Source organism: Pinus tabuliformis, chromosome 9 (genome assembly GCF_031772625.1).
Source record: "Pinus tabuliformis cultivar Carrire ecotype Pingquan chromosome 9, CPIR1, whole genome shotgun sequence".
NCBI lineage: Eukaryota > Viridiplantae > Streptophyta > Pinopsida > Pinales > Pinaceae > Pinus > Pinus tabuliformis.
Window position 1 is genome coordinate 1,428,616,049 of NC_142307.1, and position 136,072 is coordinate 1,428,752,120.

The 136,072-nt window shown below is 38.3% G+C and overlaps 1 protein-coding gene across 1 annotated transcript; it reads right to left on the reverse strand.

The window, feature by feature from the left end:
• Positions 1–46,393: 46,393 nt before the first annotated feature.
• On the reverse strand, positions 46,394–110,065 carry BB (RING/U-box superfamily protein). Its single transcript, XM_089443042.1, has 8 exons — positions 109,754–110,065; positions 109,315–109,539; positions 108,123–108,375; positions 106,400–106,437; positions 99,046–99,090; positions 76,634–76,761; positions 47,093–47,201; positions 46,394–46,984 (listed from the first exon to the last, which is right to left on the reverse strand). Exons 2-8 carry the CDS (start codon positions 109,453–109,455, stop codon positions 46,949–46,951), a joined length of 750 nt encoding a protein of 249 aa, XP_089299168.1. The 5' UTR covers positions 109,456–109,539; positions 109,754–110,065; the 3' UTR covers positions 46,394–46,948.
• Between the last annotated feature and the right edge of the window lie 26,007 nt (positions 110,066–136,072).

Below are 136,072 nucleotides of genomic sequence, written 5' to 3' on the forward strand. Positions count from 1 at the left end.
TTATGTCAAAAAGAATGACATGGCTATCACTAAAAACTTCTATAGACACCATTTTAGTGTTCTACTAGTGAAGAGGGTTTAGAATTGAGTAATAAATTTGCATTGTGTTGTGCATAGAGCATCTTATGTGGTTAATGTATCAACCATGCAATGGATAACTCCATAAAATATCTACATAATTGTAATATTCCTCAACCATATTTTTAATTCATTGAAATAACCCCACCAATCTTGCTCAAGAAATTCATTAAGTAGTATTACATTTTTTTTCAATCAATATCTTGTGAGGTTTGAAGCGGAATTAAATATAAATTGGTTCAATGTTAATCCTCCCTTTTATATAATTTTCTACTCATATAATTTCTTAGTTTATTCGTTGTATCCTTGATCTTGTTCATGATTTTTGGTAGAGTTGTCTTTCATTCAATTTCGTAGCAGAATTGGTGAACAAATTGGAGTATTGATCGTATGTAGTAGGTTGAAATAGATGCATGGATGTAATGGAATTAATTTTTAAAATGTTCATTTTCTTCCACTTACTCCCCTATTTAAGTTAAATAAAGCATAGATGTAATGGATGCATGAGCTATTACTCAAAGTACCATTTAATTTTGAGGTAGCATAATTACCACACCAATACAGTTACCCCTATGAAAATGTGAAGTAACTGATATGTGAGGGCCCTAAAATGAATGAAGTTTCACTATATCAATTATACTCATGTTTCTTTGAATTTTTCTCAGCCTTTTCTTGGATTGTTGTATTATTCCCTTGATAGGGAATCTTTTTGAATCTATGTTTCTTTTTCATGGTGGCATTTGAACTTTTTATTTTCTTCCTTATAGACCTAGAACATAATTTTCATGCAATTGAAGAGGTGAGCCCAATATTAATTTACATAAAGCAAGGCTATTAGAACCTATTTTTGATACCTTTGTGATGATGCAAACCCATACTTTTGAACAATGATGATCACTTGAGGATACCTTTATGAGTAATGATAATGAATTATGAAGCACTATCATGAATCTTAGCTTAATATTATATGTTGGATTTATGATTCATTCCTTGATGGTAATGCTACGACTAAAGGTATCTCTACCCTATGGATTCTAGGTGATAGTATAATTGATGTAGAAAATTTGTTGAGCTTGTGTTTGTTCCAATTCCATTTGAACCTTGAACAATCTAAACAATTGCATGAACTCTTATGAAGGTTCAAATTGAGTTCTTGACCACCATTTTATCACTTGATCACTTTCCTTGAACATTTAACCCTTGGATGCTATGTGAGGTATAAATCCTTTAAGAAGAAACTTTATGTTCAACTTGGTTTCTATTGATATGAATAGATAGTTTTGAGATAGTCAATAATCTAACCTTAAATAAATTGTGTAACCATAGCTAATGAAGTGATGGAGTTGTTTTCTTAGATCGTTTCTCCTTTTGGAATCTCGTGATCACATTGATGGCTTAAAGAGATCATCAATGTTTTTTTACTGCGACAATACTATCATTGTTGGTCTTTAACTCTATTTTCTCCATGGCATGTTGAAGAGGTTTTCACCATGAAAACATTTTTATTTTCTTACTTAGTAAGGGTTTACATTTATGGCTTTTACCCTAATATTTTTTTAGTTAAATATGGCTCAATATTTTTTATCCTAATCTGAATGTTGTGACACTCTCAATCAAGTACACTTGGTGTTTATATAGTTTTGTAGTGACTTCCTCTTTTAATAATGGCCTTTTACATAATTTGAAGAAGTGTCCCTTAACTAGAAGAGGTGTCTTCTCTTTTTTAAATATAATTATTTTCATTGATTTGCCATTGTATCTATCTCTTATACTCCCAACCACCTTGTTCACAATTTGTGTTTAAAGTCTTTAAACACTAAATCATATAGTGGATCCTGATCTCCTTCTTTGAATTTATTCTTTCTAATGAGCCATGTCATTTGATTTGTTATTCTCAAACATTTTTTGTGAGAAACAAAGCCTTGTATCTTATCTCATCCAACGAATTCAATTGATCTATTATTTTACACTGTCTTATTAAGATGTCCAACCCTAGTTCTAAGGTATTTCTGAAGGTCCACATTTCAAGCTCAATGGGTAGCGTAATTGCCTTCCCATAGACAATTTCATCAAATGTGAACCTTATGGCTATCTTCCACATGGTGCTATATTCCCAAACTATCTTTTGTAGTACATTTTCTCAATCCTTCCTATGGTACTTGGCTCTCTTTGTCATGGTGTTTTCTAATTCTCTATTTGTGACCTCCACTTGGCCATTTCACTAAAGAGAAAATGTAGTTGATGTCATGTGTGTGACCTTGCACAAATACATTGGATTTTCTATGAGAATAGATGTGAACTATAGACAATGGTCAATGAAAATTTCATTTGGGACCCCAACCCTAGCAAAGACATTCTCATATAGAAATTTTTCCGCTTTTTCTTCGTTTGTGTTCTTTAATGGCTTGAAGTCCACCCACATAGTGAGGTTATCTTCCCACTTTTCAAATGGCTCTAATGTTATCTCTTTCTACAAGGGATGTCACTTGACTTAGTAATATTTCATATGTATTAGCACTTGTCACACATGGAAACATAATTTATAGCATAATTGTGGATATTAGGCTAGTAGTAGCCTACAAGGAGAACCTTGTGAGTTGTCCTTTTTTCATCAAAGTGGCCCCCACATGATTCATCATGATAAATATGAAAAATTTTGTTACTATATCAACTCTTATGCATCTTCTGAAAATGTGATATGGTCCAACCTTATATTAATACCATTTTGTCTAGGTGTATAAGGCACTTTATCTTACTATTTTACGGCATTTTTTATATGAAAAATATTGAGGAAATATTTTGTTATGTTAGCAAGCCAAGGAGCTTGCATTGATATAGTAAACATGTTTTCATCTCATAGATTCACCAACAGCCTCTAAATATGCAGCTTGAGTCAATACGGATAAAAAAAATGCAACGACATTGTGTGTGCTATGCTTATCGAGAATGCTAACATCAAACTCTTGTAGAAATAATAACCATCTAATATTTTTCCATTTAAAATTGGTTTATTCATCAAGTATTTAATTTTTAAATTATTAGTATACACAAAAAAAATTGATAACTAGGGACATAATGTTTGAATTTGTTAATTGCATAGATAATTGCAATGAACTATTTCTCAATGACCATGTAATTTGGCTTTGCACCTGCTAAATTTTTGCTAATATAATATATAGGTTATGCTTCTTTAAGTTCTTTTTTTCCTAAGACTACTCCCAGTGGCTTGTCTAATGCATCGGTGTGAGTGTGAAAGGGGAGGTCCCAGTTAGGAGCTTTCAAAACTAGGGTTCTGATTAGTTTATCTTTTATGCATTCAAATTCTCATTAGTAGTCTATTTTCCATAAAATCTTAGCATTCTTAGAAAGGAGTGTGAAAAAAATAGTTGTGATTAACTTAAGTATTTAGTGAATCTCGTATAATACATGAAATTCCCTAGAAAAACATCCTTTTGATTTTGAGGCATTGGTAGAACATGGATGATAATGATTTTTTCCATATCTACTTCAATTCCATAAGAAGAAATGTAGTGCATGGGAAGTATGCCCTCTTCCATTAACATCAAAGATTTTTTAAGGAGAGATGCATGTCTATACAACATTGTAACACATTCTTCAAGTTGTTTATTGTTTCTTGAAATGTGTTTCTCTGAGCAATAAAATCATCCACCTAAATTTCTACACTATCATGAACTAGATTTGAAAACATGCTCAATATAGATCTCTGGAAGATGGCAAAGGAATTGAAAAATCCTAGTGGGAGGACCATATATGAAAATGTACCCTAAAATAAAGTGAAAGTTGTTTAGTCTTGGTATTGAGGGTTTATTTGGATCTAATTGTATCCATTAAATCCATCAAGAAATAAGAAATATTTCTTGCGAGATAAAGGATATAACACTTTTTCAATGAATGAAAAAGGAAAGTGATCCTTTCTAGTGCCTTTTTTAATCTCTTTTTGGTTTGTGTATACTCCATTTTATTCTTTTCTTTGGAATGATAACCAAAGGAGACACCCTCACACTATATGAGACTGGGTAAATGAATCATGCATCTAAGAGACTTTGAAGTTCTATTGTAACTCTCTTTCAATATATGGTTCATCCTTATTTGTCATTGGCTAACTGGGAAAGAAACATCCTTAATATATGAGCGATGCTTGAAAATATCAAGTTGAACCTCTTTCATATCACTATATTTCCAAGAAAATGTAGAAGTATGGGTCTTAAGGATGTCTGAGTTGTTCTTGTGCTTTGTCGTTGATTTTTGAAGATATCGTAGGGAGAGTTTCTATGGTTTTCACTAAATACTGATATTTCCTACCATCAAGGTTGATTTACTATTGATGTGTTGACCTTGTCAATATCATCTTCATTATTCAAATAATCATCAATGGTGATAGCGTTGGGATACAATTTTGTATGTAGTTTGAAAGAAAAGTGCCATCATCCACTTGTTTTAATGAAATAATGGTGTTAGTATTAAACTAATATGAATATTTCCCTTTGTTCTACCTATAATGGTGTCTATATTTCAATGAAGGTTTGAACAAATAGGTAGAGAGTGAGTTTCTTCTATGATTAACCATGTGCAATGGTCACATCCCCTATCCTACCACTAATATGGCAATCAGTGGTAGCTAACAATGGCCTCCGTAAAATTAAAGGATATCCACTAAGCTTGGCCTCAATTTGTAAGACTTAAAAATATATGAGATATTCCTAGGAATCTATTGAGAATATAGCATCTCAAAACACACAACAAAACAACATAAATTATACCTATAGGGAATCTAAGATCCAAACTCAAAGAGATTGCTATTTTAAATTGAAGGAATGAAACCACAGAAACATGTATGGTAGAAAATGATTATGTTAAATGTTTTTGCTAATAAAATAAATCCTTGAAAGAAAATAATTGGCATACAAGAAATTAAAGCATGAAACAAAAGAAAAACAATACATCAACGCTTTGATTTGTCTCCTAAGTGGTACCTACCCAAGGGAGTTCATAATCTTAAGGGAAAATGTGTTAATACTAAACTACAATTTATTCTTTATTCAAATATGCAGGGAATTACATTACCTAGTAGCTACTACAACTCCTTGCTCTAAAATCTTGAAAATTAATATTTATAGAAAGATGAAAATTCAAAATTGGAAATCATGAAGAAGCTTTTCTTTGTCTTTCATATCTAATTACTTTGTTTTTTTTCTAGAAGAGATATAATTGAATTGATTAATCAATTACATAATTGATGATTGGTGGTTGGGGGGATGGATAACAAAGGGAATGTTATCTACTCTATTCCCCCTTATCCAAGCGCAATTGAGCATTGAGACCAATTTATTTCTCTTGTTGTTGGCTCTAATTTGGATTTCAAATAGATTTTAGGAAGATTGCATTATTTCAATGTGAATGTTGGTACCCCATACCATCATAGATTGTTTAATCTCATCCATTAATGTTTTAAAATGGATCTCCTAGTTCTTGCTCCTTGGTTCCTTCACTTTAGGTGCTTAGGTTCAAAGGGAATCCTACCAGGTCAATGTTGAGAAATCTAGGGCATTAGTATTAGATGATTTCTCTTCTTGGTAACTCCTTGTGAATGCTTTGTACTTTATTATATTAGGATCTTCTTTACGTTAGATTCTTAGTGTTCTTTTTCATCAAATAGTAACCAATGAAAGAACATAAATAAACAAGAGACACAACATGTAGGCTATGAACCAGGGACAAAACCTCTCACATTTTGAGAGGAAAACCCACAAAAATTATTCTTATAGAGATTCCAATTGACGAATACCAAGACCAAGACCCTTGACCTATTAGCCTCTCCAAGACCAAGACACAAGTCCTCTTCCTTCTCTTCAATTACTCTTTCTTGGTTTCTTCTACTTTGCATCACATGAGATCATTGCAGTTCCCGAGGTCACTGTCATGATACAAATCTCTTCTTCAACAGTAGCATTGAATCCTGAAGCCATACCATGGTTACAAAACTGAGACCTCTTCCTAGCACCGAGATCTTCTTCTGACATTTGAAATTATGTTGGTTCATAAAAGACTATCATTAATCCTTCGCATTCTTAATTAGGCATCCAAACTTGTCACATACTCACTGTCATTGTAATCTGAACCTTAGAGGGATCCAATTCCCTTTACTATCACTAAATTGTAGCCTTCTAACAGTGGTATGAATCAGAGGAGATCCAAGCCTCTTCATTGCTACTAATCACTAAAATCAGATACATTCGATGTTCTAGACTCTGATTTTCTATCCAAACTTTTCACTGCAATTACCCACCGAAAACTACAGAAGTATCCGAATTTCTAAACTATGTTTTATGTGAAGATCATACCCACCTATTTATTGTGATTTGTCCATCCTATTAAGCCGAAATGAACAAAATGAATCGATGTGTCTTCATAAGGTAAGTCAACGTGATCTTTACTTTATATTGTAGGCCGACGTCAAGTCAAGAGGATTGTGCTTGTCTTTTGGAGGGCTTTCTAGACACTAGATTGACTCATATACATTTTACATATGCTCAAGAAGATCCCTTCATACATGACATTAATTCATTGACCTTAATGACAAATCCTAAGGCTCTCAATGGGAGACATCCAAAATAAAATCACTTGCTCATGAAATCCATGAAGCAAGGCTTACAAAAATAAATTTATTTCCTTTGTTACATCATTTACAAAAGTCACAATTACAATTCATTATGAAGATTGAACTAGTTACATTTTTCAACACTTCCTCTTAACTAGGGAAGTATTCATAATGGTACTTGGTCATTCTCAATCTGAAGAATTTCTCATAAGAAGAATTCGGATTTGTAACTCATTTGTATAGCATCATATCAACCAGAATTGTTATATGGCAAGGCCTTGACTAACAACTCTATCTATCCACAAGATTAGAGCACAATGCTTGCGAGACCAATGATTTATAGACATACTCATCATTGTCTCTCTAGGAACATACCCCACCCGGGTTCACTCAGGATATTCTTCATAAGGACTATCCTTTTCTTTTACTCCCTAGTCCCAAAAAGAATATCGGCCCTCCTGTTATCGGGAAAACTAATGTCTATGCAGAGCTACTAGTCCCACTAAGGTTGGTAGCTACCTTAGAAACAAACAATCTAAAACCACTTTTGTTTTCCTTTATGAGAAATAGATAAGAGGGGAATAAAGGAGACCAACCTCTATCTTGCGCTTGGTTCCTTGCTTGATTCCTCTCCCTTCTGATAGATCTTTGCCACTAGCTTCCTCGTCTACCCAGCTTCAAAGAGCACCTGTAGAGTCAAAGCAGCATAACACTATCCAAGAACATAGATCTACTATCATAAACAATATAGGACCATATATATATTGACCACAGAAATGCATATATAATCAATCATACAAGAATGTGGAGGAAAACTTGAATAGCTTTATTAATAATCAAGAATAGCAAAGAGGATTACAACCAATTGTTCTGACCCAGCATCATCCTCTCAGCAAGAAAGCCCTTCTTCACCTCATGAAGATCTTAGATCACCCAACACTATGATGTTGCACCAAGAATCCAGCAGCACTTCCTTGCAAGATACAAAATTCCAGCCTCTAGATCTCTGGGATGAGGGATCCATATATAGATGTTTGCAAGGGGGGTGAGTCAGCTTTTGAGATTTGATTAGTGTCCTCTCTCTGATAGTTCTTGATTCCACTTGGATATTGATGATCTCTTACTCATCCCTGGGCGAATGCAGAGAGGCAAGTGTCACAGGAGAAGTTTCTGGAAGATTCCATGATCCTCCACCTTGCAGATTGACCCTGCCATTTGTCCAATCTCGCCCATCCCACCTCATAGAAGGGCTTTTCAAGATGCGTCACACCTCCCGAGTGTATTTAGGTTGGATGCAGCGCACTTTGACCATGGAGCAGGTGAGATGGTCCATTTTTGACCAGTTCTGAGTAGTTTTTCATGGAGAACTTCTGGGAGAAGATGTAATCAGTTGACCTTGTTATTTTAGAGGTTGGAACAACACTTTCAGGGACTTAAGAGCCCTTGGTTTATGGACATTTATGATTTGGGTTGCAGTGCCCAAAAATGTCTATAACAGTTTCCCCCTAAAGCATGAGGTCGTTAATCTATTGATGTCGGGTGAAATTCTTTATCATGAGGATCTGAAGTTTTTTCAAGCTGGAAAGAGACCTGTAATAAGATACAATACAATACATTATCTTCATAATATTTTCATGATCTAGCTGAGGCGGGCATTCCTATGCTCAGCTTTATAAATTCATTTTCATGTACATAAGACAGACAATCGTCTGAGTGTAGACTGATGATTCTGGTAGAGCCATCATCCCTTAGGTTGGATGATTATCTATGTAGTATTGATGTACATTTGATGTCTTTATTTTCCTGAATATATATCGCAGCCCGGATGGATGAAACTAGATCCGGGGTCTTCAATCTCGTTCGATCTTCACTAAAAGTACAAGTCGATCCATGTGAGAGATGTTTTGGAGTCGAACATGGAAAGACATCACCTGATTACCAGCCAATGATGTAAGTTGTTAACAGGCGCGAGAGGAATCACCGATAATGATGATGACCCTCAAGGTATTGCAGTACAATTCACATGGTGTGAATAAGGGACTTGGCGTCGAACACCACGCAAAATCTTTCGGTCGGAGGCCATTGGTGAAAACCTGTCGCCGGAAGTGAGAAACTTGCCATTGAGGCATGCAAGCTTCAAAGTACTGAAAGGGTTGTTCCTAGATCGACTTCTTGGATAATGAGCTGATGTCGACAAGAAGCGATCCGTCATAGGAGGGCCTTAGTGAATCCCACATCAATGACACGGAACGGAGAAAATGATTTTAATGGAGGTGAAAACGATCTGGTGATATAAGGTTCAGGGTGGCGGTCATGAAAGAATGAAGCATAAATGTATTGCAGTGGGTGAGACACAGGTGAATTCTCTGGGCGACTTCTCTTGAACATATCAGCGACATTGACATGATGGATCGGTAGCATTAACCCCAAATATGGATGGTGTGATGGAACCATGGTGATGTGACCAGTGAATGGAACAACCCAACCCGACTCGGATGCGGAGTGAAAGTGTCATGTTCAAGAGCGACTTGCTACCAATAAAGTTTCTTCAAGTTTTCTTCCCAATTTTTCCCCAGTCATTGCTGACCAGTACCTCTTTATTTTTTTCAAGCTTGAGGAGGATAACATATGCTTGTAATATAATTTTCCCTTCGGGAAAACCCATCGTTGTGTTTTAACGAACCTAGCAATAGTGAAACTCATTCTTGTCTGTATGGACAAGTTTGTCGCTATTCGGTTTTAACGAGTTTAACGACAAGGATAACTCAGTCCTTTTCAATTTTAGAGAGTCTGAAAACGGGACGTAAAGAAAACTCCAATAATCCTTTTTTGTCACATAATCCCTTGAGTCCGAAAAAGTATAAAACAATACAAAAGGGATGAATTTTCGGTACTTTTAACGAGCCGAACAAAACAAGCGCTCGATCTTTTTGTGTAATAATCCCTCAAGTCCAAAAAGATTAAAATCTAAAGGAGGGATAGCACTTCCGGTCCCTTTAACGAGCTGGAGAGGCCAATTGCTCAGCAATCTTTTCATATTTTATGAGTCAGTTGAAAAGAGCTTAAAGGAGACTCGTTTTTTGAGGAACGAGTGATAAATTTAGGTAGCAGCTAATTCCAGGTAAGGTTTGGAATTTTCCAATCACGGCAATGTTACAAGGATGGCTAACAGGATCACTCTTCACAGCTGTTCCTCAAAAGGGGTAAACAATCAAATGGAGGTGAATGATCGGCCAAAACAAAATGAAGGTGATGATGAGAACACGACCAAGGCTTCAAAGGCTGATGATAATACATTCACGATGGTTATTTATTGGAAACTGGTTCATTTTTAATGAGCTTAAACTCTGGGGGAACATTTGCTCATTGCTTATGTTTATTTTTTAACGAGCTTGAATTCCATGTTAAAACTGCTCGATATAATGGTCATTGATTGTCTTGATTTTACCATTGACAACTTTGTTCTTTCAAAGGTTGTACTGCCTTCTCAATTGCTTCATCAAACTAGTTAGAAATGAACCATATATGTTTGAAAAATGAGTTAAAACACTAATATTTTACTTGAATTACGTGAAAAGTAATTTAAAAGTGCTTTTTACCTCTCATTTTACCATTTCATTTGAACTTTGGTTTGTTGGAGCTTTGGAGGTGCTTTCCCCCTTGATTTTCACTAGCTGATTCCGGGAGATTCTGTGAACGATTCTCGGTGTCGTCTAGACCAGGTAGGAGCTAAACCTAAGCTCTTTAATTTCATACTTTCCTTTCTGCATTCTAAGCATGTTTTCTGGTTTTTCTGAGCCTCTGGGGTTTGAAAAACTCACCCTGGCTCCATCGCACCTCTTCTACATTGAAAGGTGCGATGCATGTTGGCTTGGCCATTGGCCAGTCAGCATGCATCCCACCTAGAACACTGTTGGGGGTGCGATGGGCGCAAAGAGGGTCATTTATGCACAGTTTTTCATGGAAAATTTTGCCTGTTTCTCACCAAATCATGATCTTCACTCTTCTCTTGTTTGTTTCAGATATTCATTGGAGAAAAATGCCTGTTACATGGCGAGAAGGTGAGCATGAAGAAGAGTACATTCTTGCTTTACATGATCTGGTTACGGTAAATGCACTGCGGAACTGTGGCCTATTCAAGTTTTTCCGCATCTCTTGCATGAGGCAACAAATCAACTTGTTGCAATATTTTCTCGATGCATGGGATCCTACCACCCAGGTGTTCCAGATTAGGGGCAAGTCCATCCCCTTGACTGTCGTGGACATCTATTTTTTGACCGGCTTATCGAGGCGGGGTGCCCCTATCTCATTATCAGGTTCGGCCTGTGGGGGTGAATCTGTGAGCGATTACATTCGCAGGTATTGCAGAGAGGGATCTTAGTTGAGTAAGGACGGCAAGATCATTATCCGAGATGTCACTGACCGGTCCCTGAGGACCATTCTTTTCACTTTTGCTAGACTGGCTGGTAGTGCGGCAGTTCACGTGGCCAACAGGTCTTATATGCAGTACGCCTTGGAATGCCTTGAACCAAAGGTGTTCAACTGGTGTGATGCAGTACTCTCTATGATGAAAGAACAACTGACCAAGGTGAAAAAATGGAAGATTGAAGATCATTGGATATGGTTCTATCTTGACAGCTTTTGCCTTGGAAAAGATCTCGCTAATGCAACTGCAATAAGTTTCACTTGGTTTACCTCCACCGACTGAGCCACGGATGCAGAGGTGGGTCGACCTTATGGCCAGACATGCTGGTCAGTCCCAGATTTCCTTTTCTAATACCTTTTTCGAGTGGTTCAACTGTTAGGAGATGGCTTTTTCCGAGTATCCATATGTTGGTATGGATTTTCGGGGTGATCCGGATTTGGTATTGCCTGCTGGCGAGCAGTGGGGTGTCATCGGTAAATTCTCTGACCATATCTATGTTTATCGTTTCTCTTTATAATGTTCTTGTGCTTTGTTCTATCAAGACTAATCAAAACTCATGTTCTCATGCAGATGTTGGACCAGTTCGACCAGTAGTATGCCTGAGAGTGCCAGTTGCCGCTCTAGTGGGAGAGGGTGCGGGAAGGGCTATCCTTCGCGACCTCTATGTGGTCGAGACTCTTTCAGCATTGCCGGATTATTCTGGACGTGAGGACCGACGAGCTGCCCCTGAGGCTGCAGCGACATACTACTGGTGTGTCGAGTCGGTGGATTAGGCTTTTACGCATGATTGCACAGGTGGTGACTTGTTATCACCAGCATCATTAGACTAGGGTGCCCCTTAGCATTTTGAGTTTTGGGTCATTTGACCAATTTTGTCTTGGTTACAGAACATTATGTGTAAACCATAAATAGTTATATATATATTTTTTATTTTCAGAGCTTTATTTTGGTTAAGTTACATGATCCTCATGCAAATGCTGATGAAATGCTTCTTTTATACATGTTGCAAATGTCTATCTAACACATAATTTTCCAATGAGTCTGTTAATGTGTTTAAGTTTCTGGAAATATGTTGATATTGAATAAAATCAAATATTCTTTCCAAAATCTTGACCCTTAGGAACATGTGATAGATAGCTGGATTTTGGACGGAGTAGACACCATTGAGTTGTAGTATGACAAGCTGTGAGTCTAGCTTGACGACAAGTCAGCTTATGCCATGTGTGATGGCATCACAGAGAAGTTCTATCAACGCATTATATTCAGCGATGTTATTTGTTGACCGACCAATACATACCCCTCTGAATCTTACTAACTCGTCGCTTTGATCAAAAATGGCCCAGGCCGCAGAAGATAGGTTCCGCGAACTACAACTCGCCTTATCGGCATATCCAACAAAAGATTCCAATAGGTTCGAAATCTGCGACAAATGTAAAAAGTGGATTATTTGACCAAAACAATTACTCATAGCAAAAACAAAAATGTAACAAAATCATATGGGTTACCACACTGAATCATGCATAGTAACGCTTAAGGTACAACCCGTTACAGGGTTGCGTCAGTGGAATCCCGTCGTAATCCATTAACTCGTAGGCTCCTTTTGCTAATACACGCTTAGCAATATAGGGGTCCATCCACAAAGACTTGAACTTACCTGCTCCCAATTTATCGGATTCCTGGTCGTAAAGTAAGACCAAGTCACCTTCTAAGAAGACACAGGGTTTGACATTTTTGTCGAATTTCGCCTTGACTCGTTTCTTATGGGCTTCATTAGCCAAAGCGGCATCACGACGAGTTTCATCCAATTGGATTAGTTCCAAAAAACGAGCCTCCTCTTCTGAAGTTTCGGGGAGAAGGTCGACTGCGAGTTTGAGGGATGAGATTTCACACTGAACTGGTAAGATTGCTTCTAAGCCATACACCAGTTGAAAAGGTGTAAACCCGGTTGCATTTCTTACCGATGTTTGGTATGCCCACAAGGCTGAGTACAGGATCAAGTGCCAACTCCTTTTGTGGACTCCAATCATCCTTTGCAGCATCCGCTTCAGGACTTTGTTGATTGCTTCAACTTGTCCATTGGCATGCGGGTAATATGGAGTAGAGCTGTCATGGGACAACCCTAATTTGGCAGCCAATTCGACCATCATGTGATTGTGAAAATGTGATCCATGATCTGTGACTATAGCCTGTGGAACGCCGAATCTGGCGACTACATGATTGAAAAAGAAAAGGGCAGTTGTTTCACCAGTGTTATCTAATGTAGGCATCGCCTCGACCCATTTGGTAAAATAGTCCACCGTGACTATGATATACCCATGCCCCCCCGTCGAGGTGGGGTTACATGTCATGAAATCAATGCCCCATTTGGCGAATGGCCCAACAACAACTATCAGTTGCAGAGGTGCGGGTGGTTTTCTGATTTTGCTATCGAAAATTTGACATGAATGGAAACTTCTGACTGCGGTTATGAAATATTTGAACATTGTTGGCTAGAAGTATCCTTCTCTTAAAAAAAATTGCGATGTAGCGTAACCAGATTGATGCCCCCCACACGTGCCTAAATGGCAATCATTCAAGACTTTTTCGGCCTCCTCGTGGGTGAGGCACCTCCTCCGAACTATATCGACACCACGATGGTAAAGTGTATCCCCGACGATCATGTAGTCTTTTGATTGGTATCGAATACGTTTTTGTTCCGAGCTGGAGGTATTAGGCCTATATTTTTGGGTTTGGAGAGAGATGATTATATCTCCATACCATAGATTGCTTGAAGATATCAGAAACAAAGATTCATCCACGATGGTTTCTTCGGATGTTTCATCGTTGGATGACGATGGGAGATCGCATAGTAATTCCGCGAAAACTAGGGATTTCTTTGATTTGGATTTTACGAATTCCAGATCAAACTCTTGAAGAATTGCTATCCATTTTGAATATTTTCCCCCCAGCAACTGTCGCGACAATATATAAGTCATGGGGTTGCAATCTGACAAAATGGTAGTTTTTCGAAAGAGGACATAGTGCCGAAATCTCTGTATCGCTTGAACAACTGCAAGAGCCAGATTTTCAACATAGGAATACTTGCTTTCTGTATCATTTAACTTCCTACTCAAATAATATATAGGATGTTCAATTCCGTTGTCTTCTTGAACTAAAACCATTGCGATGGTTGTATCCGCTGCAGCTAGATACAAGTTAAAGTCTTTTTGATAATCAGGAGCATACATTAATGATGCTTTCATTAGGGATTCTTTTAAACCATCAAAGGAAGCTTGCGCGACCTGATCTCAAACGAAAGGCACTTCCTTTTTCAATAGACGTGTATAACCTTTAGCAAGTTCGGCGTAATTTGAAATGAACCTCCTCAGAAAGTTTGCTTTCCCTTGGAGTTTCTGAATCTGAAGCAAATTTGAAGGTGGAGGAAAATTTACGATTTCCTGAACCTTACATGGGTTGAGACTAATCCCATCTTTTGAGACTACAAAGCCAAGCAAACGACCAAAACTGACACAGAACACACATTTGTGTGGATTGAGTCGTATCTTGTAGTGTCGGCAACGTAGAAATATCGCTCTCAAATGCTGCGGATGATCGGTCCAATTTCATGAATGAGCTGGAAGGTCATCGAGATATGGTTGAACGATGTTTTTGATGTCATGGAAGGCATAATTCATTGCCCTCTAAAATGTTGCCCCTGCGTTCTTTAAACCAAATGGTAATTTGCGATATGCAAATGTGCCCCACGGACAAATAAATGCAGTCTTTGACTGGTCCTGTGGGCAGATATTTATTTGATTATACCTGGAGAATCCATCCATAAATGAAAAGATTTCACATCTGGCGCATTCATCAATTATCTGGTCAATAAAGGGTGTAGGGTAGTTGTCTTTCAGACATGCTTGATTTACATCCCTATAATCAATGCACACTCTAATTGTTCCTTGCTTTTTCATCACGGGAACAATGTTCGATACCCAATCGGTTAGAGGAACCGGGCAAATAAAACCAGCATGGAGAAGTTTCTCAACTTCTGCCTTTATGGCAGCGGCTTTCTTGGGGTGCACCTGTTGTAGCCTTTGTCGTACTGGTTTGACATCTGGATATCTCTTTATCTCGTGTTCAACTATACTCGAGTCAATGCCTGGCATTTCATCGTATGACCATGCAAAGACATCTCTGAATTCGCGAAAAAGAGCATTATATATTTCCAGTTCTGAAGGAGAACAACATTTGCCAACATAAATATTCTCTACAACATCCATTTTGGTCGAGATATTTATGGCGATAGTCTCTTCAATATTGGACAAGTTTCACTCAGAATCCACCGTGTTTACAGTATTTGATAGGAAATCAAAAATTGAAGGATGATGGAGGTCATCAGGGGTATCTTCTTGACAATTCAGAAGATGGGAACGATGGTGGTAATCTTCCCATGGCGCCCCTTCAATTATCATTGTCTGAACAATTCCTTCGTCAGTGTAATGCACTTGCGACCAAGGATCTGAAGGGGTGCCATATTCCTTAGACCTATCTATCCAAACGCTTGATGAGCGTTGATTCCGGTCTGCCTCCCATGCCGAAAACATTGATTGCTACAATATTTCTATTGGGCTTGGAGGCAATACCTGCGGATGATCCATGTTAATATCGTTTTCTCAGATCTTTTGAATCGAAGATATCATATTGCAGGTTCCTACCGTCGCCACTTCCGCCAGATTGATTGGAGGCGGGACGGCAAAAGTCCCCATTAATATAGGGTCTTTTAGTAGGCCTACTCTGATATTTTGAAGCGAACGGGGGCTTCCATGGATCATCGGAATGCTTCCCGTAACTTGGGAACTATTGGGGAGAAATGTTTGTTGGTCGACAATTGTAATTCCTCTTTGAAAAGGAAATGCAATCTTCCTAAAGTAGGTCGACAAAACCGCAGCCATAGCATATATCCATGGTCTTCCCAGTAGGATGTTCTAACCGAGGTTTCCGTCGATTACTTCGACATCTATTTCTATTGTTTTCCCTCCTAGTTCAACTTGAAAGTTACGTAGAATACCATATGGGGTATATGTTCGTCCATCAAATTCTTTTAATGTCGTCGAAGATCGTGACAAGGTTGGAAATCCTAAAGTTTTCCAGCAACTCATCGACATAATACATGTAGATGCCCCCTCATCAATAATTGTTCGATGAACAATTTTTTTGAGGGCTTTCACTTGAATGAGGAAAGCTAGTTGGGATGGTAACTGAGGATCATATCCTTTGTGATTAAAGGACACAAGATTAGAATCCTTTGGGTCTATCCCACCTATAGCTAATAATAAAGCCTGCTTTTGGGATGGGTAATTTTGCAGTACCTCAAGTTTCGACATAGCGGATGGCGATTGGGCCAGATCTTCCACTATATTATAATGTTGTGCTGCTCTGGCACAAGGATTAAATGTTGACTTGTGTACTACTCCCTTCGGCGGTTTTATTGTTAGCTCTGGAATGATGGGCGGCGCAACTTCTGTCGAAGTTGTTGTCGAATTACTAGGTTGATCTTTATCCTTGTTCGACAGTTGTGGATTCCCGTAATCTTTATTCCTTGTCGATATCAAAGCATCATTTTGCTGTTTCGAAACCGACAGCATCAGCACTTGGGATGGGGAAGCATTTTCACTAGCAACCAGATTTGTTCCTGGATTTGGAAACGGATCAGTCAATACCGCCAAGGTTTTTGAATTCTTGAAGAATCTTTTAAGCTCAGCTTTATATGGATAATCTCTTGTCCAATGATACTCATCACATATTAAGCATGGATTTTTTGGTTTCCTATCCCCAGGAGGGTTTGCAGAAGAATTTTCAAGTGATGATTCCTCCTGTTTCTTCTTCTTCCCTTTGTTTTTCTTTTTGCCTCCTGGTTGCTTGGTTTCTTTGCCTTTATCAGTCGAAACGAAATTTACTTCCGAGGCGAGAAGTTCTTATTTTGCATTTTGACTAGAAATCTTACGGGCCTTTTTAGATGTAGCCTTCATCGATTTCGTATCTGTCGTACCAATCACGCCATCGCCGGCATGAGAGTCATTGTTTGATTTAGGAGGAGGAGGGATGGAAAATTCCGGTCTGGGAGCGTTAGGGATTTTATCATAAAGTGTGCTAGACTGGGTATAAATCAAGTCTAAATATTGCGCACGAGCAATAACTTGCTCTTCAGTGACGACTCCTCCTTTTGCCACATCTTCTATAATGGAAGGTAATAATGACTTAATAAACCATTCAGCTAAAATACGATCACGAACATACGTTTTTACCATTCTACGACGACGTCGCCACTCATAAATATGATCGGATATGTGAGTGGCCGATGTTTGCTTGAAATTGGTAAGACGTTTTGTTCCCGTTTCGTACCTTATTGGTAACTGAAAATGGGTTAAAAAGGTTGTGGCTAGGGCACTGAAGTTGTCAAACGAAGCTCTGGGTAACTCGATATACCATTTTGCTGCCAGACCAGTTAACGTCCTCTGAAAAAGGTGAAGCCTAATCGAATCATCATTTAAGGTGTTTGATGAACACCACAGATGAAATGTCATCACATGATTCGACGGGTCTTCACCCGGATTTCCATTAAATTTAGGAATATCTGACGGAAGTTTATGCGGAATCGCTGGCCACCAAGGGGCGTAAGCAATTGGATCATTCGTTAGCCGATTTAGATCTGGTAACTCTAAAGTCACCACGAAGGGTCACTGTTGATCCAGGTTTGGCAAAGCATACCCAGGATAGGATGGAATGGCCTGAGCAGTTGGTCTTTGCATACCAGCATAATGCATTTGATGTTGGTAACTTTGGTAAGGTTACTGGGCATAACCATTGTAGAATGGTTGATTTTGACCATTTTGAATATACGGCTGCCCACTATTTGCAAAGATTTGTTGCTTAGATCCTTGGTATACTTGTTGGAATTGCGGTTGTTGGTATTGCACCAGCCATGGTTGTGAAGCCATGTGTTGTTGTCCAATACTGACCGTTTGTGTCATTCCACTAGTTGGTGATTGTGGTTGAGTCGCAAAGACAAGAGGCTGTTGCATTACAACCTAAGAAACCTGAGGTTGGCATACAACAGGCAACGCTTGTACTTGCGACACCGTCACAATAGCCGGCGTAGTTGGTATATTTGACATAGGTAAACATTGTTGCATCGAATATACAACTCTTGGTTGTTGAGGCAGTATTGGCACCCAACGGCTAGATGTAATTCTAACATAACCTGAATTTTGTTGTGAACTCTCGTATGGTTGTCCTCTCGGAGGATACAATGAAAGGGTATATTTCCCCCCATACGGCGGTAATCCGGTACTCAAAGGAATTGTTTTTCCTTGAGGACCGGACTGCCCAAATTGACACCCTGAAGGATCAATTTGCTGAGACTCAACATAAGAGTTCCCGGATACTATTCCAGATGAACAAACAGGAACGGACCATACTGTCGAAATAGCCCCTGAGTGGGCCCCTTCTAGCGATTGAGAGCTAGTTGGGACAGATGGTATGCCGGCGAACATTGTCGGAGTGACAGCAAGAAGTTCTGCCGTTATTGTGTCGGATGACACAGTCCTAGATGTCGACGGTTGTTCAAACATTTCTAGTCTATCCAAAAGATTGCCTAGCAATTCTACAGGAGCTTTCGATGACGGTAGACTAATTTTTGATGAAGAAGGATATAGAGTGATTTCGACTCCAAATCGCGATGGAGTACTAGATGGAGGATCCTCCACAATCTCTTCTATAGCAATCAGACCAGGTGGAAGAAGTAGACCGTCAGGTTCGTAAAATATTTCTGGTGTCGAAGAAGGTATAGAATCTGCAGCGACATATGTTTGGGGAATAACACCTTCCGAATCAGCTGTAGATGGAGCTGGTTCAGTAATACAAGTGTTTACCTTCACACTAGGATCAGTTCTACTGTCCTTTGGTGGTTGTTGAACTTCTTCTGTAAAGGCAGGGATACCAGAAATGTTTGGAGTAACTGGAGTCTCTGAAGGTGTCGGAACACTTGTTCTAACTTTACCAGGGGATTTGGAACTGGTTAAACGAGTTCACTTTGTCCGAAACAGTTTCGATTTTGGAGACAAAGACGGTTGACTCATAAGCCTCCGCGAACGACGGGGTTTCAATTCACTTTCTTCCACGATTGTGGATTACTCGATCAACTAAAAATCAAGGGGAAATATGCTTCAGAATTAAATGAATTTTAGACGCTTTGACACAACTTTCTTTTTCAATTTTTAAGAGTCAAGAAAAAAAAAAAGATGACTCTAGTTGCCTTCGATTTTTAATGAGCCTGAAGTGACAAGTGCTCAGATGGACCTTTTCCTTTAAGGAGTCTGAAAAGGAACGAAAGAGACTATTCTAGCAATCTAGATAGAGGATTACCAAACCAATCGCAAACTGCAGAATACTTTTTACGGTACGGTAGTAAATCTTCCCGAATGTTGTGTTCAGTGCATTGCAATCGATAGGGCGGCAGACACGGCTTCCTATGGATAAAGGATAAAGCCTATTGTGGTCTCCCAATATATACTCGACGGTACGTGGGAGCACAAGTCCGTACTGGCACTTATCATCTCAAAGTGGAGGAATCACCCAACCATCAATGAAAATAACAGTTACTAGGCTTTACGACGCCAGAATACATCTCTAGCCTAGACTTCTAAATGTTGTGCGTTAGGTTCCAAAGCGTTTTTAGATTCATTAAATTTATTTTACAGTTGATCTTGCTTAAGAAATTTGCCTTTCAGGTTCATCGCGTGATGTAGATGTAAAATTTCTAAAATGCAATCTAAGATGATAAATAATCGTTTAATCTTCTTTTTGCAATGAAAATCCTAGCTACTAAGGAAAGAGAGATGACGTTCTTTCAACATAGAGCAGAGAGCACACACTATATGCACTATCCTAAATCAAACCAACAAACAGTCTAAATGCAAATGCACATGCATGTATTTGTTTTCAGCCTTCTTAATGTGTGAATGATAAAAAGAAATCTAAGCGCAAATCTGAATTATTTTTCAAAGCGACATTACTAACAAGTTTCTTTTCAAGACAAAATGAAGACAACGACGACACTTTGTGATTTGGAATTGAAAACTTGCTTTCGACACTTGAAAACCTACTAATTCAAATCAAATACAAGAGTAACAGTGTAATCGACTATAAAGAACAATCGGATTCTCTTCTATGACTGAAAATGACACTTGCCACACTTTCAAATCAAGAAACAAGAGTTCAATTACGCTACTTCTTTGTAAAAGAGAACTGAAAATGGCTCAAAATACATAAAAACATTTACAGTTCTTTGCACAATGGAGGTGTAAGAATGGCAAGGAAGGGGGTTTCAACAGAGGTGTACTGACTACAGGCAGAAAAACTCCTGAATAGAGCTGAAAAGAGTGAACACAAAAACCAAAATCTAAGAGCAAAAGAGGCCGTGTCTGATCAGCGCACCTGTAACACAGGGAAAAAGAGATGCAGTGCACCTACTACACTCGGGAAGTGCGATGCATCCAGAATCCCAAGAAGAGACAGTGCGCTGGACCAAGGACGAGACTTTAACTGGGTTCCGGGTCACAGTTTGCAGTTCAGTTCAGGGATTTAGGCCGAGCAAGTGGTAATCAATAAATCAATCATAGGGGTAGATCTAAAGATGTTACTAGAGCCACCACAAGGGAAATTAGAGAGCTTGTAAATCGATTGTTCAGTTCATAAACGAAACCCGGAGATAGACTGAAGCAGCATTGATCTACTTTGCACTTCCATATCAAATGCAGTTCGAAGGCTAGCTGGCTTGACTTCAGGCTCCGTCTGTAAGTTTATAAAGCAAACAAATGTAGTTAAATAAACAATCTATTCGCTCCCCAGTGGAGTCGCCATTTTTTTATCGGGAAAACTAGTGACTATGCAGAGCTACTAGTCCCACTAAGGCTGGTAGCTACCTTAGAAACAAACAAACTAAAACCACTTTCGTTTTCCTTTATGAGAAACAGATAAGAGGGGAATAAAGGAGACCAACCTCTATCTTGTGCTTGGTTCCTTGCTTGATTCCTCTCCCTTCTGATAGATCTTTTCCACTCGCTTCCTCGTCTACCCAGCTTCAAAGAGCACCTGTAGAGTCAAAGCAGCATAACACTATCCAAGAACATAGATCTACTATCATAAACAATATAGGACCAGATATATACTGACCACATAAATGCATATATCATCAATCGTACAAGAATGTGGAGGAAAACTTGAATAGCTTTATTAATAATCAAGAATAGCAAAGAGGATTACAACCAATTTTTCTGACCCAGCATCATCCTCTCAGCAAGAAAGCCCTTCTTCACCTCATGAAAAGCTTAGATCACCCAACACTATGATGTTGCACCAAGAAACCAGCAGCACTTCCTTGCAAGATACAAAATTCCAGCCTCTGGATCTCTGGGATGAGGGATCCATATATAGATGTTTGCAAGGGGGGTGAGTCAGCTTTTGAGATTTGATTAGTGTCCTCTCTCTGATAGTTCTTGATTCCACTTGGATATTGATGATCTCTTACTCATCCCTGGGCAAATGCAGAGAGGCAAGTGTCACAGGAGAAGTTTCTGGAAGATTCCATGATCCTCCACCTTGCAGATTGACCCTGCCATTTGTCCACTCTCGCCCATCGCACCTCATAGAAGGGCTTTTCAAGATGCATCGCACCTCCCAAGTGTATTTAGGTGGGATGCAGCGCACTTTGACCATGGAGCAGGTGAGATGGTCCAGTTTTGACCAGTTCTGAGTAGTTTTTCATGGAGAACTTCTGGGAGAAGATGTAATCAGTTGACCTTGTTCTTTTAGAGGTTGGAACAACACTTTTAGGGACTTAAGAGCCCTTGGTTTGTGGACATTTATGATTTGGGTTGCAGTGCCCAAAAATGTCTATATAACCTCCACGACTACTCTTATTTTTGGATTCCCTATCTCATCCTCAAAGATAATCAAATACCAAATGATTACACAATCCTCCATTCTATCTTCCTAGGTGAAGAACAAAATAACGTGTCTATCTCTCATTTTCAAACGAGGAGGTTTTATTCCATTAAAGGAGTGTACTCATTCCTATCACAAAGGAATGTACCTAAGCTTTTGTATTAGGAATTTCCCAAGTTTCTTCCAAGTAATAAACTTCTTCTCATGCTCCCTCTTAACCAGGGACCTATCGCAGCTCCTTATGTGGAGACCCTGAAACAACCGGCTACTTGAAGAGATCCTTCCTTCGATGTCATAAATTTCTTTTTCATCAAGGAGACTTCATCTTTGGGAACTTCTATATAGGGCACAGATCATCTGTCACTTTATTCATGAGCTAGTCATGTCTTCAACTCATCCGAAAGCGACCCATCTGATTTTCCATCTAGATTTGCTTCATATCATGTTGCTTTCATGCCATATTTTCAGAGGGACGTTACATCCTTCTATTGGTCTGCGTGGAGGTCATTCACAGATCTTCCCTTTGACAATCCTACATAAGATGTTAGTTCAAAAATAATCAATGAACACTTCAAATCAAACTTACCTTTATGATGATCTTTCACCATGACATCTTCCTGTAAGTATCATCATCCTGCATGCAGATTGACACATCTCCCACGGATATTCATTGTCAAGGGTCTCTATCTTTTTCTGACTTCCATCAAAATCTTTACATCCTTCCAGGAGATCTTCTAGTCAAATCTTCTTGGACTTTGAATGTTGAATGCCTTCTTCCTACATTTCATATTATCACGATCTCTTCCTATCTTTTCACACACTTCATTCCCATAGGCTTCCAATTAGATTTCCTTAATTGTAGTGAACCACCTCATACTTCATATAAGGACATATTATGTTTATTTCATCTAGTGTGACTCATGCCTTTCGACATTCTTTCATAGGAGGAGATTCATTTCCTTTGATCATGCTTCACAAAATATAAGTAGTGATCCTTGTTACCTGAAACCATACGACATGACTTTATAATATTAAATACAAGCATACATACCTTATTTACCTTTAGGTCATCTAGGCTTCTTTCAACAGCTTCCTTGATTGAAAAGATCTTCAACCCCTTGATCTGCTTCATCTCTCATGTCATCATACCATCATCCCATGAACTCCACAAGTTAGAGTTCCTAATGAAACACTTGCTTCCTCTCTAGATCAATGAATCCTCCAATGATGATTCTATCTCGCATATCCTTATTCAGCAGATGTTTCCCTTTTAAACTGATGTATGATGAGACTTGTCCTAGATGACTTCTTCCTTTGATCTTTCAATGAGGTCACCAAGAGCTATATCCTTCAAATTTGAATACCATACATCTTCATGTTTCCTATGAGGATGTCGCGAGCTCTTGTTTCTAATGCTTCCATGATGCCATGATGCATCTTATTATTTATTATAGCCATATCCCATAACATAATATTTAGAAGATATGTCAAGCCCCTTTGAGAGGGAGACTATCTTAGACCTAGTAGAGAGCTCTTACTTCCTCTTTTCTTGGACTTATTCTTTTCATCTTCCTCCACTTCTTCAATGATATGGGCTTCTTCTCTTCTAATATTGTCCCTTTAACACAATATTTTAAATAATGTCCATGGTCTTTGCATCCAAAGTATTGAATCTCAGCTATGCTCTTCTTTCCTTTCTGAGGACCATAGTTTTCCAACTTCCTTTCCTTCCAGCAAATGTTTGAGTCCTTAACCTTCAACACTTTTGCCCTCAACTTGTCTTCTTATATATTGCATAGAAATCACAAGTTGTCGGATGAGGTAACATTCTTATTCTCATGGATATCTATTACCTTGTTCATCAACTAGTGCATTATAGATCAATGATGATTATCTTCTTATCTCTCCTAGATCTTGTAGTTGATATCTTATGAAGATATCCCTTCATTCTTTGATACCTTCAATTTTCAGTAGATCAGATCTACATTATGTGACCTTATTTACCGCATCTTCGGAGAATATTCTTATGATTTTATCATATACATCTATTTGATGTCTCCAATATTGATATATGAGGGGACCTTTCATAAGAGTCCCTTTTCATGAATTCGAAGACCTTTCCATTGATATGTTCAATGACTTCACTTTCTTCGAGGACTATATCTATCCTCCTTTTTCATGCAGGGAATTTTGATGACCCATTCAACTTATCGATATCCTTGCAAACACAAAGTCATTTTACCAAATTGATTAAAGAAAGAAAGATATTTACTTGGCAAGTGAAGATGAAATCTTCACCTTGATCACTTTGATGATGGTTGAAGAAGATGTATTAGTGCTCCCTCTTGGATGATATTCTTCCAAATGAAAAAGCCTTTCTTCAATAGAGAAGGTTGCTCCTTTTGATGAGGATGATTTGTTGCTTCTTTGGATGAACTTCTTCAAGGACAAGGAGAGGATCCTTGCTTGCTTTATAACCTTGAAGATGATGACAATGCCTTCTCGTGTTCAATATACTTCGACTTCTCTTGCAATGTAGATCAAAAATTCTTCTAGGGCTTTGACTTTCTCCGAGATGATCTGATATTCATCTTTAAAGTCCTTCGAGCTATCTTGTAGACAACTTGATGAGGGTCTTTGTGGCCTTTTGATGATAACTATAGAAACAAAAGCTCTTGTTGGTGTAGATTTCTTCTTTGATCTAGGGTTTGATTCTTCAATGTAGATCTTGATATTTTGCTTTGATAACCTTTTACTTGCTTTGATGCTCTTCTTGAATCTCGATCCTTGAATGTCTCTTTGATTAGATGCCCTTCCTTTGACTTCAACACCTTAGCTCTAATACCATGTTGAGAAATTTAGGGCATTAGTATTAGATGATTTCTCTTCTTGGTGACTGCTTTTGAATGCTTTGTACTTGATTAGATTAGAATCTTCTTTACATTAGATTCTTAGTGTTCTTCTTCATCAAACAGTAACCAATGCAAGTTCATAAATAGACAAGAGACACAACATGTAGGCTATGAGCTAGGACCAAAACCTCTCACTCTTTGAGAGGAAAACCCGCACAAATTCTTCTTATAGAGATTCCAATTGATGAATACCAAGACCAAGACCCTTGACCTAATAGCCACTCCAAGACCAAGACATAAGTCCTCTTCCTTCTCTTTGATTACTCCTTCTCAGTTTCTTCTACTTTGCATCACATGAGATCATTGTAGTTCCTGAGGTCACTATCATGATACAAATTTCTTCTTCAACAATAGCACCAAATCATGAAGCCATACCATGGTTAGAATACTAAAACCTCCTCCTAGCACTGAGATCTTCTTTTGACATCCAAAATTATGTTGGTTCAAAAAAGACTATCATTGTTCCTTTGCATTCTTAACTAGGCATCCAAACTTGTCACATACTTAGTGTCATTGTAATCTGAACCTTAAAGGGATCTAATTCACTTTACCATCACAAAATTGTAGCCTTCTAGCAATGCTCTGAATCAGAGGAGATAACCTCTTCAATGCTACCAATCATTGAAATCGGAGACATGCGAAGTTCTAGACTGTGATTTTCTATCTGAACTTTTCACTGTGATTACCCACCGAAAACTACAGAAGTATCTGAATTTATGAACTTTGTTTTATGCGAAGATCATACCCACCTACTTATATTGGTTGGTCCATCCTATTAAGCTGACATGAACCAAGTGAACCGATGTGTCTTCATAAAGTAAGCCGACGTGATCTTTACTTTATATTGCACGTTGACATCAAGTCAAGAGGATTGTTCTTTTCTTTTGGAGGGATTTCTACACACTAGATTGACTCATATACATTTTACATATGCTCAAGAAGAGCCCTTCATACATGACATTAAAATAATTTGCTCATGAAACCCATGAAGCAAGGCTTACAAAAATAGTTTTATTTCCTTTATTACATCATTTACAAAAGTCATAATTATATGTCATTATGAAGATCGAACCTAGTTGCATTTTTCAACATTCAATCCTCCCATGGTTCATAATTCAAGGCTTTAATGAAAATTTCTATAAATCGTTCTTGCTTGCCAAAAAAATCATTAGTGCTTTAAAACTAAAAACAATATAAATATTCACCCATAAGAATTTTAGGCATCAAGCATTATTCACATTCTTATTAAGAAAAAAGAGCCAAATCCATCCATGAAATAAATGTATGTTAGTAAAATATTTAATTAGCCATTACGAATAGAAGTTTTGAAAAGATCTTTAAGTTTAATAGCATAAGAGCATGTAAGCGAATGTAAAGAAAGAATGATAAAAGACAGAACGCAAATGGCAACTAGATGACAATCTAGGTGTTGATTTTTGAGTAGCTTGGGAGTTACTCCAAGCCCTAGGGTTCTGGGTTTGGAGGGAAAAGCACCATAAGAGTCACTTGTAGGCTTGGAACCCAAGCTTGGGGTTTTGCACCAATCGTGTTTGGGGAATTTCCATGGAGCACTTTAGACATGTGATAGCATGAGATGATAGAGGGTAGAATGGAGAATCCAATGCTTCAAGAATCGTCGAATTCTGAGTTGTCCTTAGTGAGATATGAATTTTTTAAGCTAATTGTTGGGTTGACACCATAAGAGTCAAGGTCGGCTTAAGCTTAGTAAGCCTCCTTGATAGTTGGATAGCCCTTAGATGACATTTTGGAGGAGCCCTCTTATCTGTATAAATAAAAGGTGAGGAGGAGGAATTTGAGCATCCAAAAGTGCAACATAAGGGCAGCGTATAAGATCAAAGGCAACTCATAAAGGAGTGGGAATACTTATGTTGAGGGCCGTAGTAAGGAGGATAGGACAGGGAGGGTCTTAAGGTTCGTTTGGAGGCCAAATTCAGGTGACCAAGTGTTGGAAGGAGGGGTGAGGTACCTTGCTAGAGGGACGCAATAATAAGGGATTGTTATTAGCAAGAAAACACAGGAGAATCCTCCTGAAATAAGCCAAGGGACCTTTCGGTGGCGATTAGGTTGCAGGCCTGTATGTGTTGTTTTGAGGGTCAAACAACCCTATACATGGAGCTATAGGTGCCTCCTCAGATAGCAAGGTCACTCAACTTATAGAGGGGAGGAGGCCGCATAATTTAAGGTGTGTTTTGGGCATGATTGTTGGGTTGTTGTAGGTTATCGTGGGAGCCCTAACCAGTGACCAGAACACTGCCCATGAATAGCGATGCAAAAGTATGTATTCTTCTCCATTAGTGACTTGTGTTGGTCATTGCTTTGACTAGTTTTGGATCAGTTTGACTAGCATCTTGTGGGAGCCAATTTGGAGGTTTGAGTTGGTGATCAAGAGCCTTCATAGGAGTAGATCTTGTAGTGATTAGATTGGTGTCATTGGTCTGGTGAAGCGCAACGTGTTGGCTACCCAAAGTAGCCCTAAAAGAGTTATCTTCAAGTGATGAAGAAGAGTTGAATGTTGTGTGAGGTTTGGAGCCTTACAAGTAGCTCTTTGATGGACGAAAGAGGCTACTAGAAGGTAGTTTGGAGCTCAGGTATTCACCAGCCTAGAGAGCAGATTGGATGTAGCAGAAGTGACTTGCAGCAGTGTTAGGTGGTAGCCCTCCTGGAGTCTCGATGTGTTGTCTTTTGAAGGACTAAGGAGCAGTACAGTAGAGAAGGACCGGCAGGGCAAGATACGGCACAGAAGTTGCAGTGAAGTTTTTCATTATATCTTGTATACCATAGAATGTTGTATTATTCAGATTTGGTTTAATATAACAAAGATTGGGTTGTACATTATTGTACAATTTTGTTATAAATTGTGTATACTTATGCATATGTGATTTATTGCTTTATATTTTCCGTTGTACAAAGTAGTTATTGTTGAGATTCTTGGTTTGGTAGCAGTAGAGATTTTAAGATTCTAACCTAGACCCAAGATCATTGAAATTCAACATGGTATCAAAACATGTCTAAGCTACTTTGGAAATCAGTGAATCAGAGTTGTGCACAGCGAAGTACAACTTAAGAGGGAGTTGGTCACATTGTAGGTGACAATGTCGAATTTATAGGATGGTATCCAGTTATAGGGGTTGTCCAACTATAGTCCATGGAAGGAAATGTTGAAATATGGAAACAAAAATATTTCAATTTAATTTTTCCTTGAATTAAATTGTGAATTAAAATCGAACTTAGTCTTAACAGCTACTTGGAAATAATTAATTAATTTGTTTCAAATTAATTAGTTGGAGAAATTCAAGTTAGAAGTCTTTCTGAAGTCATGCAAGAGTTATCTCTTAAATTAAGGAGATAATATTGAGTTATATTTGAGTTGTAATTAGTTAACTCAGTTTACTGAGCTAAGTCTAGTTAAATTAGTTCCAAACTGTTTGAGGAACTAATAGTGAGTTAACAGTCAGTTGATGCATGCATGCAGTCAACTAGTGCTACTCCAGTTAACTGAAGATTCCCTCATTAGAAACTCATGCATGTCTATTCTGAGAAAGACCCGGTTGAGTTAAATGTTAAGGTCAGTGTACTATCAGTTGCATGTGTTTTCTTATAAAGAAAAATCATGCATGCAGCCAAGGCATCATCCTTGAATATTGCGCAGTTTTGGAAGAGGATCATCCACTTGGTAGATTGGTTTTCCACTTGGTAATGGGAAAATCATCCACAAGGAACAACGCAAGGAAATAGGAGCTTGGAGGGAAGAGAGGAAGGTTGGAGAGAAGCCAAGATTACCTGTGAGCATCTGTGAGGATTGTACTGAGAGCTGGCTAGCTGTGAGAGCTAAGGCTCTGTATAATTCCTATGTATTTCCACCGTGTATGATAATACAATAGTCTGGGGTTTTTAGCTGAGGCTTTACCGAAAGTATTTTCATGTGTTTTGTGCAATTGATTCTTCTTCTTCTGGTTATATTGTTCAGTTCGATCTTTAAGCTTCCGCAAATTGATAGTAGAAGTAGGTTATGGTATTCTACTTTGATTTATATTGCATTATCGGGTTAACCTACATCAGATTTTCTACATGGTATCAGAGCTAGATTTGTAGAAATTTTCTACATGGTATCGGAGTTATGAACAGTATACTGAGAAGAGAATTCGAAGTTTGAAGTTCGGGGTTGCAGGTGTAAATCGAATTCATATCATACTTCAAGGTTTGCCAATGGTGTTCTATGGCTTGTGACTCGAGTATGCCTTGCAAGGTATCTCGAATTACATAGCATGGAAAGATATAATGGAGGTTGTATTAGAAGACAATGGCTTGAAGGAATTCATTGATCAAGAAATCCCAAAGCCAACTTCAACTAATGCACAAGAGTTGGCTGAGCGGAAGAAATGTGTGGTGAAGGCGAGACGGATCATCCTTGAGGGAGTTCGAGACCAGATTGTCTCGAGTCTCCATGGAAAGGATACTCCATTTTCAATGTGGAAGACATTGAAGGACCTCTACCAAAAGAGTGGCAACCAGAGGAAATTGGTGCTCAAGGATAAGCTTCAAAGAATCAAGATGGAGAATGGCGATACTATTTCCAGATATCTAAACAAGCTCACCACCTGCAGAGATGAGCTTGGCAGTGTGGTAATAACTATTGTCGATGATAATATGGTGAGCCTCACTCTCCTTGTCCTTCCAAACAGTTGCAATAGCTACCAGGACTTTATGAATGGAAGGGAGAAACTGCCAGATTGGGAACGACTATGGTCGGATCTTATGCAGGAGGAGATTAGGAGGAGCACACAAGATGGTTCTTCATCCAAGAATGATAATGAAGAAAATATGGCCTTAGTAAGTAAGGCAAGGAAAGGGAAGGGGAAGGCTTCCCATTTCAAATTGAATTCTTCTCATGGAGGGAAGAAGGGTGACATGTCTAAAGTAAGATGCTTTAATTGTCACAAGATGGGACATTATGCAACTAATTGCCCATCAAAGAAGTCCAAGAAGGGATCCTCGGAAGGATCGGAAGGTGAGGCATTAGCCTCTCAATTCGAAATGGACTTTACCCTCATCACATGCATGGTGTCATCGATGATTGGTTGTGTTTAGTATCTTGACAGTGGAGCCTCATTCCACATGACCGGTGATAAAAATTTATTCAGTGCCTTGGAGGAGAAAGACCTCAAGATGCGCATAGAGATGGGTGACAACGGAAGGTATAGTGTTTTGGGAGTGGGCACAGTTGCTTTTAAGAGGGAGCATGGAGCTCCTATCACCTTGATAGATGTAAAGTATGTGCCTAGACTGAAGAAAAACTTGGTATCAATCGCAATGTTGGAGGACAAAGGCTACGATGTTGTCTTTAGTAAAGGAAAGGAATTCCTAAGACACATAGCCATGGGTCAGACCAAGAGGATAGGGATTCAGGTGAAGAATCTCTATAAACTAGAGGTAGATGGTTGTGCAGCATTTAGTACAAAAGTAGAATTGGTGCAAAGCCAAGACATTGGAGAGTTGTGGCACAGGCAGTTGGGCCATTTGCAACATGGGGCTTTAAAGATAATGCAGCAAATATCTACAGGACTTCCCAAAGGTAAACTTGAGCAAGTTGACACGTGCAAAGGTTGTACCTTGGGAAAGTACACCAAGTCTTCCTTTCATGATCAAGACAGTCGAGCAAAGGCTATCTTAAAGCGAGTTCATACTGATGTGTGTGGACCATTCTCGACGGCATCCACAACGAAGAAAAGTTATTATGTGATTTTCATTGATGACTATTCTCGTAAATTTTGGATTTATTTCATGCAGAAGAAGGACCAAACCTTCACAAAGTTTTGTGAGTTCAAAGCTTTGGTCAAGAAAGAGTCAGGGAAGAAGATCAAGGCCTTGAGAAGCGACAACAGTGGAGAATATGTCTCTCAAGAGTTTAAGGACTTCTATGCAGTGGAAGGAATTAAACGAGAGTTTATGGAACCTCATAACCCACAGCAGAATGGGGTGGTCGAGAGGAAGAATAGAACTATTGTAGGGGCAGCACGGGCAATGCTACATGACCAAGGCCTACCACTTCACTTGTGGGCTGAGGCATGCAACACAGCGATCTATTTGCAGAATAAAATCCCGCATCGCATACTTGGGATGAAAACACCAGAGGAAGCTTTCTCCCGTAAGAGACCAGATGTGGGTCACTTCAAGATCTTTGACTCATCAGTATATTGCCATGTTACAAAGGATGCACAAAAGAAGCTTGAGCTGACAGCAGAGTTGGGGATATTTGTGGGGTACACTGATACACCTCACTACTATCGGGTGTACTTGCCTACCAGTCGGAGGACAGTGGTTTGCAGAGATGTCAAGTTTGATGAGCAGAAGGCCATGTGAGTTTCCCTTGAGAGAGAGCTCCAACTAAAAGTTATGGAGGAACTATTGGTTCCTAAGGAGGAGGAGCCTCAGACTGATGTGGAGCAACCGCATGCAAAGGTTCCAGGTGTGGAGACATCCACTCATGCAGAGTCTTCCAGAGATGGACAGAAGCACACAAGAGAAGCTGACAGATTGTTGGAGGATGTGAGAGAGAATGTGGGAGCACCATCTTCTCAGCGCAAACAGAGGAGGTCACCTGAGAGGGATATTGGATACATGGCCCTTGTTGGGGAATGTGTTGAGACCGAGCCATCTTCCTTTGAAGAAGCAGTGCAGCAACCGATTTGGGTTGATACTATGGTGGAGTATGACTCCATAGTTTGTAACAGTGTTTGGGACGTGGTTCCGAGACTGGAGAACAAGTCAGTTGTGAGTTCTCGTTGGCTTTACAAGTTAAAGAAAGTTGTTGATGGTAGTGTGGAGAAGCATAAGGCAAGATTTTTTGCCCGTGGCTTTTCACAGGTCGAGAGGATCATGTTGTTGCAGTATATTTCGACAGAGGAGCAAGATGCTGAAATTTTGACAAAGGCATTGTCAAAGTGTAAATTTGAGTTCCATAGAAACAAGATCAGGGTGGCAGATAATCCCTTTCTTGTTGAGAGGGAGTGTTGAAATATGGAAACAAGAATATTCCAATTTAAGTTGTCCTTGAATCAAATTGTGAATTAAAATCAAATTTAGTCTTAACAGCTACTTGGAAATAATTAATTAATTTGTTTCAAATTAATTAGTTGGAGAAATTCAAGTTAGAAGTCTTTCTGAATTCATGCAAGAGTTATCCCTTAAATTAAGGAGATAAGATTGAGTTATATTTGAGTTGTAATTAACTCAGTTTACTGAGTTAAGTCTAGTTAAATTAGTTCCAAACTGTTTGAGGAACTAATAGTGAGTTAACAATGAGTTGATGCATGCATGCACTCAACTAGTGCTACTCCAGTTAACTGAAGATTCCCTCATCAGAAACACATGCATGTCTATTCTAAGAAAGACCCAGTTGAATTAAATTTCAAGGACAGTGTACTATCAGTTGCATGTGTTTTCTTATAAAGAAAACTCATGCATGCAATCAAGGCATCATCCTTGAATATTGCGCAGTTTTGGAAGAGGATCATCCACTTGGTAGATTGGTTTTCCACTTGGTAACAAGAAAATCATCCACAAGGAATAGCGTAAGGAAATAGGAGCTTGGAGGGTAGAGAGGAAGGTTGGAGAGAAGCCAAGATTGCCTATGAGCATATGTGAGGATTGTATTGAGAGCTGGCTAGCTATGAGAGCTAAGGCTTTGTATAATTCCTATGCATTTCCACCGTGTATGATAATACAATAGTCTGGGGTTTTTAGCTAAGGCTTTCCCCAAAGTATTTTCATGTGTATTGTGCAATTGATTCTTCTTCTTCTGGTTATATTGTTCAGTTCGATCTTTAATCTTCCGCAAATTGATAGTAGAAGTAGGTTATAGTATTATGCGTTGATTTATATTGCATTATCAGGTTAACCTACATCAAATTTTCTACAAGAAAGGATCATGTTGATCTTGCAGGTCAACAGGATCTGAATTTTGCAAAGAAATCCATCAAAATCCAACTAACCCAAAAGAGTTGGAAGTTAGAGAGTATGGTCTATATATTCTGACGAGAAAACCTATGGATCATGAGGGGGAGCGGGTGCAAGTTCCAGAGAATCAAGTGCAGGTGTAGGCTTCAGAGGAGCAAGTATAGGTTCCCGAAAAGAAGGTCCAGGTTCCAAAGACTCAGAGGGAATCAAGTTCGAGAGGGAGCTTACAGATTTAGAGGGAGACTTTGCAACCCAAGAAGAGCGTGTGGTCATGGGGAACAAGAGTGATCCTATAACTATCAAGAAGGAATCATGGGAGGATTGGAAAGTGATACATGAAAAAAAACGGGATGCTTCCGGCAGTGACAGTGACACTTTCGAGAGAGGCGTAGTTCACAGAATAGGGATTACTGCAATTGTGAGCACCAAGAGTTGGACAAGTGTTGTGAGTAGTGATGATGATGATGAGTTACTTGCTAGTCCTGGAATTACCTCCCTCGCTAAGAGGGAGTGATGATTTTTGAGTAGCTTGGGAGGTACTCCAAGCCCCAAGGTTCAGGTTTGGAGGGAAAAGTGCCACAAGAGTCACTTGTGGGCTTGGAACCCAAGCCTAGGGTTTTGCACCAATCGTGTTCGGGGAATTTCCATGGAGCACTTTGGACATGTGATGGCATGACATGATAGAGGGAAAAAAGGAGAATCTAACGCTTTGAGAATCGTCGAATTCCTAGTTGTCCTTATTGAGTTATGAATTTTTGAAACTAATTGTTGGGTTAACACCATAAAAGTCAAGGTCGACTTAAGCTTAGTAAGCCTCCTTAAAAGTTGGACAGCCCTTAGATGACGTTTTGGAGGAGCCCTCTTATGTATATAAATAAGAGGTGAGGAAGACGCATTTGAGCATCCAAAAGTGCAACATAAGGGCAGCATACAAGATCAAAGGCAACTCATAGAGGAGTGGGAATACTTCTGTTGAGGGCCGCAGTAAGGAGGAAACGACAGTGAGGGTTTGAAGGTTCGTTTGAAGGCCAAATTCAGGTGACCAAGTGTTGGAAGGAGGGTCGAGGTATCTTACTGGAGGGCCACAATAATAAGAGATTGTTCTGGGCAAGAAAACACATTAGATTCCTCCTGAAACAAGCCAAGTAAGGGACCTTTATGTGGTGATTAGGTTGTAATCTTGTATGTGTTTTTTTTAGGGTCAAACAACCCTATACATGGAGCTGCAGGTGCCTCCTCAAACATTGAGATCACTTAACCTGTAAGGCCAAGTTCGGGTGACCAAGTGTTGGAAGGAGGATCAAGGTATCTTGATGGAGGGCCACAATAATAAGAGATTGTTTTGGGCAAGAAAACACATGAGAATCCTCCTGAAACAAGCCAAGGGACCTTTATGTGGTGATTAGGCTACGGGCATGTATGTGTTGTTTTGAGGGTCAAACAACCCTATACATGGAGCTGCAGGTGCCTCCTCAAACATTGGGTCACTTAACTTGTAGAGGGGAGGAGGCCGCATAATTTAAGGTGTGTTTTGGGCAAGATTGTTGGGATGTTGTAGGTTACAGTGGGAGCCCTAACCAGTGACCAAAACACTTCCCATGAACAACAGTGCAGAAGTATGTATTCTTCTCCATTAGTGACTTGTGTTGGGTCATTGCTTTGACCAGTTTTGGATCATTTTGACTAGAAACGTGTGGGAGCCAATTTGGAGGCTTGAGTTGGTGATCGAGAGCCTTCATAGGAGAAAATATTGCAGTGATTGGATTGTGTGCCATTGGTTTGGTGGAGGGTAGCGTGTTGGCTACCCAAAGTAGCCCTAGACAAGCTATCTTGAAGTGACGAAAAAGAGTTGAAGGTTGGGTGAAGTTTGGAGCCTTATGAGTAGCTCTTTGATGTACGAAATAGGCTACTAGAAAGCAGTTGGAGCTCAGGTATTGGCCAAACTAGAGAGCAGATTGGATCAGCGTGTCTACATGCAACAGAAGTGACTTACAACAGTGTTAGGTGGCAGCCCTCCTGGAATCTCAATGTGTTGTCCTTTGAAGGACTAAGGGGCAGCTAGTGAGTAGTATGGGAGTGAAGGATTGGCAGGACAAGATAGGACATAGAAGTTGTAGTGAAGTTTGTCATTGTATCTGTCAGACCAGGCAGTAACTCCTCAAAAACAATTTGTTATATTCATTCAGGTTGGTCTTTATTATATACATGAGGGAGAGACTGTTCATTTCATCTCCCGGTGACTTTTCATATTTTCTATTATTTATTTACATCAGTTACACTTATTCACCCAATCCTGATGATTAGGTGTCAACATTCCCCCCCCCCCCCAATCTGAAGGGATGTTGGTGAGTCCAAGCATCGTTCTGAATATTTCAAGCTTTTCTCTTCCAAGCGCTTTGGTGAAGATGTCTGCAATTTGCTCATTAGTGGAAAAATGGCAGAGATGGATTGTTTTGGCCTCAACATGATGTCGAATCAGATGATATTTAGTATTGATGTGCTTCGTTTGATCATGGAACTTTGGCTTCTTGGCCAACTTTATTGCCGAGGTATTGTCAATCATGAGTGGAGTTGATTGTACTTGTTTTACCTACAAATCTTCAAGAATTTTCCTGAGCCACACAATTTCTTTTGTTGCCTTAGCTGCTGCCACATATTCCGCCTCATGGAATTTGTTGGAACTGATTATTTGCGTGATCTCCAAGAGATAGCTCCTGATCTAAGACTCATAGCATAACCTGAAGTAGATACCCCAGTTTCTTTGTCTCCATCGAAGTCTGAATCAGAGTATCCAATCAAGCTGAAGTCGTCCACCTGTGTATACTTGATTCCAAAGTCTTGAGTTCCCTTCAAGTACCTTAGAACTCTTTTTACAGCAGACCAATGTCCCTCACAAGGCTTTTGCATAAACCTAGAGAGTATTCCAACAGCAAATGAAATGTCTAGTCTGGTAGTAGTTAGGTAGTTGAGACTTCCTACAAGCTATCTATACTTTGTTGCATCCTCAAATTATTTTCCTTCAATGGATGTGAGCTTTAAGTTTTGTTCCATTGGAGTAGTAAGAGGATTGCATTCTGTCATGCCAAACCTATTCAACAGATCTCCAATGTACTTCTTTTGAGAAAAGAATATGGACTTTGGATGTTGAGTTACTTCAATACCAAGATAGTAATGAACATAGCCCAAATCAGTGATTTCAAAACCTTTCCTCAATTCCTTCTTTATGGATGCAATGTAGCTTTCATTCTTCCCTGTCATCAAAAGATCATCTACATATACCACAAGATATACAACTGTTTTGCCAACTTTCTTGACAAATAAAGTTGCATCATCAAGATCATAATGTTTGAAATTGAGTTTCAGAAGATGCTTAGTTAGTTTTTCATACCAGGCTCACGATGCTTGTTTGAGGCCATACAAGGATTTCACAAGTTTGCATACTTTATGTTCATGTCCTTTCACAGCAAATCCTTTAGGTTGGGACATAAAAACATTCTCTTTTAGATCTCCATTCAAGAAAGCAGTTTTTACATCCATTTGATGGACTTTCCAACCGTTGTGAGCTGCTAGGGAAAAGAGTGTTCGGATGGTAGCCCATTTTGTTGTGGGGGCAAAAGTTCCCTCATGATCGACCCCTTCCTTCTGTGAAAAACCTTTTGCCACAACCCTGGCTTTGTGCTTGTCAAGTGAGCCATCAGCTTTATACTTGTTTTTGCAGACCCACTTGCAGCCAATTGGTTTGGTTCCTAATGGAGGATCAACCAGCTTCCAAGTGCCATTCTTTATCAGGGCATCATACTCCTTTTGCATCGCTTCTTTCCATTCATCATGAGAAGCAGCTTCTTTGAAGGAAGTTGGTTCGAAATCTGTAGACAAATTCAATTCACAATCATAAGAAACATCCATATCAACAGGTGAATCAGACTCATCTACATCACCTCCATTTTGCCAGTTTGAATTTCTAGTTCTTGTTTTTCCAACCTCATTAGGATGAACACTTTCAAGTGTCTTTGTCAGCCACTTGGGAGGACCTTTCTCAGATGGTCCAGGCTGCTCTGTTGATTGAGTTGGGACTGAGTCAAGATTGAGTCTCTCAATTCTATCAATCACATCACTTAAAGTATCATCCGTTGTTTGAGTTTCATGTGGGCGAGAGAGTGCTTCAAAAGAAGATTCCACAGGTTGATCTAGTATAGAAATCCCCCCTTCAAGATGTGGAATCTGATTATCAAATTCTTAAAATGATTTTGCATTTGCGAATCTATCCAAGCGATCAAGTTGCCGCTCAACAGCATTGTCAGTTTTGGATGTTTCAAGAAAGATTACATCTCTAGATACAACAAACTTTTTATTGACTTCATCATAGAGACAGTATGCTTTGGAGGTGTTTGAATATCCCAGGAAGATACACTTACGACTTCTTGCACCAAGTTTGTTTCTATGTACCTTTGGTATCAAGGCATAACAGGTGGAACCAAAGACCTTGAGGTGCTTTACCGAAGGAATGTGCCCATACCACATTTCATAGGGAGTCTTGTTTCTGATAGCATTAGATGGACATCTATTCTTTATATATACAGCACATAGAACTGCATCAGCCCAAAACATCAATTTTACATTTTTGAAAAACATCATGGAGCGCACCATATTTAAAATTGTCCTATTAATTCTTTTAGCTACACCGTTTTGTTGGGGATTATAAGGCATAGTTGTTTGATGTTTGACCCCATGTTGGCAAAGATAGTTTTCAAATTCATTTGAAGTACATTCTTTTCCATTATCAGTGCGAATAGAGCCAATATGAGATTGTGCATCATTTTCAATCCATGTATGAAAGTTCTTGAATGTTTGAAAAGCATCAAATTTGTTCTTCAATAAATAAACCCAACACATTCTGGTGTAGTCATCAATAAATGTCATCATATATTTATTTCCATTTGCAGAAGGAACAGGCATTGGACAACATAAATCTGAATGAATGAGTTCAAGTTTTCTATGTGCTCTTGAATGTGAATCATGAAAACATTGTTTGCTATGCTTTCCTAGAATGCAAGCATCATATTGCTTAAGTTTCCTAGGAATTGTAGGCAAACTAGTAGCACCATTTTTCTTCAACAAGCGGAGGCTGTCATAGTTCAAATGTCCAAATCTAGCATGCCATAATAAACTTGATGGAAGTGTACCTTATTCATAATGAGAGTTGTATGAGAAATGTTGTGCATGAGCAGAGGTACCCTGCAGCGTGAGAAGCCTTTCTTCTTCTATCCCCCTCATGACAAGTGAGTGGTCAGATGCTTTTCTCACCTCAAGCTTGCCATCAAACATATGAATGAGTGACCTTGCTGGTGGATGTGGACCAAGGACCAGGCAATTTAAACCTGATTGTGCCAAGCGCTAATGGCTTGATTTTTGATTGGTCTGCAAAGTACACTGCTCCATCAACATTGTCAGTAAATTCTTCAAAAAAATCTTTTCTATGAGTCATGTGACAAGTTGCTCCTAAATCAAGAAACCAATCATTTTTCCAAGAAGAAAGTGAAGCATTAAATAAGTCTTCATTTACTCCAATATTCCATTGTGACACAACATAATGAGCGGATTTAGGTGCTTTACCTTTGTCTGTGTCATTAGTTTTACCTTTGGGTTGGTTTCTTTGTTGCTCAATTTTGTCCCAAGGTAACTTGCATGTGGAGGCATCATGTGATCCATTTCTTTTGCAGTGTATGCAATGCAAATCTGACTTTTCTCCTTGAGAGTGTCTGCCCCCCCTGCCTCTGAAATACTTTCCTCTTCCTTTGACCACCTCTTTCTCTGGAAGAATCTTGGGCAAGATTCTTTTCTTTATGAGCAAAGCACACAACGTCTTCAGAAGATTCAGGGGTTGTCTTCTTTCTAAAAGCTCTCTCTTTCAGCAAATTTTTTCACAAGAGAGTCAAAGGTAATATCTTTGAGATTTCCATTTGCTTGCAATGACTCAAGATAATTGGAGTAAGTAGGATAAAGTGCCTTGAGAAAAGCGATAAGAGGAATAGCCAATTCAACCTTAGTGGCTTTGATATCATGCATTATAGATTTTACTTCGGATGCAAGAGCAAGAGGATCATTATTTTGTAATTCAAAAGTGAAGAGTTTAATCATGAGTTGAACAACTTCAAGTGCAGAATGTGAGTCATAGAGCTCTTTCAGCTTTTGTAAGGCTTAGAAAGCAGTTGAGAATGGCGAAATATGGCGACTCGCCTCTTCACTTACAGATGTTGCAATTAATGCAGAGGCTTTGTTGTTCTTATTTTTCCAAATGGCGAACTCCTTGCCTGAGGTAGGCTGTTTTGGCTCTTTGTCTCCATCTCCAACACACACTCATTTCCACAACTCATTGAAAATGAGGGTGTGTTTTATCATCCGATACCACTCAGGATAGTTCTCCTTGCCAGTGAGAACTATTCCCACAATGGATATGATTGAATGCATTGTAAAATCTGTGTACTGTAAAAAATACTTCTGCTGGCAAGAAATGCACTTCTAGTGGTAATTTTGCAAAAAAAAAAATTACAATTCAAAGGGGCATTGGTATGATAGTACTATATTGAAACATAGTACTATAATGAAAAACGTAGAGTATTCAAACAGGCACCGCGTATTACACAACAAAGGTAGCGCGATTTTTTTTTGAGCGCGGTATTACACCATGTACAGAAGATGTAATGACAAGAGAAAATACAACACTGAAAAAATACCATGTACAGAAGATCATAGTGTGCATTCATATGACTGTGAGCGGTATTAACCAGGCAGCGCAGTATTAACCAGCATTTGTATGAAAACAACAGCCACACCACAAACGTTATATATATACTAGCGTATATATGAAAACAGCAGCCACACTTCGAGCCGAGAGCCTGGTCACGCGTTCATCGATTCTCCCACGGCGTAGCATAGCTAGCAGGTGCCTCAAATATCCATGTGCGTTCCTTCCCACATCTAGAAGGTGGTTTAGCAAATACGCATGACGATTCAAATCCAAGTGCACTTGCTAATATCTCTGTTGCGGCCACTTTGAATTGAATAACATTCCGCATTCAAAAGTACCATTCCGAGCGGCACCATCACCAGAACGAGGTCTCGGTTCTGGCCAGCAGCTTTATGGAATCTATGGGACGAGACGAGACAGAGGCAGCGCGGTATTAACCAGCGCTCAGTGTACCAGCGTATGTCTAGTGGTATGATTCTCGCTTTGGCTGCGATTTCACAAACAGAATGATACATTCCATTAGTCGTCCAGACGCTGGAGAGTAGGGTGTAAGCATGAAGAAGCCATGCTCTTCCTCCTCAAACACTTCTTTGCCGGAATTCCTCAATACCTCCGCGTACTCGATCTCCCTGTCGCGCAGCAAATTGCTTTGGGTGCGATAGCAGGAGTGGAGAGAGCCGAGATCGCCAAAATATGCAGTGATGGCGGTGGGCGTTATGAAGGGGAGGTATGCGGGTTCAGAAAATGGAATGCATGTTGGCTACAACGTGCAGGATGGAATTACTGACCATAGCAGTGAACACTATTACCCTAAATCGCAGGTATGAGAGAGGAGCACTATTAGCCCACACCAAAGAAATATTCTCGTTGGGAGTGCCAGAGAGCAACGCTATTAGACTGTCAGAACCAGGAGGAGCAGCGCTTTTATGAAAGGCAGAACATAGGCAAAATAGGGAGTTACAAAGCAGAGGGAAGCCAAAATGGCACTGGCTCTGATACCATGTCAGACCAGGCAGTAACTCCTCAAAAACAATTTGTTATATTCATTCAAGTTGGTCTTTATTATATACATGAGGGAGAGACTGTTCATTTCATCTCCCAGTGACTTATCATATTTTCTATTATTTATTTGCATCAGTTACACTTATTCACCCAATCCTGATGATTAGGTGTCAACAGTATCTTGTATACCATAGATTGTTGTATTATTCAGATTTGGTTTAATATAACGAAGATTGGGTTGTACATTGTTGTATAATTTTGTTAAAGATTAGGTGTGCTTGTGCATATGTGATTTACTGCTTTATATTTTCCGTTGCACAAAGTAGTTCTTATTAAGATTCTTGGTTTGGTAGCATCAAAGATTTTAAGATTCTAACCTAGACCTAAAGATCGTGGAAATTCAACACTAGGGGCCCCTAAATAAGCCTTATCAATGGTCATAGGTTTGAAAAGTATTACATATCTCCAAAGGTGATTGTGCAAATCTCCCAATGCTAAATAAGCATGTTAGGCTTCATAAGAGATATACTTAACAAAAGTGCTCTCTTTCTTAATCCAATGGTGAATTTCTACAATGTTTGTCCTTGTCTCCATCTATTGTAAAGTCACTTTTGTTCCTTCTCATAACCAATAGGATAGAATTGTGACTTAACCATGTCCTTAGACACTCACCAATTTGTCACTAGCGGTTCACTAGGTAGTCTTCTAGCAATGGCATTATTTTCCCACCATGTCAAAGCATGACTTTCTAACTTCAAACAAGCAAAAGGGATTCTTTCGCTACACTAACCACATCACAGTAAAATAAACTTTTAGTTGTTGCAACCATTGATTCAACTTCAAAACATCTATTTCACATGCATATCGTTGTGTCTCAATCTTTGCCTTTACTTTGAATGGTGCTCAAGTCTTGTTGCATTATGTTGTATCCTTCTCTAGTTTTTCCAGCTAAAGTACTTACCTCTAACTTCTTCATCTAAATTGGAGACTAACTCACAAGTTATTTTTCTTCTCTCTTTTTTCTCTTGTACCAAAGTGGCAACCAAGTCAATGACAATGTGATTCATATTCGTGATTCCTCAAGCCATCTTAGACATATCGATCGCCATTTGATCCATCTATTTGTCCAGATGGGTTATCATGTGCTAGGTCTCATTGGTCTCTATTTCATCACCCATCATTTTGGTTGCTTTGGTTTTCTTCTTGATTTAATATCAATGTCAATTTCAAGGTTTAAGGGAAATAACTCTTCACCTTTTGCAACCTTCTCAACTTTCATATGTAACTTCCTCGCTTAAGGTCAAAAACTATGCTCTAATACAAATATGTTTTATGATTATAAGCCTATGGACTTCATAATTCATTAACACAAATATTTTCGAATTTAAAAAAAAATAAAGACAATAAAACATTACTCTAGAACAACTTGTGCATTAATTATCTCTATGATTTATTTAACTGATTTTAATTCTTAGCATAAATAACACTTAATCACACATGCATGGTTAACATAAGATACCATGGAAAAGAACTCCAACTTTGAAAATTATTATCTTGCTTTGGTCATTCTATCAAAGGTTCTTTCATAGTTATAATATCCATTAAATCACAAAGAACTCAAGGAATGCAATTTATAGTGAGAATGGGTAACTTAGCTCAAAATTCTCCTACAAACTAATGAATAGGTCTCAATTGAAGTTGTCTCCTTTATCGTTGTAATTTATGCAAATTGATATCAACCCAGTCAATGGGCAAAGTTGCAGTTTCCTCACTTCTTCAATGTGAACTATAGTTTTCTTGCATGAGAGAGGAACTATTGGAGGAGGTAGCCAGCTGCACACAGGGTGGTTTTGTGGGCTATAAGACATAAGCAGGCATGTAGCAAGGAAAGTTGGAATGACCACTAAGGGGCATAATAATAAGTGGGGACGTGCTAACTATGCAGACAACATGGGGAATAAAATGAACAGGTCACAAGACGAGTAGATTGCAGCAAGTGTGATTGGCATAGGTTAACCCTCAGAGGGAGAGAGGGAGATCGTACTAATAAAGGGCATGATAGCAAATTTGGATGTATAAAGGACTAGACAACACCTTTCGGTTGAGTTTCTAATTTGGAGATGGCTACAAGAAGTTTAAGGTTTGAGGACAGGTTGGAGAGCACCTATAACTTCATTATCTAGAAGGAGAGGGTTTCACTAATTCTTGTAGAAAATGGTATATGGGAGTTTGCTAACAACAAACTCACCCCGCCTACAAATGTTGCAGATATAACCATCCACAATCAAAAGGATATGAAAGCCATAAGAATTATCTTGGATGTGGTGAAGGATCATGTCATTCCTCACCTATCTGAGAAGAATAAAAGGGAGATATGGGAGGCTCTATCGAAGTTCTACCAGAGTAATAATGCCAACAAGAAGATGGTGTTTAGAGAAAATATTGGGAACAACAAGATGACCAAAATAGCTACAGTGACTACTTATCTCACAAGATCTAACAAGTTCATGATGAGTTCGCTGCAGTTGGGGAAGTTGTTACAGATTGAGAGATTGTAAGGATGGCTTTAAATGGCTTCACCAAGCCATGGGCTCCTTTTCAACAAGAGCATTGTGGAAGGAGACCCTCTAATTGGGATAGATTGTGGGATGATTTCATGCAAGAAGAGATTCAGGAGGAATCTTATCAGGAGGCTAGCATATGAGTGATGATGAGAATCTTGTTGTTTTCAATCAGGCAATGAGGATCAAAGGAAAAAAGTTTGAGCAACAAGAGTGAGGAGTCAGTGTCGCAACCGAAGAAGAATAAGGGCTTGACTAAGGTTAAATGTTTATCATGTCATAAGACGAGACACCATGCTTCACAGTGTTCAGAGAGGAAGAAGGGCACAAAGGATATGCAATCAACTATAGCTATCAACAAAGCTCCAGAACAGTTTTTGAGGAAGTTTGAAACTAAGTTCACTTGTTTCATACATTTTCCCATGCACCTTACTAATTGGTGCATGGTTACTAGATAGTGAAGCCACACAACATATAACAAGTGCGTGAGAGCTATCTAATAGCTTGATAAAGTGGGACTCATAATTGCATGTGGAGGTTAGTGTTGATACCAAACATGCAGTGAAGAGGGTTGGAACAGTATATTCAAACTTGAGTCAAGAGGCAAGTTGGAAGTGAAGGATGTTTTATGGTTGCCAAAACTCGAGGATTTTTATCTCAATGTTTATGATGGAAAAGAAGGGGTTCTATGTAGCAATCCATAATGGACAAGCACTAATCAGACCCATGGGATCTAGCTCTCACAAGGGCCATGTCATTAGAGGTAGAGAGAGCAACATATATAAGCTAAAGGGCCAATATATTCAAGCAATGGCAAGAAGCAGAATAATGACAGAGAACAAGGAGCGAGAAACTCCAAAGGTTAAATAGTTCAAAGGGAATCAACCTTTAGGTCCAAGTAGGGAGGAGCATTCAGCGGGTCCTTCCAAATCTATCAAGGTCGTCTCTTGGTATGAGATTACCTTGTAGAATGTTCAGGAGCATGAAGCTTCTAAGAACGAGTCCAAGGGGAGCAAGTCTTCAAGGATAATTTTGAACTAGGTGGTAGGGAAGTCTTCTAGTTCAAGGGGAGGAGCCATGGTAGTGGATGTAGCTTTGGGATCGAAGCTAGTTCAAAGCAGCAACAGTGCCCCCCTCATTAAGGGAATGCTAATGTTTGTAGCTCAAAGAGGTACTTCTACATAGCCCTAAGAGTCTAGGTATGTAGAAGTCGCTCAAAGCCTGCTTGGGACACTTGCTCAAGTATGAGTAATTTGCTAATTATATCTTACCCCAAGTCTGATTTAGGAAAAGCACATAATTAATTATCTTGGCCATTGCACTAAAGAAACTTAAGAAAAGTAAAGTATTTACTTTGATTATGTTTTAATCTCAACCATTGATCTCAAGTGAGGCAAGATCTAATCTCGATCATCAATCACTTTGGAGATTAGGGTTAGGGATTTAACTCAATGTCAAATTATAAGAGCAAGGCTAAGGAGAGGAGAAAGTCACACCATACACCAACACAAGACATTGAGAGAGGCATCTCATTGGTTACTGGAGGACTTCCATTCAAGTGTGTCAGGTCTAAGGAAAGTGCAAAAGTGCAGCATTGGAGATCCAGGTCAGCCAAGGAAATTGACAGATCTAGATCCTGACCTATTGGATCATATCCAAAGTGTGTTGTAATTGTATTTTCTTCAATTGTCCCAAGACGAGAGCCCAAATAGATTCTAAGTTATTAATGAAGAACTATTCATTGGGCAGAATTTGTTTGTTTCACTTGTGATTGATATTGGTGTAATTATTTACATCTGTTAATGGTGTTAAGACCTAGTTGTGCATTTATTTAGTAGATCTGTAATATGCTATGTTAATAAAGTGTCAGGTGCTAGGCTCAACAGAAAATTAACAACCACTACCAACTCCTGTAAACGCTCCCTACATATCATTCCTGGATACAAAATATACATTGGAATTATGCCAATGTTCTTTGATTGCTATCAAAGATGTCATGCATCAATTTGAGAAAGCCTGCATTTCCCTCCACAAAATTAATTATTAATGAATATATCATGGTGAAATTTGACAAGGATTGCATTGTCTGATTTTAACTGAATGAGCCTCTCACATTCTCATTTTTTGAAATCTGAAATTTCTACATAAATACAAAATTTATTGTAGCTACTCAGCCCACTTAACAATTGCCAAAAGCTACAGGAATGCATGAATACATGCTTAGATCCAGTGCTCAGAAAATAAACATTGAAACACTGCTAGTTGAATGGTTGGCAAGGCCAGAGAATAATATACCATGGATCTTTGAGGCTCTCTGAACTACTAAAATTTGAATGTTTTAATTCAGGTAATGTTGAAGGTTGTGTTAGATTTGAAAGCTTCAAGTTAGACACTAATAATTGTTGGCAATGAAAAGAATCAGATTTTTTTCAAAGCTGTCCCAATAGAAAGTAAATACTAAGCATCAGAATAACACCATGACCAGCACATTGGCAAACACATTGAAAGAGTACAACTTGAAACAAAATCCAATCAAGTCCTTCCAAATTCTAAAGACAAAAGGAGCACTTCACCATCCGGTAATGATAATGACGTGGACAAGAGCCATGCGTTGAACTGCATTATAAAACATGTTAAAAGGCCTTAAAAGGCCCCATGTTAACATAGAGCCATGAGATTTTGTGAAAAGCATAGAACAATAAAGTCATTCTAGCATAGACAATTGCATATATTGCCCATAATTTTAACTGTTTTTGCCGGTGGAAATGAACTGGGGACATCTTTCTCCAGCTGAAGGAGCCCTGAATAAATTTCTTTGAGAAAGCAAATACATATTCCATTCATGAAAACAAAGGTAACCTAGCCATTAATTGAATGCATATATACTTGTTGCATTTCTTATTTTTCTATATAGCCTACTGTCAACACTACATAGTTTCTTTTTCTATTAGACCAGTGTCCCGAATTTCTTTAATACGCATTCAAATGCAAAGTATAGCTGGTCATAGTAATGCTCATGCTATCTTAATCTAATCAATTTGTTGAGGCTTGAATGTAGTAATAAAGGCATATTATAGCGGGATGGAAACTTTGAACCATGATCAAAATTGTCATATTTACTAACACACCAAACCAAGCAAATATCTTATTAGCACCTAGTACATGTGTTCTTCAGAACATGCTTGCATGCTGCCATTTTTTCATTTAGCCTAATGACAAGGCTACAATCCATGATCCATTGTATCACATTCCTACAGAAATAGCCGAAGGTGTACCAATGAATACTAAACATCGTTGCCCTTCCTCTAAACTTTTACGGTTTCACATTCTAAGAATATCTTAGGCATCTATAGAGTATCGTATGTTTTTCAAACAAATATTACAGAGCAAGAAAAATCAGCACCTCCTCTGTACTATTGGTCAATTTTTCCTGCATATCAACCTTCCACTAAGTACAGCAATCACATGCTTATTTATCTTGTAAGAGTAGACAAATTCAAAGGTATTTGTAGAACGTATTTGCTACGATGCTTGTTGATTCAAGCCCCTAGTCCCTTCAAAGGAAACTGCTCATTCCTTTGACTAAGTGCTCTTTATACAAGCTCCTTCGGATGGCAATACTTTGTGCTTTCACCTTGATTATCCAAACACTTCAACATAACAAACAGGACATGCCTGGACCAAGAACATGTGAAGAACCAGTTAATCTCAGGATAAATGCCGCTTAAAAATATGCAAAACATGAAATGTGGAGTGCCATTTGACACAAAAAGCAACACAAACCTTGTTGATTTGTAGCCATCTTGTAATGCAGACTGCATGGTAGGGGTGCTTGCATGGCAAAGTCATCATTCGATCTCCTCTCTTATAATCCATATGGCAAATCACGCACCTATTTAAGAACCTTAAAAGTTTAAAAATTTGAATGAAGATTAACACCACAAGGATAAAACTACGATAAAATAATAAGAAAGACCAGAAGCTGGGTTGCATAGGATATTTGTGATGATCTGTAATATTTATGGATATATGTAGATTGATAAGCACATGCCTCTCCCCAAGAACTGTCAAAACTAATTTGCTTATTCAAGTATGAAATCACACAACTTCACAAATTAACCAGGGCAGACTGGGGTCAGAAAGTTCTCATAACTACCTTCTGCCAAGGCACAGAATAAGTCTATTTGCTAGTGGAGTTCACCAGAAAAAAGACCACAAACTGCTACTGTTACAAAATTCTTTCTTGATCCTTCAAGGAATCTGAATTGTAGATATACGATGCCTAAAATTTGAGCATAGAGTTTGATCAGTTCCATGTCACATAAATATAGTTTTTAATCTCTGGGGGCCATCCCAGAATTTTTTTACCTTAAACATAAATCCTGTGGGTTCTATCTTCTTATTATACCTAAGGTCATACCATCATAGGCTAGTGCAATCATAACACAGGTGAGCAAGGTTATTTGAAATATATTCTTGTACTGAATGTATCCCTTCTGGTATTTAACAAGATTTTGTAACTTGAAAATTGCAAACGAATTTTTCTAAAATAAGAGATGAACATAAAATTGATATTATTCTCCTATAATGACAATGTTCTTCATACCTACCACTCTATTATCATGCATTACTAGCAACCCCATAGATTCAGAACGCACTACAAAGCTTTCGAAAGTTTGCACTTTATAGTTTATACAGTGGTCAACTTTTTTAGTATAATGTTTCAAATGTTACAACATGGCAGCAAGCTCAGTTCAATGAATTACCTTATGGGGCAACGACTCATGGAACAACCCTTCTTATATCAGCAAACTTCTCTTCGCAGGAACAAACTATAATGTGAATGGTAAGAGACCAGGCACATTTACAAGTGTCTAACATCAATACCATGGGATTTCCTTTCATTGTAATCCAAAATTGGATCCTCATAATGAAGATAAGTTGAACCAGAGAAACTGTGTCCAGTAGCCAGCAGTAAGGCATCAGCTAAGTAGTCAAAAGATCAACTAAACAAGTGACCAACTAAGGCTGAGTCGACTGAGAAGAATCTACCACGCAAGAGCCAACAAGGGAAGAACTGATGTGATATAACTGAATGGGCAGAATAACCTAGAAGAACAAATTGTCTAATTATGGGGGCAATGGGTGCATGTTAATGGAGCATGCTGGACGATTAAGGACGTGTGTTTGACAAGCAGTTGTTGGTGGGAGAGTAGTCAATGATGTTTTTGGTGGAAGCATTGGTTGACTAGAATGTGGCAAACAGTGACCATGAAGTTCAACTGCCCATGACAGTTTCTTTGGGGACTTGTAATTGAACATCAAAAGAAAATCCAACTAGATGGATGATAGGTTGTTCCATAGTATCCTCTAAGTACCATGTTTGTGCCACATCAACAATAACCACCATACTACTCGATAGATTATTTCTTCGACTTTTTGTCATTCTCTGGAACCATTAGCTTGCAGACTGAACTAGGACAGATCCACGAGGAGTGGGCTTTTGGTCAGAAAAGAGAGAAACTGTAGTCTTCCATTGGCATCAAAAATGCAACAAGATGAACCACTGCAACTGACTCTTTGAGATGGCCCATAAGAAGGCAAACTGCAAAATGGAGTTGAAGTTATCTCGTTAGAATAGGAGATGGTGTGGTGGCAGCGAGTTTATGTGTGTAAGAGAGATGAGATATTTTTATTAATGTCCAACAAATGACCATAAATAGGTCAATGGGACTGAAAAATTCAACCAGTGCAAGTATAATACATAGAATACATAAAGTGTGAAGCACAACCGACATTCCTTAGAATAAGACAAGCACAATCATTGTTTACAGTAGCAAAAGAGGGAACTGAGAGAGAATCTATGTGGTCAAGAATGAATAAACATAGATCAGTTACTGTGGTGAGAAGACAAACAATTGAAGAACCCGTAGGCAAGACTTTGATAGAAAACCAAAGGTAGAGGCTATTTGGTTGACAGAAAGTTTGGTTTTGGTTAGACAGAAAACCTGTGGAATTCCGCAAAGGAGCCAACAGAAGAAGCCCATACATTAGCTGGAGATTGGACAATTGACTATATTGGATTGATGATTGAAGGATCACAGCCAACAAAGAGGATTGTTGAGGAGGAGAAGGATGATTTCCTTGAGGACAGGAAAGCCTCATCTGATTACCAAGAGTGCAAGGCATTTTCAAATGTAACCATGTGTATGCGGAATCCCAAATGTCATGCAGATTTACAGTTGTAAACAGAACCACTGTTCAAACTTCAATACTAAGAAATATGTTCAAATTTATTCCCAAAGACAGTTCTTGTCACAAGGCTAGACTTTTCGTTTTGCTTGAGAATTCCATACTACTCAAGAAGCCTAGTCACCAAACAGCACTAGCATGACCTTGCTAGTTGGCCATGACCATCAACTACTTGTATTAAGGAAACTATACCTGACCAACATGTCCTGGCTAAATCCAAGCCAAGAACCTTAAACTATGCAAAATGTTGACTTCTCATTTCATCACAGGCAATGCTACACCATTGCCATCCAACCATAGGAAATGTTGCACCATTTGTACCATTTGAACAATCAACCACCCAATGTGAGACCATGCTATCATCCGTCTAGACCAACACATGATAGTCCATGAAGATCATGTCCCTGTGTCACAAGGTGTTTACATAGCTTCAGTGCACTTATCAACATTGTTTCCTTGCCACGGATAACACACACAATCCATCACATTGCCAAGTTGCATCCTCCTTCGTCAAAACCTACTATGCAACACCCCACCAATCATTCACCCTACTTAACAAGACATCCTTATTTCTCCTAGCCTTTGCACTAGTACACTATCCTAACCATATCACAATGGCCACTAATGTGATCACCAAGGCTACCAAGCACATGAACTCATCATACACCTTTAGTCATGTTTGCCTAGCATTCCATCTGCCATCCCACTGCTAGTGGCACCTCAAGTTGGGTCCCCACATTCTCCCCCACTTGACTTGTTGACATCCTCATCAACGCAGTGCCATTAGCTCCTTTTATGAAAGGAGTGTTGGTGGTGAAGAGACACTTCTATAATTTCCACAATTGAATGTGGCTCTAATACCATTTGTCATAGGCATATACCTTTCATTCCACTTAAGCATTTGATACCATTAAAGAAGCCTAGTTGTCATGCAGCACCAATGTGACCTCGCTAGTTGGGCATGACAAATTAAATAAATTGTAGTTAGTAAGTAATTAAAGGGCATGATCTTTATCATACCCATTCACCAAGAGGCACCCAGGGCTATATTTAAGCTAGGGCCTCCCACATTGTAATTCATCATTGAAGTTTATCAATAAAATATATGTATTTGCTATCTAAAGCTGTGGTTGTCCACTCCAGGTGGTATCAGAGTGGATTTGTTCCTCAGTGCACAGTTCGTTGCCTTCTTATCTCCACTGCTTCCGCACTCCTTCATCCACCGTGGCTGCTAACTAGCTGTTGACTATTCCTTTGTCCCTGTGTGCCAACCACTGTCCATCTTTCTCGTCACGTCTCCTTGTCATCCGTCGTCCTCCTCCATCATACCGTGAAATCTTCAGCCAGCCAACCACTCCCTGTCGTCCGTTGTCATCCTCACTCGTACCGTGAAGTCGTCATCATCCACCGTACCGTGAGCTCTTTAGCCACCAGCACGTTGGATAGAGATATTAAACTTTAAGTTATAAAACTTTGATAACTATATAGTATATTATAGAGTTATTAAATTTATAAATAAATAAAATTAACATTTAAAAAAAATAATAATAATAATAGTAATATTTTAAAGCCCTGTCTTCGGCCCTTTACCAACCCAAACTTTGGAAAAGGTTTGTGGATGACACTTGTGTCGTTTGGTCTCATGGTAAAGAGAAGTTGGAGTTGTTTTTCCATCATCTTAATAGTCAATCTGACCATATAAAGTTCACCATGGAATTTGAAGTTGATAATAGCCTGCCTTTTCTTGATGTTCTTATCTCTAAGAAGGATGATGGTTCTTTTTCCCATCAGGTTTTTCGGAAGAAAACTCACACAGAGCAATATCTCCATGCTAGTTCCCATCATTTTTCTGCTCAAAAGCTAGGCGTTCTCAACACCTTAGCCACTCGAGCGTTGCGAGTTTCCGATGAAAATCACCTTGAAGATGAGAAATCCCACCTCCTAAAAGTTTTTAATAAGAATGGTTATAGTAGGTCTCAAGGTCTTAAGGCTTTTCAAAATGCTGAAAAAGGCCCTAAGAATAAAATTGACCCCAAGGATTGGTCTTCTGGTGTTCGTCTGCCTTTTATTCAAGGGACCACAGATAGAATCGCGAGGATCTTAAGGAAGCATAAGATTCATTCTTCCTTTAGACCCCTTAACACTATCCGAAGTTCTCTTCGTTATGTTAAAGACCCGATTAATCCCAGGGATGGAAAGGGTGTTTACATTATTCCCTGTTCTTGTGGAACTCCTTATATTGGTGAGACTGGTCGATCCATTAACCAAAAGAATCATGTTGCCGACCTTAGGCACCGAAGAGCTCGCTCCTCTGCTTTGGCAGAGCATGCAGAAAAAACAAATCATCACATCTGCATTGAAGAAGCTAAGGTTATTGCGAGGATTGACCATTTTCATCATCGTAAATTCAAGGAGGCCTTAGAAATCGAAAAGAGACCTGTTAATTTAAATAGAGATGATGGCTGGAGTATCAGCAGAAACTGGATTCCTACGCTTTCTTCCTAAAAAAAAAATTCTTATAGATTAAAATTTATTTTATTTTATTTTTATGAATAATTTTTAAATTTTTATTCATTAATGAGGTTATTTAATATAATATTATATTCATTAATGAGGTTATATAAGGTGTTTATCATTTTTATATATTAAAATAAATTTAAACTCTTTTTTTTCTCTTTTTTTAATATGATTATATTATATAGTTTTATAAGGTTGACTATCGAATATTAATTAATAATTATATGAATAAGATTAAAATATTAATTCCTTTTAGAATATTATTTATTGATAGTACCCAATTTATGACTCTTAAAATTATTTTTAATATATATTAATTAATTTAGTTATAAAGGGTTATTATTTTTCTAAATTATAACTTTTTACATCATTAATTTATCCAAAAAAATAATAATAATAATCATTTTATTTCTTTCCCTTCCTTTTTGGTCATTAACCTTTTCTATTTCCTACCCTCAGTCAAACTAGTTGTTATCCCTAACGGCTAGTTAGCAGCTCTCTACATCTATTTATCTAAATGCCTAGATCAGATTCCTCATCTTGTCCTGAAGATGAACCACACTGGCTGGTTCGAAACGCGTCGACGAGAATCTCTCTTATGTGATTTCTTCTGAAAGATGTTATGATAAATAATAATAATATTTTGAAAAATTAAAAATAATAATAATAATAATATTAAAAAATACAAATAAAAAAATTAGGATCAAGTTAAGAAAAAGAGTTAAGTTGGATAAATATACTCTTCATCAATGTCGATGGTCGATTTCAATAAAAGATTGTTAGACCTTGAGACTAAGGTGACCACTAACCGAACAGGGCAAAAAAATCAAGGCACTCCAGGTTACAATAAAGAGAGTAGAGAGTCAGCTCGAGCAGAACAAGAGCAAATTTAAAAGGCATCTGGCAATGCTTTCAAATAAAGTGGATCACGCAATGGTATTGTTGACCTGTATTTGTGACAAGATGAAGGTTACACCCAATCAAATACCCCAGAATAATGAAGCTACTCAACATCTCAATTTTCCAGATTCATCAAACTCGTCAGACTCATGAGAAACCTAAGTCTCCAAAGACATCTTCCCTGCCTAATCAAGAAAATATAACAAGAACTTTCAAAATAGGCATCTCTGGAATCCATACGCCAATATGCCATTTTCAAATCAATACCCCTTCTTCACTCCGTCGATTGCTACACATCAACGAAGAGCAAAACTTAAACTATCCAAATTTGACGGTAACGAAAAATGTAGCTTTGCTTGGTTCAATAAAGCAGAAGAATATTTCGAGATTTACGGTATTGACAATGATGACGAAAAGACCAGGCATGCTTCCATGCAAATGGAAGGTGAAGCATACAATATGTGGTGGAAAAAGACAACACTTGCTATCAGTTGGAGGAAATTCAAAAATTTGTTCTTTAAAAGGTTCCAATGTGTCAAGGACGAAGAGTTATTCTCAACACTCACCAGATTGCAACAAAAAGGAGATGTGGACAAATACACTCGAGAATGGGAAACTTTAGCTATGCGAGTACCTGGATTATCAGAAACTTGTCTCATTCAATCATACACCACGAGACTTGAACCCCATCGCCAGGCTGAGCTCGACCTTCATGACATCACTTCTATAAAGGTAGCCAGACAGAAAGCAAAAGTTGTTGAAAAGAAACACAAAAAAATGCAGTGGCCGAAGGTTGAAAGAGTATATTCGAGACGAAGATTTTCCCAAGCTGCGAACACAGATAACACAAAATATGTTCCACCACATCTTCATGAAGGAGAAAAAACTAACTTGGAAATGCAAAGAATGAAAGAGGGCAAGTGCAAACATTGTGGCGAAAAATGGGACCCTAAACATAGGTGTGCTAAAGGAAAAGAGACCAAGAACCTGTATAAATGTGAAGCAACTAATGATTCAGACAGTGATGAATCAGACGTAGAAGAAATCGAAGATTCCCCACAATTTTCTCCAGAACCAGATGATGAGAGCATTCCGCAAGTATCATTATCGGCTATGACAGGTATATCACAACCCCAGACATTAAAATTAAAAGGACATATCAAGAAGAACAATGTAATGGTTCTGATCGATACCGATAGCACCCACAATTTTTTGGACTCAACCATGGCGAAAAGACTCAACATTTTCACATTTCCCGTGCCCAACATGAAGGTTATGGTAGTTGATGGTAAGAAAATTGAAAAGGTAGGGAAATGCCACAAACTCAAATTGCAGATTCGAGACTATAATCTACAATCTCGGTTCTACATTGTACCATTAAGAGGAGTGGATGTGGTCTTAGTTATCCAATGGCTACAAACCCTAGGCACTTACTCTGCCAACCATCAAAAGAAATTTATAAAATTTAAATGGGAAGGACAGAAATACAAGTTATATGGGTTCCAGCGACCTGACAACCAAATTGTATCATCATCCCAAATGATGAAAATGATTCGAAAGGGAGCACCAGCTTATGTAGTACAGTGTCATCAATTAGAAATGTTAACTTCGAGTCTGGTCAACGAAGAAGCACCAGAAGTCCAAGAGCTAATTCAAAAGCACGAAAAAGTATTCCAAGACCTTCCAATGAAGATGCCTCCTAAAAGAGAAATCGAACATACAATAGAAGTCAAAGCAAGATATCGATATCCACATCATCAAAAAACTGAAATTGAGAGATTAGTCCAAGATCTTTTAAAGTGTGGCATCATCACAAAAAATAAAAGTTTGATGTGGCTCCAGTTGTATTAGTTCGAAAGAAAGATGGATCGTTCAGATTATGAGTGGATTATCGAGGACTAAACAAAATAACAATTAAAAACAAGTTTCCAATTCCTTTTATCGATGAAATGTTGGATGAACTACATAGCACTAAATACTTCTAAAAATTGGACTTAAGGTCAGGGTATTACCAAATCAGAATAAGGTTGGAAGACGTAGCAAAATCTGTGTTCCAAACACATGAAGGTCATTACGAGTTCAAAGTAATGCCTTTTGGTTTAACCAATGCACCGGCAACATTCCAAGCTACTATGAACGAGTTATTCTGTCCATATCTAAGGAAGTTTGTGTTAGTATTATCTGATGACATTCTAATTTATAGTAAAACATGGAAGGAGCACCTACAACATTTGGAACAAGTTCTTACTGTATTAGAAAAACAACAGTTCTATGCCAAGAAGGCCAAATGCACTTTTGGGAAGGAAGAAGTAGAATATTTTAGACATATAATATCCAAGGAAGGAGTAAAAGTAGATCCTAATAAGATCAAGGCTATAAGGGAATGGCCCAAACCAGTTAATATCTCCAAGCTAAGAGGATTCTTAGGATTGACCGGGTATTATCGAAGATTTATTAAAAACTATGCCCATATAACCGCACCCCTATCGAACCTTCTAAAGAAGAACTCATTTCGATGGAATGATGAAGCAAAAAAGCGTTTTGAAGACTTGAAGGAAGCTATCTCTAATGCCCATGTATTGGCAACTCCAGACTTCTCAAAACCATTTTTAATTGAATGTGATGCTTCAGGTTTTGGCATGGGAGAAGTACAAATGCAGGATGGTCACCCAATCGTCTTTGAAAGCAGGAAGCTCAATAAGCAAGAACATCTCAAGTCTACATACAATAAGGAAATGCTTGCTATTATGCACGCATTAGCCAAATGGAGATAACATCTCTTGGGAAGTAAGTTTTAAATATGAACAGATCATAATAGTCTTCAACATCTCCTCCAACAGAAAATGCTATCTACAGAACAAAAAAAATGGATAGAAAAAATCGCCACCTTCGACATGGATATATTACATAAGAAAGGGAAAGATAACATAGTAGCCGATGCTTTGTCGAGGAAAGACGAAGAACCATCATTACTTGCAGTTTCAGTTGTTGTTCCCGAATGACTTAATGAGATTCGAAGTGAGTATGCAAAAGATCCGGAAACAAGTGCTATAATCAATAACTTACCTCATAATTCAAAATTTCAATGGAAGAACGATATTCTATGGTACAAGGGAAGAATTTATCTAAATTCAAATTCCAAATTTAAAGAAAAGATTCTCAAACGCATGATTCACTGTCAGTCGGACATGCAAGATTCTTTAAAACTTATTATAATGTATGCCAGTCATTCTTTTGGAAGGGAATGAGTGATGATATTCAAAAATATGTAGCCAAATACGATAAATCCCAGAGGAATAAAATGAAAATATTATGACACCCAGACTACTTCATCCCTTAAACATCCTGAATTAGAAATGGGAGGTAATATCAATGAACTTTATTGAAGTTTTCCCTGTGTCTAATGGTAAGGATAAAATTCTTGTAATAGTCGACAAACTCACCAAGTATGCTCACTTTATTGCAATGAGGAAATCAGACTAGGCAAAACAAATCGTTGAGATTTTTTGCAAAAATGTTTACAAATTACATGGATTCCCCAAGGTCATTGTGAGCGATAGAGATGCCAAATTTAAGGGTAATTTTTGGAAGGAATTTTTCAAACATATAGGAACCTACCTCAACATGAGTTCATCTTACCATCCTCAAACGGATGGCCAAACAGAGGTTGTCAATAAATGTTTAGAAGCTTACTTACGTTGTTATGGCACAAACAAACAAAATAAGTGGATTCAATGGTTACATCTCGCTGAATGGTGGTACAATTCTACTTACCACATGTCAGCAAAAATGACTCCATTTCAAGCTCTATATGGTTACGAACCTCTGAAATGGAAGGACTTTGCTTTCATCGAGACGAAGCTTCCAACTGTTAAAAACCAGTTAGAAGAAACCCAAAAAGGCGTCCAAACTCTAAAAGAAAATCTAAATAATGCAAGGAATCGTATGACGCAACGAGCTGACCGAAACAGAACCAAGAGAGAATTTGAAGTTGGAGAATGGGTATTTGTTAAACTCCAGCCTTACAAGCAGTTGTCCTTCAAAAAAAGGGAAAGAAACAAATCGGCACCAAGGTTTTATGGACCCTACCAAATCAATAAAAAGATCATCCAAGTAGCATACAGTTTAAGCCTTCCCAATCAAAGTCGTGTTCACAACGTTTTCCATGTAACCTGCCTTAAAAGGGCACTTAGTCAACATCAATCAGCGCAAACAACACTTCCGACCTTAGATGATGAAGGAAGGGTTATTTTAGAGCTAGACGGTATCATCTCCATCAGGGAAAGGAAGTTGTGATCACGAGTAATCAAAGAATACCTAATCAGGTGGAAGGACATACCAAAGGAAGAAGCTTCTAGGGAGACCGAAGAAATTTTCAACAACACCAGTCATTACGTATGCTTTGAGGACAAAGCATCTTTTCAAGGGGAAGGCAATGTTATATCAAATTAAATAAATTGTTGTTAGTAAGTAATTAAATGGCATGATCAAAGATCATGCCCATTCACTAAGAGGCACCCAGGGCTGTATTTAAACCAGGGCCTCCCACGGTGTAATTCATCATTGAAGTTCATTAATAAAATATATGTATTTGCTATCTAAAATTGTGTTTGTGCACTCCAACCATCAACCACTTGTATCACAATACTATGCCTAACCAACATTTCCTGACCAAACCCAAGCCAAGCAGCTTAAACCACGTAGAACGTAAGTTCTCATTTTACCATAGACAATGTTACACCATCACCACCCAACCATAGATGTGTTACACCATGGCTCCTCTAAGCCAACAATCCTTGAACAATCGACTACCCAATGTGAACCATGATGTTATCCATATAGGCCAATACATGATGGTCCATGAATATCATGTCACTATTTTTCCAAGCATTCACATACCTTTAATGCATTTATCAACAGGGCTTCCTTGCCATAGATAACACACAATATATCACATTGCCAAGTCACATTGTCCTTTGTCGAGGCCTACTACCAACCTAGATCCATCTTAACCTCGGATCTACCAAGCCCCAAGAGGGATCAAATCTCTTTTCACTCTAAAAGAGGTTTGGATAGCAGGACATATGATCCCTCTCGGAGCTTGGTAAATTCGGAGTTAAGATGGATCTAGGATGATTTAATTTCCCCCTTTAAATAGCCTATATTCCACATGAATACCATGGGTTCTCAATAACATGGGTCAGTGCCATGTGTAATTTTTAATTTGATTATTATTTTATTTATATAGGGTTTTTTTTTATTTTTTTTATTTTGACCAAGTTAAAATGTTTACATTACATTACATTAATTATTTTATTTTATTTTATTTTATTTAAATTTTTATGTAATTTGAATTATTCAAAATGGTAAACATTTCATTACAACATCTCTACCATGTTGGGTTGGAGAGCGCCTCTCAACGCAATGCAACATCTCATCAATTGTCCACCCTACCAAGCAAGACATCCTTGGTCCTCCTAGCCTATGTGCTAGTACATTGTCCTAATCATCTCATGGTTGTCACCTGCAAGTTGGTCGTCAAGGCTACCAAAGATATATACTTGTCATGTACACTTAGTCGTGTTTCCTTGGTGCACCATCCATGACACTACCAATGGACACCCTACTTCTTACACTTCTCCTTGAAAAATTTGTTGTATTGTGTGTGAATGTTGTGTGTACCATTGCCTTGACTTTAGTTTTATTGAGAAATAACTAAGAACGAAATCTAGTCCATAATATTTGCAAGGTATAGTATTAGTTTAATCAAATTTGACTTGAGTTCCATTGGGAGATTCTAACTCACCCATTGCATTATCAATCAAATGGTATCAGAGTTGTATATTTCTGAAACTGTGGAGTTGTGATAAAGCAGTCATGGGAAAATCACTTGAGAAAGACAGACTTCGTGAACTAAAAGAGATCGATTAGTAAATCCAAGTAGATAGTGAATTCTAAGAAATACAATCTAGCCGTTGGAAAAGAAGAATGAAACGTTGCAGAAACTTTGAAAAGTTATGTGAAATATCTTGAGTATCATGTCCAAGTTGTGGACAAACTATAATTAGAGTTGATTGCAAGAAAGCAATATTGGCTAGTCTTCAAAGGAATCTAAAAGAGATGAAGAAAGAGAGGAAGCTTGTTCCAACTCGAGATGCATGACATATGACTAAGGAAACTGTGTAAGGACTTCACCTTCACCCTCACTCAATCTGCATCAATAGTCTTTTGTAGTTATAAATTTCATACCAAAGGGATATAGCTTTGAAGTTGTTATCGAAGATGGATTATCATTGTCAAGGGCTTTACAATCATGGCCAAGGCATGAAGAGTTCCATTGCGGTGAATTTTAGACCACATCATGTTAGTTTAGAATATAGTGATGGTATCATATCTAAGGATGAATGTTTCAAGATAGTCCCAAGTAATGTGCAAGCCTCGAGGATCATCTTTGTGAAGGGTCAAGACATAGTAAGACCAACAATTCCAAGTGAAGAATAGATCATGAAGAATGATCCGCAACCCAAGCAAGAAGGCAACCCAAGCACCTAAGCACATCCAACGATTGGAAGACCAAGCAAGGGACCCAAAAAGCACAAGTCTAGACAAAGAAGGGTATGTGAACAAGAACCTTCAGTGACTTGTTTTCATGGCAAGAAGACATGTCATAAGGCATAACAATGTTAGTAAGAGTTTCCTTCTCCTTTCATGGATTATACAAACATTGTGTGGTCGAGTATTGGAGGAAGTGGTCCATCATCAGAGACCCTAGATGTTTTAGGAAGAAGAGAAGTGTTAAAAAAATTACCAGCGAGACATAAAATATTTACCGAGAGAAATATTACCAGCAAAAAAACAGATATGCACATTACATTAGCAACAATCATAAAACATAAACACAATGCACACAGTGTTTACCTTGGGAAAATCCCAACTCTGGGGAAAAACATAGCTAATGAAATCCCATTAGAACACTTGGCCAAAACCCAGACAAGTGAGCCTTCACCGCTCACATTCCCTAGCCCATTACAACAAAGTCTTCACCTAGCCTTTTAAAGGCTTCATTAAATGAATTCCATGGTCACAAAACCATTGGTACACAAAACTTTGTGCCCATAACCACCATTGTTTTACTCGGTCGACTTTGACACTTTCCTCGAGTCAATTTTACCGAATTATCACCCCTTAAACCTTGACTTGGGGTTTCCCTTGACCAAATCTGCCCAAACTAGCCAAGTGAGTCAGCACCACTCACTCTAGCTCTTACCCCCCTAAATGTTCATACCTAGGGTATTTGCATCCCCCCCCCCGCCGCTCCCTCACCTAAGTCTAACACTAGACTTTACCGTAAATTTCCTAGGGCTACGCATGCCTTACGAAGTCTTACAATGATATGCCCATTTACATGCAATTTTAAATTTTAACTCCATTATAATAATTGCCTTTTCATTGTTTCTCTCCTTTTCCATCCTCTCAACAGGTGCTCTCCTTTCCAGATCTAGCTTCTCTGCAGCCTCCTCTAGAAGGTCTTGGTGCTTTCCTCGCTTTCACATCCCATCTACATCGGCATGCACTACAATTTATAGTCACAAATTTCTAGCCACTATAGTTCCATACCAATGCCATATCAAAGCTTCACCACATTCAATATTCGCCCTCATGTAGAGGCCATGAATTTCTACTGCCATAACCACTTCCTATTTCCGATGCATAACGATCTTTGAATCTTGTGCTTGAATAGTAATGCAGTGTAGCATAGCCTAATGCCCCATACCGGATTGCAGTATTGATATATGCATTCTATGCATCATATTGACTAGAAAATAGTTTTTCCCATTGCTTTGTGGTTTCCTCCTTTGGCATTGCTTGATCTACTACAATAGTAGCTCCACCCAACTTATGCATCTCCGACATCAACATGTCCACAAATTCTAAGCTTTCAAAAGTAATAAACTTGATTCCACGTTGAATGACCAAAACTCCAAACTTGCTCATATAATTTCGTCGTTGTGTTGGTGTTCCCAAGTGAAGTGATTGAAGAGTGGAATGAACTATGGAGTCTCACCCACTCTCACACTCTCATTGTGTGAGCTTCCTCATTTTGCATCTTCACTTATTCTTGACTTCTACCATCGTAGACCTACAATGAGAGCACCAAATTTTGTCTCCAAACCAACAACATTTCCACTCGAGGCCTCGCAAACTCAACAACATCTTTGAGCCAATGCCCACAAGCCTCTTTGACCATCACCCAAAAAATGCCTACACCATCAACTTTTAACAGCACCTGTTTGTACCACTAATCCACCTTGCAATGACTGAGACCCACTTTTTCTCTACAACATGCTTTTGTGATTTTGGGCTTGTTCTCCTTACCAGATTAAACCAACGATGTTGAGATTAGACTTGATGGCCTTCTCTAATGCTTCGCATTTCATGCCTACCATCTTTATCATGACAAACTTGAGCACAGACTGTTGAATCTAAGTCCTCTATTATGTGCTTCCACTCGTCTGAGCCAACATTATATTTAAATTGAGTGCCTTGAGCAAAGCAGCCAATGCTAACTCGTAAGCATGGAGCACCTCTGAGTTGGAGATCTCCACGATATCAACATTGCGCCCCAATTAAACTCCTATGTGATGCGATGCAATCAAGGATACTTGTATCAAGGCCCCTGATACCCACAAGCCACCAGTCGCACCCATCTATCCTTGGCTCCTCTTTCACCCAGCACCTTTAACAATGGTTTTCCTGCTACATGGATCTCGCTTCTCTTGTCTTTTGCTACCAGGACACACTTTGCATCGTCACTAGGTCCACAACTTCAACATTACAACCATTATCAAACCACTCTTGGTAGACAGCACAGTTTAACTTTGGCTACAAAGGCATCCCTCTAAAAGGCCAAAACCTTGACTCTAATACCAAATGGTAAAAACATTACAAGAGAGGCATAAAATATTTACCAAGAGAATTATTACTAACAACAAAAACAACATATATGCACATTACACCAGCAACAATCGAAAAACATAAACACAATGCACATGGTGTTTACCATGGGAAAATCGCAACTTTAGGTAAAAACCTTGATAACAAAATTCCATTAGATCCCTTGGACAAAATTTGGCCAAACCGGCCAAGTGAGCCTTCACCGCTCACATCCCCTAGCCCATTACAATAGAGTCTTCTCACCTAGTCTTCTAAAGGCTTCATTACATGAATTCCACAAGCACAAAACTATGGGCACACAAAACCGTGTGCCCAAGACCACCATTGTTTGACTCAATCAACTTTGACTCTTTCCCAAGTCAAGTTTATCTAACAGAAAGGAGTAATCTTAAAAGGAAATCCAATGTTGTCTACGAAGACAGTAGGAAGAAAGAATATTTGTATTCACCAAGAGATGATTGGTCCCTAGAGGAGAAGTGTTGGATGCTTCATCCTCATCTTCACTCCATGAGCAAGAAGGGAAAACCAAGAATGAGGCAACAGGAAATGGCTTAAGAGCAAAAGCCTAATATTCTAGAGAGAGAGTGTGTAGAGCAGGAAAATCTACAAAGGGAAATTCTTCAATGTCACAAGAAGGTATTGATAAGGGCTTCTTTTTGAAGGGGAAATGTATCATTGTTATAAGAACTAGCAATAATTGGTTTTTCATTGTTTTCCACTCTCAAGAGATTCCCACGAACAAACCATTGTTCAGATGATTGGATGATGCAGTAAATGAGAAGTCAATATGTCCTGACGGTAAGAAGACCAAGATGACAATTGCAACATTTTAGGGAAGATTAAAGGCACATGTAATGCAAGCATGAGTAGGCCTCTAAGAGGGAAATCGGCTTGGAGAGTACATGTAGTAGCAACAAGAGAAGCATGTGCAAGGCTTGTGAAAAGGAGATATCGACAAATATAGTGAGCATTTGTGAGCCTTATAAAAAGAACAAGCCAAAAAAAATAGTAAGCATGAGTATAGTTGTAAAGAAGGCATTACTGAGAGGCAAAGTTCAAAGGTAGACCAAATAGCATTGGCCTCAATAGAAGCACATTGTAATTTTCAACTAGACTCACATCAATAGCAAGAACCTTACAAGCAGCCACCAAGTTGAGAAAGATGTTACTCTTGATTGTTAATAACTTCAGTAATTGTGGAAGGGTAGATGCTCAAAATTTGATCGAGTACTTGAGAAACTAAGAACCCCCCAAAACAGGAAATCTAATCCAACATTGGATCCTAATAACGCAAATAAGTTGAACCAGAGAATGTGCTCAATGGTTAAGAGTGAGCCAATGACTAAGTAGTCAAAAGGTCGACTAGACAAGTGATCAACTAAGGTTAAGTAAACTGAGAAAATCATCCAAGAAAGACCCGATAAGAAAAGAACTAACTGGATATAATCAACTAGACAAAATCAACTGGAAGAGCAAATTGCCAATTAGGGAATGGAAACAATAGGTGCATTTTGATGGACTGTGTCAAAGGGGCCCTAGATGGTTAAAGATGTGTTTTATGAGCAATTCTTGATGGGAGTGTGGTCAATTAGGATGTTTTCAGTGGAAGCATTGGTTGACTAGAGTGCTACCAACAATTACCATGAAGCTCAATCATACGTAACAATTTATTTGGGGATTTGTAATTGAACCTCAACGGAAAGGCCAAGTGGATGGCTGACCACGCATTTCATAGCACCATATGAACACCATATTGGAACCACATCAACAACCATTGTCAAACTACTTGATTCATCATTTCCTTGGAATTTCATCACTCTCTAGAACCATTAGGTTGCAAACCAAAATAGGAAAGATCCATAAGGAATGGGATTTTGGTCAAAGAAAAGAGAACTTGCAAAGCTTCCTGTAAGTGTCAAACCACTAAAAGATAAACCATTGTAACCAACCCTTGGAAATGGGCCATAAGAAGGTAACCTGCAAGATGGAGTCAAGGTTAGTCGGTTAGAAGAGGAGATGATGTATTTATAGCAATTTCGTCTATGTTGTGACAGATGATACACAGAGAGGCCAGGGCACAACAAAAATACTCAAACTAAGAAAAGCACACTAGTTGTTTACTATAATAGGGAGCAAAATGAGATAAAGACATAATTTGTGTGGTTGAAAAGACACGTAGATTAGTTACTCTATTGTAAAGATGAAGGATTGGAGACCACAAAGAGAAAAATCAGTGACCGTTGTCCAAACATCCTTTGGTTGCTCGTAGATTCCTTAGCAACAAAGATAAGAAGATGATTTATAAATTTCCAAAAAATGACCATAAAAGTAGGTCAATGGAACTAAAGAGTACAACCAATGCGAATACAATGTGGGAGTGTCGGTGCAACTCCGAGAAAATGCCAAAAATAATATAAAGAAAGAAACCTACACATATGTGAAAATTTATGATGAAAGTATGGTGATATAAAACACTGTGAGTTTGTTCAAGACTGGGAAGGTGGACAACCCAACACAATAACCTGTCAAGAGAAAGAGTGAGAGGGGGCGATTGAACAATGGGGATGATGATGTCAGGGTCTCTCGAGTTTGATGGTCGAGGGCAAGGGGGGTGAACTGGGCACTGGCTTGTCGTCGGAGTTTGTTGGAACCATTAAGGAACCTAGTTGCATACTCCTAACATCTGAGATCGAAAGAAGGAAACTCTGAATAGATCTCCAATTGTTCCTGTGGATTTGGGAGGAAGTCTGATGCACGAGCCATGCTTTACTCTGGATCCATATAGAGCTAATCTCTCTAATGCTCCGAGAACGTGTGGCCTAATGTACACTCTGACATCTCTGAACTGGTCTCAATAATATCAACTGGTGTCCTGGAGGAGGGGTTGAGGAGAAACCCAAGGTCTCACCATCTTGCTATTCAATGAGCTCTAGAATATTTCCTGTCATTTGTTGCTCCAATCTAATGAATCAAACAGTCTGTTCATCCTATGAGCATGCAGGAGTTGAGATCTATGGCTGAAAATCTCCTTCATGAAGAGGGATAAGCATCTCTAATCCCGGTACCAAAAGAAAGTAGAGAGGGAGCCTCCTGAGTCCCTATACTATAGCGATATGTTAATTTTAGGTATGTTCTATGCTTAGAGCAATTTATTTCAATTTACACAGTTAGCTCAATAACTTTTCTAGATTAGCAATCACATCAGCATTAAAGTAAACTGTAGATACAACATAAACATAAATCGCAAAAGACAAGCCAAGACAAGAGGACACAAGATGTGGCGCTAGCCAAGGACAAACCCCAATGTGGGGAAACCCTTGATCAATTCTTCTTATATGTTTTTCAATAGTTCAATAGAGAGAGAGAGATAGTACATTTACAACAGAAGTCAACACTTTGACTTATCTATATAAAAGCATAGATCTCTTCTTAAGAAGATGATACATGAGATCAGTTGAAGACATGCCGCTTCAACTGATTCTCCAAGGTGCCTCCTTCACCTATCATTGTGTTGCATCTCGTCATCATGTTGCACCTTACCATGCTGCACCATGTTGCACCCATCATCACAATGTTGGACCTCATGACCATGCTGTACACTTTTGTCCTCTAAGGCATACAGCTGTCCCACTATTCATTCCAAGTTTGCTTGTTGTCCCATGCATTTTGCAGTGCTATGTAGCCTGTTGTCCCATGCATCTTTGCAGTGCTATGTAGCCTGTTGTCCCATGCATCTTTGTTGCACTAGTCACCTTGTTGTCCCATTTACTTTGTTGCACTAGTTAGCAGCACCATGTAGCCAGTTGTCCTATTTAGCATAATGTTGTCCCACTATTAGTGACATGGCCCTTCCATGTTTGCTTGCTTGTCATGGTGTCCATGCTCTTTGCCTTAGCATACCTTTTTTGTTGTCTAATAGCCTTGCCATATTGTTGTCCATGACGCTGCACTGCATCACTGATTAGGGCATCACCCTACAGCCCTTTATCTAGTTGTTGGCTATGGCCTCATACAGCAGTCGCTGTAGCTTTCAGGCTTCCTCCAAACATTCACCACACTGCCCTAAAACAATGTCAATATGTCCTTAAGCTTTGAAGCCTTACAACCTATCAATCTAGCCCTTAAACAATACTTGTGCAGCCCTAAAATAGATCCATTGCACCTACAGCAACTCGACTTCCCTTCCAGAACTGCCACGCTGCTCCTCGGCCTCCACACTTGTTGTTCCTTGGCCTAGTCTGCCCTATTGTTCCTCGGCCTAATCTGCCCAACAATATGCACTAGGAACATCCCTTAACTTACCCTCAAAACTACTCTTTCTCACCACGTTGACACCACAGCCCTTCACGCTGTCTAAGGCAGCCTCCATGCTGTCCCTTTGACCCTTCATACTGCGGCTAAGGCTCCACTGTCCACACAGCTCTTCACGTTGTCTAGGGCAGCCTCTTTCTTGGCTGCGTAGAGGCCAACTTATAGACTAGGGCTTCTTCTTGATAACGTTAGTGCTTAGGCAGTGTATTTCTTCTTCTATACTAGGGTTGTCCTCCTTGTAGCGTTAGGGCTTCTCACTTGGTTGCGTCCTCTAGATTAGGGCAGCGTTCTTCTTCTTGAGTGCGGCTAGGGTAGCCTCAATCCTCCAACGTCTAGGGCTTCCACTCCTAGATTTCTCTTCAACTAAAAACCCAAGACAAATGGAGAGAAATCAAGATAGAAGTGTGTGTGTGAAATGACTCTCAAATCATCTCCTTTTATACTAAAACGTTGAGCACATGTGGGGTTTATTTGGTTGCTGGCCGACCTTGTCAAATTGTCTTATAACACAAATAAATTCATAACTCCATGAATACTTATCGAAATCGGATGATCTTTAGATCAATCCTACACCTCTCGATGAGAGGGATCCAAGAAAAATATCAGCTGCCATAAATAAGATGACCCACATGGAGTTTGGCCCTAGTTGCCAATTTTAACACTCCCTCTCAACTAGGGAGAACTCCATCTGCTGATCCATATGTCCGACTGTACTATCTCTGCCATCAGTGCCCTGCACTGCCCTGTTGAGCTCTGCTAAACCATGAAGAAGAATTGATTGAGAATGTCTCATACCATTCTCTACTAACCCGAAGTCAGTTCCATATGAAGAGAGTGTGTCATACCACTCTTATTGATACATATCAGTTCCAAGAGAGTGAGTCATATCACTCTTACTGACCCGAAGTCAATTTCATTGATCCCAAATCGATATCACAAGAGAGTGTCACAAACCACTCGTACTAATCCCAGATCAATGGAGGTCATCCTAGCATAGGGAGTACAGTAGATACAACGATGCGTCCATAGATAGTACTACTATGGTCCCTAACCCCATTTCCCTGCGCATTGGCCAGATGAGAGGTACTTCACATGAGTCCCAGACTACATGGGTAGGATGCCTCAACAAGAGAACCACTCATCCTGTCCCTAAGTCGCCATGGGGTATCACAGGCGAAGGCTGTTGTACACAGCGCACCATTAGGGGAGGGTGAGTTGCCCTATGGTCGTTGGTTGCTCCAATAAGTACCCCAAACCCCCCAGAGCTCCCAAAGCTCAATGCATGCAACATGCAGGACCCTCATAAGAGGGTCTCTCAACGGCTCCAAGCCGTTCGGGAAAGTCACAAATTTGACCTTTCCCCGGCCGGGGCTTTGACAAAATGTCTGCGACCTGTACATCAATCTCAATACGATGGAGCCTCCTCACTCATCGACGTACAATATCCCAGATAAGGTAGTATCTGATGTCTATCTGTTGGAGCAATCATAGAATACAGGATTCCTCAACAATTGAATCCCCCCCTAGTTGACACAGAGGATCACGGTGGTATCCGTCATGTGTACAAACAACTTGCTAAAGAGCTTCCACAACCAGGCAGCTTCACACGAGATCATACTCGTAGCTATGTATTCGGTTTCAGCAGTGCTTATAGCAACCGACTTCTGCTTCCTGCTCATCCATGATATCGAAGCAGAATCCAAAGAGCACCAGCACTCAGAAGTGCTCTTGCGATCCTCCACACTGCCTGCCCAGTCAACATTCGAATAATCATGTAGCTTCACATTTCCAGCAGTGTATCTCAATCCATGAGAGATTGTGCCTCGAAGATATCTCAGAAGATTCTTAGCACCAATCTAGTGAGGCTCAACCATATATGAGCTCATTTGCAAAACATATGTCCGAACGGAAGTTCACCAAGAACTCAACGTGAATGAGTTTATGAAACTCAGAGGCATTTCCCAAATCAGGTCCAACATCACTACCATATAACTTCTGAAAGTTAAGATCCTCGAGGTAGTCACGGGCTTGCAGTTTATCATTCCACATCTGGAATCCAACTCCCTCTTACTTTCGCACGTAAGAGGGTTTGCACCTATCAGAAATAGGTCGTCCTCAAAAGGTGTCAGTTTGAGAGGTCTATCATCCACAACCTTCGAGCAATGGTTTGAATCAGCTTTACTCCTAGTGAATCTCAACTTCATCATACAGCGATCAATCCTCTCATACTAAGCCTAGGGTGCTTTGCTTCAAGTCATAGAGGGCTTTCTTCCACCTACATACATGAGATTCCCAATCATGAATCTCAAACCCCTTTTGTTGTTCCAAGCCTGTGGACCTGCTACATGAGTGGAATGGTCCCCTGGTAAGATTTTCCTTCGATACATTTCAAACATGTAACTTCATCCTCTTCTTGAATTCAGGCATCCGAGTCACCATCTGACTCACATCAGGTAGGGCCCCATAAGTAGACCTCTAGTGCTATAGATGAGATGTGACAACTAACATGGTCCCCAATGGACTTCCTGCAACTTGATCCAACCCTGAACTCAAAAGCATCTTTGAAAATTCCATTTTCAAATGCGTACCTTTCCATCGATGAATGCCACCTTGAAACCTTTGACTTCCATTGCCGAAATGGACACCAGGTTCTTCTTGCGATCAAGTACACAAAAGAGATTTTTGTAAATGAATCGAGTTACCCCCATTCAATTGCGGGGTAACATTCCCTACACCCTTTCTGGGATAGGTGGCATTGGCGCCAAGTATAATCCCACGATTGTTTCCATCTCTATTAAATTAGAGAGAGCACCCTTCTATCCAATAAAGTGCCTTGAAGCACTACAATCAATAAGCCAGATTCCCAAAGAATCTAAAGGAGAGGGCCAATACAAAATAACACTTCTTTTTATCTTATCAGAAACAATATTTGATTCTTCATACCTGGGGTTCTTTGCTTTCTTTGAAGAGTCGGTCATTTCCTTGATGACCTGCATTACCTGTCATTCCTCTGATCATTGAAGATGTCCCTGGAATGATTGTTATCATCATCAAGTGATGTGTCCCTACCATTCGCACACTCCTTCACATAATGGTCGAGCTTATTACAAACAAGGCATCTGCCTTTCCTTCCACCCTCAAATTCGTACTTCCCATTGAAGTGATCTTTTAGGTAGGCCATCAGAAGCCTCTGCTGCACCATTCTGATAATATTCTCTGCTTCGATTTCACCCGCGGTGAATTTGAAGAGGGATGAGAAATCCATTGATCCTTTTGTCCTTTCCCAACTGTCTTCGGTGATTGCTCTTTCACTCTTGCTTGGGTTTTGTCTTCACCTCAACTCTGATACCATGTTAATTTTAGGTGTGTTGTATGCTTAGAGCAATTTATTTCAATTTTCACAGTTAGCTCAATACCTTTTCCAAATTAGCAATCACATCAGCATTAAAGTAAACTACAAATAGAACATAAACATAAATCGCAAAAGACAAGCCAAGACGAGAGGACACAAGATGTGGCGCTAGCCAGGGGCAAACCCCAATGTGGGGAAACCCTTGATCAATTCTTCTTATATGTTCTTCAATAGTTCAGCAGAGAGAGAGAGAGATAGTACATTTACAACAGAAGTCAACACTTTGACTTATCTAGATAAGAGCATAGATCATCTCTTAAGAAGATGATACATGAGATCAGTGGAAGACATGCTGCTTCAACTGATTCTCCAAGGTGACTCCTTCACCTATCATTGTGCTGCATCTCGTCATCATGCTACACCTTACCGTGTTGTGCCATGTTGCACCCATCATCACAATGTTGGTCCTCATGACCATGCTGTACACTTTTGTCCTATGAGGCATACAGTTGTCCCACTGTTCATTCCAAGTTTGCTTCTTGTCTTATGCATTTTGCAGTGTTATGTAGCATATTGTCCCATGCATCTTTGCAGTGCTATGTAGCCTGTTGTCCCATGCATCTTTGTTGCACTAGTCACCTTGTTGTCCCATTTACTTTGCTACACTAGTTAGCAGCACCATGTAGCCAGCTGTCCTATTTAGCATAATGTTGTCCCACTGTTAGTGACATGGCCATTCCATGTTTGCTTGCTAGCCGTGTTGTCCATGCTCTTTGCCTTAGCATACCTTTGTTGTTGTCTAATAGCCTTTCCATACTGTTGTCCATGACGCTGCACTACATCACTGGTTAGGGCATCACCCTACAGCCCTTTATCTAGTTGTTGGCTACGGCTTCACACAGCAGTTACTATAGCTTTCAGACTTCCTCTAAACCTTCACCACATTGCCATAAAACAGCATCAATCTATCCTTAAGCTTTGAAGCCGTACAACCCATCAATCCAACCCTTAAACAATACTTGTGAAGCCCTAAAAAAGATCCATTGCACCTATAGCAACTCAGCTTCTCTTCCAGAACTGCAATGCTGCTCCTCGGCCTCCACACTTGCTATTCCTCGGCCTAGTCTGCCTTGTTGTCCCTCGACCTAATCTGCCCAGCAATACACACTAGGAACAACTCTTAACTTACCCTCAAAACTACTCTTTCTCACCATGTTGTCACCACAGCCCTTCACGTTGTCTAGGGCAGCCTCCACGTTGTCCCTTTGACCCTTCATACTACGGCTAAGGCTCCGTTGTCCACACAGCGCTTCACGCTATCTAGGGCAGCCTCTTTCTTGGCTGCGTAGAGGCCAACATACAGGCTAGGGCTTCTTCCTTAGGCAGCGCATTTCTTCTTCATACTAGGGTTGTCCTCCTTGTAGCGTTAGGGCTTCTCACTTGGCTGCGTCCTCTAGATTAGGGCAACGTTCTTCTTCTTGACTGTGGCTAGGGAAGTCTCAATCCTCCAACGTCTAGGGCTTCCACTCCTAGATTTCTCTTCCACTAAAAACCCAAGACAAATGGAGAGAAATCAAGATAGAGGTGTGTGTGTGAAATGACCTTGTCGAATTGTCTTATAACACAAATAAATTCATAACTCCATGAATACTTATCAGAATCGAATGATCTTTAGATCAATCCTACACCTCTCAATGAGAGGGATCCAAGAAAAATATCAGCTGCCATAAATAAGATAACCCACATGGATTTTGGCCCTAGTTGCCAATTTTATCACGATATTAATAGTGTCCTTTGATCTCATAACATTGGAGACACCGAAAAATAAGGTGCATCTCTATCTCTGACTCTTGAAGATGGCACACTTAGTAGATCCTATCAGATCGTGGTATATAGTGATCTGTCTTTATCCAAAGTTGATGGAAGCTAACCCAGAGTTGTCTCAAAAGGCTCCTAAGCAAGTGCATCCAATGTCTATGTATATAACGGGGGCAAACAATCATGCCATTGCGCAGCTCCATAAAGTGCTCTAGGTAGAAAGACATTTTCAAGCCTAGGCTCGTCAAGGGTGAGATCCAAATGACTTGAATGTACAATCTATAGATATCCTCTCTAATAGCCTAGTTTAGTACCCATCAAGTCAGCAAGAGATGGTGTGGCACACGAAGGGACAATCCAAATGGGGGAAGGAACTCGTAGGAAATAATAATCATACTAAGAAGCCAAGATGCCTTTGAGAAGCAACCTCATGCCTGACTTGGGGAAGGATTTGAGGCAAGAGTATCCAAGGAGCAAAGTGCAAGGTAGGGATACCCCTCTCACCCAGTGCAAGAATCTCCAAGAGATCGACCTCTACGAAGGTAGGCCTCTAACTCATCAATATAGATCCCAAAAAGGATCAATGAGAGGGTGCACCTATGTTTTACCCCAATGGTACTCTAGATGAAGTTGAAAAGGTCATGTGACATCCTAAGGCATCCCAAGACTGACTCATACATTCTCATGATGGCTACCAGTGGGGTCTCAGATATGCCAATATCGCAGAGTCTCTAGAATGATGCCTCCATTAGGACTATGTAATATGTTTTTCAAAAGTCTACAAAACAACTACAAATCTTTTAAAAGCAATGACAAACCTGCTCAATAATGGCTTAGAGTATGAAGATGTGATCAATCATCATGTAGTTGGGGCAGAAACCTACTTGTCCTCTAGCTCTAAGATGATGGCTCTCTAGCTCCCCAAAAACCCACTGATGTAAAATTGTGGCATAAATATTGGAGAATGTAAGACCCAATATGATCATCCAATAATTATTTGGATCAGAGTTGCTCCCTGACCTATGGATTGGATGAATGATGTGTTTGGCCCAAGATGGGGGAAATCTTGAACATACCACATGATTAAATAACTTGACCTGCCTAGATTAATCAGTCTTTTCCATTAGCAATATAGTAATCAAGGGACTAGACGCCATTTGTAAGGAATTCAACCTAAATCCCTTCATCATCAGCTGCTCTCTTGGTACACATAGCTTTGAGTGCTCTTCTAATGTGCCACTCAAGGAAAAGGTGGTTTGTGGAGGGAGGGGAGGAGACGCAGATGGGAGGTTGTCCAGGAATATCACAAAGGGAGGTGTTGTGAGAGAACATGGTTTGGGGGTCAAGATCAAGCGAGATGGTATGGGGTTGAAGAAAAAAGGTGTGCCAAAAGGCTTTTTGGGAGTAACGGAGGGCATCACAAAGTTCCTACCACCTCTATGAGACAAATACTCATTTTTTATGGCAAAGAAGGTTACAATATGTTTTGCGGAAGTGAAGAGAGGAGGATGGGTCATGTGTAAGGGTGAGACGGAGTTATTTCTAGAGGGATTTGCATTCATCATGAAACCAACCTATGTTGCACGGGTTCACGAACTTGGGGGTGGGGTTCTCGAACCCATCCCGGGTTCTCGTCCCCAAGTACCGGATTCGGGTACGAGTGCTTTTGAGAAGTACTCATAAGAACCGGGTTCTCCATTAAAAACAATTGGGTTCTTTTGTCTTGATGGGTATGGAGAACCCTGATGATGGGTACTTGGAACCCCAAAATCGGGTTCTTTGGGGTTCTTTGGGGTTCATTTTAGTTTTTAGTTTTAAATTTTTAATTAATTTAATGGGCTTCCCATAATATTCTAGGTAGCTAGTTCTTCATCTTGTGAGAGGAATTGGAGTATTTGTGCCCTTATCATTTCAGTAAAGATGAATAGGTTGGGCTCAAAGAAGGCAAAGAACTTAGTGTGCATTCATAGCACACTTTGTCTCATATCTCGAAAAGACCTTGGGTACAAGGAGGGTCCTTTCAAGAGATGGGACCAATACACAGATGATGCTATGTATGTGGAAGGGGAGATACAACTAGATGGCCTTATTGAACTACCTCCAATTGCTATGGATGAGCAGAAGCCTCAAGATGAGAGTGATTCCTACCTAGAGAAAATGCTAACTGAAGATCTGAGTGATGTTGATAACGTGGATGTTGATGACATGGCTTGAGGAAGCCATTGTTCACTATTAGCTATTTTTATTTTAGTATTTTAAAATTTCCTAGTTCTTGTTGGAGATGCCTTCAGGCAAATTTTGAATGTAGTATGACAATGGACATATATCATGATTCTTATTAATATGTAAACTCCAATTTGCACTTGATATCAAACTAGAAATTTTGAAATTTCATTGTGAATGTTGAATGTTCAACGATGTGCATGTTTATATGTTTAAAGTTTAAATCATAAATATTTTAGTTTTTTTGTTTAAAGTTAAAAAATATACAAATTCATATATATTATAATTTATAAAATATAATATTTATATATTATATATATAAATTATAATATACCCCTGACGAACCCATGCACCCTGTTTCAAAAAATAATGTCCCCTTCCCTGTCCCCGTCCCGAACCCACATTTCCTGGCAAGATAGAAACCAACAATTCATGGGGTGGGAGCCAAGGGTAGGTTTATAATTGTGATGATGAGTAGAGTGAGGGTAGGAGTAAGAGGCTGCTTCCACAAGGGTCGAGAAAAGTATCTCATATTTGGCTAAGGTTGTGTCCAATGACCTGAAGTGGGAAATGAGGAGGAGGAACGCCTTGAGGCGGGTGGTGTAAGAAGCAACACGATACCTATCAAAAAAGAAGGTGGTGCGGGGGTGTGGCATAGTGCGAAGAGTGATGAGGCTAGGGGGGAGTAGCAAACTGCGATGTAGTTATCTCAGAGAAGGGGGTTGTTCTGATATAACTGGAGCCACAAAAATCTGGCATGTACAACTAATGACACCATAGTAACCATACTTTAGAGGGAGTCCCGCATAAGACATGCAAGTCCCCCAAATCCTCTAACATTGTCAAATCTAGTCTCTTATTGACAAAACCAAGCCCAACGGTGCCCATGGTTCGAGGGTGGCATCCACATGGGGCTGGTGTGCATCTTTGTGAGGAAAAGGAGGTCATGGGACCCAACTACATCACAAATGTATCAGGTGAAGACCAAAACACATCATTACAGGTCCAACAGCCAATAGACATGGTAGGTCAGATTCCCATAACATACCCCCCAGTTGAATGAATTATGAGACCATTACTTGGCCCAAGGGAGACAGTGACCCGAAGGGACTGAATCACAAATGATGGCCTTGAGATCATGAATGGCTTCCCACTTCCGTTTTTTCCATGCAGTTTTGACCCAATTCCTAGATAACTTGAGCTCCACCTGTTGGGATTTGGCAAGGTCAGAATCGAGAAAGATTTGTGTGGGTGGGAGAGAAATAAATCTTCTCTTAGCCCAAAGGACTGTAAGTCGATCTTCGAGTGTCCAAAAATGAAGGAAGAGCATGGAATTGGGGCCCATCCAATTGTGCTTGAGGATGAGATCCTTTAGATCTAGAGTGTCATGAAGACAGGAGGTGCCTAGCTATAGGGAACCCAAAGGAGTCACGGGAGGGGGGAGCCCACATACTCTCAGATTGAGCTCCTGGGCTCGACAAGGCATTATCCGTTCAACTTTTCCTGTACCACCCCTTTGACCACAGTAAGAAGGGGAGGTTGCTCGTTTTCCAGACCACATCAACCTAAGAATTATGTGTTTCCTGTTATATTTCTGTCTTCTATTTAAAAATGGCCTGCTGTAATTTCATTCTTCCTGTAAATTTTTAATGTTCAGAAATTTTTTTTGGAGCACAGGGGGATCCTCAATTGATTTCTGTAAATGCAATTTTCTTGTGTTTTCATTACAGAAACCGGCTGCTTGAGGTTGATTACTTCTCAATGGAGCTGTTGGTTTTTCAGCTTCAAGAAATTCCACCCTCCGCAGCAAACCAGCTAGAGTCCAGTTGGTTGAAGGGCTGGTTAGTTTTTCGTAGATGGCAAGCTTGTCGAATTTTGTGAGGGAGCCAAGAGAAAAAGCCAGTGGCTAGGTTGAAGATTAAAAGATTCACTGTATTGGATAGTCACTTGAGGGATCAAAGCAAGAGGAATATTAAAGAGAAGAGAAGAAGGATTGCCTTGAGGACAGGAAGCCCTCACCTCTGATGACCAAGAGTGCCAGGCATTGTAAACATAGACCTGTGAATGTGGAATCTTAGAGGTCATGCAGATTTACAATCTTAAACACCTGTTGGTTGGTAGAATCTTAGACTGTTTTGAGTTTGACAAAAAAAGGCTCACCATACTCACGCAACTCTTAAGTAACTTGTTTGTAAGAACACATTGAAGTCCTGAATTTATGGTTGTTATTTATTAGTATGGTTACAACTTCTATCCTGCAATGAGCTGTACCCATACCCATCACACCTGCACCTTGATGTTCTCCATATTTATAAAGGAAAGTTACCATACCCCTATAACCCTTGTTCAATAAGTTTTCACCTTACTGTACCTGCGCCCAGATGTACCCACGCAACATAGTTTATTAGCAATTTAGTAGCAACTAGAATTCGAATTTCAAACCTGTCAACTTAGCTTCTTCATTTTTTCCTGTCCTTTCATTTTTGTATGGATTTTGTTGTCTTCTTTCTTTACATTTCCACAATTTAGGAGCTAAATGGTTTTCATATTCCCAGGAACTCAATACTTTGCACCCTCAATAGAAATGCAAAAACCTCTCAAAACAGATCCATAAGATATACCGTACTGTACTAAGGAAAATTACAGATGTTTCTGCTAATGTCCCTCTTCTCAAACAGCTTTGTTTCCTATTGACTGGATGTGTTTTGTAGACAAACTGAATATATTTGCAACTTCTTGCCATCCATATTATTTATTAGTCACACGACAAGGAGCTTTTCCTGGACTTTGCTGGTGAACTTGAGAGTATGTTCTAAAGGGATGAAATTAATGATTTTTATTACTACGAAATGCTACCAACCTTTTTCCCCCAATCCTGTTCAATTGGAAAAATGCTTCCTGAGGAAAACAAATACAATATGTACTCCAGAATAAGCAAAATAGAGGCCAGAATACAAACACCAAACAACAAAGAAGCATAAAAACAATCTGCTTACCGATCATCTTTGTTTTTCCTTCTTGAGAATAACTTTGTTTTATATTTTGAAACTGGAAGGGACGCAATCAAATCTGGGCAAAGGCCTCTGCTATGAGTGCCAACTGCCTCTCCTAACTCGACCAGTTCCTGGAATTCAAAACAATTTCATCAAATGTCAGAAGCCTTAAATTTTCAAATTTCAAGCTCTAATTGAAATTTAACAAAATAAAAAAGGATTAAAGAAACAAAATACTGCATTCAAAGCCTACTTGTTCTCGTTTCACAGTATTCACAACTTAAGTCTAGTTGCTTCTGTTTCACAATATTCATAAGCTCGAGTTATGAGAAACATTTAAAACAAACAGACAGGCATTCCTAACAAATATGTTCCAGGGTATAGTGCTTGGGTACAGAATGCATAAATGATTTTAAAGTCACATCCACCATGCTTTAGTATAAAAGAAAAGGAATTATTGCTTTCAATCTTTGATTCTTGTATGGATATCCGACAGTCAGTTGCTTTATTCATTTTGATTTTCTCCTTCCACTTTTCTCTTTCTTTTTAATTCCTCTATGGGTTAGAATTTCCTATCTATTCATTTTGATTTTCTCCTTCCACTTTTCTCTTTCTTTGTAATTCCTCTATGGGTTAGAATTTCCTATCTATGTCAAACCAAGGAGGGAAACACCACCTAAAGCAAAAAAACCTTCAAAAACATTAGGGAGCTCCATATAACAAATATGTTCTTGATCAAGGAAATGGACCCCTAAGAGTAAATTAAATAGCTTAAGCCTCTCGTAATGTAGTATTCAACCTCTACCTTGAATTAATATGAGCCTTGATGGAATCATGAGAAATATGATACAATGTCATGAAAGAACAAACACAGCATGAAATCAATAATCCCATTAACAACGTAAAGAAAGTGCTTATATTAAAATAAAAGATAGATAATTTTGTTCTCATGATATTGTGGGGGACCTTATGTAATCAATAGATTTGCTTGATCTATCTCATTTATTGTGGCCTATGTTAGCTTTTGGGTTGCTCTGAAAAGTGTTTACACCATGCTACCGGTGCATTTACGTGATGTGGGGTGCATGGTGAAACCCTAGCCCCTTGTTGTATCTCGAACTGTTTTGGTTGATTGATATTTGGAGAGCTTACTATAGGTGGACGCTTGTCCTCAGGATATATGTTAGAGGAGATGCACTTATTGTGGAGGTGGTTATCTAATGCAGCATTGGCATCTTGTACAAGGCACATGTCTTGAGGAGGATTGGGCCTTGGCATAAGATGTGAAGCTATCTTGTGGACAAGCACTAAGCACTAGGAGGAAGTGTGTTTGGCCCTAGGAGTATTGTGACCATGGGCACACTCCAGGAAGTTGAATGCTTGGCTTCGTGAAGTCTTGCCTAGAGGGAACACTACCTAAAGTTTGTTGTGGACATGAGACACACATGTAAAGAAGAAGCAATGGAGCCTAGAAGCTTGTCTTGGAGAAGGTAAATACTTGTGATGGGGAACCTTGACATATGGATCCTTAGCTTGGAAAATGCACCACTTTGGAGGTTGGGTCTAACCACCTTATGACCTGTACACCTTGGAGAGGAGAGCTCCTCATAAGGACCTACTCCAATGGTTTACATTAGGTTGCTTATGGACTTATATGACTTATTATTTTTGGCCCCTCTCACCTATGTTATATAAAGGAAGGAGTGTGTCTTTTTATACATAACTTAGCCATTGGCCATTTGTATCTATTTGATGTACTTGTTTTGTTGTTTTTGTGTTCATGCAACATAAGACTTGAAAGGCTTAGGTGAAGACTTAGTGTGCTAGGATTTGTGTCATGTAAAATCTACAAAAGAGTTGGAGCACGGGGGCTGCACTTAATTTTAGGCAAGCTTGTGAATCTCCTTGAAGACTTGTCTAATGGACGTGGGAGAACCAAGGTGGCCTTTGGTGTGACTAGGAGAGCTTAGTGAGATACCCTACTAGGATATGGCAGAGTTGGTTAGTGTTTTTTGTTGATTGTTGGATGAGCAAAGGTCTTGTATTGTATCTTTGTTACTAAGTTACCGGAAACGTCCCTCCCAACCTCTAGAAACATCGTTCAGCATTTCGAAAATGGGAATGGGTACGAAACAGCACTGAAACGTTTCCAATGCGTTTCAGTTTTTGTAGAAACACCCAATCCGATTTTTGAAACGTTTCACGCAATTTAAAAGATTTTGGACCCATTTCCGTAAATCTGGATACGGATCTATGAAAATTGTGATCCGTATCCAGATTTCCGGAAACGGATCCATACTAAAATCTGTCGGAACCTCTATGCTTTTGTTTTATTTTAATGTGAATCCTGTGTGATTGTGTTTTATTTTATGTGACAAGTTCTGTCGGATTTTAGTTTGGGGTTGGAACTTTAAAATCTCATTTAAATTCAAACCAAATTCATCCCACGAATTTAGTTTGAGTTGTCCGACATGTGGATAAAGGGTTTCTAGCTGAAACAGTCATATAATGAAAACTAACAAAGAGATCGAGCGTATATTGTATGATGACCATCGCGTGTGCAGAGAAATCATCAACGAAGTTGTGCACATAGAGGACAGTCGACCGTGCTACGCACAAAGAGGATTTTCGCTTTGACAGGGGAGCGTTCGTAGGCAAATAAACGTTTTTTATTGAATCACATCGATATAGTGTATAATTTACTTTATACATAAGGTTTGATATATGTTAAAAACTAATAAATTAATATTTTAGTAAAATGTATAGTAAATTTAATTAAAATTTTATCGCTTTTTAATTTAAATTTGGTTACGGTAGTTTATGAATAACTCATATTATATATCGTTTTATATATAGTAAAACGATAGTACATTAATATTTTAATAGGTTATATTTTAAGTTTAATTAAATTTTATATTAAACATTAACGATATTTTATTTATATTTAAGTTTAATGTTATTATATAGTTATGTTATTAAATAATATAACATTATTATTATAATGTTATTATTATTAAACTATATTTAAGTTTAATATTGTTTAATGTTTGATAAATATAGTATTAAACTATAACTAATATTGTTTCTAGTTATCAAACATTATCGTTTTTAGAACCAAGATTTAATATTGTTTAATGTTTGATAAATATAGTATTAAACTATAACTAATATTGTTTCTAGTTATCAAACATTATCGTTTTTAGTTATCATCTTGATTCTAAAAGATGAATGGTAATATGAAATTTTTATTTATCAAACATTATCGTTTTTTAGTTATCATCTAGATTCTATGAAATTTTTATTTATCAAACATTATCGTTTTTTTAGTTATCATCTAGATTCTAAAAGATGATGAATGGTAATATGAAATTTTTTTTTATGTGTGCTTGTTTCCTTGTATCGTATCCGGATTTTTTTGAAAATTTGCCATATCCATTTCAAATCTTGTTGTTGAAAATCAGACATGTATTCTCATTGTTTACTAGTGGTTTCTTGGTTGTTTCTATATGTTGATTTATTGGGACAGATCGGCTAATATGTTATGTGATTTAGCATGCTAAGAAGAAACAAGGAATAAGATTTACTGCTGAAATAATTTCTATTGTAAGTTCTATGAAATAGATTTAGGAAATCTCAAATAAATATGGTGAAATTTCTTAAGTGTTTTGAAGTGCGTATTTTCTAAATTTCAACACGATATAAAAGCTGATTTCATTCCGATTGTTTTCTCGGTAAAGAGGGAATTCAATATTTTGTTCAGATTGTACTTTGGAACGTGATTCTGCATGGATCAAGTTCCCATGACATGCAGCGAGTCACCTTAATTACCTCCTATGGCAATTAACTAATGAATTTTGTAAGTCAAGACTTTAGACAGCAATATAATTTATTTGTTGGGTACCTTTTATAAGAGGGAAAATAAGTCAACAATAGATTAAGACATAGCCATTGATCTCGATGAGTTGAGATCAAATCTCAACCGTTGAAATAAGTGATTTCGCTTGAGATTAGGGTTTGATCCTTTTAATTCAAGGTTAGAGCCAAAGGAGAGATACGATTTTGATTGTCATTAGTTGCGATTAAGTGGAGTGCAGTAATTGGCAATGACAGCGAGAAAAGGCTAGATTGAGCTCGCTAGAGCAAGATCAAGGCAATCAAGATCAGCAGAGAGGCCGAGTTTTCTCTTTGGCCGAGAGGCAAAGTTTTCTCTTTGGCCTAGAGGCCAACTTTCTTTGTACACAGGAATTTTCTGTTGGGCCACGCCTGTGGGTTGTATAAAAACCAAGTGAGAAAGCGAGGGTTGAGATCTTTTGTTGGGTGTTTGCCGAAGCAAATTCTTGTGTAACCTCTATAAGAAAATATCTCTCCTAAAGCTAAATAAGAAGCCCAATGTTTGTTGATTTTCCCCACACTGGGGTTTCCAGGGTATATATGTGTTATTCTCTGTTACATATGATTACATGTGATTGGTTTTGAGTATTTTCGCTTGTACTATTTATCTGGGTAAAAACCTAGAATATTTATTGTTACAAATCAGATTAGAAAGCAATTTTTATTTCAGATCTATGATTATTTGTTGAGGCAGTAAATTTGTAACTAGGTTTAAAGAAATTAACATAGTATCAGAGCTCTAAACTTTGAATACAAATCCAAGGATATTTGGCACATGTTTCAAGGCAAAAAATTCATTTCAGATTTCAATCTCTGAGAGTTTTTTCTACAATGGCTACCAATGTTCAATATGAGGAGAGGCTTGAGGGTTATTCGAACTATTTGTAATGGAAGGTTTGAATCTCAATTGTTCTCAAGGAGAAGAAGTTGTGGAATTTTCTTAATACAACAGTTGTTCCACCAGCGAATGATCCAATTTCTCTTGATCTGCATGAGGTCAAGGAGACCAAGGCGCAAAGGATTATTCTCGATGAGGTCAACGATCAACTCATACCCCATCTGTGAAAAAAGTACACTGCGAAAAAAGATGTGGGATGCACTCACAAAATTATATCAGAGTAACTATCAGAGTTGAAAGATGATGCTCAAGGACAAGTTGCATGGCACAAGAATGTCCAAGGGCGAGAGCGTGACATCTTATTTTTCTAGGCTGACACAGGTCAAGGACGAATTGGCTGCTATTGGAGAGACGATTACTGAGGAGGAGCTAGTGCGTATAGCCTTGAATGGATTTTCGAAGCACTAGGAGGTCTTTGTCAAGTGTGTTATGGGTCGAGACCACCTCCCCGACTGGGCAAGGCTTTGGGATGATTTCGTCCAAGAGGAGATCCGAGAAAGTGGTCAACGGGGAGATCGAAGGAAGAGGTTCAAAGAAGAGGAAAACCTTATCTACCAAGAAAGGTTAAGCAGAAGGCCACGAAAGGGCCAAGCAAGGGGTCCTCTTCCAAGGGTGAGAAGAAGAAGGATCCAAGCAAGGTTAAATTTTGCACGCCATCAGTTGGGTCACTACGGCAACCAATGCCCAAATAAGAAGAAGGTCAAGCACAAGAAGTTAGTTGTTTCTACCGCAGAGGTGGACAAATTTGCAGCGTGATTCAAGAATGAGTTTTCACTCATTGCACATCTCTCGAGTTCAGTTGCCACTAGCATGTGGTACATTGATAGTGAGGCTTCCAGCCACATGACGGGAGTCAAAGAATATTTCAACAATTTGAATGAGAAGGAGTTGGATTTCAACATAGAGCTTGGTGACAATGCCAAGTACAACCACACTGGTATTGGCACAGTGAATTTTCAAAGGATGTCTAGCAAACCCTTGTTGGTGGGGGACGTGTTGTTTGTTCTCGGTATGACAAAGAACTTCATCTTAGTTTCTACCTTGGAGGGCAAGGGTTACATTGTGACCTCTGAGGAGGGTAAAGTGCATATTCGGCCCAAGAACTCCAAGATAAAGAAAGTAATAGGGGTCATGAAGGGAAACTTGTTTCAATTGCAGTTTGAGCCATCATATGCATTAGTAAGCTAGAGCAAAGGGTTGGGAGAATTATGGTATAGGAGGGTGGCTCATCTTCATCATGGAGCACTTATTGTGCTCAAGGAGATTAGTGAAAGGGTTGTTAGAACTGAAGGTCAAGCAGCGTGAGATAATGGTTGTGCACTTGATAAATATACCAAGACTAATTTTCCAAGCAGCGACACCTAGTCCAAAGGGATTTTGGATCCAGTACAATTGGATGTGTGTGTGCCCATGTCAATAGTATCCTTGAGTGTCTACCAATATTATGTGATCTTCATTGACAACTTCTCCAAGATTACCTGGATTTATTCATGAATAATAAGGACGAGGCCTTCAGCAGAATCAAGGAGTTCAAGGGTCTAGTTGAGAATCAAACAGGGAGGAAGATCAAGACGCTGAGGCTGGATAATGGAGGCAAGTACAACTCGAATTCCTTCAAGGACTTCTATGCTCGAGAAGGTATCAAGAAGGAGTTGATTGTTCCGTACAACCCTTAGCAGAATGGGGTTGTAGAATGGAAAAACAGGTTTATACTATATAGTTGGAGTGGCCAAGGCCATGCTCCATGACCAGTATTCGCCATGGTTTTTGTGGGCAGAGGCCTACAACACTATCGTATACTTGTAGAATAGAAGCCCACACAAAGTGTTGGGCAGATTAACACTAGATGAGGCATTTTCAAGGAAGAAACCAAATTTGGGGCACATTCATATCTTTGGGTGCTTTGCGTATTGCCATGTTCCTACAGAGAAAAGGACTAAGTTGGAACCTACAACACAAAAAGGTATCTTTGTGGGGTACAGCAAGACTTCAAAATCCTATCATATTCATCCTTGCTCTCAGGAAGATAGTAGTGCACATGGAAGTTAAATTTGAAGAAGAGAGAGCTCTTCAGAAGTCTAGCAAAATGAGTTCTTCTATAGTTGATGTTCAAGAGGAGCAAGCACCAAAGGTTGAGTTAGCACAAATTCCTCAGAGTATAGTCATGCATGTTGGAAAGCAGAGCGAGCAGGCCAAGCAGAGAGATCAAAATGAGGAACAAGGGATTCCTCACACCCAACCTCAGACTCCAAACACAAGGAGGAAGTAGGCCAAGTGGGCAGAGCAGACACTGAGAGAGGCCCAGGATTATGTTGGTGCTCTGAGAAATTCAGTCAAACAGAGCAAGGCTCCTCAACTCTATTCTAGATATATGTTGTTGATGAGTGAACTGATTGAGGCTGAACCTACCAACTTTTAGGAGGCGTCCAAGCATTAGGTGGATCTATTACAAAGCAATTTGTCTCTCTTGAGAAAGTGTTTTGCTTCTCACGCAAATCTTAACTAATAAAATTGATCTTGGTTGGCCTAGATCCTGCTTGATCTTGGCCCTCTAGCACATAATTGTTCTTTTGTTGCTTCCTTGACTTGCTCTACAAAACCTGCCCACTTTTGCTTAATCTCTACACACTAGAGTCTCCTTAATCCTTGCAAACTAGGTCATTATTTCCTATCGCACATCAGCGCCTATTCCCTAGCACAAATCAGCTCCTATTTTATAGGGAAAAAATACCTATATTCTTGCTCACTTTCTGTCTCCTATTTCTTAGGACATAATTCCTGGAATCTCCATAATCAAAGCTCTCTCACAAATTCCCGAGCTTTGTCTTGTCACAAATCTTTGTGCACAAAACAATTGTCTTTTACTTGTGCCTTTGTCCTCTCTTTTATAGATTGAATCTATGCTAAATTAAGCTAGTTCAAATTTAGAAGTCGAGTTGTGATAGCAAGTTAAATGAGAGTGTTACTCACTCTCATTCCAATCATCACTGGAGTTATTAACTCATGCTCTCTCCAATCAAGACTGGAGATCTAACTTGCTCTTCCTTCAATCAAGACTGAAGACTAACTCGCTTTGATTGAACTATTAACTACCACCATGTTTCGTAGTTATGCTGATGAAGACTCCTATTTAATTGAAGCTTCAACTCTACGCAGGTTAACTTGACGATTGTTCCAGTAAATTAGACATAACTCACCATAACTGATGTCTAGCTCATGAGAACAATTCGAGGTCTTCACTGACTAAGGCACAAGCTAGAAGACCTTGTCTACATTTTCAACAATCAAACCAATCACCAAATGAGATCTTCCAAACCATAGCGACGAGATATTCCTTCCAAATTGCAACACAACACTCATTCCAACTCTTCATCCAATTCTTTTTCCAAACAAACATCTATTTTGAGTTTTCTTCATTCAGCCTCGAATGTTAAGAGAGATGGATTCAATGGACCAAAGTAACCTCATCTCGTACATCTCTCTCTTGACTAGCTCTCCATTTGTGCAATCAGCTCTCTACTTTTTAAGTATTCTATTCTATTTAGTTCCTAGGTCCTACTCTTATATAGGAGTTGCTTTAGCACTCCCACTTTGTATAGACATCATTGTACCAAAACAATCCCATTGACCTACTTCTGTGGTCATTTGTCAGACATTAACACAATTATCTTATCTTATCTTGGTCATTCACCTCATGGATTGAAGCTTTCCTAAAAGCACTCACAAGCAGTTACTAGTAAAAGAGAAATCACCTAATATCGATGCCCTAGATTTCTCAACATGGTATCAGAGCTAAGGTGACTAAGTCAAGGAAGGGCATCTTATCAAGGGACACTCAAGGATCAAATCTCAAGAAAGGCATCAAAGCGAAGATCATCTTGAAGTCAAAACCCTAGATCAAAGAAATCTACAAAGAAGTATTGAGATCATCATCAAGAGGGAGAAGGCCAAAACCCTACATCTACTCAAGTTAAAGTGTTTTAAAGACTATTTATCCAAAGGAAGCTAGATCAAGAGGAAGTGTCACCTCACTCTCTGTGGGATTAAGGATTATTCTTGAAGAAAACTACCTTCATCAAGGAGAAGTTTTCTATCCTCTATATCATCATCAGCATCAAGAAAGCAACAAGGGGAAAGCAGCATCCTATCAAGTAAGTATATGAACTTATCTGAATCTGTCAAAATGTCTTTTTGCAAGGAAAGCAACAAACTGGTTGGGACTTCAAACTATCTTGCATGGAAGAAAAGGACGAATATAAATCTCATTGAAAATGAGGTCATGGATCATGTCAAAGGATCTATCACCAAACCAAGAGAAGAAGATCTTCAAGAACATGCAAAATATATGAAAGGGAAAATTAGGGCTCAAAGGATTCTCATTGAATCCATCAAGGATCCCTTCGTCCCATATGTATCTAAACTTGAAACTTCAAAAGACATCTATAACAAACTGGTAGAGTTGTATTCCATAAGCACTGTTGAAGAAGTCATCTCATTAAGGCAAGAACTCTACAAGCTGAAGATGTCTAGGGAAGATGGAATAGCCTCATACTTTATGAGGATCTCTGAGATTCGAGATCAACTACAACATCTGGGAGAAGTCATGTCTAATAGTGAAATGACTACAGTTGTATTAAATGCACCATCAGAGGAGTGGACTAACTTTACTTCAAGTATTTATGGGAAGAAAGAAGTTACTCCATTCCAGGATCTATGGTCATCATGCAAGATTAAAGAATCTAGACTAAAGGCCAAATCTAATGTGGAAGCAGGTGAGCAAAATCAAGCTTATGCTGCTATGACAAGAAGAAAGGGACAATTTGGAAAGTTTGGTCCTCACAAAAAGAAAAATAACATGGGTAAAATCCAATTCTATGGATGTCAAGAATATGGACACTCCAAAAGAGATTGTCCTAAGATCAAGAAGGACAATAACAAAAGAAAAAGAGAAGAAGCGCATATCACCGAAAAAGTGGAGGACGCTGAAAAGAAGAAATCAAAGATATAGGAAGTAAGAGATCTCTACTATGACTGAGATAGTCTTCCTCACCTAAGTTCTTTTCAAATTCCTAAGTCTTTTGTTGTAAGATATGGCTATCATAATTCACTAAATGGGATGCATCAAGGCATCATAGAAGCATTGAAAGAAAGAGCTCGAGACATCATCATAGAGAAGCATGAAAGATGGTTAGAATCTATGGAAGTCAAGGATATAGGTCTTGGGAATCTCATTGAAAACACTAGTGGCAAAGTCATCTAGTACAAGGTTCATCATACATCTGTCAAATGGAAACCTCTGCTGATGGGGATACTTTAGATCCTCAATATTCTCTGATGGAATCTTCAGTGAAAGGTTCACCGATCATGAGTGGAAGTAAGTGTTTCATCAAGAATTTCAAACTTGTGGAATTCATGGGATGATGGTATGATGACATAAAAGTGAAGCAAATCAAGGGATTGAAGCTCTTTCAATCAAGGAAGTTATTGCAAGAAGTCTAGGATGACCCAAAGGAAAATGAGGTATGTATGCTTACAGTCTATATTAAAGAGTCATGTCATATGGTTGCAGGTAACATGGACCAATGCTCTATCTTAAGAGCATGATCAAAAGAAAGGATCTCCTCCCTCAAAGGGATGCAGGAATGCATTGATCACACATTCACTAGATGAAATCAACATAATATGTCCCCATATGAAGTATGAGGTGGTTGACTACAATTGAGGAACTTTGAAAAGAAGCTCCTGGAAATATAATGTGCGAAGAAAGGAAGGCAGAGATCATGGAATATGCAACCATGGTAAAGGCAATCAACATGAAAAAGACCAAGAAGATTTGACTAGGATATCTCCATGGAAGATATGAAGACTCTGATAGAATCTGAAAAAGAAAAGAGACTCTTGACAATATCTATCATTGGGAGATGTGTTGATATGTATGCAGGATGCTGATGCAAACTAGAAGATGTCATGATGAAAGACCATCACAAAGGTAATGTTGATTTTTAATGTTCATTCCTTTATTTTTGAATATCTGGATAGGTTTACGCAGGGCTGCCAAGGGAAGATCTATGGATATCTTCCAGCATCGATGCACATGTATTAGGATGAAAGATCCTTAAGTAAACATGGCATGAAGAAAACAGCATGGCATAAAGGAAGACCAGATATGGATTGATGGATCACTTTCCGATGATGACATGACTGACTCATGGATGAAAGTGATGGATGGTCAATGCCCTATGTAGAAGTCCCCAACATGAAGACTCCTAGATAACGAACAGAAGTTTATGACATCATGACGAGTTCTTCAAGCAGCTAGTTGTCCCATCATCTCCACCTAAGGAGCTACTGCAGGTCCCTATTAAGAGGGAGCCTGGAAACAAGTTTCTTACTTGGTAGAAACTTGGAAATTCCTTAGCCAAGAGGGATCTTAGGTACATTCCTTCTGTAGGAATGAGTACGTTCCTTTATTGGAATAGATATGTCCTCCCTAATTAAGAGGGAGAGATAGACAAATCATTCTTGTCTTCACTTGGGAAGACAAAATGGAGGATTGGGTAAACATCTAACATCTGATGCTCTTTGAGGATGTATTAGGGCATCCAAGATAAAAGTAGCCATAGAGGACCGATATTCTTTGAGGACTTGGAATCCAAGATAAGAATAGTCCTCATGGAACACACCCAGAGAACCTGGGTGGGGTATGTTCTGAGAGAGACAATGATGAGGGTGTCTATACATCATTGGTCTCGCCAGCATTGTGCTCGGATCTCGTGGAGAGATAGAGTTGTTAGTCAAGGCCTTTCTATGTGACAATGTTGGTTGATATGATGCTATACAGATGGGTTACCAATCTGATTCTTCTTATGAGAAATTCTTCAAATTGAGAATGACCAAGTACTATTATGAATACCTCCCTAGTTAAGAGGGAGTGTTGAAAAGTAACTAGGTTCGGTCTTCATAATGACGTGTAATTGTGATTATATGTAATTGATGAAAAGAAGAAATGTGACAATGTTGGTTGATATGATGCTATACAGATGGGTTACCAATCTGATTCTTCTTATGAGAAATTCTTCAGATTGAGAATGACCAAGTACCATTATGAATACCTCCCTAGTTAAGAGGGAGTGTTGAAAAGTAACTAGGTTCGGTCTTCATAATGACATGTGTAATTGTGATTTTATGTAATTGATGAAAAGAATAAAAATAAAATTATTATTATGCTTGTCTCATGGGTTTCATGAGCAAGGAATTTTATTTTAGTATGACTCCCATTGTGAGTCCTTAGGATTGGTCATAAAATCAATTTGAGTCTATGTCATGTATGAAGGACCCTTCTTGGGCATATTACACTTATGTATGAGTCAATAGTATTGTCAAGTAGCCCTCCAAGACAAGCATAAGTCATCCCTCTTCAAGTCGGCTTCCATAAGTGAACTCATGTCGGCATATATGGAGACACAACCTTTCAGCAAAGTCATGTCGGCTTATTTATTGTGGGAAACAACTATATATACCAATCTAAGGTCTTCGCATTACTACACCACAGCAGCTCGGATTGGTCTCTGAAACAGATGCGGATTGGTCTCTGAAATAAGGTGCGGATATCACAGTAAAACAGTTCGATGATCTCTGAGATATAGCTCGTAGAATTTCAGAAGATAAGTTCGGTATACAGTGACAGGAGTTCGGATAAATCACAAAAAAGATCACAGTGAAGAAGATTTCGGATAATCTCAGAGGGAAGGTCTCGGTGATATCTCAGTATCACTATCTCACAGTCTCGGTGCTATCTCACAGTCAAGGTCTCGGTGCAATCTTTGTTTCGGTGTCACCACATTAAGAAGAATTTGGTGCCACCTCAGTAAGAAGGTTTTGGTGTCATCAAGGTAGGAGGATATCAGTACTACCACAGAAAGGTGGTCTCAGTGATGATACAGTAAGGAGATCTCGTTGTTATGACAGTGATTAGATCTCGGTGGTGATAATGTCTCGGTGCTAAGAAGGTAGAAGTGGAAGAGGAGTCGAGAAGAGGAAAGGAGCAAAAGGTTGACTATCAAGAGAACTTGTGTCTTGGTCTTGGAGTGGCAAATAGGTCAAGGGTCGTGGTCTTGGTATTCGTCAATTGGAATCTCTATAAGAAGAATTTGTTTGTGTTTTCCTCTCAAAGAGTGAGAGGTTTTGGCCATGGCTGATATCCTATATTTTGTCTCTTGTCTCTTTATGGTTTATGCATTGATAGTTGTTTGACTAAGAACACTAATAACCTAAGTAAAATAAGATCCTAATCTAAAGAAGTAAAAAGCACTCACAAGCAGTTACTAATAGAAGAGAAATCACCTAATATCGATGCCCTAGATTTCTCAACAAGATGACTCATCTTATGTTTGTCGAAGATCTCCACATTTTCAGAAATGGCTCCATCTTTGAAGCCAAAGTCTTGCCAAAAATCATTAGATTTATTTGCCTTGCCACTAGCATGGAAATCAACAATAACAAATTCTTTATTCGCTTCATTTGATTCCACAATTCATATGAAAAATATCCAGAAGCTTCTTCCATACTCCTTGCAAGAATTTTATGACAAATTGACCTACCTTGGCTTCCATTTACAACCAAATAACTACAAGATTCATCACTGGGATTGGCTTCTAGACAAAATGAAAGTTCATATCTCTCATTGGACCCACATATGAGTATCTCTAGTTGGCGGAGTTGTGTTGGTTAATAGTGCAATGTATTTTGTTCATGTTTATTAGTTATCCTTGGCATATCCCCCTAAGCATGTCCTAACAAAAATAAGGCATATCCTTTTTTCATGCATATTGAAGGGAAAGAAAGTGTTGAACTTTCGCTTGCTAGGTCTGGTCTATGACTAGACTAGCACATAAACACACTAGAAATGCTCAACAACAAACAACCTTGCACAAGGAAATATACAGTAGCGAAATCAATAAATAGTACACAAGATATATGGCCCAAAACATTCCTTATCAATCCATTAATAAGAAATCCATAGGGCTCTTGTACTAGGGATCATTGCCCTTTAGAAACCCTAATACAAATGCTATAGTATAATAATCTATCCTTTGACTGTTACAACTAGGGCTGAGGTCTTATCCTTCAGACCCTCATCTGCCCATGAAAAACAAAGACAAATAACTCAATTTACTTGTTGTTTGACCCTCCTTAGCAATAAGCACTTTATAGCCCTCTTTGTCCAGAATAGGGTTGTGGGAGAGCAACCCCCCCGCCCACGCACCCACTCCCAAAGCGTTCTTTGAATGGAATCACTTAGGGAGCAACCTATGGAGCGCTACCGCCAAAAAAAGATTCTCTCCTTGGTCGCTACCACCAAAAAAAAATTCACTCCCTCCATAGTGCTTTCACAGGTAGTTAATATTCTCAACTGTTGAAAAGTGTAACTAGGTTCGGTCTTCATAATGACATGTAATTATGATTTTATGTAATAAGATGTAAATAAGAAAAATTACTATATTTACTTGCTTCATGGGTTTCATGAGCAAGGCATTTCTTTTTAGTCAAGACTCCCATTGAGAGTGTTTAGGATTTATTTGTCATCTAGTCATAAAATGTTAGAGTCATTGTCATCATGTTACACTTTGTAAAAGGTCATCTTATCTATGTAAAAGTATCCTCCAAGAACTTGTCACCTAACCTCTTCAAGTCGGCCTACCAACGATGAGGAATTTGCTAGATCAAGTCGACCTAACTCCAGTTGTCAAGTCGGCCTAAAGGTCAAGTGAAGAAGTGTATAAATAGCCCAGCTTGGCCTCATTTGGAGATATACAATTCAAACAAACAATTCGATCTAATATCATCTAGAAAAGTGCGAAGTGAAGGCAGAAGAAAGGTACGAAGAGAGGTCTTCATAATGACATGTAATTATGATATTATGTAATGAGATGTAAATAAGAAAAAAATATTATATTGACTTGCTTCATTGGTTTCATGAGCAAGGCATTTTGTTTTTGAGTCAAGACTCCCATTGAGAGTCTGTAGGATTTATTTGTCATCTAGTCATAAAATGTTAGAGTCATTGTCATGTAAATGAAGTCATGTTACACTTTGTAAAAGGTCATCTTGTCTATGTAAAAGTATCCTCCAAGAACTTGTCACCTAACCTCTTCAAGTTGGCCTACAAACGATGAGGAATCTGCTAGATCAAGTCGGCCTAACTCCAGCAGTCAAGTCGGCCTAACTCCAGCGGTCAAGTCGGCCTAAAGGTGAAGAGAAGAAGTGTTTAAATAGCCCAACTTAGCCTCATTTCGAGATATATAATTCAAACAAGCAATTCAATCTAATCTCATCTAGAAATGTGCGAAGAGAAGGAAAAAGAAAAGTACGAAGAGAGGTCTAAAAGGAGTGCGAAAAAGGAGCAGCGAAAGTGAAGTGCGAAGATTCTTCTGGGAGACTTTCTTCTAGGAATAGTGAAGTTTCTTCTAGGCAGTGCGAAGTTAGGGTAGAGAAATTTCTTCTGGGCAGTGCGAAGTTAGGGCATCGAAATTTCTTCTGGGCAGTGCGAAGTTAGGGCAGTAAAGTTTCTTTTGGGACAACAAGCAAGGATTCTTCTCGGAAGGTCGAAGTAAAAACCTAAAGACCAAGATTCTCTTGTCTGTGCAATTTCTTTAGTCATTGCAAGCAAGCAGGTTGGTAGCTTTTGCGCAATTCTTGGGAGGAGTGAAGCTCGGGGTGACTGCCCAGTGAAATTCTCCCACTGACCAGCGGGAGGCTTGATGGATAGGCTTGCAGGAAGCGCAAATTGAGATAGATCCCTGGGCAACTTCTGCGCTGTTCTAGGTGACAGTCAGCGAGGTTGATTCAAGGATTACGTAGTGCAGACTACCTGGGAGGCAGCCTCAAGCTCTGTGCAATTCTGGGCAACAGTGCTTGGTCACTGAGGGCTGAGACTGCGCAGTGCAGCTCAGTGGAGGTTCAGCTGATGGAGGGTGGTCTGGTCGACAAACTTTTGGCAAAAATGGCTAAGTGTGTGAGCGAGTGAACTCGTGTATACATGACCTTGCGAACACACACTCAACATGACTCAACGACAAGACACCTCAAACCAACATGACAACACATGCCTCAGTGTGACTGACCGTGGGACTGTCTAATGGTGAAAGCAACAAATGCAACACTTCGGATAGACCTTCGGACGATCGTGATGACACTTGCGCGACAGTTCTTACAACATCATGTGTGAGTGCGATAAATGTTTACATAGCGAACACAACTCATACACAAACCTTCAACATCACCAAAACAAGGTCGCAAGCATGACATAGCAATCAACATGCTGAAGACGACAATTGGTCAAACAAGCGAAAAGGAAGCAAGACATGTAGAGGAAACACATGAAATGACTTTTTGGTGTTTGCACACAAGCATGTTACTGAAGACATGATGATATGACAATGACAAGCAGTCTTGCAAACTCAACTAAGAGATGTACTTCGAAAGGTTTTCTTTACTTACCATACTTACCCTCAAGATGATCATGCATCCGACGGAGTTTGCATGCGATCCTAACCTTTACCATCATTTAGTCTCTTGGTCCTTCTCCTCAACTCCTTAGGGGTGATCTTAGCATGTCACCTTTTCCTGTAGTCACTGTGAGATATATCAGCACAGTTTCAGGAGGTAGTGATTGTTGCCAGAATGAGGCCATGGGAGGTCCATCTGCGTAGTTTCTGAATGCAAGACAGACAGGGCATCTTGGACAACACTGTGCAATTTTGAGGCACATGACACTGTTGTGGGATGGGGGTCCTAGGAGGACACCTCTGCGCAATTTCTGAGTGCAATGCAACCCAAGCAGCTGAGGGATAGTACTGCGAAATTTCTGATGACAGTGGGTTCTGGCGGGGGTAAGGACACTGGTGGAAACCACTGCACAGTTTTGGATGCCAAGGGATGTTGGGGTCTCTGTGCACTGCAAGGTTTCAGTAGGAAAGGGAGGAAGCTTGATGGTTGCAGAAGCAAAGTGCACAGTTCCGGGAGGCTGGATGAGGCTAAGTTGCTTAGGAAATGGCTAAGTGTGAGATCAGTGACACAGATGTAAAAAGTGATAAAACTCAACTGTGATCACACACGAACACTTACTGACACAATGTAGACCATCCAGAATGCATAAGACATACTTTGATTGATGCAACAACCTTCGTGACAAGAGTGCATGAAGTGAGTGTGAAACATGTCTATGTGATGATAACAACTCATACGCTCATGCTTTCCCTTGAAGCAAAACAACATTCCATTTGCATGACAAACAACAATCCCTATGCCCACAGATGACACATGTTGCATAAAGATGAGAACATGAACAACACTTAAAATCAAGGAGGGAAGCTTGAGATCATCGACTTACCAACAAGTGACCAAGGGCGATTGATCGCAGGATCTAAGGTAGGCTCTGAAATTTGCATGCGAACCAAAATTTTGGAGGGTGGTTGTAGCTGCTACAACACTATACAAATGAGTTACAAATCTGAATTCGTCTTATGAGAGATTCTTCAGCTTGTGAAAGTCCAAGTACCATTATGAATACCTCCCTAGATAAGAGGGAGTGTTGAAAGTGTACCTAGGTTCGGTCTTCATAATGAAATGTAATTATGATTTTATGTAATGAGATGTAAATAAGAAAAATTACTATATTTACTTGCTTCATGGGTTTCATGAGCAAGGGATTTTGTTTTTGAGTCAAGACCCCCATTGAGAGTCTTTAGGATTTATTTGTCATCTAGTCATAAAATGTTAGAGTCATTGTCATGTAAATGAAGTCATGTTACACTTTGTAAAAGGTCATCTTGTCTATGTAAAAGTATCCTCCAAGAACTTGTCACCTAACCTCTTCAAGTCAGCCTACAAACGATGAGGAATCTGCTAGATCAAGTTGGCCTAACTCCAGTTGTCAAGTCAGCCTAAAGGTCAAGTGAAGAAGTGTATAAATAGCCCAACTCGGCCTCATTTGGAGATATACAATTCGGACAAGCAATTTGATCTAATCTCATCTAGAAAAGTGCGAAGAGAAGGCAGAAGAAAGGTACGAAGAGAGGTCTAAAAGGAGTGCGAAAAAGGAGCAGCAAAAGTGAAGTGCGAAGATTCTTCTAGGAGACTTTCTTCTATGAATAGCAAAGTTTCTTTTGGGCAGTGCAAAGTTAGGGCAGAGAAATTTCTTCTAGGCAGTGCGAAGTTAGGGCAGCGAAATTTCTTTTGAGCAATGCGCAATTAAGGCAGTAAATTTTGTTCTAGGGCAGCAAGAAAGGATTCTTCTCAGAAGGTTGAAGTAAAGACCTAGAGACCGAGATTCTCTAGGGAAATTGTGAAGAAACAGTGAAAGAGATAGAGACCGAATTTCTCTAGAAGAAGCCGAGAAGGAGCAGTTCTAGATCAAGAAGAAAGGCGAAGGAAGGAAGAGGCAGAGCATTAAGGTTGGTGACAAGGTTCTTGAGAGGATACTAGAGTCAAGGATCTGTGTCATGGTCTTGGTACTTACCAATTGAAGATCTAGAAGAAGAATTTTGATCGGGTTTTCCTCTCAAGAGGTGAGAGGTTTTTGGCCCTGGCTGGAGAAGCCTACATACTGGAGAAATCTTTTGATTATGCATTTTGGTAATTGTCTTGATGAAAGAACATATTAATAAGCTAGCAAAGAAAAGACTATAATATAAAGAAGTAAAAGTGCATCACAAGCAATTATCAAGCAGAGAAATTGCTAACTTTGAATGCCCTAGAGTTCTCAACATCAACCCTGGCAATGTTGGCAATCAATGGTAATGTTAAATTCATTTTCATCCTTTTACTTAAATTTTTAACATTACCATGAAATGACTTCATATGTTTGAGAGTGGTTTCGACCTCATTGGATTCCATATGGAGAAACTAGATTTTTAGATATCACTCAAAATCAAACACACTTAAAGGTTTTCACGGTTTCAAGATTTAGGGGATTGCAATGTTTCAAATTGATTTTGTCATGCGTGAGGGCATGAGATTGGCATTTGATCAAGAGCCTGGAGCCCTTTAAGTACCTTGATGTTGGTGCCATTAATTGTTGAACTTTGTTGATGTTGGTGGTATTGCTTGTTGAACTCCTCTACCATGGCCTTAACTAAAACCCTTCACGCAAAGGAAAATAATTGGTTAGGCATGCTAAGCTTTTTCCACCATAATATAAGGTTGAGGAGATGAACCCTTTAGTCAAACCAAAATCATTGGTTAGGCCTGTTAAACTTTTTCAATTTCTACCATAGTATAAGGTTGACCAATCCAAGTCTGAAGACTTTGAGCTAAATGATGTTTATGTAGTCGTTGTTGATGATCCCATTTCTAGTAGTCCTAAATCAAGGATGAGTTTCATGAGTGATCATGTTGATCATTGATTTGTAGTTTTGATGTCTAGTTTCGTTGCTACTACTACTACTACTTAGGTTATAAAGGAGTCTGAGGAGTCCTTAGACTCTAAGCCATATGATGTTTATGTAGATCGTGTTGATGAACCCATGTCTACTAGATAATTGATGTTATATGGTTTAATCCATGTTTTTATGCTTTTTATCACTAATTCATCATTCTACAAGATTTTGTTGACATATATGCATCAAAATATATAAAAATATATGTTATATAAAATACGCTCCTGACCCGGAATCTTCTAAAAATTGTCGCTCCCCACTCCCATTTCCGCTTCCACTCCCTGCTTCCAAGTAGCCTTGGTCCACAAAAGATCAACTCCTTTAAATCTTTATCCACTTGTTTCTCACTAGTAGGATTCTCCTTTAGCCCATTGTATTGTCCCATCACTAATTACCTTGTTGTTAACCCCTCCTTTGGCTAATATTCTTCTATTTTGTAGCCCTTCTTCCTAGTCGTCCCCTCAGTCTGCTACAACCACCTTATACTAGCCTTACCACAGGCCTAAGGGTACTCGCCCACCCCTCAGAAGGCTCTCACATTGTCCTTTCTAATCCTAAGGCCTTTCAACTTGCCTGGGCTAGTTACTAAGGCCCTAGGCCCTCTCCTAGGGTTGTGGCTAGATCACATATTGACTGTGGCCCTCACAAACAGACTTGCCTAGACTTACAACCAAGACTTTTCCACCTTGGCTGCCCCTTTGTCTCCTAACCAAACTTCTCACAAACCTCAGCTAGGTCTTCTTTTGTTCATAGAATCTTCGGCCTCTCTTAGACACAACTCAACCAACACATAGACTAACTCGGCCTCCTTTGGATAGCTTCCAACAGAACTCTCCCAAACTCGTCCTCTACCAAATAGATAAGCTTCAAAACATGGCTTTTGCAACGTCCTTCTCTAGGTTGTGGCTCTCTTAAGGGCTTCTTGTTCTCCACAAGGTATCCATCCAACTTGTGATTTGATCTCTCTGTTGGCCTCCAATATATAACTCTCTAAAAGGTGCCTTAGGAGTCCTGTTTTATCCATTAAGAGCCTCTTCAACATCTAATTAGAATATAATAATAATTAACTTGGGTTCTAAGCCCACAACTTTGGGTCCAAAACCCCAAACTTGGGTACTTTGCCCACAACACTCCATTTTGTGGGTTTTTTCCTCACAAACCTAGCACCCAAGGCTTGCGGGAGTACCTCCCAAGCTACCCAATTTTCAACAATGTTTATTAGTTATCCTTGGCATATCCCCCTAAACATGTCCTAACAAAGATAAGGCATATCCTTTTTACATACATATTGGAGGGAAAGAAATATGATGAAGGTCTACCCCCTTGGTATCCTAGGAAGCGCTCTCTTGTCCAAAAGATCATGGAGGTCGGTACATCAAACATATTGGAGAGTTCACTACAGCCCTAGCTACAAAATGGGCCTAGATGCTCATCACAAAACAAAGGACTTTGGCACGAGTACTTCTGAATAGATACATTGCATCTGTGAACCTTGAGGAATGGATCAAAGAAACTTGATAAAAACCAATCAAAGAGGGTCCAGCTTCTGGAAGGTCATCACCCTTGTAGCACATATCATCACCAACTATCTTGCCAGTAGGTGGGGGATGGATCAAAGGTCAAACTGGGGTTAGATGGGTGGGCAGAACAAGATGCCTCTTATCAAATGCCCATTCAACTGAGGGAAGCACTCCGGAACATACACCTTACTAAACTGAATCAAGTTGTAATCATACCCCCAACCAGGCATCAGCAATGGTTTACCTCACATCATATTATGTTGCATGGCATAAAACATACACAATGGCAAGATTTCACTGGTCAACTCATTCATGCAGGAATCAAATTGAGATGGAAGGCAGTCTAGTATGGGGGACCAATCCAACCCTCAGCAGTTACAATGTTAAACTTTGTTATGTCTTTCAGCACCACCCTCCTCATCCTGACACCTGTTAATGGTGGTGGATGAAAGTTCAGAAAGTCCCATCACCCTCCAAAGCCAAACCTTTGCATCTCTGTCATTAAAAAGTGCAGTGCTCACCTGGGATTTACAGCACAGAAAGGTGTGGCAAGGACTCAACATAATCCCAGTGTGTGATGAACCTGGAGAAACAATAAATCACCTCTTATTGCACAGTCATTTCACAAAGGTAATATGGTCCCTCTAGGCTTCTACCACAGACCAGACCCCACGACCCTTAGCACCACACTTTATCAATGGTTCTCCTACACTCCTAATGCAGACCAAGCACTGGCCATTGAGGTGTAGTCTATATGGATAAGAAGGAAACCATGCCACCAAAAGATCTTATACAGGCTGGAAGCCAACAGGGAACAGGGCACTGTACCTCAACCTCCTGAGCCTCCTAGGGTACTCTTTTTATTAAATGGAAGCGTAGACTTTTCCCACTGGAAAAAAGTCTATATTCACTCCAAGGTTGAACTTTTAAAGGGTTTTTAAGGTAACTGCTGAAAAGAAGGGGACTAAGACCATCTTCAATGTGATTTCCCAAAATGAATTACAGCGTGTGTCTGATCAGCATCTGTCCATACCTCTCCAAATGATCGGGTGCAAACTAAATATGATTAGGTGGATTTTCTAGAGTTTGGTGCACATTTTAGCAGATCATTACAGTGCAGTTAATAGTACTATTTTTATGCACTTAATTCAAGTATAGTATTGCCATCTGAAACACAATATGGAAAGACTTATCAATTGTGTTCTTGTCAATCACCACCTATTTCTCCTTCTGGTTCCCACTAGTATATGATACATGACTCTGCCATTTTAAGGCACTCGTTCTTCAGCACAGACCCGAATGGCATTCAATGCAATAGTAGTGATCATCAGAAACATTTGGGTGCAATCTATTGTTTTGACAGAATATGAATTTATATTACTGCTTGACATATCCTTGTGAAGCAATTGTAGGTTCCACAGATGCATATGCCTGGGCTTTGAATGATTGCAACTTGACTGCATGTTTCAGCATAAAGCTAAACTACATGATTTTTCCTAATAATACTTGTCCATATAATAAAATCAGAGTTGCCTGCACAACAAAGTTGGCTGTGGTGTTGATCATTTTGTCTATAATTCAACCATACCCAAGTAACTTGAAAACAGAAATAACAATTCCTGTTGCTCACTTTTACAAGGTAGCAATGATGGGTTTGGAAAATTCTACCTCATATGTCATATTATCTGGATCAACAATGTCTTGCAATGTACTCTGCGACAATAAAGTTAGACACAAGCACATCAGAAAGGAACTATTTCCAATTTTTGGTAAGCACTTTTCAGTTGATTACTAAAGACCTTAAGTTAACAACAAAATAGTAATACATAGGAGACAAAGAACAGCAGAAAGAATAATCTGCAAATATTCAAGAAAAAAAATGCAGACATGAAATTGTGTAAGAAACCAAAAGAAGGAAACATACAAAGCCATCATCAAGACCTTCATAGGCTAGCACCATGTTTTTGTTTAAAGATGTCTTGGTCGAGCTATGCATTAAAGATGCTTTGGTTGAACTATGCATTAATAACTTTAAACTAGAGCATGGAAATTTACTATTTAGATACCAGTTAAGAGTATTGCGAGGAAGATAAACAATTTAGCGCCTAAATCTACATAGCTATCAACTTGTATGTAAATTGCAACAGGATTGTAGAAATTTAAAAGTGTTATGGAAGTAACTTGTTGGAGATACATACTTTTAAAATAATAGTTCACAGAAATCCAGCTGGCATTTGATATAATGAAGTGTCATCATGAAAGAGAAATTTTTATTCAATTAAATAAGTCAACGAAAGAAACATATTGTATACCTTAAAGCATAACATGTTACATATTAGATAGCATCTTGGATATTATAAGATCAATAAGCTTAACTATTATATGTAACTCTTGTGCGATACTAATATTCAAAATTTTAGGAATGAGTTGGCCAATAGCACACATTCTCCAATATCTATGGACCTATTATAAGATTAAGCATACACACACAAAGTAACACAGAGGTGCATAGTGAGAGGAGAGAGAGAGAATTGTATTATTCAATCTGAAAATCAGATGTACATCAGAGACTCTCATGGTGGGAGGAAAACCCCCTACAACCAACCAACACTGATTAAGACATTATTGAATCCTAACAAACAAACTAAATGTCTTAACCTCATTCATTAATGAGACATGTGACTTTATGACATTATGTTCTGACATTTTATTGTCTGATACTAACATCTAATAAATACAATGATATGACCATTAGACTATGTTATCTCTATCAAGAATTTGGTAATAGCCCAGGTAACCTAACATATCGCATATCTTTCTTTTTTTAAACAAAAATGAGTATGATATTCATTAAATCCATGCCCAGTCACGGAAAATACCCGGGGAGAATTACCTGGACAGCATGTTCAAAAACATATGGAGCAGGGTTGCGGGGGAGCGGCCCCACCCCCTCAAACCTACACCAGGAGCACGCACCCTAAAAAAAATTTCGCTCCCCACCAATTCAAGAGTGATAGAGGGAGCTATCGAAGATTGGAAACAAAAATTGGAGTGGGGCAGCCTAATGTTCAAGCCTATGGCCCTAGTGTTGATATGTAGTTCATGGTAATGTTAAAGAGTAAAAGTGACATTCTCCTTTATCTTTCATTTTCATCCTTTTACTTAAATTTTTAACATTACCATGAAATGACTCAGGATGTTTGAGAGTGGTTTCGACCTCACTGGATTTCATATGGAGAAAGTAGAATTTTAGATATCACTCAAAATCCAGCAAACTTATCATCTTTTCAGGATTTCAAGATTGGGGGGATTGCAATGTTTCTATTGGATTTTGTAATGTGCTACGGTATGGAACTTGTATTTAATCAAGAGCACCAAGCCCTCTATGCGGGGGAGACTCCCAATAATCAAGAGCATCTAGGGTACTCAGGTATGGAACTTGTATTTAATCAAGAGCACAAGGGTCGTTCGACTATGCAGGAGGAGACTCCCAATAAAGCACAAGACAAGAAATTAGAAATTTCTCGTGGCAAGAGGGTCAAGCAGTAGATAATAGATTTACTTGTCTTTTCTAATTTCTAGTACTTTTTGTTGGAATCACGATTGTCGTTACACCAAAACCCGCATGTGTTAGTAAACAGACACAACGCCAGAGTTGAAGGATCCACGAGAGGCGGTTAAGAACATGTCGCGAAACACACGAGGAGCATTGGTTTATCCAATGTCCAACAATCCCCCCCAATGCGAGCCGGGTGTGATTCGAACTCGAGACCTTTGGCTCTGATACCACTTGTTAGAATCATGATTGTCGTTACACCAAAACCCGCAAGTGTTAGTAAATGGACGCCTCGCCAGTGTTAAAGGATCCACGAGATGTGGTTAAGCACATGTCGCAAGACACACAAGGAACGATGGTTTATCAAATGTCCAACACTTTTTATAACTATTGACTCTTTCATATTTATTATGGTATTTTTTGTAAACAGTATATGACAATTTAAGTTTGAAGTTGGCATTTATAACTCATTGGTAATGAATTTTGAATATGATGCTTCATGAAAGTTGAAAGTTGAAACATTTCATTTCTTGTTAGATATTTTTTGTTATCGTTTGGTTACTTGGTAATGGTAACGGTTACAAGTACAAGTTACAACTTTAGTGATCAATGATGATAAATGTTAATTATTGAATTTTGAAAGCTTGAAAGCTAAAGATTGATGAATCATGAGACTCGATATGTTGTATGTTACTAACTTGTGGACATGGTTGATGAAGATTATAACTTCTAGATGATTGATGTTATATGGTACAATCCATGTTTTTATGTTTTTTATATCTAATTCATCATTTTGCATGCTTTTGTTGATATATATGCATCAAAAAATATAAAAAATTGCTCCCGAACCGGGAGCTTTTGAAAATGTCACTCCCTGCTCCCGCTCCCAAGTAACCTTGATTGGAGTGCCAAATTTCTTCTAATGTCCTTTACCCAGATTACAACAAAAAGACCCAATCCTACCAACACTCTTATTAGCCTAGTAGAGTATACTCACCAAAATTGATACAAAATACAGATGCATTTAAACCCAAACGTGACAGAAACGTTTAATCTTCAAGATCTGGGGGCCTGTTGATGTTGATCTCGCGGTGGGGTTCTGGAGAAGCATTGGCCAGATGAACCACCTATAACTAAAGTCCCATGATGATGCTTCTCAGAGCATCAATTTCATCTTCCAAGATGGAAACTTTTTTGTTCAAGACCCAGAAGAATATCGAGTCGGTTGCATTTTGAAGCCTATTGTTGATACATCCCAACATTTAAGTCATAGAACTCCACATTGAGAGCATCATGCTCCTTCTTACAATGATCACAAACAGAGGATGCCAAGGACTGAGTTTCGGAAGAGTTTGAATCCATTGTAGGGACGAGACAAATCTTATACTTGATAAGAGAGGTTGCACAAAAGCTGCAAAGACGCAGGTACCTAGAATTACCGCAGGACAGTGTTTTTCCCGTAGAGTTCCCACCCAACAACACCACAACAAAACTAATATAAGGGGTGGGACTTATGTTCCCAAAATGCGTAAAGAGGAGTTGAACCAAGACCGAATTTGAAACAAATTCTGAAGAATCACTGTTGATTGAGAGCTCAATCGCATTTAGAGTCAGGGAATCCGAAATTGGGAGGCTTACCTTCAACCCCGCGAAGCTGAAGCGCCACAGAACCCAACTACAGTGGTGTTGCAAACCCACCAACTTAACCCAACAAAGGAGAACCATCAGCCAAACCCGAATCTCATCGTAGAGCTTCGAGCAGTGTCGAGAGAGCTTAATTCTCAACCAACACAACCCAGAGCTTACAAGGAACCCAGGGCGCTTGCAACATGATTTATGCTCCTCGCTCCATTGAAATTGTAGTCGTGATCCATCATCTCAGAGTGACTGTTCCTTGTGCGCCTGAGCATAGAAATCATCATGAAACGAATCAAGAAAATGTTGTCACAACTGTTTTGGTGATCGGGAGTGAGTGAGGGTCTATTTCACGCGGGTGAAATAAAGGCTAGCACGCTTGTATGGAGGAAGCGGCCAAAGGCGACCATGCAAACATGACAACAAACCATCATGGCAGGGGTGGGAGGGTTAACCAAGATCCATTCTTTTATGTAATCGGGATATGAGGGAAGGAGGAATGAGGGAAGGGGTACAAGGGTGCTAAGGGGAAGAGCAAGGGATAGGAAGACATAAAGGGGGGGAAACCATATAAATCATTATGGAATTAAGGCACAACCTATGGCACCATTAATCTCAGTTTGTCCTTCAAGGATTAAACAAGCTCTATTAGCCTAGAGATCAACTTCAGAATTAAGATTTCTGAGAATGTGGAAAGAGGAGGAATTAGTGAAAGAGGCGACAGTTCTTCTTATTCGATGAAATAGGAGACTTAAGGTACTGTCTTTGGGGAGAGAGCCAGATCTCAAGTAGTGGATAGTTATGGAGTCACTCAATATAATAATATCATTGATGCTATAGTCTTGAGCAAGATAAACTCCTAGGAGTAATACATACATTTCAGCTTGATAATTAGACTTTTGCCCACGTCCCCAAGAGAATCTATTCACAATATTTCCTTTGGGATTTATTAATATCCCTCCCCCTCCTGTGCCACTCCTAGGTTGCACTTGGACGCACCATCAAATTGGAGGAATCCATCGATGTTGTTGAAGCTTCCATTCTATAAATTCTTCAAGGGACAAACGCAGTTTCCAACTAGGGTTTGATTTTCCAAGATCAAAGGGAAGAGAAGGGGGAGCAAGGGGAAAGAGATTCAAGGCAAGAGCCAATTCAATTTTAGGGGATCAAGGGAGGGGTCAAGGGATGGAGGATTACATACAAAAGAGAAGGAGAGAGCTTTGATTGCAGAAGATTTGACTGAGATTGAAGTATTTTTAAAGGAGCTACTATTTCCAACCAGCGAAATTTGCCAGCAAAGATATTTAGGAAGAGGATTCTAGATCTCTTTGAGAGAATGTTTGGTCTGAAGGGAGCCCAAATAAAATTTGTTCCAAGAGGATAAAAGGCATTGAAAGCCCATTTGATCTAGGGAATAGCGGCCCAAGGAAAGAGGCCCAACAACTTGGGTGTACGAGCAAGAAAGAAAGAGGTGGGGGATTGATTCCTCTAATTTTTCACGCAGAGGACATCTGGAGGGACCAGTTATGCCACGCTTGCGAAGATTTTCAGAAGTAAGGATTTTTTCATGAGAGAGAAGCCAACAAAAAGTATTCACCTTTGGGATCACGTTAGCCACCCAAATCTTGCTCCATATTGAGCATTTTTGAGGAATCTGGGAATTGAAAAGGACATTGTAGCCTTCCCAAACTATGTAGTGCAAATTCTATCTGAGCTTGTCCACAACAGAAAGCGTGATCGGAGCACAACCAGCAAGTTTGCTCTTCATAGTTTCCTAGACCCTCTAAGAAAGTCAAGGAGGTCATTCAACTTCCAACCTATCCATTGTCCTTCGGCTCCCAATCCGAAATTTGAGCAAGAGTGACGATACCTGATTGGTTCAGATACTCCACCAGAGGATGAATTGAAGTATCAAGACCCAAAGTAGGGCAACCAAGGATGGAGTCCTTCCAAAGGCTAATTTTAGTCTCGTTGCCCGATATCCAACAGAGATGATCATCGATAAGGTGAGAAGATGCAAAGACCAATCTCCAAATCGGAGATCTATGACTTCCTGCCTTGTCCATGGATCTGAAGTCTTGATTTTGGAAGTATTTTGCACAGGTTACTTGGACCCACCAAAGGTCAAGTTGGGTTTTGAGCCTCCAGAGTAACTTAGCTCCCACCACAAGACTGACCAAGGAGAGATCGTGAATTCCTAATCCTCCATGGGTTTTTGGAGCCCTGATAATCTGCCAATTCACTAGATGAAACTTCTTGGTCTCAGACTTGCCCCCTTCTCATAGGAATTTCCTAAGGAAGACTCCAATTTGATGCAATGCATATTTGGGCGCCAATAGAGCAGAGAACTGATACATAGGAATAGCTGAAAGGACCGCTTTAACTAGGATCGATCTCCCAGCAACATTAAGCCATCTTGCTCCCCATTTTTTCATTTTTATTTTGGTTTTATCCAGAATTTGCTGCCAAGATTTAGGAGATATTTTCCTCAAGTATATTGAAACGCCAAGATATTTGAACTCCTACCAGTTGCCATTTACCTTATAGCCCAGGACATCTCCTATTTTCCTTTGCTTGAGAGCAGAGGCATTCCACGTAAAGACCTGACTCTTTGCTTCATTCGCTAGACCCCCAGATGCCGATAGGAACCTATTCAAAACCATTTTGAATCTTCTTGCAATCGCCACAGAGGCTCCTCCTAGCAGAATTGTGTTGTTGGAAAATTGGCCATGATTTATCCTCCTGATTCCTGTTGTAACATATCGCATATCTTATGAATAAAGAAATATTAAATTGTCAATGAGGACTTCTCTGGTTGGTAAAGCAGGGGTTTTAATATTTCAACACCAAGGTTCGATTCCCCCTAGTACACACTAACCCCTCATGCACCATGATGTCCACAAACACTGGCCAGATGTGGTGATGGACAAGTTCCAGCCTAAATGCCAACAGCTTTCCACTTTGGTGTTGATTGGGTGGCACTCAGTCAGGGGAAGCAGCTTCAAGATAAAATATTGAATTGAGGGCAAACTGTAGAAGCAAATTCAATTGACAACTAATGAAATCAATTGGATAAGAGGATTAAAAAAAAATGTTAAAGAGCTGATGCTAGCATTCTAATCCAACCACTAAGCTTTCTAGGGGAGTGTTATACTGTCCATGCCTGTATATATAGGGACGTTTTATTGGCAGTAGGGGGAAATATTTGCCAATATTTATATCCCATATTTAGTAGGCACTCTATTGGATACCAGTTACGAATTATGTATAGCAATATACAAACGTGATTTTTGTTGTGACTGGTACTAGAACAAACAAACCAGTAACTTTAATATATTTTTTATACTTTATCCATGAACACTTATATTTAAATATGGTTCCACTTTGAACTATTTATGTAACTTTTATTTTCCTTGCATGAAACCTACTCTAATATCAAAGGCCATGTGCATGCAGTCACAGCATCACCTTTCTGCAAATTTGTACATACATCCTTGCTCCATGGACTTGATATGCTCCCAGTTATTAGCAACCTTCTTCCCACTTTATTCATTAAACAATTACCCTTTTTGTCTTCTAATTGGTTTAGTTTTGCTGCTATTTTTTTTCCTTGTGCTTCAAAAGGTTGGACCATTTTCAGTTTCCAAATATTGATAGATTTTCATCAACCATATTGCACCATTTTATTAATGTTTCTATCCAATGTATGATACAATAAAAAAACAAAAGGGAAGGCCCTCTGTAGAGATTAAAAACTTAATTTGGAGTTTCCTGTCAAAAGACAGCCAAAAAAAATAAAAATAAAAATTAGGGTATGAACTTATGAAGTACCTGAGAACTGCTGCTACCAACACGATGTCCTCTGTTGCCTGCAAGTAACAGATTTAAATTAATTCAGATCTCAAAAACCATTATTTTTTACTGTCAATAATGTATTTAGACAGGCAAAACAACAAAAGAAGATAGTTCCTGTATGAATCAAAGCATCCGAAACAAATATAAGCATTGCAAAACATGTCATAGACTGAATGGCTCCACATTAGAAGATGATTACGATACGCTGGTATCAAGAAGCAACCACCATGTATGAAAGCTGTGGGAAAGATTTAAAATTAGAAAAGAGCACCAGAACATTTTGAGTCCATAAATATATTGGAAATATAGTTGTGTATAGAATCAAAAATATTTCTTGAACATCAGTGAACTAATAATAACCAAAAGCATTTCAGCAGCATTTATTTTAACAGTAGCAGCCTATTCCCATTGTTCTTTACTCGAATATCATCTTCAGCAACTTGTCATTTTCCATGATGAAAATTCTCACTTAAGCCCACATTTTCACTACAAGGGCTATTTTTGAACCATTTTCCTCTTACCAAACAATTTGTTTTGTCATCCAACAAAATCTCAAGTGCAAATATTGTTAATTTCTCTACCAAATTTGGATTTGCAATGGATAGACAGATCATACGAGTAGTCAAATGTGGATTTCGTATCAACATTTCATCACCCCAATCCAATAATCGTAGTGGAGCAATTTTTAAATGTGTTAACAAAAAAATTCTAGCCTCTAGGGATTTTTGTCATGTAAATTTATGTATGTCATTAGGGGGATGTCCAAGATGCGTGAGTAATCATATAATGTTTATCTTCTGAAAATTGTGACTCACTTCAGAAGTATATCAAGCAAAAACTTTTGCTACACGACAATTAAATTGGCTTCCCATCAATAAATATATTAGCCTTAACAACAAAGTGGAAGGATTTCCTTGAGCCAGAAGTATGCTGTATGTCAAACTTCGGAAAATTCCTCAAGGCAGCTCTATCAGCCAAGCATGTTGTGAATACCAAAAGCTATGAATGTTAAATCTTGCAAGACTATTGTAAGTTAAGGAAGCCAAGGTTAATGAATACAAAGAGCTGAGCATTAAGCCGGTGGCATGCCTAAGGACCTTAACCTTAAGTCACAAGTGTACTCGCTTCCACATACAGATTCCGGCTTTTTCTTGCAATTTTTAGAGTTTAAAATGGTTTTCCTAGTATTGACAGGGGATTATGAACTTAAAGATGTTTAGATGATAATTGACAAAGCCAATTCCATCAGAATATCAAATGGGACGAAACTCAAACCAAATTTTATTGCCTCCTCTTCTGCATATAGAGACACAAAATACAATATTTGAAAGAAACAAACAAAATATGGTTGAACTTTCAGAACTCCCAAATTGGTATTTATAGAAATTTAAGCTGATATATTTACAAGAAACAATGCCCAAAATTTTATTGCCTCCTTTTCTGCATATAGAGACACAAAATACAATATTTGAAAGAAAGAAACAAAATATGGTTGAACTTTCAGAATTCCCAAATTGGTATTATAGAAATTAAAGCTGATCATTATTTACAAGAAACAATGCCCAAAACATATCAAAACTTAAAATTAATTACCTAAAGCCAAAAAATTGTGTAAATAGAAACAATGAGATTTCAAGAATTGAAGCAACTATAATTAATAGCAGAACTCATAAGAAATAATAATGTCTGGCCAACTTACACTCTTCAATACTAGCAGCTGCCATCATGTTAGTTATATCCACAGAATCTTCTGTCTCCTGTAAAACCTGTGCTAGTGCTTCATCACTATTGACCTGCGAATTATTGTCCCAGCCTCTGGTGCTATCCGTTGTATTATTTACTTGTTCATTCCCTTCATGTGTCTGAGTATGACCATTACGGGAGTTACTGGTAGCAGAGCCCGTGGCTCCCTGCTTGTCAGAGTTTGTATGAAGTGACCAATAAACACTTTCCTGAGAAATATAAGTGCAGTCACACCATGACAGACAACGATTAATCCTTGTTGCAAATGAACAATTAAATCATAATTGCCTAACTCATTAATAATTATTATTGCTAATAGCTGCAGTTTTGTGTCGTGTTGTTCTTTCAATAAAAATTATTTTATCAATGTTTCAAACCTCACCTAAGTTCATCTTCGGGATAGAACAAATAATGAGAAAGATAGCAAACTGACCATTTTAGAATACTGATTATTGATTATTTAAGAAAAAGGTCAACTAATAGGGTATGCCAAAACAAAAGAGCGAATAAATATGTACAAGAAGTAAACCTATCCTACCTACAGCCTAGGAAAAGAAGAACACAACACCTAATGATTCTAAGGCTATCTCAACAACTAAGAAAACAAACAGAGTGAAGAAACAAAAAGATTTTATATATACTCTCTCTGTGTCAGACACCTAGAAAGAGTTTGGATATAGTAAGGGATGGAAGAAGCAGGAACAAAGAATTGGATTTCAGGAAGGAATATCATGTAAAACTGTTTATCACAGAAAAGCAAATATATATTCCATCTAAAATAAGTTGATCATTGTGCACAAATAATGACAAAACTACCAAAATGAGTTCAAAAGGCCTATTGAAGAGGGAGAAAGTGCACCAGTGCGAAAAATTAATAACAGACAATACAAATAATCATATTTGAGTGCGAACACTATGATCAAACTTCAAAGAAAACTTTTACGTATCAGCGATTCAATAAATAAAACATATGAATGACAGGCAATCTAATCATGATTAAATTAAGTTAGATTATCCACTCGTTTTGTTCCACTAATTTTTACAGATGATTGAGTCTACTGCAGGATCAAATCTTAGCCAATACATTAAATATATGTTGATTAAGAATTCAATTCCATCCATAAATAAATAGATCAAGCAAGAAATACCTGATCCTGAAGGGCCTCGGCGAGAGCAAGATCGGGGTGAACGTAATCGAGACCTTCGAATAAGTCCATAAAGCTATCAGTGACTGTGTAAGGAAAGCCTGTGTTTATATAATGCACCTCAATCTGCTGATTGCTGTTCATTTTCACTTATTTTCCTAAAGATCGTAACAACAAATCCGACTTCCCCTGCTCTACAATGCTTCCAAATTCACAGCTCCAGAAAAGCTGCGTAAAATGAAGAAACAAAGAAGAGTCAAATGCGCGCGCCTGCTTCACTCCCGCCGGGAAAACAGTACAAGTAATCTTAGGGTCATTTCTAGTTCATCTAAAATCGTCAAAGATGCTCCAGATTATCGATCTGCTACAGACGAAACCTACATTCTTTATGAAAATAAAGAAAAAGAAGAATAAGGAGGGCAAATAATGCGTGTGCGTGAACCTTGCCGGCGTCAATTTAAAGAGTACTGTACTCGAAGCCGTCCAATGAAGGCGCGATCTCACCATGAGATCGAACAAGTTTCCACTGCAGCATTGAACGGCAGATCAGATCTCGCCAATTATTGCCGAGAAGGTTTACATTGCCACAAGATTCCTGCACTTAAACTGGAAAACCCCGCGATTGGATCCCTGGCATCTTTGTATGTCACAGGCGCAGAGAATCGATCGTAACATTTATTTCTCATTCACACAGCACTTTCTTCTTTATGGCCTTATCGCGAACAATACTCCTTTCTTTCTTTAATTCCCGACGACCCTTGTCGGAGACGTGCTGCTTTGCCACGTTGATTCCACATCGGCGGTTGTCCGGAAATGTATGACCCTCTGGTCATTCCTACACGCTTATACGACGGGAGCTTCAAACCGTCGATCGGCCTCGAGATGCGGTGAGATCGGCATCTTCCACTTTTGTCTTTAATGATTTTATTGTTTTCTCGTTTTCCGTTGTAACGAATATCTGCACAGCTTGCTATTTGGGGCTAATTTTTAGGGCGGAGAAGATGAGCTTCCTTTTTTCCTTTCTTCTTCCACCCATTAAAGCATCCATGCCCAACCACCCACTCTGAGAAATTAAAGTTTATTTTAAAGTGGTATTTGGGATGATTTAAAAAAACAAAAATCTACTTCATCAAGTTCATGCATTCTCTACTTTCAAAGAATTTTTTAAGCAATCTAAAGCCTTAAAGATCGGTTTAAGATTTTTTAAATAATCTAAAATTTTAAATATTGGGGTTTTACCTATATTCAAAATGCGGTGGGTGATTGTGTTGTATTTATGTGTATGGGGTAGTCTCTCCACTTGACCTTGGTCTCTTAAATGAAATCTAACCTTAAATGATATAGCGAATGGATTTTCTTTGTTTTATTAAATTTAGATAAAAATGAAATTTCCAATATTTTTTTTTAATAAAGTATGTATTAGGTGGTATTTTGTTTGCTGCATAGAAAAGAAAATTATTTTAAATAAAAAATCAAAAAAATAACTATTTGTTTGGGATGGTTTAATTGGTAATGGTTCTGGAAATGAAGTTTCATAGTCTCATCGAACCGAAACAGAAGTTCTTGGGTTCAAATCTTGTGCTACTCCGATGTTCTTGGGTTCAAATCTTGTACTACTCCGAAGTTAGACATGACGAAGATGTAGTCCTACCAAGCTTAAAAAAAAGAATAATTAATATATCAAGTCCAAAATTTAGATTTGTCATTTTATTACCAATTTTAATAAAACTCTTTAGAAACAAAAATGTAAATTATGTTGTTATTTTATCTCAGCTAACATTCAAACTTGTAACTTTATTTTGGTTATTGTATTAAAAAGATATATAAAAGAATGTTTAAATTAATTGTGAAGGAAAAAATAAATTATATAAATAAAATTAAAGAAAATAGATTTAATAAATGGAATTCATAATTTGAATCTTATCATTCTATTATTATTCAAATAAAACTTTTTGAAATATCATATATAAATATAAATTTTGTTATTATATTAATTTATATAATATTCAGTCTTAAGGGTTAGTTCAATTAGTCGAGTTGACATAGCTAAAAATACCTTGTAAATGAGAAGGAGATCAATTTTCCTTGACGCTCTTGAGGTAAGGCTAGTCAAATAAATTAGCAAGATGAGATTGTTTCCTATGACATAATGGTCACTAATCTCCAATAGTTATGAATCACACAAAAAAAATTATATAATATTCTATTTTATTAATAGTTTAATTAAATTAATTATTTATTTAAAATAGTTTAATCAAATAAATTTATATATTTTTTAATATATCACATAATAAAAGTATTTTTATGTGATCCACTAAAATATAAATTTTTAAAAATATACTAACTTTTTATAAATCAAATTATTTATGTAAATAAACAAACTATTTACTTCTATAAACAAATAAATAAAAAAACTATTTACTTCTATAAACAAATAAATAAAAAAATTATTTACTTCTATAAACAAATAATTTTTTAGATAAAATTACATAAAATAATAACCTAGTAACTTAATTATAAAATGTTATTTAAAATATTTTTAAGCATACAAATATTGAATATTTGTTTGATAAATAAACTATAACACCCTCAAAATTTTATCTTATAATTAAAATATTTTTAAACATAAAAATATTGAATATTTGTTTACAAATAAACTCTGACACTTTGAAATATTTATAAAATAGCGAAATTTTTAATTTTATAATATTTTTGTAATATTGTAATTTATTTAATTAAATCTAATTAATGATAATAATTATAATATTGAGATTTTTTCACTTATATTTTATTTTATAAATAATATAATAAATATATTATTACAATAATTTTTTGAAAATATAAAATAAAATTTATTTTTTTCATTTTTTATTGTGGGAAAATTTATTATAATTCAGTGGTCGCTAATAAGGGTAATGGTGGGAAATTTTATCATAATTGAGTGATTAAACCAGCGGTAAAAATAATCGCACCTAGAATAACTCGTTGGTGATCAGTGAAGGGTAAGCTTTCACTCAATACCTTTAAATATTGAAACGTTAACGTTTTCCTAACCTCCAAAAAAATTAACTTTTAACCAAACAAAAATAATTTTAAAACATATTTATGCTTTTTATTATCATTATCATTATCATTTATAAAAAAAACATCTTTTATATTAAGATTCTGGTTTTAAGTAATAATAATAATAAAAATTGTCGTTCCTTTTGATTTTTAATTTTTGTTATCGTTAAATTTATCCAATTTTTTTATATAGAATCTTTCTATATATACCACCACTGTACGAGAATTCTATCCACCTAATATCTCTATTTATTATAAAAAAATATTAAGTTATTATTATTTTTCCACTGTTAATGAAAGGTATATTATAAAAGAAATTAAGGCTAAGAAAAAGCACGGACAGCATAATTCTGTGAACGGATTAACCGTGCACGTTGCAATCAATGAGAAAGACGAAAGTTGACGAGTTGAACCCTAACATCGAGTTCCAGCAATAAATGCTCAGTCGGACCAACAACTCCTCTACTTAGTCATACATTATTGACTTTTATAACATAAATTTACCATTGCCAAACAAATCATGTGGCCTTGCTTTCTTTTAATGGGGTTTAGGAGGGCGTGGTTGAGCAACTAGCCCCACTTCAAACCATTGAAGGTAAACGACTTCTACAAGTATTTGAACTACCACAACTTTGGTAAATGGTAGGTAAATATATAAATGGAAAATATAAAACATATATTTTATTAATATTTGACATGAAATAATTTAATATATATTTTATCTAAATAAAATTTAGAAAAAACAAAAACCAATTTTGTTTATTTTAGGTGGTTGGCAAGAATAATAACTATTCTCCTTACCCATGTTCAATTTTCATAAGTGATATGACACTTGTTTGTATCATTTCTCAATTAATTTTGTTGTTTCTTTTATTAAATCTTCTAAAAATGATGATTTACAATATTTGATATGCAAATTAAACATCTCTTGACATAAAATAATTTAATATATATTTTATCTAATAAAATTTAGAAAAAACAAAAACCAATTTTGTTTATTTTAGGTGGTTGGCAAGAATAATAACTATTCTCCTTACCCATGTTCAATTTTCATAAGTGATATGACACTTGTTTGTATCATTTCTCAATTAATTTTGTTGTTTCTTTTATTAAATCTTCTAAAAATGATGCTTTACAATACTTGATATGCAAATTAAACATCTCTTTATTGTTTATCAATTTATATCTCTGTATTTCCACATACTTCGAGTGACATTTTTCTTCCATGACTCTTTGAGTTTTTCTTATCTCCTTATTTCACATCTCATCATGTGTGAGTTGGTTCTCTATTACAAACCTAGCTTCTAAGTGCCCTTCAAGGGACGAGATCTAGAAAATTTCACAAAACCTTAATCTTCATTTGAACGAATCTACAATGCACACACAATCGATTGTTACCTTCATTCTATGTGAGAAGGTTTACAAACACAAGCTTAAGAAATGGGCACATCCCACAAACATATCATTCATGCGCATAGATTGCCTAATGTCAAGGGATGTTTTCTGTCACGTTAAGAGATCATCTTATAGCAATACAGGGCATGTATCACTCCACGAAGTTGATTCTTCTGCGATATGTGGAAAATGTTGATTTTCCCATGATACAAAGAAAAAGCTAGTTTTTCCTCAATACAAAGCAAGTTTTATTTCTCCTTATCACTAGAAGAAGTTCATTATCACGTAACACGGAGGATGAGTCAATGCTTTATCAATAAGAATTTTAACTTCCTAAGTGATATAATGGACACCATCTTTCCCATGTCACTATCAAAGGTGATTCTGCAATGATGTATCATTGTCTATTGACAATCCTCGTGCAATATGGAATTGAAGTCCCCTTTCCATCGTTGTCAAATCCATTTTCTTGGGTGTCAAGGAATACCCATCATGCCAAATGATACATCTTAGGTGATACAATGATGAATTCTATTGCCTTAAGTTATAAACCATTGTCGATGACGTCTAAGGTGGAGATGCACAAAGTCTTTAACAAATACATGCCAAGGGTAATGCATAAGAGTGGCTCAAACTTCTATTAGACTAAGTTTGAGTTGAACAAGTATGAGAGCCTTCATTTAGCTAATATATTTTTAATCCTCTAGCACACAAAATGACCATGCTCTAACTCCATCAAATTTGGTTTATAGCAAATCCAAATGCCCAATAATGGGCCCAACTAGAATTCAATGCCCTTGGACATGACTTTTGGCATCCCAAGTAGGTTCTATTTCCTATAAAAATATCGGTAGCAAAAAACTCATTATTTTCACTCCTTCTGCACATGGGCACCTTCAGAGTTCATGGAAACTCTTCCTCCACCTTTATTCTTTATTCCACATACTCTACACATACTAAATAATGCTCCCCCAACCCCCATATGCATCCCCCTATCCTTGTGTGAAGAAACTCATGATTTTGTGCCTTGTGACAAAGAAATTTATGGGTCAACTTGGGAAATCAAGGTGGGTACAAGATGTACTATTCGTTGACTCTACACATACTAAATAATGTTCCCCCAACCACCACATGCATCCTCCTATCCTTGTGTGAAGGAACTCATGAATTTTATGGCTTATAGCAAAGAAATTTGTGGGTCAAGTTGGGAAACGAAGGTGGGTACTAGATGCAATATCCGTTGACATTCTCAATTATCCTAGCCCTCCATACCTCCATAATTGTGATTGGTCAATTTTCCAACTACCCAACAATTTTTCAATTATTGATTTTGGGAAAGTGGGAAGAGTGGGAAATCATTTTGAATTAAAATTTTAACAATTTGGAAATATGGTTCCTTTTGATGAAGGTTAATTACTTGGTAGGCAATGCACTCCCCCAACCTCCTCACCAGTTTTAACTTGTAGTATCATGGCCAGTACCCGTGCTCCACATTTCAATTAGTTATTTAGCAATTTTATTTTTAATAATCAAAATACATTTACATCATTTACAATTTATTTGTTATAGTTTAAAAAACACAATACCTTTGTCATGAATCACGATGACACTATTATATAATTTGTATTACATATTGGGGGAAATGGGGTGTTACATTCTAGCTCTACCATTACTTTGTGCCATAGAATGTTAAGTTTCAAGTAATTATGCATGTTAATGTATCTTTCGCCATTGAAGTTGTATATGTAGTAGTGTTGTTTTCTTTTAGCACTTTCTCTCAAATATCACTTCTTGGTATGTTTTTCTTAGTGTGCCTTTCTTATTAAATATCCAACTCTTCAAACCATTTTTATGTTTTGAATCCCATGTTTTCTTCCTACTTTTGAGCTTATTATAACTAGTTTTAGCTATAGTCACATCATTGTCTATAACTTCCATTTTCTTTTTATTTTTTTAAAACATAATGGGTATTTTTATTTCATAAAATCTGGAAAACATGGTCATAACCATTTACTTTGACAGAGAAACAAAATATAATTCTATAATTTCAGTCGCTTTCATCTTCCAATATATCCAAAGGAGGGCCTTGTTGCCTCTATGGGCTCTATAGACTAAAAATATCTCCCATATGCTCTAAAAATTTACCTAGAAACAAAAAGAACTTGCAATGCATAGAAACTAAATTTATGCAAGATTGGAAGGTCCGGCTTCATTCTCATCCATCCAGTTAGCAACTTTTTCTTTTCCCATTCCACCAAATGCCACAGCCACTCTAGCTCGCATCTACATCTCCATGGTGTCAGAACCCAATTTATCTGCCAATATCTCATAAACTTCTACAAAGAGGGTGTCATTGACCAAATCAAAGATGCGAGAAATCAACTTTGTCTCTAGCTTGATAAACTTCCTCTCGACACTTGCCTCTAGTCCCTCAAGCTTTGCAGCCATTAGTGCAGCGTTTGCTTCTTTGTTGCTCTCCAGAACATCTAATCAATATGACAGAAGGTCTATATGCCCCATCAGTTTGAATAGGAATTTTGCTACCTTTTTCGATTTTGTAGCATCACTCTCCACAGGCTGAGCTCCCTCCAGTGTCATTGGGTCACTTCTTGTCAACAAACGAGGCTTCACAGAGCACCATGAGAAGTTAAAAGAGACTACCCAAATGTCCAGAGGAGCTGCCGTATATAATCCTCTCGCGGTCAGACACTCTCCCTCTCCCACAACTACTTGCATTAAACACAAATCTTGCCTAATCTCCATGACAACCTCAAGTTTGTCCTTCCCAAGACATCAAACAAACATTACCTAAACTGAATTAATGCGGATAATGAAGGAGAATAATTGACTTCCCATCGAATTTAATCTCTACATGTGGGAACTCACGACATCCTGACTCTGAATTGTCCAACTTCGAACTAATATAGTCATGGAACACCTGGAGATTAGGGCCAAGTGTCTCGGCCTTCCATGTCTCTACAAGGAGTTTGCAAGTGTGCCTTCATTTACTCCTAATGTTAGTCCACTAAGCCCACGAGAGTTGAAATCCCAATGTTATTGCTTTCATCTGATGCAAACCTTCTTAGATCGAATTTCCATTACGTTAAATTATGGAATAGGACTATAGCCTTTGCATGTGCCATTAATTTCTGATACCCCCAAGTAAATTATGCTCCTCGATTGGCTAGGTCATTGGCCTCCCCATTTAGTTGCCTTAGAATGTGGAATAAAGAGATTTTTTCAAAAGTTTTCATAAGAAGGCCAATTCTTCTAACAACAGGAGGAATAGAAAGGTCATTCAATGCAAGAGTATTTGATAGCAACCTAATTACAATCATAGAATCTCTAGTAATGTTTGGCTGACGAATGCCATATTTTTTGGTGAGATCGATGCCTTCCCATAGAGCTATAAATGCAACCTTATTATTTATCATTGTATCTAATGCCCATGCATACCTTATCTCTTTTTGTTCTTCAGGGCAAGAAATGAACCCTCTTGCTCCAACCTCCCCTAGGTTCCCTTTTGCAATGCCATCAAAAATCAACAAAGGAAGTGAATTGTTACATTGCTAATTTTGGAATTCTTGTTTGTCCATTCTTAAACATTGCACTTTCACCAAATTTTGATGACCTCTAAAGTTGCCAACTTGATCTGAAAGGGGGCTTATATTCATCCAACTCTTCTCCAAATCCGACAAGCCTTCAACTTCACAAGCTTTTATTCCACGAGTTGAGAGTGATTCTGTGAGTAGCGTTTGAGATTTAATTATTTCCCTCATAATCAAAGGAGGCTTATCTTTGAAAATGACCTTATTTCTCTCAAGTGAGATCGCCCAGCATATGAATTTTGGAAGGGTTCTCCTTGCTCGATTGGTTACTGGGGAGAGGATCTTATCAGATGGACAAAGATAATGCCAAGTTTCAAACATTTCCTTCCAGCTTGATGGGATCAGGGGGATGTGACAAAATTTGTCCAAAGCCATATGCCAAATTGATAGGGAAAAGGGACACTTATAAAAAAATATGTGGAATGGATTCCTCCTCATTCTAACATAGAATGCACCATAAAGGACCTTGTATGTTCCTTCACTTTAAATTTTATGTTGTTAACATTTTCCAGTGAACCAATGTCCAACAAAAGGCATTCACCTCTGGGTGGCATCTTAGTTCCAAACTGATTTCCAAATCCTAGAGGGGGGAGGGAATGGAGTCCTTCTCAATAGAAATTTATATCCTTCCTTGACTGTGTATTGAGTCGATTTTCCTAGTTTCCAGATTCTACAATCATGATGACTTTCTTCTATAGGTGTTAGGCCTTGCAACAATGGGATCATTGTGTTCCGCTTAGTTTGAAGATGTTGGGGAAGGTTGCCACATCACCAACCATACCATAATCCATAACTATCACAAGTTGAAATGTCTCTCAACCTCACCATCCCGACATCCTTCATCCATGTAATGAGTGGCTGAAGATTGGGATGACATTGAAGGTTTGGAAGGAATTTTCCCTTCCACATATTTATTCTTGTGACATTCCCCTTTTGTCAACCCAAATTGTCTATAATTAGAGGAGAGATATCCTTACACAATTTCGAGACTTTTGAGTCATTTCTTATCCATTGAACTTTCTCTGCTCTTAGTAGTCGGGACTTATGAAAGCATTTTTTCATAAAAGCCTCCTTCCACCATTCCTTGGAGTCTATTATCAATTTCCAAACAATTTTTTCCCCTAGTGCAATGTTCATCATAATTGGATCTTTGATTTTCAACCCTCCATGTTCCTTAGGGTGTCGGAATGTGTTCCAATTTATTAGATGAAATTTCTTGTCATTGTTCTTGCCACCCCGCCAAAGAAATTTTCGAAGCATGATACTAATTTGGTTTAGAATTCCCATTAGATCTAATAACCTAGAACACATGTAGATTGACAATGCAGAAAATACTAACTTGATTAAGATGAATTTCCGAGCCAGGTTGAGTTAGTATACTCCCCGTCCTTTAATTTTCTTTTTAATTTTTTGGATATTTTCCTCCCAATCCTACTTAAAGGGCATTCCTAAGGAGATTGGGACTCCCAGATATTTGAAGGAATTTCACTCCAATTGGGCAAGAAAGTCTAGAACTATTGCAATTTCCTTCAAGATATCCTCCAAGTAATTCCACCCATATAAATGTCTCTTCCCTTTATTTATTAGGCCTCAAGAGAGTTCCAAATATGGATCAAGAATCTTTTTGAATCTGGATGTTATTATTTTTTAGGCACCTCCTAGAAGTATTGTGTCATTTGCAAATTGGTAGTGTTTTACATCTTTGACATTTCTAGCAATCGATAGCCCAAGAATTGAGCCACTAGCCATGTCCTCCTCTAGTTTTCTACTAAGGCTTTCTGCAACTAGAATATACAATAGAGGAGAAAGGGGGCAACGCTAACAGAGACCCTAGATACTTTGAAAAGGGAGGTCTGCCTTTTGTTAATCAAAGGGGTAATCCAGGGGGGTCCAATACAGGCTTTTATCCATTAAATCAATTTAGAACTAAAACCAAGCTTTTCCATAATAAAAAAGAGGAAAGAATGACTCACCCAATCAAAGGTGTTTGCCATGTCAAGTTTTATTACGAACCTTGGTTCACCCCTCTCCTTATTTGGGTGAATCACTTCTTGGACTAGGATTATGTTGTCTAGAATGTGCTTGCCCTTAAGAAATCCCCTTTATTCTCAAATATCAATATTGACAATACCAATTTTAATCACCCTGTGATTAAAAAATTTAAATCTTGTATGAAACATTGCAAAGCGAAATTGGGTGAAACATGTTCAAGATAGTGGCATTAAACTCCTTTGTAATAAGGGCCAAGAACAATGAATGTGTACTTCCTCCTACTTTGACCTTGGCTTTGCTCTAGTTGAGCATTCTTATCAAATCTGTTTTAATCATAAGCCAACTTACTCTATAAATATTGAAGGGAAATTCATTTGACCCTAGGGCTTTGTCTGGGTCCATAGCCCATACAGCATCAATTACCTATTCTTCTCTTATTTGTTTCATAAAATACATGTTATCCTCTTTGGCAATCATTGGGAGCAACAAGGAGAGGAAATTGTTCGTCTTCTCAAGATTTAAGCTACTTCTTGCAGAGTTTAAAGACTGGAAATGCAGATAAGCCTCCTTCTTTATCTTTGGAAATGAAGAGATCATAGCCTTGCCCTCTGGGGTGTTTTCCTTTACTTAGTTTCTAATCTCCCTATATTTGGTTTGTTTATGGAAAAATGAAATATTATGATCCCCTGCTTTTAGCCAAATACTTTTAGACTTAAGTCTTGTGTATTCCTCTTCTTTTTAATTTTCGTGGTAAATTTGGGATGATAATTTCTTCTCCTTTTAAATTTTCCATTCTTCTACTTCACTTTTTTCCATTGATGTTATGTGTTGATCCAACTCCTTAATTAATTCCTTATTTCTTCTACTTGGGGGGATGAACTCCTCCTTGGCCCATTCCCTTAAGGTCTGCTTAACTGACTTGATTTTTACTTCCCAAATGTATGTTGAGGGTCCCATGACACTTATGTTCCAAGCTTTTGAAATGTGCTCCAAGACTCCTTCCTCTTTCAACCACCTTGAATTGAACCTGAAAGGAATAGGGACCAAATCTTCCTTTTCTTCTAATCACAACACTATTAGACGATGATTAGACTCTCTCGATGCCAAAATGGTAGAAAAAAGGAGCCAGCCCCTTCAGAATCCAGGAGTTGTGGATTAGGAATCTATCAAGTTGAGTCGCAATGTAACTTGGATTGGATCTTCTATTAGACCAAGTATACTTCCCCCTTTTAGGTTTAATGTCCAACACATCCCATTCAGAAATTAGATCCTTCGTGTATTCTTTGAATTAATCTCGCACTATATTCCCTCCTTTTCTCTTCAAAATATGAAGAGTGTTGTTGAAGTCTCTGCCAATTATACAAATTTGATTCTAATGCTCATTTTTTAGATTGATGAGATTGTCCCAAAGCTCTAGCTTTTCTCCATAGATATTTATCAAATGGAACTTCTCCTTATTTTTCCGTCTTTCCATATTTGTAGCTATCCAGTTTTGGATTTTGGCACATTCTAGCAAGGAGAATTATTCTTTAATCCAGAAAATGCCTAGGTCTCCTAAGGCACCCCACAAGCTTTGAGTTACTCCTTCGCTTTCTTTCCAGAACATGTTTGTCATTGTTTTGACTTCGTCCTCATCCATCTTTATTTCCTACAAAAAGAGAATATATGGTTTTTCTCCTCTAATTAGGGTTTTTACCGAGAGGGCTTTGGAGGGGCCTCCCAATCCCCTTATGTTCCATGAGATCACTTTCATTTGGGGGTTGAATGTGCCTTAGAACCTCCAACTGATGTCCCTAGCCCATCTTTACTTCCTAAAGGCTTCAATAACTCTGAGATCTGCAATTGATTGCCAAGATTTTTATTTTTCTCAACTTATTTTTCCCTTAACTCCTCCTTAGAATGTCTCCCTTTCTTCTTTGTCATGCTTCTCGTCTTCTGGCTGCTAATTTCCTCAATGGATCCTTGCAATTTAGTCATGTTTCTAGTAATTATTTTCCTTGGAGCATCATGTTGATTGTTGGGTGTGGATTCAACCTATGCTATTTGAAAAATAACCAACTCGCCTTCCTTCTAAGTGGTTGATAATGGATTCGACTTGACTGGAGATTTCCCTTTCAGAGATTCAAAAATTTCCCCTTCCTCAAAGGCATCTTCCTCATTTTATTCCACTGTATTTTCTAACAGAACTTCAGCCCCAACACCATTCAACTGGGTCACCTCAAGGGATTGGATAAAACCACAGGAATTCGTGGAAGTGGAAGGAACAAAGTTGACCTAGTTTGTGTTCTTGTTGTTTGCAATGTTTCTCTTATTACCTCCCTTCTTCTGGGTTTTCCACCACTCTTGTTGATTTCCTGCTAGAGGATTGTTGAATTCAACATTCTTGCGGTCCTAGGAAAAATGTCCATATTCATGGAACACCTGGCATTTGAAGGGGAGATGCTTATAGTCTAATATTTGATAGTGCTCCCATCCTCCCATAGTTTATAAAGATCTTTGTTGGGAGGCCTTTCTCCATGTCAACTTCAATGCATATTTTCGCACATGCAAATTGTCCCCCCTTAGGCTCAACTCTATGTATATACTTCCCTACTCCACTTCCATTGGTCCTCAAGCAATCATCACTCTAGCATGATAAAGGGAGTCGAGGAAGCTTTACCCACACTGAGACTATGTTGGGAATGTCTTTTGCCAGGTCGAAACCAATCGACCATCTATTCAAATGCATACCCCTATTACCGAAGAAATAGGGTCCATTTTTTAAAATGTCATCTTTGTCTTCTTTAAACTCGAATAGGAAGGCAAAATACCCATTTCCAACTACATAGATTCCCATGCCTCCTTTCATTTTACTTTTCCAGTTCTTCTTAGCCCATGCCTCCATGGATTTGGGTGAGGGCCACATTCCTGTAAACTTCCCAACCAATGCGCATTCTAAGTAGGCTAAGGTTAAGTGGCAAAAGACCGAAGGCAATGCGTTAAAGGGGATATCTTCAACATGCTTGATGAATTTGGATGGGTTTTCCTTGGAGCATTGCTTCACCGAAAGAGAGGCGATCAACGCCTGAAAGGGAACTCCCTCATCAATCAGAGGGGGGGGATCCCCCTCTAGGACTGCCATGGCAGAAGGTCAGCGAGGAGACAGGGTTTCTGCGGAGCAGAGCAAAGCATAGCGCAGAAATTTTTTCCTTCTTTGTAATTTCCTTGACAAATATGACATTCAACCATTGTCTATAACTTCCATTTTCTATTATAAGAAATCAACTTCAATTCTATTAGGTATATTGTTGTTTTAGTTAGGAATATCTCATAAAGGATGTATTTTTTTTTACTTTAAAAAACTTGGTATATAGTGTTTTTGTACATATTTGATTAGTTTTGTATTTTAATGAATATACTTAGTCCCCATACTTCACATCCTTAGAATGAAGAGCATTTGAAAAATAAAATGTAATATTTTCTGGTTGTAGTTTTTTAGTATCATATATATATTTTATTAAAAAAATATTTTCTATATTTTTATAATAATTTTCTATGAAAAAACTTGTTTTTATATTTTATTGAAATTTATATCTAAATTAGGGGAGGCAAGAGTGGGAAGGGTAATTTTTTACCCCGAGGAAGAAATAGAGTCACAATTTTCCTGGGGATTAGGAAGTGTTGAGAAATTAATGCTAGTAGTATTAGGGTTTGATTTCTCTTTCTTGATAATTACTTGTGAATCATGTTGGCTTATTTCACTTCTTTATTATCTTTCATCAGGAAAGTACCAATTTATGTGTGTATTAATATCACAAGGATAAGAGACACAAGATGTGGGCACTCAATCAAGGAAAAACCCTTATCTAGGGGAAAACCTAGTCAAAATTCTTCCTTCAGTAGTTTTCACAAGACAAGATGAGATAATCTAAGACTCTTCGACCTAGACACAAAATTCCTCGAATCATCAAGTCAACCATTCCTTCCAGCAACTTCGATCTAGATCTTCGACCCTGCAGCAGTAGAACTTCGACCTATCCAGCAACATAACTTTGACCTATGTAGCAACAAAAATTCGACCTATCCAACAACAAAAATTCAACCTATCCAACAACAAAAATTCAACCTATGCAGCAGCAGAACTTCAACCCAAGCAACTCCAGAACTTCGACCTACCCAACAACATATCTTTGACCACAACAACAATTGAGTAAAGAGAGAGAGAGAGAGATAGCCGAAAAACATCGATTGGTTCTTCTCCTACAATTCTTCCTTCTTCTCCTTGCACTTCGCATTTTTCTGCACTTCCTTCTTGTGTATTGAACTTGTTGAGTTGGTGAGCAAATAGATCGAACTGCACTCGTATATATAGCCTCTTCATGGGTCAAATTTTCCTCTTGTAGGCTGACTTCATCAGGTAAGTTTCGACTTGGTGTGGAGGTGACAAATTGCATATTTGACTTAATAATAATTCTTTTTACATGATTTAGAAGCCCAAGAAGGGTCTCATTAAATGGACAATGACTCTAATGACTCAATATAAAACCTACAAGTCCTCAATGGGGACTTTGACCTATAAAATGATGACCCAATCATGAAACCCATTCTTTAATAAGTCATTGTAATAACAATAAAATTTTCTATTTCATTCTTGATTCGTAAACTGTCGTGGATATTCCACTGGACAATTCATCACAACAGATCTAATAATATTTTATTAAAACTCTGGAAATTTTACACTGTTACAATTCATTAATCTTTAAGATCTATGGATTTGACTATAATTAGTGCATGCATGCGAATGGAAGTTATACAGAAAAGTAGAGAACGACAAAATAAGCACACACACATAAAAGACACGAGATATGCTCTCTGGGAAACCCTCTCGGGAGAAAACCTAACTGGAAGGTGAGGTTGCTTCGCTCTCTTTCTTTGTCTAGAAATACGGCTGTAGGTACAATGAAGTAATGCATGTGGCCCATGGGCTGCTACAGTGCACAGATCCTCTCCATGTGCTCTACCTCTTATCTCTCATGGCTATCTTTGCTCAGCTATGAAACAAATGCTCTCGAAAGAATGGAATGTATCTTCCTCCTAGTGGTTTGATTATAACACATCCTCATAGCCTACTAGTGGTTAAGTTTGACTACATCAAATATTAACTAGAGTTACAAAATAGACTCTTCTAGAGTCTTTTACATCACAACCACGTGGCTAGCCCCTTTTCCATGGATAATGGGGGCTGATGCGACATCTTCTCGAACTATAGGTGTGAAAACAAGAAGGTCAAATTTTGAGTGGCATAACTTTCGCATACAGATTCTGATTGACGTGCTTCTTGCATCGTTGGAAATGTCTTTGTTTGTAGAATATCATGAAAAGGTGTTGCACTAAAGAAACAAAGTTTTACCCCCAAAAAACGTAGTTTGATGCCTCAAAACGCTTCGAGAATGTTTCAGACCCCGTTTTGCCAAACTGGGTCCTGTCGGTAAAAACAATCTCATGAGATGATTCCTCCACTTTTTCCACTCTAAATGCATCGATATGGATGCAAAACAATATAATGATCCAATTTAGATCAATTATTTGATAAATACATTTCATAATGACTTAAATATAAATATGAAGACTGAACCTAGTTACATTCTTCAATACTCCCTCTTAACTAGGGAGGTATTCATAATTTACACATGTATATACAAGTACAAGGAAGATCTCAAAACAAAAGAACTACGAAGAGTTTAGGCACACGCGGTGCCACAAACTAGATTCCTAACCAGGGAAATCTATCTGGGTTGGATTAATATGGACTCAAGCTTTCAGCCTCTTTAGGTACCATCAGGATTACTTGCTGACCATCAACCCAGGGAACTACGTGCGTAATGCAAGGTCAAAGCTCTATGATCAACGCCACCCTTCCTACTTCGGGAACTAGACATCAACACATAGGTTGGTCATATGTCCTCCAAGGAATTTTGTATTACACAAGATGCCTCATCAAATCTCTTCCAAACATTTTCCATCAACGAGATTAGTAATATCAAACAAACCAAGCACGCTTCTAAGATATTCAAAAATTTTATTAGGAAGAGACTTTGTTAACACATCAACTACATGTTCATCGGTTGAGACATATTGTAGCTTCACAATCCCATCTTGTACCAAGATTCTAATGTAGTGGTACTTATTGTTGATATGCTTCATCCTTGCATGGAACACGAGATCTTCATATATCTTAATGTTGCTTTGATTATCACAATTTATCACAGTAGGAGTTAGAGACTTCCCAAACAAATCTGATAGAAGTTTTCCCAACCATAAAACCTCCTTTCCTTCTTCACATGCAGCCACATACTCAGCTTCAACACTACTCAAAACAACAAGATCTTGCTTTCTACTCATCCACGATATCATAGCAAATCCCAAACTAAAAAAACCACATGTAGTGCTTCTTCCATCAGTCTCATTGCCACCCCGATTAGAATCTGTAAAACTTGTCAACTTGACTTCCTTGTTGTGTACTTTAGGCAGTGATGTATAGTGCCACGTAGATATCTTAATATATGCTTAGAAGCTATCCAATGATCATGATGAGGCTCCAACTGGAATTGATTAAGAATGTTCACAACAAAACATATATTCGGTCTAGTATTTACCCGATACATTACAGAACCCACCAGCTTACGATAGGTGGTAGGATCTACGAGACTTGAGTCAGATCTTCTCAACTTCTTGATATTGGTGATCATGGGAGTAGTCATGGGCTCGGAATCCATCATACCGAATTTATGTAACAACTTGATTATATAATTTCCTTGCCCATATATATCTCCCTAGGGTTTTTCCATACTTCCACACCTAGGTAATAATGCATCAGTCCTAGATCCTTCATCTCAAACTCGGCTACCAACATCTTGTTGCATTCTTGTATCCTTCGCTCTACACCTGTAATAAATAGATCATCCACATATAGTAGAATGGTGACTGGCTCATTATCCACAACTTTGATATAGAGATTTGGATGAGCAATACTTTTGACAAACCCAATTCTTAGAAGGTATGCATCCATCCTAGCATACCATGCTCTAGGAGCTTGCTTCAAACCATATAGGGTCTTCTTAAGTCTACAAACATGAGTGTATTTTCCATTTATTTCAAAGCCTTCAGGTTTTTCAATGTATACTTCTCCATCGATGGTTCCATTCAAGAATGTTGTTTTTACATCCACTTGATGGATATTCCATCCCATTGTAGCAGCCAGTGAAACCAAGGATCTTATAGTAGTATATCTTGTGATAGGTGCAAAGGTTTCTTCATAATCTATGCCTTCCTTTTGAGAGAAACCCCTTGCAACGAATTTAGCTTTGTACTTGTCTATGTTTTCATCAACAACGTGCTTCATCTTGTAAATCCATTTAGAAGTGACAACCGATTTGTCACTTGGTCTAGGAACGATTTCCCAAATCCCATTCTTCATGATGGATTGATATTCTTCTTGCATTTCCTTTTTCCATACTTATTGATGAGTAGTTTCTTTAAATGTAGTTGGTTTAGCTTCAATTAGTTTGTCATGTATGCAACATATCCAAAATATCATTTTGTTCTTTTGCTTTCTCTAAAATTTCCTTTTGCAGCTCTATGTCCTTCAACATCTTCAAGAGTAGCTTTTAACCAATTTGGCCTCTTCCTTGTGTCGGGTATGATCACAGGTTGAATAAGCTCACTTAGTCCTTCTTCTTCTTCATATTGATTTGTAGTAGGATTTTCTTGGTGCTCTTCTTCTTCGATTAGTTGTATGTCTTCGTCATCAAAATCAATAGGAATATCTTTGGATCCTTTGTAGGCATGATTTTCATCAAATATAACGTCCCTTCTTACTTCAATATGTCTTCCTTCCTTGATGTAGATTCTATATGCCTTTGAAGAAAGACGATAGCCAACGAAGTTCCCTTTAGTGCTTGTAGAATCTAACTTCTTTCGTTTGTCCTTTGGAACGTGGATATAGGTGGGACACCCAAAGATTCAGAGATGGTCCACACATGGCTTCTTTCCTGTGAATGCTTCTTCAGGTGTCATATTTTCAAGAATTCTATGAGGGATTCTATTTTGTATATATACTGTTGTTATTGTTGCTTCTCCCCATAGAAATTTTGGTATGTCTTGATAAAAAATCATTGTTCGTATACATTCTTCAATTGTCTTATTCTTCCTTTCAACCACTCCATTTTGTTCGAGATAGTAGGGAATAATGAGCTCCCTCTTAATTCTTGCTTCTTTGAAATATGCAATCATTTATTTGGAAGTGAATTCCCCACCATTGTCGGATCTCAAAGTCTTTATTCTTCTTTTGGTTAGGGTTTCCACTTCAGATCTAAACTCCTTGAATTTCTCAAATACTTCATCCTTTTTCTTGAGAAGGTAGAGCCATGTCTTTCTAGAGTGATCATCAATGAAGGTCACATAATAAAGATGACCTCCAAGTGATTTATCAGACATATGCCCACACACATCTGAATGAATGAGGTCTAATATATCCTTAGACCTTGTTTCACTGTTTGTAAAGGGTTTCCTTGTATTCTTTCCCAAAGCACATCCCTTGCATATTCCTTCACTGTCTTCTTTGATATTGGGGATGCCATTTACCAATTTATTGAGAGAGGGAATAACCTTATAATGTAAATTTCCATATCTTTTATGCCATAGCTCAATGGGATTGATTTTCATGTGAACTAGGGGTTGAGGAGATGGTGTTATGAATATATATATACTTCCTTCACGTTCTCCAATAACTCTAGCTTTATTGATGCTTTAATATTTTCCCCAAACTAGAACTTTTCCATCTACAAAAGCAATTCTATCGCCTTTATCTTCTAAGAAAGAAATTGAAAGTAAATTATTTTTCAAACCTGGAACATAGAGTATATTGTTGAGATGCATCTTTGCTCCATTATCCAACTTCAATGAAGTTGATCCTAGACCTCTAACAACATAACTTTTGTTGCCTCCCAATTCCACTGCATGAGAATATGGTTCCTTAATAAAGTGTGGAGTTGTTTGATTTCTCCTGTCATGTGCCTTGATGCTCCACTAGCAATAGTCCATGCATTGTCATCATTGAGTGGAGCCAAGAACCCTTTGATTTTGACCTTATTGAATAAGTTGTAAATGATTCTTTTGATCCAACTTCCTGCAATATTGAATCCCATTTTCAAGTATCTCATCATAGAGGGAGCAACTTTTCCTTTGAAGCCAACAAAGTGATCTCCAATATTTCTTGACCTTAGCTTGGATACCATGTTTAGAAATTAGTGCTAGTAGTATTAAGGTTTGATTTCTCTTTCTTGAGAATTACTTGTGAATTATGTTGGCTTCTTTTACTTCTTTATTATCTTTCATCAAGCAATTACCAAATTATGTGTGTATGAAGATCACAAGAAAAAGAGACACAAGATGTAGGCACTCAGCTAGGGAAAAACCCATATCTAGGGGGAAATCTAGTCAAACTTCTTCCTTCAGTAGTTTTCACAAGACAAGACGAGATAATCCAAGACTCTTCGACCTAGACACAAACTTCCTCCAATCACCAAGTCAACCCTTCCTTCTAGCAACTTCGATCTAGATCTTCGACCCATGCAACAGTAGAACTTTGACCTATGCAGCAGCAAAACTTCGACCTATGCAGCAGCAAAACTTCGACCTATCCAGCAACAGAGCTTTGACCTATGCAGTAATAGAACTTCGACCCCAACAACAGCCTAGTAACTTCGTACGAAAGAGAAAGAGAGATAGCCTAAAAACTTTGATTTGTTCTTCTCCTACAATTCTTCCTTCTTCTCCTTGAACTTCACACTTTTCTATACTTCCTTCTTGTGTATCGAACTTGTTGAGTTGGTGAGCAAATAGATCGAACTGCACTTGTATATATAGCCTCTTCTATGGGTCAAATTTTCCTCTTGTAGGCCGACTTCATGTGGAGGTGACAAATTACATATTTGACTCAATAATAATTCTTTTTACATGATTCAAAATCCCAAGAATGGTCTCATTAAATGGTCAGTGACTCTAATGACTCAATATAAAACCTAGAAGCCCTCAATGGGGACTTTGACCTACAAAATCATGACCCAAGCATGAAACCCATGCTTTAATAAGTCATTGCAATAATAATAATTTTTTCTTTTTAATTCTTTTATAAATACATTTCATAAGGACTCAAATATAAATATGAAGACTGTACCTAATTACATTCTTCAACAGGAAGAACAACCAATAATCAAGCGTAGCTCCTTTCTCTTTGGAAAGGTCTGGAGGTGGAAATTGCAAAGCAGATCACTCATTTAGTAGTCTATGGGGATTCCACGATTGTAATACAAAAAATCTACAAGTCTAGAGAGATATTAGAAAACGATCTACCTCTAATGATTCTTTGAATCCGAATGCAAATTCATATTTATGAAAGTGTTGAGTTTTTCCACATCAAGAGGCATCATAACCAAATAACGGATTCACTAGCCAACCAAGGCACAACATTAGAACAAGGAGAGTTTATCATGAACTATGGTGTTACAGCCATAGTAAACATACCATGAATGTAAGCTCAAGGACCAAGGAGATCCAAATATATGATATACTCCATGATAAGGAAATTAAATTTGTTTTGGGTTTTCACATCCCAATTAATTTTCACAGTGAATATGATTAGATTGAAATCAAAGATCATCAAGCCTCTTAATGACAGTTCTAATCGCATTATAATGAAGAGACTCGATGGGTGTGCCTCACATAAGCTGAACGATGTTGGTGGATTTTCTAGTTGAAATATCGAGGCAAGTGATTCCATGTATGTGGGCAGATGGAATTCCCACTCAAGCACATTTATACTCCACATTACAGAGGATCATTCCCGTGAATTGCAAATCGGGGAACCGTTAAATTCACATGAGTTCGGTAGCTATAAGGAACGTATAGTGATGGATTTTCATTTCAAAAGTTGATAGGAGCATGACTATGAAATTAAATGTGAGAAGGATGTCATCAGAGGGGGAAGAGCCCAAGAAAATGGCTATAAATGGCCATTGATGGTCATTGATTTGTTGTAGGAGATTATCAGAGTTGGAGTGTCATGCAACATGGTGAATTCAAGAAGAAACAATCGAAAAGAGGATATGAAGGAGAAAATGGCTTCTAGTATCGCTTACCTCCCGACTCTCATCGCTAGTTAGGGAGAAAAAGTGGCCACAGAAGCAGGTGAAAATGGACAATTTGGCTATTAAGGTTGACAATTTGGCATTAAAGGTGGATATCATAGAGATTAAAGTGGAAATGGTGGTCGTGGGAGTTCTCAAGGAAGTATTAGGATCCCTCATAATTCTCTTCTTGGAGCACAATCAGAGCAACATCATGAGGAGATCTTGGTTCAATGTATGTACATCAATTCTCTCCAATAGGTGGAAGCAAAGAAGGTAGGACATGCTGGAAGCTCCAATGTTAATAAGGATGGTAATGGATAGTTAATGATTGGTATTTTATGTTTTGTAAGTTTATAGAATATAATAGAGTCTTTTAGAGAAGCTATAAAATTAGTGTTGTCAGAATTGTAGTTAGAAAGTGGCAAAGTAGGAATAGACTTCTTTTTATGCAATTTTGGAATTTTGATGAAGAAGATCTAACTTTGATTGTAACAATGTTGGTCTGTATTCCAATTGATTTTTATTTTTTAATTTTATTTTGTTGTTCAAAGTGATTTCATTAGATTTTCAAAATAACATAGCTTACAAAAAATATCTCAACAGTCCCCACTCTCTTGGGACAGACAAACATTGTGAGATTGGGGACTGGAGCATACCAGTGAGGACAGATTACATACATTATTTTCGATAAGTGTTGAGGCCTTAGCCTACTAACATAGACACAAAAAGAATCTTGAGTTGACAACAACATGTTAGGGAGGGGGGTGGGGAGGCATTATAGGGGGAGCTGTGAAATACCCAACACGGTCATGAATGTGGAAGTCGATGTGCTCCACTCGAGCTTCCAAGTTGTGAAGATGGTCATTGGTATGTCGCTGACTACGCCAGAGGTTGTCCAGTTGCTCCAGGATTTCACTCTGACTGTATTGAATATCTGTCAGATACACCACAATCTCATTGTGGTCCTCATACATGTGGTCCCTGAGGATATCAATATCAAGCTGAAGGTGGCGTAGCTAATCTGCTATAGTCTCCAATGAGATCAGGTCTACAAGGTTGCTTGGAGAATTGGCTGGAGAAATAGCCTCAACATCCTCAGTTTCTCAACTAGTCGAATTGGTGAAAGGTGAAGAGTGCTTAGGCTCGAGACGACCAGCCTGAGCTGGCTGGCCCCTCCCTCGACGAGGATGGCCCCATTGGCGGGGCATGTTAAAATCAACGGTAAACGTCGGAAAACAACAAGAGGAAGCTGTAGAGGATGTTGTATCCCACCTGCAAAAGATACAGCCAAACCCAAAACCACAGGGCCACAGCCCTACTACCATATAAACTTCCAAATTGCTACCAGAACCCAAAGAGGAAAACAAATCTAAGACCTCCCATACCAGAGCACAAGGCGGAGAAGCCTTCGAAGCCAAATTCAAGGCATACCACTAGCCGCGAGCGCAACCTTGATTGGGGATGAGGAGAGTGAAAATTCTTGCACACAAAGGAGTAATTCCAAAACCATGAAGCCAAATTCCTGAAATTAAAACACCATTCGCACACCTGAGAGAAACCGGAGGAGCTTGCGCAAATGAGGGAAGAGCCAACAATCACCACCTGTGTTGTAGAAGCCTTTGAAGGCAAACCACAATTGTCCAGGTTCCAGGGTCCCAAGGGTAGACCAAGAGGCAATATACAACCTGCGCTTGGAGGCAGACCACAGCTTCCTTGCTCCTCAACCGAGACAAATGCCCCAACGGGACGCCATGACCCCAAACCCAAGCACCTTCACAAACCTTCAAACCCAAATTCATCTCCCGAATTACCGAACTGAGATGCACAGACTGCCTACCAACGAATTTAAAGATTGCCCATGGGAAGGGACTCATCGTGCTGTGGCATTGAATGCAGGTGCGGAGTGTCCAGACTCTATCAATGCTCGCGTAGGGAGAAAGTGACTCCAAAGACCTCGCACGAGAAAATGGGCATTGGGAAGAGCACCCCCATCGAGAACCATATTCCAATTGACTTAATATAAAATATTCATTTCTTTGAATATATATATATATATAAATGCTCACATTTCCAACTTTTGGTACTTCCAGACCAAAAAAAACTTTAGAATATCTAAAAATAAAAAATAAAAAAACAAATTTGTCTTTACCATTTGTAAAAGTGATGCTTATTTTTTCTTATAATATAGAAATAAGAAGTATGACTTGAATGGTTTCTCACTTCAATTAATGTTAACTATTAGCCAAAACTTCACCTTTTTAAAATAACACAGACACCATCATCTTTTCTTTCAATCTTAAATAATACATACACCATCATCTTTTCTTTCAATCAATTAAAGTAGTTTGACCTGAATGGTTTATCACTTCAAATTAACCAATGTTATAGTGAAAATGATAAAAAAAATATTTTTAATTTGATTTATGAAATAGGGTAACTTCATTTATTAAGAATAAAATATTATATTTAATTTTTATTTTTATTGCGTGAGTAAAAAATTAAAAAAATACAAAATAAATTTGTAACTATTAAAAAATATGAATTAAATTATATATATATATATATATATATATATATATATATATATAAGTGTTAAAATGAATGTGCAGAGAATGGTTATAATGAATGTTATATATTATATTTAGTTGATATTTTTATTGTGTGAGTTAAAAATTAAACTAGCATTTGCACCTTATGTTGCAAAGGAAACGCCGTAAGGCATAGAGTGGGGAAGAATAGGGACATGTGAATGGACATTGTTGAAAACAACGGTGGATGATAATGAGTTACAATTGCAATAGTTAGTTATGTGTATTCTGAAAATGGATATTTTGTAAATAATAGTAGTTTGTGGAAGAATAGCGACATGTGAATGGAGATTGTTGAAAGAAAGGGTGGATGATAATGAGTTAGAGTTGAAAGTATTACTTATGTGTATTTTGAATATGGATATTTTGTAAATAATAGTAGTGTGTGGGAAAAAAGCAACATATGAATGGACATTGTTGAAAGCTAGGGTGGATGATAATGAGTTATACTTGAAATGATTAGTTATGTGTATTCGAATATGGCTATTTGGTAAATAATAGTAATGTCTTGTAGAGGTTATCTATTATCCATGTTGTTGTTTTTGTTTATGTGAACATGTTTTTGTACGTTATTTTAAAGTTTTTTTGTTTTTTTGTTTTTTGTTTTTTTGTTTTTTGTTTTTTGCTTTTTGTTTCTTTTCTTGTCTTGTCTTCCGAGATGTAATTTTTCCATATGCTACCTATTTATGTTGTTATTAGAAAATACTATTATATTGTAATGGAAGAGGTGAAAGAAACGATACGACATTGTGAACAACATCATGGTCGTCGTTCCATATTTGAAAATGCATAAAAAATTGTTGGAGCCATGATGATAATAATAAAAATTCCAGCATGATTTTGAAAAAATTTAGCTAAATTTTTTGAAAATGTGGATTATAGTTGTCACGTTTTAGAATTTTGAGTGCCTTAATTTTGCACAAAAAATGATAGAAATTACACCATGATTTTGAAAAAATCCAGCTAATTTTTTTTAAAATGTCAATTACAACGGTCAAGCTTCAGTATTTTGGGTCCCTAGGCATTCATGATGGATGCTAAATCCATTTCCGCCATCCAAAAAAAATGTAAACACTCCCACAATCAAATTTTGGAATTTTCCGTCCAGACAAAATTGTGACCTCTTTAGATAAGACTGGAATAAAATGGTCTACCTTTGTGTGGGAAACATGATTGAACATCAAAGTTTCAAACGAATGAGTACACGCATAGAGGATTATTATGGAAGATTCCTTCTTCAGGGAATCGTAATATAAGCCATGAGGATATTAAATGTCCTTAAAAACTAAAGCACAGAACTTGGGAGCTTCAAGTCCCAGGAATGGAATTTGGTATTTGGTAACATTTTACAAGGGAAACATGATTGAACATCAAAGTTTCAAACGAATGTGTACACGCATAGAGGATTGTTATGGAAGATTCCTTCTTTAGGGAATAGTATTATAAGCCATGAGGATATTAAATGTCCTTAAAAACTACAGCACAAAACTTGGGAGCTTCAAGATCCAGGAATGGAATTTGGTAATATTTTTAAATGGAGTTTCCAATACAAACTGGTGCGAATCACCCAGAAGCTTTCAAGTTCATGGCCCCTAAATTTTTACATTCTTGATAATGTTTTCTCACTGTTTCAGTGTCAATTTCATGATGCTTCCAAAAAAAAATTACAAAACAATTTTATAAGTTTTAATTTCTATCTATAAAATAGCTACTCCATCGTGAAGAACAGAGATTATTGCTACTCCATCATGAAGAATAGAGAACTTGCGAGCTTCGAGACCCAGGAATGGAATTTGGTAACATTTTAAATCGAGTTTCCAATACAAGCTTTCTTAATATGACAGAATCACCTACAAGCTTTCAAGTTCGTGGGCCCTAAATTTTTGCATTCTTGATGATGTTTTCTCACTGTTTCAATGTCAATTTCATGATGCTTCCAAAAAACTATAAAACAGTTTTAAAGTGTTAGTTTTTATCTATAAATTAGCTACTTCATCATGGAGAATACACATTTGTTAGGTATTATTTGGCATTTCACATCATGTTGTATTATGAGTCATTGTGTAAGTAAAGCAACATTGTGAATCTAGTGTGAGGAGGACCAAGGTGTATTTAGTAGTCACAATTGATTGAGGGATGAGGCACATTGAAGAGTCATAGATAAGAGAGATGCATTGAAGAGCATTTTGGTAGTACATCATAAGAAACTGTGTGAGGCATTTTTCCACCATTTGGTCATCTCAACATATTTGTTACTTTCTAAAACTAGCATTTCCCAGGTATGAATGTCCACTAAAGTTTGTTATGTGATTCACTGTAGTGTTGTAAGTTACATTGCATGGTTTCTTAAATTCTGCTGTGGTTTTACTAATTCCCTATATGGTCTGCTAAATCCAAAATATTATAGCTTATGACATGACGTGTGAAGTTTACTTTCCAGGCTTTAGATATACAAAACAGTGGCTGAGTTTTGTTACTTGTTAACTGTTGAATAGTTGGGTATACTAACATGTGAAGTTTACTTTCCAGGCTTTAGTTATAGAAAACAGTAGCTGAGTTTTTTTACTTGTAGCTTGTTGAATAGTTGAGTATACAAATTTAGATGAATATATTACTGTGAGTGCTAGTATGTGGTTGGGCACATCATCATTTAGAAAGAAGAAACAAATGACACAGCAAAAAGAGTCAGCATCTGTCTTAGTTCCTAAGGTTGAAGTTCAACAAATTAGATGTGTAGCCAGCTCATTGAAATAGGATTTAAGTTTGGAACTCATAATTTTAGGCCAAGTTCCCCAGTTTGAAATAAGCAGCCACCTTCAACATGCACATAAATTCTATGGTGGGCTAGGCAAAATTACAAGAAAAATATGTATGTATTAAGAATAATTGATGATATAGCCGTGGGTTGTTCTCAATGGTGATAGTCAGCAACATTTCATTGTATTAT

Bases quoted from the DNA above. Each gene is read 5' to 3' on its own strand.
- BB (XM_089443042.1), bottom strand. From the start codon at position 109,455: ATGAACAGCAATCAGCAGATTGAGGTGCATTATATAAACACAGGCTTT. The intron at 47,202-76,633 runs GTAAGCAGATTG...GTTCTTAAATAG, and splicing joins AGGAAAAACAAAGATGATCG to GTGCGTGATTTGCCATATGG. The intron at 46,985-47,092 runs GTTTGTGTTGCT...TTCTTGGTCCAG, and splicing joins GATGGCTACAAATCAACAAG to GCATGTCCTGTTTGTTATGT.